Consider the following 144,179-nt stretch of genomic DNA (forward strand, 5'->3'; position numbering starts at 1 on the left):
ACGGAATGAGATCAATAGGACGCTGGAAGCTGCTGGCTGGCTGGGCACCAACCACAGTGACTGTGCATCAGCCTGGGGTACCCTTGGCGCATCAGTTGTAGTTTAATGGCTCTGTTGGGATGTCGTGTCATCCTCTTTTGTGTGTGTGTGTGGGGGTGGCTCTCAAGGTGAATGTGGTCTCTGATCCCTGAACCCCTGTGAGCCATGCTCAGGCCTGCTCAGACACTGTGGCCTGGTCAGGATGGCTTCCAAGGAGCCCATAGGGTAGACAGCAGGCACAACATAGTGCCAGGCAATGTTCTAGGAGCTTAAAGACTTTGTTGGGTGGTAGTGAAGGATTTTTCCCAATAAGAGAGTATTCTGTTGGCATTGTGGAAGGTTAGATTGGGAGGATAAAGGTGGAGGAAGATCATATGGAGGCTATGACCACAGAGGAGAGGTAGAAGGCCTACAGCAAGGAAGTGGGATTTAGAAGGATAAGGGATAGCACTATAGGTCCAAGAATGAGAGGAGAAGATGGGGCATTGGGTAAGAATAAATGTGGGCGTGGCCAATGGAAAGAGGACCTGTCAAAGGTCAGAGGTGGGGCAGGGGCATACAAGAAGGTTGTGGTACTCGTGTCTTGTGGTGCCCTCTGGAGTGTGTGCGTGTGTGTGTGTGTGTGTGTGTGTGTGTGTGTGTGTGTGTGTGTGTGTGTCGGCGGTGGGGGGGCGTGTGGAGTTGCTGCTAGGCCAGCAGAAGAGTGTTGTAGCTCAGGAAGAGGAGGCTGGCAGGCTGTTTTGAGGTAGATGTGGAGAAAATACTGTGTCAGAGAGAACCACCTTTTTTTCTGAGATGGATGTAGGACAGAGACATGGTATCTTTTGGGCTTTGGCAACCTAAGTCACTAATCTCAACACGCAGTAAAGTGGAAGAGGATCCTGAGATAAGCCTGACCTAGAGGGCCAAAGGAGTGAAGGTTACAGCTCACATTGCCTTTTAGGGTTTCAACAAGGTGACCACCATTTTCTACCCTTACTCCTGACAGCGGAAGGAGAACTGTAGCGGTAGCTCAGTGGTTGAATGCTTGCCCCAGCAAGTCCTGGCCTCAGGTTATAGATGTGTAATGTGCAAATCGGTTTGTTTATGCTTCAGTTTCCTCACTATGAGAATGGAATCATCTTTGGCTCTTAATTTTTTGTAGCCATGGAATCCCTTTATCACACAGAATCTTCTGAAGTTGCTGTTCTGCCACTTATGTGCCAAGTGTGGTGCTGCAGGGACACCCCCTGCCCTGGGAGTGGTTTGGAAAGCATTTGGTCAGCTTATCCTCCAGCCCTCAAAGTCTCTGGTTCTTTTTCCTCCTTAGTGATTTTTGGTTTAGGGTGCTGGAGACTGAACCCAGGATATTGTGCATGTTAACTATTCACTCTACTTCAAGCCACCCACCCCAACTCCCACCTTACATTTTTGATTCTAAAGATTCCCATTCCTCATTACCTGGAGAATCGAACAGGTTTTAGGCAAGAGACAGCCTAGATCTTTTGGCTGGCTAATGGCAGAGCTGTATCTAACACACAATTCTTGGTGTTCCTTTTACCTTAACTCGACTTCTACCCATGATTATCTTAGCAATGTTCTATCAAGATCTCTGAAAAACCCTGTCCTGTTCTCAACATGTTCTTTTCCTCCTTGGAAAAGCATCAGGAAGCACTAGATCTACTCTGGGGCATTGCATCTTGAGACAATGGTTCTGACATGCATTTCTCTGGATGTGAACTTTCTCAGTGGCATGGTTTATGTGGGCTGAGAAGTGGATCTGAGTCCCAGATTTCTGGTTCCCTCCATGGTATGTTCTCTATTTCCTTAGTACCAGAATCCATCCAGTTGAAGATGGCCTCCCAGATCAGCTAGATATGATACTACCACTAAGTTCTGGCTAATAGACTATGAGTGGAAGTGTGTGTGCCTCAAGGAAAGTCGAGTGCAAAAGAGAACTTTGTCACCCTTTCATCCATGGTGGCCAGTGGTGGGGGTGGGGGAGCCAAGGGGAGAGGTATGGGAAAAGGGAAGGGTCCCTCGCTACCATTTTCATTCTCTCCATCACTGGTTGTAAGAACATTATTTAATACACCACTAATAAAAAGAATCCATTGCCAGTTAACCCTTCCATTGCTATAACACACCTCAATTCTAGAGAAATTAAAATGTGACTCTTAGTACTCAAAATGCAGTATTTTAGATTTTTATTCCCCACGCTAAGCCTAATCTTGATTCAAAAACTATGAAAGAAGGAAAAGATGACAAGTTCTAAACTTCAGCAAGTTTCCCCCTCTGCCTCACTTTGGATTAGTCTGGGGTGTTAATGGCTTGCTGGCTGTTTGGATTTGGCCACAGCATGGGGTGAGACCTCTGGTGTGTGCACTGATTTTAGAGTAGGATGGACACAGCTGACCACTACATCAGTGTGAGGGTTGATCAATTGGGACTCCTGCTCCATGGCATCTTCCCCTCTCCAACTCTGCAGGTTCTTCCTTTCCTGTGGGACTGTGAGAAGGCATGGTAGCTGCTGCCAGAGCAGCTGATTACCAGAAATGGATAGTTGACTCCCTAGGATACAAGGGAGGCGCTCAAGGCCCCACCAGAAAGTCCCCTGTGAGTGTTCGAGGTAACAGTTTGAGCCTAGGTGGCTGCACAGTATTTTTGGTCATCACTATTGAAACAGTGACTTTAACTAGGACAGTCCAATAGTAGGGTCTGTTGTAATTAAAACAGCAAAGACCATTATGACATACAACAGGCAAGACTGGATTACTGAGAGGTGGTTTTAAGAGGAGATACTTTGTAAGTCATTAGAATAGGGCCACCTGATTGTTTTCCAGTAACAAGCTCTTGCATTGTTATTTGATGTTATTCTTTCTCTAGTCCCTGGGACTTCACATAGATTCTGTTGCAGCTATGATCTACCACTTCTGACTGCTTGCATCTCCTCTCATTTATTATTTGTTCATAAACTAGCTCTGGCTGTGTACCCTAGACTAGCCTTGAACTTTGGACCCTCCTGCCTCAACCTTCCAAATGTCAGTTTCATGGGTGTGCACATCTTTTATTTAATATGTCAGTTCTATGAAGTAGATAGTATTGTTCTTATTTGTTAGAGTGAATATAATTCAAGCTCAGAGACTAGCTTTTACTAACATAGTAATAAGCAGATTTGCTAAAGTTCTCTTCTTCCACATTTTGGAAGAAGACATTCAGAATGTCTTCCTTGGATGAGAAAAGTCTGGGAAATGGTAGATGTCTGGATAAGCATCATGTCATGGTAGACTATGTGTACACTACACTCAGAGGAGTGTTGCTGTTGCTGTATACCCTGGCAACCAGGAGCCTGTTGGGTAGAGGGGCAAGAGCCCACTGGGGCACTCCTGTGTGGGATGAGGAGAGTTGCTATTGGCGATGGCCTGTTCCTTTTGAAATTAGGATGGGGCTTTTGTCTGAAAAAAATTCTAAAAATTATTTTTAGAAATCTGTTCACCTTAATTTCATGCATACACTTCCTTGGAAGGGAAAAAAAAATCACTACAAATCCTTACTTAACCGCCAATAATCTGAAGACAATGTTACAATGAATCATGAGAATTCTTTGATGATTTCTTGGTAAACATGTAAAAACAGCTACTGAAAGCACTGATCTAATTCTTAAAGACCAGTTCTAAATTTTTCTGATTCCAAAAAAGTACAAGTCCTATCAAATGATTTCCTTTGGAGTTAAAATACATTAGTTACATTTTCCCTCAGATACCAAAATACAAAGACAACAGGCAAATTTCTTTTAAATTATTTTATTTTTGTGTAAGCTAAAAGGAAATTTACACACTGAAATCTCAAAGACCTTGGGCATGCGCATTAACCCTGTTAGAGGTTCTTCTACATGTCTCTCTTTTTTCCATAGGAATTTCCCCAAACATTTAAAACCCATAGTTTTCACTGTATATACAGCCTAAACCATAGCAATCTATGATTATGTCATTTTACACTGTGCAAAATCCTCAAAAAATAGTGGTACAATAGAACAAAAATCAGTACAAGAAAATTTCATTGTAAGACATTCATAAAACTTGGTCCTTCTTCAAATCAAACAGATTTAAAACAGACACAATCTCTTTGACCCCTCCAATCAAGTTCTGACAATGATCCATATCCTATAGCAAAAAGAGTCATCGATGAAGTAGCTAGCAAAAGGTCAAATAGCAATATGCCAGATTGAAAAGATTTAAAAAAGAGCCATAAAATGTTAACCAAAGCCAGATCTGAAACAAACCCATCACACACAAAATTAAAAAAAAAACTAACCAGGGACTTTGGACCTTATTTATGATAGCAAAAGTAATCCAACATGACATGAAAAAGTAAGAGGACATTCAAAGCAACTGGAAAAGGCTGAAGGGGATTTCAGACAGTGGAGATCTGAATTTTTTTAATTTTTTTTTTATTTCAAAAGTTTTGTAAGAAGGACACCACCAGTGTATTTCACAAAGACATAAATGTATACACCCCAGCAACACAAAAAGAATAAATCTTCAAAAATGTTCATCCCCGATTATTTACATTTTTCTAATATAAATTTAGGACTTCAGTATGTAAATAAAATATACATTACTATGTATACCTTTCTAGTGCGGCTTACCAACAAATCAGCTGAAGTTGAATTTTTTTTTTTAATCAGAGCAGGTATGCTTTTGATGGTATGGAAGGGAAAGAGGAGAGAAAAAGGATTTGAAACTGTCCAGTTCAGCCCGTGATCAGTCGGCCTGTGCTTGGGAGCTTGTGGAAGGTGTTAAGGTGGCAGGGAACATCAACACCTTGGCATGCATGAACGTCAGGTCAGGAAGGCTGGCAATCACCTTGACGGCTTCTTCACTCAAGTGTTCTTCTCTTTTTGGTTTCCTATGAACGGATGAAAAAAAGGCAAGTGTGTTAATGGGACTTTGCTGTAGGTTGGATGGGAGAAAGCCATTCTCAGGGTGGGGAGTTAGCAATCTTTGGTACTTAAGCAAAGACTGGTACTTCCTTTGGTGTATGTGCTTCTTGTGCCCCGTGCTGAATCTCTTATGAACAACAACAAATGGGCTGCTTTTGTATTTTTGTTAGGGCTAGCACATACACACAGTCAGTCACATGTACAGCTCACCTTTGCTTAAGGCTAGAAGTATCTGCCCAGGCATACAGCAGTGTAATGGCGTTAAAGTTCTAATAACACTCTATCTAATTGGATTTTCCCCTACTCCTGTGAAACTTACCAAAATTACCTCCACACAAAACATGTGGCACAAGGTATTGGAAGTCATCTTAACCTCAGGCTTTCTTTATTCCCATGGGAAACTCCAGGAGAGGGAGCCCTCAGCCTGGCTGGGATACAGGCAGGATCTTTACCTCCTATGGTCTTTGAAATGACATCTATTTTACTACACTGACCCCCAGTGACCAGTTTGGGGCCTAACACAGATATGCAAAATGCCTGCTAAGCCAGGTAGACGAGCTGTAGGAAATGCCAGTCAAATGTGACTCAAATGAGGTATGTAGAAAAAAGCAGGGAACTGGTGGTTCATGCCTGTAATCCTATCTATTCAGAAGGCTGAGATCTGAGGATCATAGTTCCAAGCCAGCCCAGGCAGGAAAGTCCATGAGACTCTCTATCTCCTATTAACCCCCAGAAAACTGGAAGTGGAGCTGTGGCTCAAACTGGTAGAGCACTAACGTTGAGCAAAAAGAGCTCAGGGACAGCACCCAGGCCCTGAGTTCAAGCCCCACAACCAAAAACCAAACATAAAAAACAACAACAAAAGGGATGGAGGATATAAGCTAGCTGAGAAGGAACTGAGGACATGCAGCTGGGAACAAAATCTGGATTGAATATTGGTTTGTACAAAACAGGAACAACAGTGTCAGTGAAATATGAATCCAGCCTGAATCTTTTATGAAATGAAAACTCAATGAAACCAACAGATACACATCATTGAGTAAACAAGTTTAATTCAGTATAGATTATATCTGATTTTTGTTTAAAAAATATAGGTAAGAATTTATCATGGAAAAGAGACTTGAAAAGAATGCACACCAAGGGAGTCACAGTGATTTAAATGTAAAGAATGTAAAACTTCAATTTTCTACCTTCTTACAGTATGACTTTACTGCTTTTGTAATTAAAAAAAAATGCCTATTTGACACAATAACAAATGAGACTGTCTAGATGAATTTCCCCTTTTGTGGAGTACAGCTGGAATGGGCTTTCACAAAGAAACAGTGTGTAAAAATTAGTATAGGTTTTAAAAAAGCACGATACAACTAATGTTACATTTTAGAGGCACTACCTGGAGGCAATGTAAAGTTATACTTTTAAAATTCACATAATTTACATTTGTGCATTTGTAGTTATAAGATACATATGCCAGTCTTCATAGGTAAGAATCTAATTTTGATCTTTATTCTCACTGGTTAAAAAACAAATAACAGGGCTGGGAAGGTGGCTCAGTGGTAGTGTGCTTTCCTTGCATGCATGAGGCCCTGGGTTCGATTCCTCAGCACCACATAAGCAAAAAATGCTGGAAGTGGTGCTGTGGTTCAAGTGGTAGATTGCTAGCTTTGAGCTGAAGAGGTGAGGGACAGCACCCAGGACTGACAAAAACAAACAAACAAAAACAAAACAAAGGGTGAGCCAATGCAACAGTGATACTCACAAGACACTATGTTAGAAATGAACTTTACAACTGGGGGGTGGGAGAGGTGGGAAAGTGGGAGAAAACAAGGGAAGGGGTAGCACTGTTTAACAGAAATGTAACCTCTTTGTACATCACCTTTACAATACAATACAATATTATTTAAAAAAGAAATTGTTTCTAATGCAAGGTTGATTAGCTTGGTAGTATGGAAATAGTTCTTGGAGAACTCTGCAAAGTTCTATTTGGAAATGATATTTCTATAATAAAACCTTTTATTATAGATTTATACAATATTATTAATAAAATTTATTGGGAGAATAAAATAGAACACAACTAAAAGGCCAGGAAGAAGCTGTGTTTCTATATCCATTTCCCCATACATAACAAGCATGCCAAGATCTTTCCATAATACTGGGACAACTGTACATACTCATGTAAAGACAGACAGGCCCTCTATGTCACAACGTATAAAAATTAATAAAGAATGGATCAGACGTAGGTATAAATCTTCCTGAATTAGGCAATGGTTGCTTAGACCTAAAGTAAAGCAACAAAAGAGAAAAAAATACATACAAATTGGCTCCATCAAAATGAAAACTTTGTTTTAATGGATGCTCTAAAAAAAATACAACCTGCAGAATGGGAGAAAAAATATGCAGATTATATAGCTGATAAAAGTCTAGTATTGGTAATTTATAAGGAACTCTTTCAAATTAAATAATTTAAACACAGGCAAAGGGACTGAGTGACATTTCTCCAAAGAAGATACACAAATGGTTAATATTGTTAGCCACCCGGAAAATGCAAATAAAAAAAAGACAGTAAAATACCATTCCAAATCCACTAGGATGGCTATCACCAAAAAGAAAGACAGTAACAAGTGTTGGTAAGAATGTAAAGTTGAAAAGCTTATATAATTGGTAGGACTTTTTTTCCCTTAAAAAAACTATTATTGTAAAGGTAATGTCCAGAAGGGTTACCATTTCATAAGTCAGGTAATGAGTACATTTCTTTTTTTCTTTTCTTTTTTTTTTTTGTTGTTGTTGGTGGGGCTTGAACTCTGGGTCTGGGTGCTGTTCCTTGAGCTGAGCTCAAGGCTAGCTAGTGCTTTACCACTTGAGCCACAGCACTACTTCTGGTTTTCTGGTGTTTTACTAGAAATAAGAGTCTCACAGACTTTCCTGCCCTGGCTGGCTTTGAACTGTGATCCTCAGATCTCAGCCTCCAGAGTAGTTAGGCTTACAGGCGTGAGCCACCAGCACCCAGCTGTACATTTCCTTTCAGACAATGTTATCCCTTCCTTGGCTCTCTCCCAGTTTTCCCTTCTCCCTGCTCACAAGTTGTATCATTTATAGTACCATACTACCACTGCATTTGTTTGTTATCATGGGACTTTAAATACTAAGACTTAAGGATATTTGAACTTCTCACTATTTTCAAACAGCATATTTTCCTTAAAAAAAATTGAAAGTTGGCACACTATGTTTTCAGTTTCTTTTTCCGTGAGTGTGTGTGTGTGGGGGGGGGCACTGGAGTTTGAACTCAGAGCATAACATTTGCTAGGCAGGTGCTCTACCATTCAGCCATATCCTTAGCTGTTTTACTTCAGTTTTCATGTATAGTCATGTGTGTGCGTGCATGTGTGCATGTGTATGTCCTTAGCTTGAAGTCAGGGCTTGGGCTTTTTTGCTTAAGACTAGTGCTCACTCATTTGAGCCAAAGATCCACTTCTGGTTTTTTGGTAGTTAATTGAAGATAAAGAATCTTATATACTTTCCTGCCTGGGCTAACTTTAAATCACCATCCTTAGATCTCAGCCTCCTTACCTTAGTAGCTAAGGATTACAAGCATGAGCCACTATCTCCTGACTGGCCTTGCATTTTTTTGCCTGGGGTCAGCCTTGGACTTTGTTCTATCCATGGTCTCTTAAATAGCTAGGATAAAGATGTATGCTAAAATGCCCTGGTTCACTGATTTCACTTTTTGCTTGGGGTGGCCTGGTACTGTAATCCTCCTGATCTCTGCTCCTGAATAGCTGGGATTATAAGCAGGAATATTCATGCCTAGTTTATTTTGTTTTAAATATAAAGTTGGGGCTAAGAGTGTAGGTAAGTGATAGAGTCTGCTTACCATTTACAAACTGGTTTTTTTTTTTTTTTGGTCATGGGGCTTGAACTCTGGGCCTGGGCACTGTCCCTCAGCTCTTCAGCTCAAGGCTAGCACTCTACTACTTCAGCCACTGCCCCACTTCCAGTTTTATGAGTGGTTTATTGGAGATAAGAGCCTCAAGGACTTTTGTGCCCGAGCTGGCTTTGAACTTCAATCCTCAGATCTCAGCCTTCTGAGTAGCTAAGATTACAGGCGTGAGCCACCAGCACCCAGCTGCAAACTGGGTTTTGATCCATAGCACTTTAATAAGTTAGACAATTGCCAGAGATAATTTACTGCAACTATACCATTGCCCCTTCAGGATGCATGTGATAGCTTTAGCTCATTGTTTTAGTTGAGAATAAGAGAAAAATGAGAAAGACTTAGTGATAGGGATTGAGAAACACTCTATACACACAGTATGTTTCAAGGGTGAGTTTAAAAATCAGGAAAGCAGGCTAGTTAACGTGGTTTGGAGCTCCTCCTAATGGTACAAGGAGTACTTTTCAGCACTGGAGCTTTAAAACAATGTTGAGACTCCAAGGGGGAAAATGGTGAGGAAACAGTAGGTCTGTCCCAGGAACAGCTTGACAGTGAATATATCAGGTTGGCTTTAAAGTCACACATGTGCATTTATTTGCTTTCAGTTAACATATGTAGAAGAAGTGGATGAGAAATTAGGAAGAGAATGTTACCTTGAAGAAATGATTTAGAAAGAGAAGTTAAATGCCTGCACCAAGCCCATGATAGCTAGGCTTACAAGGAGGTCCCTGTAGTAGGAGGCTTTGGTAGTGCCAAGTGGCACCATGATGACTCGGGGCAATGGAGGGAGTCTGTGGACAGAAAGGGCCTGCTTTCAGGCTACGTCTATTCTAGGGGAAAGTAATATCTGTTGATTTAATAAATATGGCTTACAATATAGTTTTAAATTTAAGATATAGCTTTAAGACAGAAAAGAGGAGGTGGATTTTTCAATAAAATTGATAAATGTGAATTTAACATGTGAATGGTGTGTTTATGAAAGAGAAAGCTGTACTAATCTCCTAAACAGGTAACTAACATGTAACTACTCTTCATTTATTTTTTATGCAGACCTTGGGTCTTGAACTCAGGGTTTGGGTTCTGGCTCTTGAGCTTCTTTTGCTCAAGGATAGTACTCTACCACTGGAGCCAAAGCTCTATTTCTGGCTTTCTGGTAGTTAATGGAGTCTCATAGACTTTCCTGACTAGACTGGCTTCAAACTTTGATCCTTAGAGTTCAGCCTGCTGAGTAGCTAGTATTACAGGCATGAGCCACTAGTATGTGGCCCAATATTCCTCTTTAAAATGCTGATGAATTATGGATGCAGAACTGGCAGGTCAACCAATCAGTATTTACAAGTGATATCCTGGCTCATTATGACTGCCTTTCTATTAAGAACTGGCTTATTATTCTTACATGTCAAATCAATGGGTTATTCCATTGCTTACTTACATCAATTAAAGGTTTCACGAATCCTATGCTTGAGGCCCTGTCTCTGGTTCCAACACTGATAGTTAACGGCTTCTTTAAAGGCTGTATCACTAGAGTTAACTGCTTCTTTAAAGGCTGTATCACTAAGAGGTTTCCAGGAAGCTTGAGAAGGGAGGGTTTTACAGAGGCCTGGGGATTTAGCTCTGAGGAAGAGTGCCTGTTTAGGAAGACTTCATACCTCCATCAGTGAAAATCTGGAAATATGAGTGGCTATTTATCCTATGTTAACTTGGAAGTAAAAAAAAATTAGCCTAGATGCACACACTATGAGTATGAAACTTGGTTCCCAAAGATGATCTTAGTAATCATGACAGGAAAGAGAAATGTTTCTACAATGACTTCTAGATCTCAATACTTTAATCAGAATTATTTTCTCATCAATGTGGCTTTTTTTTTTTTTCTACAAAGTTGAGGGAATTGGGAGAAGGGAAGGAAAAGCCAAACAACATCTGTCAGTCCTTTCCAGACTTATGAAATAACTCTGCTTTAACAAAGTTCATCATTAGACATAATTTGGTAACATTTTCTTAGGCATCTGTTGGCTTTTAAAAAATATAAAGTAGTTTAATACAATATCCTGAAACACTGCCAATTTACATCCCTTTTGCCTTTGGTCTCAGAATTCAACATTAGGGTATAATTAACACTACCTGCTTATTTACCTGGTAGATGTGCTTGTCTTCTCTACTGTGGACATGAGTCTTGCAAACGCATCAGTCACTTTGAGGCTTGAGGTGGAAAGTTCCAGCTTAGAAGTTGTTAATTCATACAACTCTGGATCCACACCTTGTAGTATGAAATGACAGTCAGTGATGGCAAACTGCCTGGGTTACTCAATCAGCCACAATCTAAGATGCAGCAGCAATGTTCTGTAAACATCTGAGCCTCTCACAAGTTCAACCCATTTGTAGAACACTGTGATACTGTGTTTATTTTTTAAACTACAAAAATAAAACTACTATTTTTTAAAAACTCGTAATTTGAATTACATTTATCTTTAAATTTATGTAGTACCTGCTTCCCAAATATTTTAAAAAATTTCTACCTTCTATAGAAAACTCTCAGCTTTGGATTGTTGTCAGTGTTTCATAAATAGAAACTCTATTTTTAAACTCTCAATTTTTAACTTTTGAGCCTTCCTCTACCTTCCCTAGCCATTTTTTCTTCCTTATTTTCTTCTACAGCAAGAGACTTAGAAGCTAATATAAACTTCAAACATAGTTAATGATTTGGTTATTTTACATGACTGTTTAACTTAATATATTATAAACACATTAAAAACATGAACTATTATTCAAATCATCAAATGACCATATTGTTCTTTTTCAGGTAAGAGGTGGGAAGGAAAAAATAGTTTCAGAAACAGTGACATCAAAGCACTACTCTAACACAAAAATTCTTACCTCCAGGTTATATTTCTATAGTCTTATATCTAAATTTAGCAGCCTATAGTTCAAATATCTAATTAAAATTCAAAAGGAGCCTAATTTAGAGAACTGAAATGCAAAAGTCTACAATGAAAAATCCTCCCATCTTCACAAAAATGATTTATGATTTTTATAACTGTAATATAGGCTTATATTAAATGATTACAGAAACACTAGAAAAGCTAAATATTTTAACTTACTCTAAACTTTGGGTAATAAATATACTCCAATAAAAATGTTTTTAATACTGTTCTCCTTGGTGCTACCAAATTAGAGTAGAAACTTCAGTAGTTGTACACTATAAAGAAAAGTAGACTGTAAAAAAAAATGTTTTACTCAGTGTTGCATGTCTGTCTGTCTATCTATGTATCTGTCTGTCTGTCTATGTATGTATGTATGTATGTATGTATGTATCCATCTATCTACTTCTTCAATTTTTACTTGTTTGGAGAGGAGGGGAGTTATGGGCATTTCAATTGTCTGTGGTGGCCTTGAACTCCTCAGCTCAAATGACCCTTCCATCCCTGCCTCCCAGGTAGCTGGACTATAGGTGTGCATGGTTGTACCTGGCTGGTTTTGTTTCTTTTTAAAAAAAACCCTGCAAGACTGGATTATAATCAAACCTATTATATCTAACAGACATATTTACACTAACAAAGTCCCTCTTTTTAGGATATTTCAAGGTAAAAAAAAATCACAATTGGCTTCTTTCTCTGTAGATGACTGGCATATATAAACATAGAACTCAGATGTTTACAGAAATTGAACAAGCAAAAGCGGCTTCCATAGTTATCAAGTCCAAGGGAGGAAGGCTATAGAAAATGTAAGCTGACTCTTCCAAGTTCTCAATATTTCATTAAGGTATAGTTTCAAAGTGTACTTATTAAATGGCTTCTCTGGTTCTACAGTAAGTATACGGACTGCATTTAAATGCACAAATGTACAAAATCATGTCTATAAAGGGATTCAACAAACCCCAGGCATTTTTCCTCCTCTACTATTAAAGGTTAGACTCCAAGAAATTGAAGATTAAATTGATGTCTAATCATATAGTGCAGAATAAGTAATTGCATTCTGACTGCCATCAGGAAAGTGCAAGGGAAATCTTAGTTTGGCTTACTAGATACTGGCCACTTGGCTGTCACGTAGTAAAGTTGCTCATTAAAAATATGGCGGCAACAACAACAACAACAACAAACCCTAAAAGATCACTCCCTCATCTTCCTTTTGCTAAACAAATAAATATAACCAAAGGACTCTTAAAATCCACCATAACAAATATGGTTCAAGTCTTCTGAAACAAAGCAATTACCTAGTTTACCCTAATAATTGGAGAGTACTTTTTTAATGAAGTTTTTTTCTCCCACAGAACCTTAATGAGGCATAGTTTAATTACGTAATTAAAGCTAGCCAACCAAGTTCTACGCCAACCTCCTAAGAATCACACACAAACTAACCGCAAGCTAAGACAAAATGACTTTCCCAGAAACAAGTCAGAAAAAGTGCAAGCAGGTGGTAAAATGTCACTGAGGCAGGTGTTGACACCTGTAGCTTGATGGTAAGTTTTAACAAAACCTAATAGCAATAAAAAGCCAAAGCAAATCTATTATAATCAAATTTATATAGCAGCTAGAGCATATTAATGGAAATACTTAATAGAAATATTTAAATGGCTCCAAGTGAAAGAGGACTGAATTCTGACTGTGCTAATTCCACTCTCATTATAGCTCTACGCTTTTCAAACTGCTTGCTCTTTGTGTAGCTGTGTACACTGAGAATGACTGCCAGCTCAGTTCTGTAATGTCTTTGTGTTGCCAGATTATTTGTGTTCCTATGGATGGCTTTAAAATGAGTTTTTATGTAAGCAAAAATTAAATCTAAGTCAAAATTTAGATATCCAAAAGAAAAAATGTAGCCTCATAACCTGTAATTAATATAGGTTATGACTAAATAGCAGCAAATTTTAAATGGGAGCTTCAGAATTCTTGGGAATATATTAATAAAGGAAATTTCCCCCTTATTTTGGCAATTTTTTGGCTGCTCCCTTTTATTCCATTAAGTATTATAAAATGTCATACAACTCTAGTTCATTCCAAAGATCGAATTAATAAGTAATTTAAGTAAATAGTAAAATATCATCTTGAAATCAGAAGCAGACAGACTGGTTTTTTAAATATACTTGTAAAATCTTGAAAACAAAGAAAAAGGGAATGAGGAGCTTAGACTTTAGAAAAGTGCCGGGGCTCGGGCTTCACAGGACACTTTCCTAACTAGATCTGAGAAGGGCATCCCGGGTCCCTAGCTTGCCCACAGCCGACTGTAATTCTCCCCACATATTCCACTATGTTTCCTAAACTGTTGGAAGTGGGTGACTGGTCTATCCAGTGGAATAGAACAAATTCCCAGTAACTAAACTGGCTGTGAAACTGGCCACTGGTTGGGCACTGAGGGATCTTCACTATGCACTCAGTAGCCAGCATTCATTTAGCACCTAGTGGTTGGCTGATAAATACTGGGCATTATTACCAGATCATCATTTGGGATAATAAGGACTCATTAAAATCAAATACACTGCCGGGCGCTGGTGCCTCACGCCTGTAATCCTAGCTACTCAGGAGGCTGAGATCTGAGGATCGAGGTTCAAAGCCAGCCCGGGCAGGAGAGACTGTGAGACTCCTATCTCCAATAAACCACCAGAAAACCGGAAGTGGCGCTGTAGCTCAAGTGGTAGAGCGCTCGCCTTGAGCTGAAGAGCTGAGGGACAGCTCCCAGGCCCAGAGTTCAAGCCCCACGACCGACAAAAAAAAAAAAAAAAAAAAAATCAAATACACTGTAACATAAAAATGACATTATAACTTTTAATCTTTTATTTAGTTAGAAAATGGCAAAGTACATTAGTCCTTAGGTCAATAAACTTAGCCTCTGTATAACAGCATTCCAGTAACTTTTAATTTCTATCTTTTAGTAACTTATAGCAATTTTTTCTACTATTCTGTTAACTTTTATTTTCCTCTATGAGAAACCAGTAGTGTATTTTCTACATAAAAATAGTATTTCTGTATTATATAAATTATGTGCTAGACTTCAACATTCTGGAACCTAATTATGTATTTAGCAGCACTAATAAACAAAATACTAGAATCTGTAAAGCTTCTATCATTATAGGTACTATGTAAAATCTTTGTTGTATACTACTTTTTGTCATTGTTGTTTTGGTCTTGGGGCTTGAACTCAGGTCCTGGGCACTGTCCTTGAGCTTTTCTACTCATGTCTAGCACTTTACCACTTGAGCCAGATCCACTTCCAGCTTTTTTTGGTAGTCAATTGGAGATCAGTCTCATGGAATTTCCTGCCGAGGCTGGCTTTTGAACCTGATCCTCAGACTTTAGCTTCCTGAGTAGGTAGGATTACACTGTGAGACACCATGGCCGACTACTAAAATATTCTTATATTTCTAATCTTGTCCTTTTCCTAATGGTTTTTAGAGACTATGCCTTAAAAAGAAGCATGTAAAAGTAATTTTCTATTCTGAAGGGGTGAAAAAAACTTGCCCTAACTTTTTATGATATCAGGTCTGTATAATACTAGAAACTACTGTCAGCTTTGAGTACTACACTGAGAAGGTTTTTTTAAAAAGATGTATTTTACCAAAGTTATTTGTTGTGGTCAGATACTAGAAAAGAACAGGTAAATGAAAAAGTATTAAAAAGACATAGAATATCCAATCTACTTGTTTCCTTGTTTATAGGAAAGTCGTGTTGTGGTCATGCTTTTAGTAAATCAATTAGAATTGTGGTTTTAACACTCTGCTGACCTGGGATTGTGGTGCTGCTGCTAGAGCTACTGTCATCCACGGGCCCAAAGAAATCAAGGTTCAGAAGAGTGGAACCTCCACTAGCTTGAAATTCAGTGACCGTGTTGGTAGGCAGCCACACAGAAGGGAAGCCAAGGGAGGAGGGGTTATGTGTAAAAAGGGGTAAGACACACACTTGAACATGCAGGTTATAATTAGTAATCATTACACATCTTAAAAAAATCAACATTAAAACAATGTGTACAGTATTAGTTTTTCACCACTAAGGACATTTCTAAAGTAACAATTTAATTCAATGTACATTTTCTCATGTACAATGTAAAGAATATAACACTCAGAAAAGTTTTGGTTAGTTCAGTTCTCTCAAAACTGAAAGCCATACCAGAAAGACCACGGGGAAAGCGTACCCGTTAAAGGGAAACAATACTTTAATCTCAACCCAACATTAGATCACTGTACATGCCCAAATAAATCTTTCATGTTAGTAATGTTGGTTCCTAATTAATGATTAAAAGCAACAACACAGCTGTCAGTTTTAGGACATGCACCAATACATCAACTTAGTTTTATTTTTATAACATAAGGAGTGCCATAACTGCCCTACCCTGATGCACAAGCTGTACTGTTCCCCTTTAACTCTGCAACAGTAACCAGAAATAGTATACAGTTTTAAAGAAGTTGGTTGTTAATAAAAAGCACTATGATTTGACTGAAGACACCAGACAACATCAAAAGGTGCATCCAGGCTTTCCTTCAGCGCTATGTTATTCAATTGGATGCTTTCCAGATATCCTAGGACCCCAGCTATAAGACAAAACTCAGTGTTTTAGACAATGGTAATGATAATTGCCACTGAGATGATGATGACAGGTATTCTAGACAATGACTAAATAATTTAAGTAGCACAGGAGTAGAAGTAACTATATCTCAGGGTCCACTGGAAACTCATGGTGTAACCAGTAGCAACTAGCATTGTGTGTTAAAGACCCCGTATTACTAGAACAAGTTACTCCTTTTTCAGAATTTTCAATTAAAGCCACAAGCAACATCAGTGATCTCTGGAACTGCCTTACTAGAATCTGGAGATAAGTTTTAAAAAGGGATCAAGAAAACCATTCAGTTTCCATTTGCATGTAAGTGCTCTATAAAATATTATTAAGTCTGAAAACTACTTTGAGTCAAATATGGATTTGTCTGCACAATGTTTTTGGTTAAATAATTGTGCTTTGAAGCAGCCTGTAGCCACAAGACTTTGCATCCACAACAAAACAAAACAAAATCCCCTAAAACACCATAAAGTAAAACTACAGAAAAAAATTGACACAAACTTGTTCTAGCTAAAATATCATTTAAACTATCTAGATATTGAGAAAAAAACAGGCTTATTTCTGCTTTAAGATAAAGAAATTAAAACTTTACTTTGCTAATATTATATTTGGACATTGACACTGTTGATAATAGCAACAGTTACTATTCAGAAAGAAAGCCTGAATTTCCAAAGAGATCAGAATAAGAAGTTATGTTCAAACAAAAAGGGAAATCAGCAGAGAGAAGTTTGTCTGAACTTTGTAGCTTTCTTAGCTCTAGCTCTGGTGCTAGAGGCTCTAGGGAGAGACGTACCATCTAAAGGGTTAGTAAGGCCGCTGCTACTCCAGTCAAACTGGACGGGGGGTAGAGACTCCTAGAGTTGAAAACCAAAAAATCAAAATTAATCAGTACAGGTGTAACAACAAAGAATCCTTAAAAAACAAACAAAAAAACTATTATAGCAAGACCTAATATTAGGCAAGGAAGTACCTACAGACAAAATTGGGAGAACTTAAAACTTCAGGTTACTTGCAAGTATTACCACAAACTAAAACTGCAAAATTTATGAACAGTTCATCTGAGAAGTGGAACTATATTACATTTTCAAACAAATTTATGGACTTATTCTATGTCACAATTTCAATGTATTCACAAATCACAATTTAAACTATTAGGTTGATTACAAGAAAAGTATTTTAAAAATTAGTGATTAAATTTATTTTAAAGGACTAGTCATTTAAAATTTCTTAACATAAATATAATGCCATTAAGTATCAAACTGGAAGTAAGCTGAATTGTTAGTGTTACTAAGTAATTAATTGTATAATCTTGTATAATTAATTTAATTCCTCTCCTACATATAAAATGACAAGGGTCAAAGTCCAAGGTCTCTAGTTCTTTACAACTTTCCAATCTTTCCCCGCGCTCCCCCCCGCCCCCCCATTTGAGCCACACTTCCAGCCGAACTCTCTGTCGGTTAATTGGAGCTAGAATCTTTTGGACTGCCTTTGAACCACAATGGTCTGTCCTCAGCTTCCTGAGTAACTAGGATTATAAGCATAAGCCATTGGTACCTGGAACAACTTTCTGATTTCAAAAGAAATTATGGGCCTATATAAATGGAGCCTACATTTTTTTTAAATGTTGATTTCAGAAATTTAATTCATTATTCTTTTACCTTTTTTGGAGAGAGTCTCACTATGTTCTAGGGTAGTCTCAAACTTGTTATCTTCTTGCCTCAGCCTGCTAAGTGCTGAGATGGTGAGTGTACAATACTTTGCCAGATGTTTATTTCATCAAGTTCTCTGACTTAGAAATTATTTAATCAGATATCAGATTTTTTTTTTTCTGAGGCATATTCTTGCCATGTAGCCCAGGCTGGACTTGAACTCACAAACCATTTGTTTCCCAAGTACTGAGATTATAGGTGTATAGTATCACCCAAGAATTTTTAAGATAATGAAAAAGAATTATCAAAACTAATTTAACCTAGGTTTGCTAAACATACCAAGATAAACAAGGTTAAATATAAAATGGAAGGCAGTTTGAAAACATTTTAAAAATTAGCAGTCACATTTTCCAGGTGCCGATGGCTCACGCCTGTAATCCTAGCTACTTAGGAGGCTGAGATCTGAGGATCATGGTTCAAAGCCAGCCTGAGCAGGAAAAGTCCATGAAACTCTTATCTCCAATAAACCACCAGAAAACTGGAAGTGGTGCTGTGGCTCAAGTGGTAGAGTACTTGCCTTGAGCTGAAGAGCTCAGGGACAGCACCCAGGCCCAGAGTTCAAGCCCAATGACTGACCAAAAAAAAAAAAAAAAAAAAAAAAGAGGAAAAATTGGTATTTTTATTGGTCTTTCTTGCTTTGAAGGCAGTTAACTTGCATATTAATAGAATCCTCAGTTGCCTTTTTATTGAATGATACTACTTACCACTATGCTTTTTTAAAAAAATTAGGCATTATGAAAAATCTATACTTTTTTTTTTTTTTTTTTTTTTTGGTAAAGAAACTTTTCTGTGGGACAGGAGCATCTTGTCCTATATTAATACCATTTTGATACCTGGGTTACCAATGATAGAAACATTTTGTACACATCAAACTGACCTTTAGTAGAAATGCCTGGAGGTTGAGGAATGTATACAGGAAGTATAACATTAACATTAAGGGTACAGAGGTTAAGCTAGTAGGGGAGAGGGGAGTATCAACTATTACAATTCTTCATGATAGAGATGGAAGACTGCTCAGCTGTTGACTGCTCAAATTTAGATGAAACTACCCATGTGACAGTGATATAGAAATACATACACATATTATGCCAATATTTTTTCCTGGTTTTTAATGTTACACTATAATTATGTAAGATATAACCACGGGAGACACTGGTGAAAGGACACTGGCTATCTCTGTACTATCTTTGTAACTTCCTGTGAATCTATAATTATTTCAAGTAGGTTAAAAATAATGCTAGAGAAATCATAGTTAATCTCCAGCTTAAGCAGAAGATTAACTAAATTCAACTTATTTCACTTTTGGGTAAGTTAGGAAGATGGAAAACAAAAGACCTAAGCAAAACATAAAAACCTAATGACATTTCACAAGAAGTAAGCCAATGGCTTTAAGCAGGCAATGGCTTTAAGCAATGTACTATGAATAATTACTGCTACAGAGACCAAAAGCACTAAGGAAACAAAGTCATAACATAAAGTAGAACAGGTAAACTGGAGAAGGGAGATTTGGTTTCTAGGCCTAGATGCCACTGATGATTTTGAGTAATCATATAGCCTTTCCAAATATGTTTGCTTATTGAAAAAACAAGGAATGGTATCAGATAATCATGTTTTTTTTTTCCAGTATTAAAATCCTGATTCACAACTAAAATAGTCCCATCAAGTGGCTCAAGGAAGGAAGTTGAAGCTGCTTATAGTGACTAGGTGGATAACTCTAGCCAAGGTTAACTCTACTGCAGTTAATAGTGTGGTTAAGTATTAATTGCACTGGCAGGGGAATCAATAATGGCATCATGAGTAATAGTATGCTTTTGAAATTCAGTAGATAAAATAAACAACAGATATCACTGCTATTTATTACAGGAGCTATTGTTATACTTGAGCTATCTTACCAGGTAGCAGTAGCTTAGAAAAAAATATCAATTGTTTTGGAAACAGGGTCTTGCTATATATAGTCCAGGCTGGCCTCCAAGCCTCCTTGCCTCCGCCTCCTGAGTTCTAGGACTGCAATATGTGTCATGATGTTCAGCCCATTAAGTTATTAGTAAGCTTTTAATTACTTATTTACCTAGACAGGATCTTGCTATACAGTTCAGTCTGCCTTTAGCGTTCTAAGTACTGAAATTATAAGCATGCATCACCATGCCTGGCTAATAAGTCTTCAAATTTCCTAGTAAGAGATGCAATGATCACAAGATTGACAAATCCACCCCAAATTGGTGATTAAAAAAAAAAACAAAAACCAAAGCCAAGTCATTGCGTAGCCATACTAGGATAGAATAGGCAGACCCCAAAAGTATGTAGTCATCATGGAAATTATAACAACTGTGCTAAGTTTGATAGTCACTGTTTAAGAATACATGTTTTATAGGGGGGAAGAGGGAGAAAAATGAGGTACTAAGTCTTTCCTGACACAATTTGTTCAGCTTCTAACTGTATAGGCCATGACTATTTCATTTGAAAAATAACAGCACTGAACAGTATTACTGCATGGCCAAAAATGAAAATGAAAATTATATACAGCATGCCTAAAACTAGAGTTAAGGAAGCAAGCAAAACAATAAGTATATTATGAAAGCTCCATTTTCAATAAATGTACTAAGTACTTACTTTCCTAATAAATAACATTGTAGGAATAAGAATGTTGATCAAGGGAGAAATAGAAATGCACTGTGGGAGCGATACTTTTGGAATCTACCTGGATAAGGCAGGCCTGTGAGAGAAGTTGACAGCAGAAGGCAGGATAAGGAAGGTAACCGAGGACAGGTTCTACCTACTGAGTTGTTTTGTCCAAACCATATTTTTTGCTGCTCAATCACCAAAAAATCCAGGCCCCTTGCCCACTAATTCTGTACCAGAAATAATCTGACTTCAAGAATAAACCACAGGGTATGACCTGCATTTTACATCTTTTCTATAGTATGTTTTCAAAACATTAATTCTGCAGGGGTTAGGATTCCCCACTCCCCTGCTAAAAGGATTGTGTGACCTGTAAGTTTGAGAAATGTGATATGCATTTCCAAGTGTAATTATGAAGACATGATATATTTCCAGATTTTACCCTAGAAGCTTACTGTAGTGATTCCTGGGGATTTGTGTGCAACAGAACATATTTTAGGAGAAAAGCTGTTCAAATGTCAGATATAATTGAAGAACATATTTTGGAAATGGTAATTTTCACTTCAAAATATTTACCCCCTAAAAGTAAGCAAAAAAAAAAAAAATTAGTCCATTTTTCCCCAGATAAAAAGTGAGAGAACCAGGTGCTGATGGCTCATGCCTGTAATCCTAGCTATTCTGAAGATCTGGAGGACTGAGCTTTGAAGCCAGCCAGGGCAGAAAAGTCTGGGAGACTCCATCTTCAGTTAACCAGAAAAATGCTGGACTGGAGGTGTGGTTCAAGTAGTAGAGCACCAGATGAGCAAAAAATGCTGAGTAAGAGCTCAAAGACACGAGTTCATATTCTGGTGCAAGCACAAAAACAAGTGAGAACTGAATAGTAAACATAGTGGGCTAAACAAGGCAAAGGATAAAGGTAAGACAGCTTTTGTTGATTTATAAAACTTCATAGAATTTCAGGAAAAACCACAAGAGTCATGAAAGGCTGGTATAAATGCAGTGTGTACTTACAGATTTTTCTAATTAAGATCACATAATGTTCAAACTTTAAAGATACCTACTTGAAACTCTTGAAGATCGAAGGCCTGGACTGGTTTAAGGATTTAATCACCATTATCCTGTTCGCAAATTCTACCTTTGTTTTTGAAAATTACAGATAATTTGTCTACTACATTCTAAGAGATGTTGATGAACAATCAAAATCATGTCCCATTATAAATTAAAATTTAGAAATGTAAAACTAAAGGCTAAATATTAAGGACAGTAAAGTAGTATGTGCAGACATGTTCATACATGCACCAACATATCTATGGAAATGTAAGTATTTTTACCTGGAACTGATCAGATGGACACGTGTTCATCTCTGGTGTCATGGTGGTTGTCTGACCAATGGAAGCAATTTTTTCTGCAGCTGACAGTGGTTTCAATGGTTCCTTGGTGGGCTCTAACATACCCTGAAAAAGGTATATTAGTCATTACTTGAAGGAGGGGAGTCAACCCATAAACTTTATAAAAAGATAATCTAGAAGAAAAAAAAATCATTTGCAAAGTACTAAAGACAAAAAGGAACTATTCTTATATGTTGTTTACAGAGAATCTGTTTCACAAAGAGTGTGAGGACCTGAGTTCAAATGCTTGTACTGGCATCAGAAAATCATCTGTTCCACAATGTCTTTAGAATCCAAAGTATTTAATTTTTTATTTATTTACTTTTTTTTTTTTTTTTGTAGTACTAGGGTTTAAAATCAGAGCTTTGTGCTTGGTAGGCAGGTACTCTATCACTTGAGCCAGACCTTCAGTTCCTTATCAAGGAGAAAATACACCAGTAATTACTAATGTCAGCTAAAATTTCAAATCTTTTAAAATTTTTATTATTTGTATTTGGCAGTACTAGGGTTTCAACTCAGCTTTCTAGCTCACGGCTAGCAATCCCTACTGAGTCAGGTCTCCAGTTCAGCATTTTGCTAGTTAACTGGAGATGGAGTCTTACAGACCTTTCTGCTCAGGTTGGCTCTGAATCAATTGTGATCCTCCAGGTCTCAGCCTCCTGAGTAGCTAGGATTACAGGCATGAGCCACAGGTGCCTGAACAAAAGATTCCTAATTTGAATGAACACTTATACCCAAGGCTCTTAAATTGTGATCCCCTATCAGAATCTCTGCAGTACCCAAGAAGTTGTCAGATGTGTAAACTTTCAAGCTCTACCCCAACCATCCTGAATATGGTCTAGGGGTAGTATCCAGAAATCTGCTGAAGGCAAGGTTTGAGTGGTAGAGCCTAATCAGTCTAGTAAGCACATACTTCCAGAGTTCAAATCACAGTACTGTATAAACTAGAAAAAAGAAAAAAAAAAGCCTGAGAACCAAGAATTAAATGATCATTTTGAGTACTATTATTTCTCTAGAAGAAATGAAAAGATTACTGAACATCTCATGTATAAGATGCACCAAGAGAAAAATTTAGGTATAATTAAATTTTTTATTTTCCAACAAACAACTTAATGAAACATGAAGACACATAAACATCAAACTTTAAAATATAACCAAGTCTTGATAAAGAACAGAATGAAAACGTCTTAGCTTTCCAGGATGGGCATATATAAAAAAATTAACTCATTTAAATTATTAATGGAAAAACAAAGCATTAATTATGAATCCTGGATCATTTTCATTTACTATAATTTGGCATTTCCAAGCTTTTATACATCTGCATCTTCAATATTATACTATTTAATACGTGTACTAAAAAAAGTGTTTTTAGAGAATCTGATACTTCCATTTCTTTTTTTCTTTCTTTCTTTCTTTTTTTTTTTTGCCTGTACCAGGGCTCAAACTCTGGGCTTGGGTGTTGCCCCTGAGCTCCTTTGCCCTACCACTTCAAACGCAGAACTACTTCTGGCTTTTTCTGTGACTAATCTGAGATAAAAGTCTCAGACTTTCCTGCCTGAGGTGGCTTTGAACCACCTCCTGAGTAGTTAGGATTATAGGCATGAGCCACCATCACCCAGCCTTCAGAATCTTTTTTGAGAAGTTTAGAAAAGAATGAGTCCTTCAAAAATGTGTTTTTAGAAAGAGTTGTAAGTGCCAACATTATCAAGATAAAAATAATTTTGAATATAAAATACAGTATCTATACTTAATAGGTATAAAAATGTCCTGAGATTAATATTTAGATTTATGAGATCAAAAAGCAAATTATACATAAAATATATCCTTCAAATTACAACACTGACTACCCTTTTAAAATATATTTCCATTTCATATTATACAAGATGATTTTACAGGAAAAATGATAAATACATTGTATTTAGACACTTGTATACTCACCAATCCTGCTGCATACATGGGCACTATTACTGGCTGCTTCTTATTGCCCGTGAAGAGCTACACATGTGTTGGAGAGAAAGAACAAGTATTTACAGAATGATCTGTCATATAATGTATTTTGTATTATTTATTACACTATGACTAATAAATATTTTAAACTTCTCATATGGAGTTATGTGCTTTAAAATTTTTCCTCTTATAAAAGGGGCTAAAACGACTACCTTTTTGTTTTTGTGCTAGTCCTGGGGGCTGAATTTAGGACCTGGACACTGTCCCTGACTTTTTTTTCTCAAGGCTAGTGTTCTACCACTTGGGCCATATTTCTACTTCCAGACCTTTTTTTTTTTTTTTTTTTACTGGCCATGGGGCTTGAACTCTGGGTCTGGGTGCTATCCCTCAGCTCTTTAGCTCAGGGTGAGCACTCTACCACTCGAGCCATAGCACCACTTCCAGGTTTCTGGTGGTTTATTGGAGATAAAGAGTCTTAGGGACTTTCCTGCCCGGACTGGCTTTGAACTACAATCCTCAGATCTCAGCCTCCTGAGTAGCTAGGATTACAAGTGTGAGCCACAGGTGCCTGACTCACTTCCAGATTTTTGATGACTATTTTGGTTGGTTGTGGGGCTTGAACTCTGGGCCGGAGCACTGTCCCTCAGTTCTTCACCTCAGGGTGAGCACTCTACCACTTGAGCTACAGCACCACTTTTGGTTAATTGTAGGTAAGAGTCTCATGGACTTTCTTGCCTAGGCTGGCTTTGAACTTTGATCCTCAGATCTCAGTTTCCTGATTAGCTAGGATTACAGGCGTGAGCCACTGGTGCCTGGCTCAGATTTTTGATGATTAATTGGATATAACTATCTCATGGACTTTCCTGCTTATACTGGCTTTACACCATAATCCTTAAACCTCAGCCTCCTAAGTAGCTAACATTACAGGCATGAGCCCCTGGTGCCCAACTTATAACTAACTATCTTTAAAAAAAAAAAAAAAAGAAACATTACTTAGAGAAACATTTAAGTAGATTTCTGTTTAGACATCAACATATTTAAACTAAATGAACATTTTAGCTAATATTACATTTTCTGGAGAACTAGATCATCATAGCATGAACAGAAATTAACAAAATTTAAACATATATACGTTGATTAAATGTACTAACAAACTCACAATGTTTCGCGTATCTATTCCCAAGGAACACAAAAGCTTCTTGTTGCTGTGGGAGCCACCCCACTGGTATTTCAAGCCATGTGCATCATGGATATCCTGTAGCTCCGTCCAAACATCCAGCAGTTCTCTGAAAAGACCAGGATGAAGGTTACTCAAGAGCTTTCACTATGAATTCTAATTTCAATATGAATAGGACATATACATGCCAATTAATCTTGGGTCTAATGTAAGTGTACAACTTATCAAGAGACAACAGTCATTAGAAAGGCTAAGCTCATTTGAAATAACAAAAGCTCATTATCTGTGTTGATTTTTTTTTTTTTTTTTTTTTGGTGCTGGTACTGGAACTTCAACGTATGGCCTCATATCTCTAGAGGATAGCTTTTTCATTCAAGGCTGAAGCTCTACCCTTGAGCAATACCTCCATTTCTACCTTTTTGCTGGTTAAATAGAGATAAGAGTCTCATATGTCCGGCCAGGCTGGCTCTGAACCTCAATCCTCAGATCTTAGCTTCCTGAATAACTATGATTTTATGTATGTGTGTGTGTGTGTGTGTATATATATATATATATATATATATATATATATATATATATATATAAAGATAGATATACACACACATATATATGCATGTATATATAATATACACATAAAGTATATATTAAAGTATGTATCTAATCTTACACTCTTTTTCAGGTTCTAAGCTTCAAGCATTTCCTAGTCTACATATGCCAATCTGTAGACTGACTTTGCATATAGTTTCCCTTGCCTCTGGCCAACTATGGTCTGAAACTACTAAAAGAGAAATTCTAGTAATAATTCCTAAGTTGTAATGGATGCTTGTTCTGGCCATTTCCCTCATGCCATGCTATCACACAGGCACTGTATCATCTAACATCACTACAGATGGTGAGAACCATTCAGTATTTTGAGAGAGAGCAATCATACAACCTACAACTGTTACATTAGTTTTACTAGTTATTGGTTAAAATCTCTTAGCATGCTTGATTTATAAACTGGAGTTTTATCATAGGTTTGATAAATAGTAAAAAAGGAAAAAAGAAAAAAGAAAAACAACCCAAAACCCATCACCCCCTCCCCACAACAAAAACACAACAGGACTTAGTACTATCCAAAATACGAAGATCTTGCAACATATCTGCTATGGATTAGGAGTCTACCATGACTACTACTATTACTACTACTACTACTACTACTTTTAGTTTACATTTGTTATATAGGCAAATTTTTCATTGTTACTTTTCCATATGTTTATCACAATGTATTCCAATCAATTTCACACACCATTTTCCCTAGTACCCGTCCCCAAATAATTTCAACAGGTTTCATTGTTCTATTTTCACAGTTACAAATAATCTATTTCAATAGTATTCAACTTACCATGACCACTTCAATACCTGTGTGGTATTGGGTTGATGCACCATAAGTATTTTAGCTATAAGCGCCATAGTTCTTGGTAACTTGTTTCTATTATTTGGCTCCTATTATTAGTATTTTATATTTTCTATTTTATGGTATGTATTATTGTTTAGTCACATTATTTCCTCAGAAAGTTTTGGATTTCAGGTTTTGGATTAAGAATGATCAACCTATGTCAAGTCCAGGAAAAGTTTTATAAAGCAAACAAGGAGTTAGTGAACAATATGAGCAGTAGTTATATGATTACAATAAGGAAAAACTAAGAAAAATCAACAAAAAATGAGGATGCAAATATACTGGAAAGATGAAAAGAACTAGTACAGGTAAAACCTAATTCTCATTTAAGTCAGTAATAAAGATACATGCCTGTAATCCTTGTATTTGGGTGGCTAAAGTAGGAGGATTACAAAAGAGACCAGTTTTAGATACCAGTGAGGCCCTGTAGCAAAAACCCCACATTTATAATACTTGGAAGTCAAAATATGTAACATTGAGTAGAACACTGATTTAGCAACATCAAAAGAAACAGTTCAAGGGCTGAGAGGTGTGGTTTAAGTCGTAAAGTTTGTGCTTAGAACACAAAATCCTGAGTACAAACCCCATATTGTAATAAATAAACAAAGCAACCTCAAAGGCAAAGGAGTTTTTTCATTGTCTTACAGTGTAACAGGATTAAACTTCAACACAGTAATGAGTTAGAACTTTAATGCTGCATGGTAACCTTCTAAATTAGAACAATTGAAATTAACATAACCACATGTTATCCTAGAACTACTACTCACCCACTTTCAGCTAAGGCCTCTCTTGTTTTTACTGGCAAGGTACTTGTTTCCAGCAAGTGCTTCAGGGAAATAACTTCCTCTTCAGCATCAGGGACAGACATGGAAGGAAAACATGCTTCGAAAATTCGCTCCAGACGGTTTAACAAAGCTGACTGCATCAAAACACCACACAAAAGTTTATTTTCATTTCTCTAGTTTTAATCATGTGATAATTTTATCATGAACACACACACACACACACACACACACACACACACACACACACACACACACACACACACACACACACACACACACACACTATATCCACTACAGTAAGACAGTGAGGGAAACCTCCCCTCAGGAATAAAAAAAACTAAATAAAAGGACTGTAACTCCTCACTGAATGCTTTTTTAAAAATGGTGCAAATAGAATAGGGAACAAATAGAGGTAGCTGCATTCCAAGAAATCCTATCTGGTACTTTACACACATTATCTTACTTCTTCAAAATGAAATTACTACTGTATTATATAGTCAGAAAGTAACTTCAATGTTTGAATAATCTTCCCAATACTAAGTAAAAAATCAAACAAAAAAACCCAGACAGTATTCATATTCTACTACTCATGTATTAGAGTAAATCTAGAGATAGAGGAATGGTGAGATTGGATGGTATCATAGCTGATTAGAACTTTTCCTTGAAGATAAACACTTGAATTGTAAGATCCTTTTTGAAATATCTCAGTTGCTAATAGTGTAAAATCAGAGTAGGAAAGAATATATCTTTTTTTTTTTTTTTACTGATAAGAAATTCAGTAGGTAATTTATCATTTTGGCAATCTTCATTACCTTCTGTACTTTTCTTTGTTACATGTGTATGTGTATTTTAAAATAGAAACCTTTCCTCTAAGAAAAGCCTTCAGACACATTCCCTAGAGTATTTTCATAGAGAAAAAAAACTCATTTTGGAGTACTTTATTACTTTAAACTTGTTTTATAACTTTTTTTTGTATCACCAAGTTTACTGTTTATGTGCAACCTAAAGAAACATTTTTTTCCATTTTCTGAACTGTATTTCAGATACATATGCAATATTCTTGAACACAGCCCAATGTACTAGTTAAATAATAGCTAGGAATACAAATTGTTAATAAGTTAAAGTCTGTTGGAAGATTAAATGTACAATTGAACTGATACCCAGTGCAGAAGAAACATTCCATACCACCACAGTATTAATATATTTCCTGCCAAGTAACAAAAACAACATTAAATTCTGTTATGAAGTATAGTCAGGAAAAGGGAACATTTTTATACACATATTTTCCAAGCCAATCTTCCTTTTGGAAGCTACGTTAGAGCAAAAAAATTTAACACTGCATAATTAGTCTCAGGGTACTACTCTTCTGCTAAGTCTACAAAAGTTACTCTGATACCACCTTCATTATATTTATGAGTGAGAAGGGAAAAGGTCTCATTCTCAATTATGAACCCTTAAGTAAAGAGTAGACTCAAGATCCCAAGGCTTGTGAAACTTGAGTGTGTCAAGGGGACTCAGCACGTACTTGTTTCAACAGGGGGAATGGACAGACATGACTCTGAGAGGGATCAGGTAACTACTTAATTGGAAACCTGATGAGAATTTCTCTTCTAGACAAAGAAAGTAAATAAAAACTCACCTATGACCAAATTTTATTTCTCTGTAAATTCAACCTTTATTATATCCTCTTTGTTATCTTTCTAATGCGATGGAATAAAATGTTTTTCACTGGAAGAAAGCAATGACCCTAAAATATATTTAATCAGCTGGGCAATATTACACAGAACTCTTAAGTCTTAGGTATACTAGCAAAGATTATCAAATGAATGTAATGTTCTTGGGGAAAAGAAACATTCCATTAGCCTAATCACCTCAAATTTTTACTTCTCCCTCAACCTTTTCTCATAAAGGATATAATGTATATGGAAAAATTTTAAAGGAGTTTAACATATCTTTAGGATGAGAAACAAAATTTAATTGTTTCCATCCAGGAAATGTGGCAGATACATCTAATCCCAGTACTTGGGAGATGGGTAAAGGTAGAAGGATTGTAAAGACCTGATTCTAAAAGTCCAAAATGACAATAGCAACAATTAGGTTGCTTCAAATTTTTTGCTGAATGAAATAAAGCAGGGATCAGCTATCTATTCAACAGAGATCCAGACAGTAAATATTTTATGATTTAAATATTTTAAACCTGCAGCCCATCGATAAACAAGTAAGGGTGTGTTCCAGTAAAACTACTTACAAAAATAGGCACTAGGACAGATCTGTCCCCTGGGCCATACTCTGCCAACCCCTAAGGTAGAGCAACGAATAAACATTAAGTAACCAGAATCTACTAACGGTCTTACCCATAACAAGACAAAATTCAGTTCTGCAAGGAAGTGGCTAATAAACATTTCAGTTAATTTGTTCTTTCAAAAGTATCAATTTCTAACTATTCATGAAACTGATTTAATGGTAAAATTTCTTGCTGTCTTGTTCATGGTAGTAAATAATGCAAATTGGTATTTGCTACTAGTTAATTCCAGTAAGTAAATGCCTTTAATAGAAGGTTGTGAACCCAGGTACTAAGACTCAAGCTCTGTATTTATAACCTGGAGAAGCCAGGGTCTATCTCACAGAGTGGATGATAAACTCCTTACCCAGTGTGTGTCAGAGGCTGCAAGTTTTTATCATTACTACTATTATTGTATAGATGATATATTTAACAATAGCTTGCCAGAGAATGAAAACCAGGCTCAAAGCTCATTAAAGGTCGGGTGTCTGTGGCTCATGCCTGTAACTGTAGCTACTTGGGAGGCTGAGATTTGAGGATCACAGTTTGAAGCCAGCCAGAGGAGAAAAGTCCAAGAGACTATCTTCAATTAAGCACCAAAAAGTAGAGGTCAAGCATCAGAATTGGCAACTCCCCTCACTGCTCCCCCCCCCCCAAAAAAAAAGCTCACTAGGTCAGGCTCGGGAGGCTCATGACTGTAATCCTAGCTACTCAAGAGGCTGAGATCTGAGAATCGCATTCAAAGCCAGCCCGGGCAGGAAAGTCCATGTGACTCTTATCTCCAATAAGCCAGTCAGAAAACTGGAAGTGTGCAGTGGCTCAAGTGGTAGAGTGCTAGCCTTGAGCTGAAGAGCTGAGGGACAGCGCCCAGGCCCAGAGTTCAAGCCCCATGACTAAAAAAAAAAAAAAAAAAAAAAAAAAAAAAGCTCACTAAAGATGTTTCTCTACACCTGTTTAGTTTTTTAAGTCACATGAAAATACTGGCTTCACTCTATTAATTCCTATCATATTAGAGTGAAGCAAGAAATTGGACCCAAGTTTTTTGCATCTTCTCCAATATCTTTCCATTGAATGTGTGTTTATGTAGTTAATTTTCAAGTAGCTGTATATATTTTTCTTTTTAGTAATACAAGAGTTCAAACTCAAGAGCCTTCTACTTGCTAGGTCAGCTCTTTACTACTTAAGGCATGTCTCCAGTCCTGTTTTGCATTAATTATCAATCTTCCCGTTCTCAGTCTCCCAAGTAGCTTAAAGGGCAAAATAGGTACTCAGTTCAAGTATCTATTCTTGAGTCTTATGTAAAGACAATCTATTACTGCTATTCCTTCTCGCAGTACTAGAATCTGTTATTGCTACTCCAAGTTTTTAATTTTGGATATCATGGTTGGTTTATTGGCATTTTTTAGTTGTCTTGATTGCATTAGGAAAACAAAAAGTTTGAGTATAGGTAGGTATGCTGAAGAGCATATTGCTTTCCCCAAAAGACAATACAGCTAAAAGTTTAAAAGAAGAAAAGATGGAATGTAGTCCAAGTAAGTTGATAGAGAAGACAAAAATAGAGAAAACAAAGACTTGATAAAGAAGACAACTAATATAATGAAGAAAATAACCTTTCATAAAGAACAGTTTCTCTTGTGACCAAATAGGATTCTTAGAAGAAAGATTCACACACACACTTTTTTTTGGTACTAGTCCTGGGGCTTGAATTCAGGACCTGGGTGCTATCCCTGAGCTTTTGTGCTTACGACTCACATACTATAACACTTGAGCCACAACTCCATTTCCAGCTTTGTTGGTGTTTAATTGAGACAAGAGTCTCACAGACCTTCCTGCCTGGGCTGGCTTTGATTGCGATCCTCAGATCTCAGGTTCCTAGAGTTATAAATGTAAGCCATCGGCATCCATCTTTTTACAGATAGGAATTAAACAAAACAAAACCACATTTCTAACTGTATTTTAAGCACAAAATTTAGTGTCATAACTAGAGTCAATACAGTAAAATATTAAGCTAGAATTATTTTTATGAATAAAAACTTGGTTTATAGTGCCCTCCTTATGTTGACTTCTTTTATTTATATAAATAAATAGCCTGGAAATTTTTGTTTTGTTTTTGTTTTGTTTTTTGTCGGTCAGGGGCCTGAACTCTAGGCTTGGGCACTGTCCTTCAGCTCTTCAGCTCAAGGCTAGCGCTCTACCACTTGAGCCACAGCGCCACTTCCATAGCCTGGAAATTTACAGAGAAATTTACTCCTACTTTTGTTTCAGTGGAGATAAAAGCTAATTTTAAAAACCTGTAGTTGAACAATGACTGCTTTAAAAAGAATTGTAAGGTCTTGTTATGTAAACCGGACTGGGCTCAAACACAGAATTTTCCTGACTGAAGTACAGTTTCCTTATGCAGATAGGCAGTATATGTAAAAAGTAAACAGCATCAGTCTAACCCAGTTTAGGAAAGATAATAAATTCAGCAAAGATCAAAGATGCTTGGTGAACATACTCAGAAACTAAAAAGCCTGGTATAATACATGATGGCTTTTGTTTAATGTTTACATAATACCATATTCCAGGCATTATTCTAAATGCTTTATAAATATTAGCTTATTTAAGTCTCTTAAAACATATAAGTTAAAAAAAATTTTTCCTGGAGAAGAAAATTGATGCACAGAGCAAGTCAGGCTCAGAGAGACAAAGGGCACTTGTTTTTACTCATATGCGGAAGATCTAAAATATATTCATACATGAAAACACAGGGCATATGTATATATAATAAATGATCAAACTGCCTGAGTATGGTATACACAGGGGTGGGTTTCCATGGTGTAACATCTTTGAACAACTAACAGATAGCTTAAAAATGAATACCAGGAAGCTGAAACATGTCTTGTTTGAAGGGGCTAGTGGGATTTTAGGGGAGCATAACAATGGAGATAAATGGGGGCAAATACAGCCTAACACTCAATGTACATGTGAAAATGGAACAAATGGAAGTTGAGGGGCAGGTAGAATGATAGAAGAGGCAACAATGATCACTATGCCTTGTATATATAAACTGACAAGTTGAATTGACTCATACTATTTAAAGATGACAAAAATAATAAAAGAAAAAGGGTGCACCGAGAGGTTAAATTATGTTTAGGAAGGCTAAATAATGTGTACTAATTTTTTTAAAAAGTATTTTCATTCAAGACTGTAGGGGGCATAATTGTTCTACTTATGAAAGTATATCTTACTGTGAGCCATCTAAATCATTCTTGTATGTAGGCTGGACCTATTTATATAATTATATTCTGTTGATAACAATAACTATATTCTCTATGTATTATACTTGATGCTGTACATGTATTACTTGATGAATGTTCTACAAGACACCAGATAATTATCTTCATGTTACAAACAACAAAAGCTCAGAGAGATTAAGATCATTAACCAAGTATTACTGCTGGTATCTTGCACAGCTAAGTGTACCACACAAAGTGCATCTTCTTTTCATCAAATCATAATCTTTACTTTTGGAATTGTTCAAATATTTCTAGGTATAACATTGCTGAGGTGATGTCTAGGCTTTAAGTGCACACACAATTACCATTATAAATAGTTACGATACTAACTGAATAGAAAACTAAATACAATGATCCTTAAAGACATTTAAAATTCAATAATTTGTTTAACTCCACAACGTAACAGGAAATATAGTCATCAGTTCTCCCTTCAATATGGAATAAGGAAATTGGTAACTGGCTTAGATGAATACCAATTTATGACAATGAAATTGGTACCTGGCTTAGTTGAATACCGATTTATTTAATTTCATCATGCTGTTTTATTCAACCATATATCAAATTCTAAGTCTATCAAACAGTAGTATATTTCGAATATTAGCATTTGAAGAACCAGGGCTCTGATAAATACAGAATTGAAACTCAAAAGAGCTTCAAGGCAAGTGCCAGATTCACATTTTAGTTTCTCTATTAGTGCCCAATGGGGGAATGCCAATAAAGTGGTGTGCTACTTGCACAAATATGTACTTGTATTAAAAAATGTTCTTAGGAACCAAAACCATTCTGAGAATATGAATTAGCCCAGAGCAGGAGCTTTTGCTTTAAAAATAGCTTGAAATCTGAGTTTATTGTCAACAGTAAGAACTAGAGGTACTTCTACAAAATTGGATGGATTTGCTTCCCTATTCCTTTCTACTATTAACTAAGCAATACAGTTAGCAATACTATTTTTTTTTTTTTAGGTCTGGGACTACACTTGAACTCAGGACCTGATACTTTTACTCACTGGCTACAGCTCTACCAACAGAGCCATGCCTCTAACACTACTGTTGTTTTTTTTTTTTTAAAGAACATTTTCTAGTAAATTTTTTGAGGTTATTTAGCAATAGCTAAACATTTACTGAGCATTTATTAAAAGTAAGTCTTTTTCTTTCCTATTTATTTGTTCATTCATTCACTAGTACTGTGGCAGTAGTGGAGTTTGAACTGAGGGCTTAATGCTCTCACTTGGCTCAACTTTTTTACTCATGGCTGGCACTCTACCACTATAGTCATACCTCTAATTCTGGCTTTTTGCTGGAATTTTTGCCAGCCTGGGCTGGCTCTGAACCAAGATCCTCAGATCTCAGCCTCAGCAATGGCTAGGATTATAGGCATGAACCAGGGTTGGCCCTTGCCTTTGAACTAAACTGAAATTGAGATATAGGCTCTTTTTGGATCTTAAGGCTGCTGGCTTTTAGAACTTACACTACTGACTCACCTGGTTGTCAGGCCTTAGGGCTCTCCAGCCTACTGCCTATATTTGAGACTTTTCAATTTCCAGTAAGTCCCTGTCAGTTTTGTTATCTTTATTCACACAGACATCCTATTGGTAATGTTTCCCTAACTAATAGACCTATAAAAAGTAATATGCTATAAAAAGAGTAAATGTATTACAAGTCTAATTCAGCTTTCCAGATGGGTGTATAAGACCAGAAGCACCTCTGCTTCTTATGCCACTCACATGCATATCTTCTTTATATTATCTTGTATCTAAGGTAACTTAAAATTCCTTCAATATATTTTCTAGTCAGTTACCTTTTTTTGCTTTTAGGGAGCAGAAGCTGATTAGTGTCACTAGTTTTAATATCAATAGCATTAGGTTTTGTACTTATGTGGAAGTTTAGAAGAAACACAAAATCCACTGAGCAATTTAATCTTCTATGTAAGATTATACCTTGCCACCATTAAATATTAAGTAAGATATCAAGTACAATCTATACCTGTATACTAATCAATCTTAACTTGAAGCTATGTACAAGAATAACCCAATTATAATATTCACTGTATGCTAAAATTATAATTTTTCTCTATTGGCACAATTTCTGGCCAACTCTACTAAAGTAATTCTATTTTGGAAATAAAGTATCAAATTTTCCAAAGGGAAACCAACAAAACAAATGCTATCCAAATATTTAAAGTAACCAAAGATCCCTAAGGCCAAAATCATAAAATTTACTTGCTTTATTTTGTTGTTTACTCCTATTTTCAGTCAATGTTGACACACAGAAGAGAAAATGCACAAATGTATGTAGTTAAATTCATAAAGATGAAAATATAGGATAGACAACATTCAATGTAAGAATGCTGATTTTTCTGATAAAAAACCAGTAACTCAAGAGAGCACAAAGCAAATTATTACCATTTTTCTGTTTACCTTTTTTGTGATGATGTTCAAAGCTCTCAAAATTAACATTCAGCTGAGAACATTTCCCTATTAGTATTATCAATTAGATGACTAATATTTAAAAAATGGCTTGTAGTTTCTTCTTCCTTTTCCTTCCTCTCCCCTCCCCTTTCTTTACTTCCTTCTTTCAGACTTTCAAATAAGTTCTCTTTTTACTTTTCTTTAGGAAAGCAAGGAAAGAACATATTCATTATATGTTATTTTCTAACCTTTCAATGTTTCAAAAAGGAATTATGAATAAAATAACTGTGTGTGTGGATAGGTATATGTCTGTGCATGTGTGCGCTGATAATGGGGCTTGAACTTAGGGATATGCACTTTCCTTTCGCTTTTCTGCTTAATAACTTAAGTTATATACCAAATGCAGTGAAAAGTGGAAATAATCTGAGATGCCAACTATATCATCTGCCTGACTTTACAAAACGAAGAACTTTTCTCCCTGTTGTTTAACTGAAGTAACTGAGCTCTGAATTCCAAAAAGCTTTGAAGAAATCCTCACAACATTCTGTCAAAGTACAACTTGGACAAAATACTTGATGGCACTTGCTTCAGGACACTAAATGCAGCCAGGTAAACTGCAACAAGAATAAGTCATTTCAAATTCTACCATGAGAAAAACCTCACATTTATCATGTGAGTCTTTCATTGCTTTCCTAAATACTGCACTAACTAGGAGAAACATTTTTAAAAATTTAATCAGTTTAATTTTAATGAGTCTACACCTTCTCTAAAAGGATGAGTAAGCATGATGTATTTTTCCAGCATTATCTGAAGATTAGGAAAGCAAGTCCAGGGAGTAGTCTCCTTCCAACAGCAGGATAAAAATGAAAACCACCATTTAATCTTCATTTACTTTTTACTTATTAACCTAACCCAGTACTTTCTTACTTCAACGTTCTTCCCAAACTCCTTGTAGCTCCCTTTAGCAGTTTCTTCTCTAAGCCTACCATCTTCCTCCAAATTCTGTCATTAAAAAAAATCCATCCTGCAGCAATAGAAGCCTTGAGGCTTGAGCCAAGCAAATCTCAAAAAGTATTATGTATTTTGCCTCTTCTATTCAGTTTCTATTATTTTTTACAAATAGAATCATACTCCCAAATTTTTATCTTTCTGCAGACTTTTGTCATTCATTACACTTTTAAGGTACCAAGTAAAGATGCAAACTCAGATCTATCAGATCCCATGAAGCCCTTATACTGTATTCAGTATCAAATTATACATAAGTAACTTCAATAAATTTGTATGAAGTAAAGTATCATACATCTGAAGTAGTTATACTTTTAAACATTAATTTTTTGATGATGTTAAAATTTCTAAACTACAAATTAAAGATCATTCAACACTAGTGTCACTTTTGGTGAAATGAAACTAAATAGCAAAATGTCTAGGTCAAAGCCAACAGTCTTCATTTTGCATTATAATTAGCTTACTTCTTACTACAAGGTACCACCTCAATAATAAATTACTCAATAGGAATAATACACATTAGCTAAACCATATAATAACTAAATTAGCAAATAAACCTGCTTGGATACCCAAAGTTAGCTGTGTACACCAAGTAGCAATTTGGTCATTTCTCTAAGATTACTTAATATGTCAAAGGTACCAAAGCAATGATGTATAACCACTTCAAATAGGGTGTCAGAGTAAACAATAAAGCACAAAATTTTTTAAATACTTGCAATTGAAAACAGGTTTCTTAGCAAAAAGTAAGTGGAGAAATAAAGTTTGTGGATCTGATTTCTCTGACAGAAGAATCAAAGAATAAAATACAGACGCTAAGAAGTAAAAATATTCTCCCTCATACATGTACTCCCTAAGAGGAGTAAAAGTATGTTTATACTTGCAAGAAATTATAAGCAAAGCAACAAACAGTAATTCAGCCAGTACCATTTCTTAATCTAGGACTAAGTCTTTTTTTTTTTTTTTTTTTTGGGTCCGGTCGTGGGGCCTTGAACTCTGGGCCTGGGCGCTGTCCCTGAGCTCTTCAGCTCAAGGCTAGCGCTCTACCACTTGAGCCACAGCGCCACTTCCGGCTTTTTCTTTTTGCTTACGTGGTGCTGAGGAATCGAACCCAGGGCCTTGAGCATGCAAGGCAAGCGCTCTACCACTGAGCCACCTTCCCAGCCCCAGGACTAAGTCTTAATTCATCTCACACTCTCATTGAAAACACTGTTGAAGGTATTAAGTTACAAGGTCCAAATTTGCTATTTCCCTGCTATTCAGATCACTATAACCTTCAGCCCAGTATGAGGTTTAAGATTCTGCTTGTTTCTCTCCTGCAATCAAACTTCAATTTCCTTGATCTTTGAGAGACAAAATCAACATTCCTTTTCCCTGATGCTTAAAATAAATCTTCTAAACCTCAGCTTAACTTTTAAAATCAATGTAAAGGTAAAAACAGAAGAATTTAGTAGAATAATTAGCTAACAAAAAAAATGCTATTTAAATTCATTAACACTACAAATCAGTGAATTTCTATTATTGGCAAGGATAAAAGTATTACCAAGTATGTCAGGTGCTGGTAGCTCACACCTTTAGTCCTACCTACTCAATAATCTAAGTTCTGGGGACTGCAGTTCAAAGCTAGCCCAGACAGAAAAGACTGTGAGACTTTCATTTCAAATTGATCACCAAAAGGCCACAAATGGAACTGTGGCTCAAGTGGTAGCCCACTTGCACTGAATGAAAAAATTCAGGGACAGCACTCGGTTCCTAAGTTCAATTTACAGTACTGACACGCGCACACAAACACACACACAAAGGTGCACAGTGGAAATTTTCTTAAGCTGAATTAGTAGTCTCTATGACAATTAAGATGTCATTAAAAAAAGAGAAAATTAGTAAATACCTGAACTGAAGTGGCTGACTCCTGTAAATGGCCACTAGCAACTGTTCCTTTAGAAACTGCTAAAGGGACACTGTGCGTCTTAGAGGTTCCCAGAATATCAGTATTTTCATCTGTCCTATGTGACTGCCAGACTTCTTTTCGATGATGAGATTCGGTAGCTTGCTGATCTCCAAAAGCAGCCCAAGAACAACCATCTTTCTGTTCATCCTCAAAAGCATTCCAGCCTACAACTTGGCTAGGACCAGCTGAACTGAAGTCTGCAAAATCATCAGAGTCTTGAAAAGCACTGCTGTCATCCTGAATATTTGGCACACCATCAAAATCTCCAAACTCGCCATCTTGCTCATTTTTCAGTTTTGAAACAGGTTCAGTGCCTGTTCCACTAGATTTTCTTGCCAATTGACATTCCTCTGATAAACCATCAGAAGTCTGTTTTGGGTTGGACTCAGTAAATACCATTTCCTCTTGGCAAGAAACAGCATTTGTATCCTCAAATTCTCCAAACTCATCTCCTGGTTCACTAAAATGTGGAAAGTGCTCTGAAGACTCTTCAAAAGTGACATCGCTCATGGAATCTTGAGTACCAGCAACAAAAGGTGGAGTAGTGCCACTGGCTGTGCCAAAGTCACCAAATTCATCTTCATTTGTATCATTGCAAGTCACAAAGTCGTTACTACTATCATCATTTTTTATACTTACAGATTCATCCAAAACATTTTCTTCAGTGAGATCAATGTGAGGGCTTTGGGAATTAGTAAACTTGCTATTTTCTTCTTTGGAAGAACTAACTTCATCAGCATCAGAAGTTTTACTAGAATCCATGCATAGGTCAGTACTTTTAGAAGTAAACAAATCGAGGTTTTCCTCAGTTTTACATTGTTCTCTCCTAATGGCATCTGAATTATCAGCTGAATCTCCCAAGTTCCAAGTCTCTAATTGAATACTTGAATTAAAAAAATCATCCCTTTGCAGTGTTAGAAGGTCTTTTTTCCCAACACTGAAACCTCTATCAGTCACTTTACAGGTTTCTGAACCACAAACTTGCTCTTCTTCCGTGTCTCCTTTATCATCAAACCTTCTAACCAAAGGCATTTCTTTTACAGAATTAAGTTCATTGACTCTGTTAATTTTGTTGTTTTCCTGAACTGTTACTGCATCTCGATCATTTAAAATTGCACATCCCATTTCTTCTAATTGTATCCTTTCCTTTTTGGAAAATGTGGCAAAATCTGCAAACTCCTCAGCAGAATTAGGTGCAGAGTCTACACTGTACTCAGTACTAAGAGGCTTCCTTCCCTTTGAATTAACTACATTGTCCAGATCATCTGTTCCCTGAGGATTTACAGTTTCCAACCCTGCAAATCCATTTGTTAGAATCTCCAGACAAGGAGGTTTTTCACCATTGCAGCTCTCTAACTGTTTGTTTTGATGAACAATGTTCGTATCAGTTCTAAAATCTCCTGGAGAGAAACTTGCAGATGTCCCAACATTTTGTCTCTGTTCTACTTTATTTAAATCTCTTGGACTTTCCATACCATCAATGGAAGCATCTGAAGTTTTAAAAGAAATTATTTCATTGCTGGTGGTAGAAAGTAAAACATCAGACTGTCCTTTCATAGGATTAGGAGGTTCAGCAGTGATATCCTTATCATTACCATTCTTAATGGACTTAAAGCTTGTAAGGCTATCTACATTTTCTGAGAAATCATGAATTGGCATAAAATGGTTTGAAGGTATAAACTCTTCCTTGGGACGAGTATAATCTGGTGCATCAAAGTCAACAAACCCTATATCAGAAGGGCTAACTTCGGAAAATCCACCAAATTCCCCAAATTCATCATCATCATCATCCTCTGCTCCATTGTCGAGTGGTGGGGGGGATGAAGAGTACATTCGAATGATGTCTGGCTCCATTGTTTACTTGCTTGCAAATAATTAATTAACACCTATAAAAAAATAGATTAACCATAATATAATCTTTCAGCATTCTTTCAAAGCAATTTTAAAACAAGGCAGATTAATAGTTCACTGTACTATATTTAAAACATTTTTCATTTAGATAACTTTACTGAAAAAAAAGGTTTTATCTGTTATAGTGTATATAACATTATCAAAGCCATTCATATTATATCAATGAAATTGGAAATTACAGAAAATCTTAAACATACATTTACAAAAGCACAACAATAAAATTTTCTCTCAGGTACATGCTTATTCTGTGAAATTTTCTTTCAAATCACTGGGGACTCAGTGTTAGCCTTAAGGATTTGTATTCATTATTAATATTTGTCACAAAAAGTTTTCTAGTAACTGTTACAACTATGTTCTTCACTTTGCTTTTCAACATTTATTTCTCTCTATAGATGTTTGACTTAGGATAACCTATACCTTGATAAACACCTAAGTTAAAATGATCATAAAATGAAAATGCATTTGAAATATTTAACCTAATGAATTCCTTAGCTCAATAACATAGTATACGGTTGTGCAAATATGTAAAAACTCTATGTACTTATTTACCCTCATGATCACATGCCATTGGGAGCTGCAGCTTAATGTTCTTAAGAGTATCCTACTGCATATCACTAAAGCAGGATAAGATCAACATTCAGGATAAGATCTAAATTCATATTGCTTCCACACTCTTGTAACGTTGAATAAATTAATGAAGACAATGCAGGATATGAAAAAGCACTTCAATAAAGAGAAATTTCCACAAAAAGACCAAGAAATGAAAATCTCAATAAATCAAACAAAATGAACAAAAAGTTGCTATTTTCACCAATAAACTAGATAAAACAGAAACAAGCATATATGGTATTTAAAGATAATGGATGAATTATCACACTCAAATAGCAATAAAGAAAAAAAATTGTGAATGGGACATTTAAAATCTATGTGACATGATTTGAAGACCAAAGGTAAATCAATCATGAAAACAGAAGATTTCTCAGTAGAAAATCTAAAGTTAATGAGGGCATGGGATGATGCTATTTCAAGTACTAGAGAAAGTAACTGCCAACCTAAATTATTATATCAAAATTATCTTTCAGATTGAAGGAGTAATAAAGGCCTTCAAATATAAACATAAACCAGTATTATGGAAGATACTTAAAAGAATCCTACATATAGCAAAAGAAGCAAGATAGATACAAAATCACAAGGAATAAATCTTGCTAGAAGAGCAGATAAGCACATGAGAATTAGAAGAGTCAAATATAATTAATTTAGCAAGTCATCAACCTCTAAGATAAATATCAAGACCCAACAATATGCTGCCTGCAAGAAATTCACCTCATCAGTAAAAGCAACCACAAACCAAATGATAGGATGAATAATGATAGTACAAGCAAGTAGGATCTGAAAGCAAGTGTTATAAATATGCTCTCCAAGAACCACTGTAGTCACAACAATAGACATGAAAATAAAGAATTACCTCAGGAAGGCAAAACTTACTTCTGCAGAAGGGTGAACCATCATAAAGATCTGGCAAGTAAGCACAGTGCAGGCAGGCTGCTTTGGTATTTATTCTTAAGGCAGAAGGCCCTTCAGACTGACTGAACTCAGGTTTACAATCTGCTCATGACTGGCTAGTTTGAATAGGGTAAGATGTATTTATATAAGGTGTATATTAAGACTTTGAAATAAGATTAAGAGTACTACAATTAACCTCAAAACATAACCATACCCTGGGTTATTTCTTGAACAATCTAAGATGTGTCTTCTGAGGAATGTCTTAATTCTACCTTGGAAAAATCAGTTAAGACAGAATTTTACATTTCAAAAATCTTACCTTATCCCAAAGTAGGAACTTTTAAGCAACATACTTTGATAGATAAGGCAGTTTCTTATATCAGTAGCAGCTCCAATATCTGATTAAAAGACAAAATCAGCCAGAAAAGACAAAGTTACAAAATTTTGATAAGTGCAACAATCTACCAAGTAGCTATAAGTGTAAATATATATGCCAGACTGCAAGAGTATCACATTTTACAAAATAAATACTACGGTATACAAAATGAAAGACAGGCCAAAGTAATAATACCGGATGCCTTCAACACCCTATTTTCACCAACAGATCATATGGAATTCCCACCCATAAAAATCAACAAAGAAAAACTAGAGTTTTGTTATAGATCAATTGTACAAATAACAAGTGACTTTTTTCATATGTGGGACATAAAACAAGTACAAAAATCCTAAAATGATATTTTTCCATCTTATCAGATTATAGTGGAATGAAACTAGAATCAACAGATAGCCAGATGTTTGTGGCTCATGGCTATAATCCTAGTTATCCAGGAGACTGAGATCTGAGGATCATAGTTCAATGCCAGCCCAGACAAAAAAGTCCAGGAGATTGTTATCTTCAATTAACCAGGAAAAAAAAAAGGAAGTGGAGGAGTAGCTTGTGGCAGAGTGCCAACCTTAAGGAAAAAAAAAAAAAAAAAGAAGCCAAGTGCAGGTGGCTCATGCATGTAATCCTAGCTACTTAGGAGGCTGAGATCTGAGGATCACAGTTCAAAGCCAGTGTGGGCAGGAAAAGTCAATGAGACCCTTATCTACAATAAACCACCAGAAAAACCAAAGTGGCTCTGTGGCTCAAATGGTAGAGCACTAGCCTTGATTTGAAGAGGTGAAGGGCAGTGAAAAAAAAAAAGACTTCTCAAATAACCCAATGATGTATATTTCAAGGTTTTAGAAAAACAAGAACAAGCCAAACCCAAGATCAATAGAAGACATAATAAAAATCTGCATTAAAATAAGTGATAAACCCAGAAAACGATACAAAGATTCAGTGAAACAAAGCCATGGTTCTTTGAAAAGATAAAACTGACAAAAAAGGGATACATATATGAAAGAAGGAAGTAAAATTATACTTATTGCAGATATGATTCTTTACCTAGAAAACACTAAAGATTTACCAAAACAAATTACAAGAAAAGGCAAGGCCAAATAAATAAAACCTGAGGTGAAAAAAGCAGACAGTACCACAGACAGCATTAAAATCATAGGGATATTTTGAAGAATTATATGCCAATAAATTGGAAAATCTAGAAGTAGACATATTTCTAGACACATGTGACCTACCAAAAGAGAAACAAGATGATACAAAATATCTATAATAACAAGCAATGAGATTCTGTCTCTCAACAAAGAAAAAATGAGGACTAGAAAGACTCATAGTTGAACTCTATCAAGTTTTAAAATAAACTATTCCACAAAACAAAGACAGGAATACTTCCTAACTCATTTTATGAAGCTATTATTACCCTGATACCAAAGCCTGGTGAGGGTAGAACAAACACAAAAATCAGACCTATATCCTTGATTAAAATAGATTAAAATACTTACAAATTGGATTCAACAACCTACTAAAGATATCACACATCATGATAAAGCTAGTTTCATTCTATGGATGCAAGGATAGTTCAACATATGGAAATTAAAAAACATAACACAATATATAAATGAAATCAAATAAAAAAATCAAGGACAAAAGAAAGACAAATGAACTTGAACTTTGACTTTTCTTTTTTCTATTGGAAAAAGCCTTTAGTAAAATCCACCATTCTTTGCTATGAAAATCCTCAATAAACTAGGTATAATACCTAAAGATATAAAAGCAACTTATTGCAAATTCATAGCTAATACCATCATGACTGAGAAAACTAAAAGCAGAAAAATGATAAGGCATCCACAGTCACTATTCTTACTCAAAATATTACTTGAAATTTTAGCCCAAACAATCTTGCATGAGAACGAAAAAAGACACAAACATAAAAGGAGAAAGTAAAATTATGTCTAGTACAGATAAGATTCTATACTTGGAAAACCCTAAAGACTCTTAAAAGTCTCTTAGAACTGATGAACAAATTCAGCGGTAGCAGGATACAAAGTCAACATAAAATCAACAAAACCAGTAGCTTTCCTGTATACCAATAATGAACCAAGAAAGGAATCAGGAAAACAGTCCCATTCACACCCTCAAAAAACAAAGCCAAAACAAAACCTGAGGAAAACATCTGTAACCAAGGAGGTGAAAGACCTCCACGATGAAATTTACAAAATAATGAAGAAAGATATTAAAGATGACACTCAAAGATAAAAAGATCTTCCATGCTCATGAATAGGGAGAAATCATTTTAATTAAGTGGCATATACCCAAAATGATCTACATATTTAACACAATCCTAACAGTTTTCACAGATCTAGGGAGAACCTCCCCCCTAAAATTCACAAAAGACCTCTAATAGCCAAATCAATCTTGATAGGGAATGGGGGGAATTGCAATGCTGGAACCATAATACCAGATTTCAAAATGTACTACAGGGCCAATGAAATAGTGAGTGCAGCTATAAAGCCATGTGGGGGAGGAATAAGGGAGGTGGAAGAGGGAAGGGATAGTAAAAAAAAACCAAAGGTGGGGGTAACAATGCTCAACAAGAAATTTACTCATTACTTTACTTAGGTAACTGTAACCTCTCTGTACAGCATCTTTACAAGAAAACAAAAAGTTAAAAAGAAAACACTATAGATTAAAAAAAAACCCATGCATCTATCAGCAGATTCTAAACAAAGCTGTCAAAATCATACATTGGACAAAAAGCCTTCCTTCCCAAAGTCCTGGAAAAACTGTATAACCATATGTAGAAGATTGAAAGTAGGTTCCTATCTGTACAAAATATATACTTGATGTGGCTCAGTGGTAGAGTGCTTGCCTTCCATGCATGAGGCCCTGGGTTCGATTCCTCAGCACCACATAAACAAAAAGCCTGAAGTGGTGTCGTGGCTCACGTGGTAGCATGCTAGCCTTGAGCTGAAGAGATCAGGGACAGCGCCCAGGCCCAGAGTTCAAGCCCTACGACCGACAAAAAAAGAAGGAACAAAATATATACTTGAAATGGACCAAAGATCTCAATATAATAATCCCAAACTTTGAAAGTACTAGAAGAAAACATAGGAGAAACCTATCTATCTATCTATCTATCTATCTATCTATCTATCTGAACTGAATCAAATTGAAAAATCTCTGTACAACAAATGAAACAATAGAGTGAAGAAGCAGAAATGAACAATGAATATCTGGCAAAGGCCAGATATTCTTTGGCAGAGGCCTAATATTCAAAATATATGATGAACTCAAGAACAACAACAACAAAACAAACCAAGTAATCCAACTGAAATAGTAAATGGTCTGAACAAATACTTCTCAGAAGCGCCACCAATGGCGGGGCTCTGGTGGCTCAAGTCTGTAATACTCAGGAGGCTGAGATATGAGGATTGTGGTTCAAAGCCAGCCCAGGCCAAAAAAAAAAAAAAAAAAAGGCCCCAAGAAACTCTTTATTTCTAATTAACTGGAAGTAGAGCCGTGGTGCAAAGTGGTAGAGCGCTAGCCTTGAGCAAAAGAGGTTGGGGACAGCACCCCGGCACTGAGTTCCAGCCCACAACCACCACCACCAACAAAAAAGTAGTGCAAATGGCTAATAAATACATGAAAAAATGTTCAGTACCTTTAGCCATGAGAATCAAAAGTACATGTCATCCCTCTCAGGATAGCCACTGTGGAAAACACAATAGAGGTTGCTCAGAAAACTAACTAGAACTACCATGTAATTTAATTGACTGGTCCTGGGTAGATACTTCAAAGAAATAAAAACAGCTTACAGTAGAGATCTCTGCCCACCTATGTTTATTGCACTGTTTACAACACTCTTCCCCTAATTATGAAGTTTCTGTTATTTAAAAACACCATGCCGCCGCCGCCGCCGCCGCCGCCGCCGGGCGCTGGTGGCTCACGCCTGTAATCCTAGCTATTCAAGAGGCTGAGATCTGAGAATCACAGCTCAAAGCCAGCCCAGGCAAGAAAGTCTGTGAGACTCTTATCTCCAATTAACCACCAGAAAACCCAAAGTGGCACTGTGGCTCAAGTGGTAGAGTGCTAGCCTTGAGCTGAAGAGCTGAGGGACAGCGCCCAGGCCCAGAGTTCAAGCCCCATGACCGACAAAAACAAAACCAAAAACAAACAAAAAAACACCGTGCCACTGTCAGTCAAAATTTTGAGAAGGGCCCCTTACAAATATTGCTGGTAAGAGTGCAAATAATTACAAGGTTTCTAGAACAAAACATAACTATACTATGTAAACAGCGCTATCCTATATAAACATGAAACAAAATGTTCCAAAGAAAGCATTTAAGGAAATTACAATATCCTAGCAATAAGATATACAGCTATTAAGGGTGTGATTTTTTCCCAAAAATTTAAAAATCACTCATAATGATGGTGTATGCCAAAAACACAAAAAGCAGCTTGAAGGGGTTTTTACTAGCCAAATCAGGAACAATTTAAGCACACACACAAAACAGATAACCTTTTTAATGAGTACTCACAGGTTTAAAAATGTAAGGAATAAAATGAAAATTAGAAACGGAATCGAATATTTATATAGTTTCAAAAGGCCTCTGTAAAATATACTTAATTAGAATGGGAAAATATTACTCTACAATGCTAAAGCCTGACTCTATTCTTACCAAGGGATTAACATGAATATCATTAGTAATGAGAACATGCAATTCATGTACCACTTGAGGAGATGCAGTGAGCACATGAGATGGAAAGAGAATCAGAATCATTTGTGAAATATTTTAACAAAGAACTTGTCTTTGTGTTTGTGTGTAGTTTTGTCCAAATGTATTCCTTATACAGATTGTTTGCCACCACTATCAATATACGGAACTCTCCTCTTCTGTCCTCCATCCTTGCTCAATCTGCTTTCCACTTTCCACTTTCTGTTTTGTGATTTCAAAAGTTACGTACATGAAATCATATGGCAGATAAACCCTTTAAAGTTGACTTTTGTCACTCAGTATCAGGCCTCTGAGGTCTACTCTAGTTGCTGCATATACCCATAGTCAGTCCTCTCTACTGCTGAGTAATGTTTCACTGAATAGATGCACTAGATTGTTCAACCATTTATCCCTTAAAGAACACCTGCTTTGTTTCTAGTGCTTTACTATGATAAATAGCATTGTAACAAAGATAGTAAGAATGTTCAGATATAGGCATTTGTGTAAATCTAAGTAGTCATTTCCCTGGGATAAATGCCCAAGGGAATGACTTGTAGGAATCTGTAAGTGCATATTTAGTCACAAAAAGTTGCTAAACTATTTTCCAGAGTCACTGTGTCATTTTATATGTCCATAATAACTAAGTAGAAAGAACTATGTATGATGTTGTTCTCTAACAGAATCTGTGTGTAGTTAAACTGCTTTTTCCAAAACCTCTGATTGTCTTAAAAGTGAAAGAATTTATTGGCTCAGGGCCTATTTCAAAATTAGCTGTAAACGCAATACAAAGACATGAATCAAGAAATCTGTAATGAAGGCAAAAACACAGGAAGTAGTTTCTCTTTCTGTCACACCTTTGCAAGGTGCTCTATTTTCCCTTTCATGCTTCTCAATCCTGTGTCCTATTGATAGGAAGAACACTGGCTGCTGTATGTTCTCTAGCAGATGTTGAAGCAGTGGTTGACTCTGGTTCAACTTACCCTTCAGAAACCGTCAGAAAATACATGCCACTGCAGGTTCTGCCAACCAGGAATCTCAGGACTTTCCAGAAAATTCTCATGTACAGGCCAACTCTACTTAAAAGTAGCTTTATGATAATTAATGTTATTACTTGTATCATGAATTTATAAATTAAGTTTGACTTAGATTATTTACTTTCTTTTGAACACAGAAAATATGGGTTTTAAATACTTCTATTTAAGATGAACTCTTTAAAAGAGAGTTGTAAGGAATAGATAAGCTACTTTAATAATGTGCCTGGCATACAACAAACCCAGTCATTGTTCCTCATCTTTTGGAATGAAGTACTTAATCCACACCAAAAGGTATGCCCATCCTGGGGGGGGAGGGGAGTGAGGGGGAAGGGATGGGGTGAGAGAGTGTGTGAGAGAGAGAGAGAGAGAGAGAGAGAGAGAGAGAGAGAGAGCCAGAGGGAGTGCCAGGGTTGTGTTTAACTTGCTATTTCTATGTCTGCTTAGTCCAAGATCTGTTAAAAGGGAGTAAACAAGTAATAGGCCCATTGTCTTGGTAGCTAGGGAACATTCAAGCCACAATAAATACAAATATTTGGCACAAGGGTCTCATTACTGGGTAATAGAGTATGCTAAATAAATCAGAGCAGAGTACTTTGAAGATTTGTTCATGGAGAATTCATAGACTTGTTAAGATGACAAGAGACAATGTAAGTCAGAGAAACAGTTTATAAGTCCAGTAGCCATCAGTAATAGACTTGAAGCCTGTGCCAAATTAGCAGTCATGGCAACAGAGCACAGTATGTGTAAAGGTGATTCAATATTAATCTTTCACCAGAAGAGAAGCTGCACTTGAAATGGCCCTGAAAAAGAAGAGATGATGTGTCTGCAGGCTGGATGGAAGCTCTTGAGTCAAGAGGCAAGATGGGCTTAGGAAGGTGAAGGAAAGAAAGAAGGAATGGAGCCAACTGTTAGCTGAGATTTTTTTTTTCCAGTTAAAAATAGGATCTCAGCTGGGCACCAGTGGCTCATGTAATCCTAGCTACTCAGGAGGCTGAGATCTGAGGATTGTGGTTTGAAGCCAGCCAGGGAAGGAAACAAGGAGGCTATTATCTCCAATAAACTACTCAAAAAAGGCAGAAGTGATGCTGTGACTTGCCTTGAGCAAAAGAAGCTCAGGGATAGCACACAAGCTCAGAGTTCAAGCCCCTGAACTGGAAAAAAACAAAAAACAGTAACAACAACAACAACAAATAGGTTCTCAAGGAGAACAAAGTTAGGCTGGTAGAACACCTGCATAACAAATTTGAGGCCCTGAGTTCAAACCCCAATTCTGCTAAAGGGTGGTGGGTAGAAAACAAAATGAGGAACTTAAATTATCAGATAACAAAACTTGGTTTAAAGTCACATCCTATACTAATAAAAATGCCTACTGCTGTATAATATGGAAAGGATGGATTTTTCAAGCATAATTCACTCACTGAATATATACATGGAAGACAAAACATTTTGATTCTACTTACCCTTTTACATAAAAATGAGCCTAAATAGATCATAGGCCTAAATGTGAAAAATAAAAGTCTTCTAGAGAAAGAAATTATTGTAGTGATCATGAGGGAAAAAATATTTCAAACAAGAAACAGGAAGCACTAAATAGACTGATAAATTGGACATCAAAATTTTCTTCCTATCAAAAAGATGCTATTAAAATAGTGACAAGGCAAGCTGTAACCTGGGAAAAGCTACTTGCAATACCAGTCATTGTTAAGAAACTTGTATACATAATACATAAAGAATTCCTATAGGGGGGCTGGGAAGGTGGCTCAGTGGTAGATCGCTTGCCTTGCATGCTCGAGGCCCTCGGTTCGATTCTCCAGCACTACATAAACAAAAAGAAAAAAGCCGGAAGTGGCACTGTGGCTCAAGTGGTAGAGCACTAGCCTTGAGCTGAAGAGCTGAGGGACAGTGCCCAGGCCCAGAGTTCAGGCCCCACTACTGGACCAAAAAAAAGAATTCCTATAGGCTAATGTGAGACAAGCCAAGAGAAAAAAAAGCCAAAGCCTGAACAGGTATTTAAAAAGAGAATATATCTAAATGTCCAATAAACATATGAAAAGTCATCAGAGAAATGCTCACTAAAACTATGTGAAGAGGCAGGACTGGTGGCTCATGCCTCACTTGGGTGGCTTATCCTGGCCCTTTGGGAGGCTGAAGTTCCAGGCTGGCCTAAGATATATATTAAGACCACATTCTACCCATTAGGATGGCTAACATTAAAACTAAATCATTCTTATCAGAATCACTTTGGCTAGGAACAACTCTAATTCTCATACTTTATTGATGAGGGTGTATCTAGAAAACTGTTTCACAGTAACTATTAAAACTATACCAAACTTGAGCTGGGGGCTCACACCTGTAAGCCAGTTAGAAAGGTCATATATGAAGTTTGAAGCTAGCCTGGGCAAGAAAATCTGTGGGGCTCTTATCTCCAATTAACCATCAAAAAGCTGGAATTGGAGCTGTGGCTCAAGTGGCAGAGTCTGGCTAAAGTGGAAAAGTGCCTGTCTGGCAAGCACAAGACCTAGAGTTCAAACTCCAGCACTGCAAAAAAAAGCCTGGGTGGAATCAAAAGTATATAGTCCCTACATATTCCTCAACGATATAGTCAGTCCCTGCTCTGTCCTATCCTTTCTTATCTACACTCAGGTATTATCTAACCAAAAATCTTGGGGCTCCTATTTGGTGGTGCTATTTGTATCTCTTAAGTAAAAGCCCTCTAGGAATCTCCCAGAATCAAACACCTTGTAGTTAACTTGTCCTTCCTGGTAAGCTAAACACTTGCTTAACACTTAACTTGCAGGAGAAACCCCCATTCTTTATGGAGAACCAGTCCAGCTTAATCAATGTATATATATATCACATTTCAAGGCCCAACAGGCAGACCTAGACAATACAATCTAGCTTTACCAGGACTCCTCACTCCAAACTTACTTTATAGAAACTGAGTTGGGGACTAGAGGAGAACAAAAACAAGAAAGTTAGTGATAAGGGAAAAGAAAGACAACTTTATGGGGCTGGGAAGGTGGCTCAGTGGTAGAGTGCTTGCCTTGCATGCATGAGGCCCTGGGTTCCATTCCTCAGCACCACATAAGAAAAAAGCTGGAAGTAGTGCTGTGGCTCAAGTGGTAGAGCGCTAGGCTTGAGCTGAAGAGCTGAGGGACACGGCCCAGGCCCAGAGTTCAAGCCCCACGACCGGACCCCCCGCTCCCCCCAAAGACAACTTTATATTTATCTGCCTGACTCTGATAGTAAACCATAGTAACAAGGTATATTTAATGGATCACACATTCAAAAATGTTTTAAAATCACAGTCTAAAAATCAAACCAAACAAAAAAACTCCCCTTCATTTTAGAAAAATAAATTAAAATGTTATATAAGCAATTAAGAAATGGAACAATTAAGTTCAAATTCTTCATAATCTTTACTGTAGTACCAGAAATATTACTGTAATATCTGTATGGTAATTTCAAAATGATGTCAAAACCCTCTGTCAATGCATCTGCCCATCTAGCCTACATTTCTACTTTGTTTACTATGTCTTAAAGAAAGACCATAGGGAACCCTAATGCATTGTTGGTGGGAGTGTAAACGTGTTCAGCCACTTTGGAAAGTAGTATGGAGGTTCCTCAAAAGACTCCACATAGAGCTCCCCTATGACCCAGCAATCCCACTTTTGGGCATTTACCCACACAATCACAAACTAAGCTATTCGAAAGCTATCAGCACAACTGTTTATAACAGCATTATTTATCATAGCTAAGATAGGGAACCAACCCAGATGCCCCTAGGTAGATGAATGGATCAAGAAAATGTGGTATATTTATAAAATGGAATTCTATGCCTCCATCAGAAAGAATGACATTGCCCCATTTGTTAGGAAATGGAAAGACTTAGAAAAAACTATATTAAGTGAAGTAAGCCAGGCCAAAAGAAACATAGTTCCCATGGTTTCCATTATTTGAAATAAGTAGTATAAGTCTAGGACAAGCAGAAAAGGTCAAAAGCTATGGACATATGACCATATAAGATGATGTTAAGTGAAATGAACCCCAAGATAGGGACACAAGTGGTTTTTGCTTTCTTGCTATTGTTTTTGTTGTTGTTGTTTTTTGGGTGTGTGGGGGGGGGGTCCTGTCGTGGGGCCTGAACTCTGGGCCTGGGCGCTGTCCCTCAGCTCTTCAGCTCAAGGCTAGAGCTCTACCACTTGAGCCACAGCGCCACTTCTGGCTTTTTTCTTTTTGCTTATGTGGTGTTATGGAATCGAACCCAGAGCCTCAAGCATGCAAGGCAAGCGATCTACCACTAAGCCACCTTCCCAGCCCCTCTTGCTATTGTTTTTAACGTATTTAAAACGTACTATGTGATTTTTTTTTCTCTGTATGTTCTTCCCCACAGTATAATCCCTGTTTTCAATGTATTTGATGTCCGTGCCCTGAATTTTTCTAATTTGGGGAGGGGAAGGGAAATAACAAAATGCTTAAATAAGGTTGACCCATCGTAACAATGAAATGTACAAGACACTATGTTGAAAATGAACTTTACAACTTGGGGGTAGGGGGGGGGAGGAAAGGGATGGTAGGGGGAAAACAAAGGAGGAGGTAACAATGCTTGATAGGAAATGTACTCATTACCTTACTCATGTAACTGTAACCCCTCTGTACAGTATTTTTACAATAAAAAACTATAAAAAGACCATAATATCATTTATGATATTTATATAAGGCTTTTACATTTATTCTATACTACTTTTACCAGTTTGCCCAGGATAGGTAATGAGTGGTCTTTACTCAGCACTAGAGATTTCATTATCACCACAATCAGTAACTCAATCTTTTAATCCATCTAAAATACAATAAATTCATTACTACCAGTGATTGTACAGTCAGTAATCATATTTTTTCTAGTGTAAATAACAGACAAAAAGGCATATATTCATTTGCAGCTTTTTAGGATTATACGCCAATAAACTCAAGGAAGATCAAAGCAACCATTAGCTAATCAAATTTTGATAACTGACTTCAAACATTACAGAAATGATTGGTAGCAAATATTAGAATTATAATTTCCCCCAAAAGGTTTCCAAGTTTTTCATAAGATTTGACATGTGGAAGGAAAAAAATGACTTTTACAAGATGAAGAAAGTATAATAGAACAATGCCAAGAAACCAATCTTTTTCAAAATTATTGTACATAGTAGCAAATATGTACAAATGAAAACAAGACCAAAATATCTTTATACCTAAATTGATCATCCTAAAAAGGTAGACTGACAAAAGGGACAACAAAAGTTTGCTTTCCTGGTTTTCATATCAGTAAGGATAATTCACAATGGTACAAATATCACATACATACCATCAATTATATGAGCAGCTACACATACTTACCCTTCAGGTTTGAATTACCTAATAAGAGTTATCATTTTAGAAGTTAGTTTTTAAAAAACTTATGAAAATTTCTTTGAACATTGTAAGTACATAAGTCTGTAATAATACATTAGTGATACTTGAGTAGTTTTGTGTAAAAATTAAACACAATACATTAATAAAATTAGATCCTAAATTGTCCTATCAACTGACTATAAGGTTTGCAAAAAGGAGACTACCATGTGGTTCAGGCAGAAAAGAGTTTATTGGGAGGAGAGCAAAATGTTGGCCCTCACAAGTTGGAAGGGGAGGGGGGGTGGGGAGAGGAGGGAAGAGGAAGGGAGCAGAGGAGGAAACTTGTGTTGAGAGGGATTATATAGGGAACTGTAGGGAGGAGGTGTGACCACAGCAGATGCAGAAGTGATCTCAGAATCTGGGAATCTCAGAACCTCTCACTGCCCAAAGGAGGCTTGAAAGGGCTGTTCAGTAAATGACCTCAGTGGATGATGAAGCGACCTCAAAGTCTGGGGTCCTTTCCTGACTCACAGTCAGGTGACTGACAGATGATAACTGGTTTCAAGCAGGTGATAAGGCCATGTGCTGTCTTTCAGGAAGGGGGGGGGGGGTTCTCCTGGGCAGACCTAACACTGATCATATTTGAGAACTTGCTATTTTCCCTAAAAATGACTTCAATTTGAAATGGAACAAGTAACATGAGTTAGCTAATTACTGATAACAAGGGCAACAAAACAGAAGCAGCAGTGAGGACACATACATTAGCTCCTGGAAAGAGTTTTTTCTTCCCTGGGACTCTGTTTCATTTGTTTAACAAATAAATTAGCCACTATAATTTTCTACTCTCATATCCCTGAAACTACAATGAAATAAAATCTAAAGAGGCAGAAGAACTCTCTCAAATTTATGCCTACACACACACACACACACACACACCCTTGCTTACATCCACCATCTTGTCTTTAGAGAACACACACACACACACACACACACACACACACACACACACACACACACACACACACACACACACACACACACACACACACACACACACACACACACACACACACACACACACACACACACACACACACACACACACCCCCTTGCTTACATCCACCATCTTGTCTTTAGAGAATTCCTGGACCTTTTCTCTTTTTGTTCTCAATTGTGGTTCAGGGACTCTTCATGATCAATAATTCTTTCTCTTCAGCTAAAGGTGTTCAAGACTCTTGAACCCTCTAAACAAAAGATTTCCCTCTGTGCTCCTCTAGTGCCCCTCACTATAGAGTTTCTTAATCTCCCCACTCAGTCCTGAACTCTAGCATACTCTGGCTTTCACCCCATGACTTCATTGAAACTGCTCCTGTAAGTTCCTTGAGTTCAAGACTGAATGTTATGTGGCTAGGGCACAGGCTTCTGTGGCTGCTGCTGCATCTTCAGGGCCTAGCTCACAGTAGGACTGAATACATTATTGTTCTTGCATTTATTCTGACTGCTCTTGAATGTGTTCACTAACTCTGGTTTCAATGTTCCCACCAAATAAAGTTAGGAAACATACAAACCCAAGCTAAACGGGGCTAAAATGTGATGAATATGAAAGAAAATGAATGCAATTCTTTGTACTACAAGCTATCCAGAGGGGGGGAAAATATATTGAGAGAGGTGGTACTTTTTTAAAATTAATTAATTAATTAATTTTATTGTGAGAATACTGTACAGAGGGGTTACAATTACATGGGCAAGATAATGAGTACATTTCTTATCAAGCATTGTAGCCTCCTCCTTTGTTAAGAGGTGGTACTTTTTGAACAAGCTAGAGGAAAAAAAACTGAGGGAGGACAAAAATGTGTTAGAGTGTTTTTAACAGACCTAATTGCTTTGAAGCAATTTTTTAGCATAAATGGAGGTGTCAGTTCAAGATCCCAGACACCAGAGAGTGATGCTACTCTGGATAGCCCACCTAATTCCCCTTGTTCTCTTTTCTCTGCTCCCCCAGAAACTTTCTCTAGTACTCCATGAAAACTCCCACAGGAGGTTCTGCACTTAGCTGATACGAACAGTTGACATGTTTTAATTGTTTTTTCTGGTTATGTTTTAAATTAAAATTAAAACTTAATTTTAAATTAAAATTTCTTGCTATATGTTTCTAGACTGATGAGTTAAGCCTTAAGAGACCAGGATATTCCAAGAATTAAAAAAAAATCACAGAGATGTACAAGTTGTAATGTTGAAAAACAAACTTTATGGCTGGGTGAGGGGGAGGGGGGACAGTTGGGAAGGAATATGAAGGGGAAACAAAGGAGGAGGCAACAATTCTTGATAAGAAATGTACTCATTATCTTGCCCATGTAATTGTAACTTCTCTGTACAGTATTTTCACAATAAAAAAAATCACAAACTACTTTTTGGACTTTCAAAACTAAATACTGCAATTCTAACTAAAAAATGCACACATTGACAGCTGTTCTTTGGCAGTGCTGTTCTATATACAATTACAAACATCTGTCATAAGAGCAAGTCATCTTTTAGAAAAAAGAGTTATCTATTAAAGTTATAAAACTGCAACCTAATGTAGTTATAACTCAATTACCTGACTGACAGGTAATGAAGTAGCTAAAACTAATAAATATGGCCTTAAATATTGACTGTACAATAGCAGATTTACACCTAACTTTTCCCAAGTAATACTAGTTTCATTTTAATTTTTCCTCTGATCATCCATTAAAGATGATGTAGACACATGAGGAAACTAGAAAAAAAAAAGCAGGCTTAAATAAAATTATACACAAGTCACAGGTAAGAAACCACAATGACATTCTTGAAGGGATTATAAAACAAAGCTTTGTCAAGATCCAGGTGGACTCTGTACTGATAACTCCTTGCAAACTATGGAAAGAATTCCATGGCAAACAGATTTCTAGCCAGATGACCTTTTTAATGGTGCTTTTGCTTCATTTGTTTAAAGTTTTACTTTTCCCCAGGAGGTAGAAAGACTAAAGGCTAAAAGCAAAAAATAGAAAACACTTATTATTTGCAACCTACCAAATACTTTTGGTTAGACATGACTTGAGAATTAGCTTGTCATATGATGAAGAATCTTCCAATTCTGCCCCACATAATCCAAAGAATTCATCTTACATAGGACCCATATTTTTATATGTTTTTTATTGTAAAAATACTGTACAGAGGGGTTACAGTTACATGAGTTAAGTAATGAGTACATATCTTATGGAGCACTGTCACGTCCTTTGTTTTGCCTCTACCATCCCTTCCCTCCCTACCTCCCCAACTCCCCCCCCTATATTTTTTAAGTTTCATAAATCAGTATTTACTGAGTATATTCAGATTGTTTTTAGGTGGATTTCATTTTTACTTAGAAGTTGGTGATGACTCCCTAAACTGATATTAAAAACAGAAATAAGTCCTAGTCCAAAATATAAAAAAGTATTCTCTTTACTTTTCCAATTCCTCTAAATCAATGGCTGCTTCCAGCATAACAAGTGAACAGCTTCCTGATCTGAAGCTTACAATTAAGATGGTTATATTATTAACCAACTAATTTGCTAAAAGTTCTTTCTTTCTTTATAAGTATTTTTTTGTTTTAATATCTCAGGACCTCATTATTTCACGCCAAACCACTCTATTCTACTTGAAACTACTTTAGTCAAGATTTCTTCTTTGCTCCAGAGAAATACGTCACCTCTAAGCTGCTGTATATGTCTTCTCTTCTAGTCTTTGTGCAAAGAATCCATTTACTAAGCCTTTAAAACCCTCCCCAGGAATGATGTTTTCTATGAGGTCTGGAGAAATAAGATTACTTACAATTTTTTTTTTTTTTTTGGTCCAGTCGTGGGGCCTGAACTCGGGGCCTGGGCGCTGTCCCTCAGCTCTTCAGCTCAAGGCTAGCACTCTACCACTTGAGCCACAGAGCCACTCCTGGCTTTTTTTTTCTTTTTGCTTATGTGGTACTGAGGAATCGAACCCAGGGCCTCAGGCATGCAAGGCAAGCGCTCTACCACTGAGCCACCTTCCCAGCCCCAAGATTACTTACAATTATTGAGTTACTGTATGATACATACTACACAAGATGCTTACTCGTGGAAAGTAGGGCTCTAACATCTGCACTGGTGTTCTTTTCATTACGTCTTGCTGCTTGTCAAGTTTATCTTCCTTCTTTTGTAAATTTAACAGAGCAAATCACATTATCTTTGCTTCCAAGTTTTTCTCCCATTTTATGCTCTAAAACCAATGGTTGTCAACTTTGAAGTTTGTGTGTGGGTGTGTGGGTGTGTGTCTTTAATAAACTAGGTAGACCTTGATATCTGTACATTAAAAACAGTTTACAAAGATGATACTATGGCTAGCTAAGGCTGAGAAATACTATGTTAAACTCCCAGGGAAGACAAAAATTTCTAAATTGAACTGGCAAAATTAATGATATAGCTAAATCAGTCAAACTACCTTTTAAAAACTGTTATGACAGCACACATATTGTTAAAAGTTTTGCTGCTTATATTTTTCTGAAAATATCATTAAGAAATTTAGTATTCTGGGGCTGGGAAGGTGGCTCAGTGGTAGAGTGCTTGCCTTGCATGCATGAGGCCCTGGGTTCGATTCCTCAGCACCACATAAGCAAAAAAGAAAAAAGCCAGAAGTGGCATTGTGGCTCAAGTGGTAGAGTGGTAGCCTTGAGCTGAAGAGCTGAGGGACAGCGCCCAGGCCCAGAGTGCAGGCCCCATGACCGGACCCAAAAAAAAAGAAAGAAAGAAAGAAAGAAAGAAATTTAGTATTCTTGAGATTCAAAATGCCAGCACCAGTGGCTCACGCTTATAATCCTAGCTACTCAGGAGGCTGAGATCTGAGGATCACAGTTCAAAGCCAGCTGGGACAGCAAAGTCCATGAGACTCTTATCTCCAATTAACCACCAGAAAACCAGAAGGGGTGCTGTGGCTAAAGTGGTAGAGCACTAGCCTTGAGCTGAAGAGCTGGGGGACAACACCCAGACCCAGAGTTCAAGCCCTACAACCAAAAGATAAATACATAAATAAATAAAGCATTCCCAACATAAAATTTTCAGTACTTTAAAGTCAACTGAGAAAATTTACTTAAAGGAATAAATGTAATTACTCTAACAACCCTTGAAATAAGAAGTAACTATTTCAGGTAACAGCCTAGATTTATGGGAAACTTTCTGAAATATTTAATTACTAGTACTAATCAGAGAGCCTATGACTTTCTTTTTGAAGATTTACATGATATGTGTATATGTGTAAATATATATAATTTAAAGGCCATAGTCTTATTTTAAAAAACCATGTTTAAAAACTAATCAGAGTTAGAAATGAACTTTGAGATGAATATATGAATAGTGACTAAAAAGCTCCTTCCACTTGCAGAAACCACTTATTGGTCATCTAACTGAAATGTCAGCTTTTTATTTAGGCATAACACATTGTATTTCAAGTAAATGTCTGAACCTAATGAGAAAGTTGTTTTCTCTGTTGCACATAATGTCTAGATGAATCCAAAACATGGGAACATGTACAAAGCAATGAATATTTAAATATTCTGCTTAGACTTCAGGCAGGACAAAGACTTGAATTTTAAAACTTGAAATCTCTGAGAGAGAGAGAGAGAGAGAGAGAGAGAGAGAGAGAGAGAGAGAGAGAGAGAGAGAGAGAGTGTGTGTGTGTACACATACACGCACCAGACCTGAACTTGATCGAAGGGCCTGAGTACTGTCCCTGGATTGGTTTTTTTTTAAAAACTCAAGCTAGGGCTGGGAAGGTGCCTCAGTGGTAGAGCGCTTGCCTTGCATGCTCGAGGCCCTGGGTTCGATTCCTCAGCACCACATAAGCAAAAACAAAAAAGCCGGAAGTGGCGCTGTGGCTCAAGTGGTAGAGCACTAGCCTTGAGCTGAAGAGCTGAGGGACAGCGCCCAGGCCCAGAGTTCAGGCCCCATGACCGGACCCAAAAAAAAAAAAACAAAAAAAAAAACTCAAGCTAGCACTCTATCTATCACTTGAGCCACAGCTCCAATTTTGGCCTTTTGGTGGTTAACTGGAGAAAAAAAACCAAAAACTTTTTTTTGTCCAGGCTAGCTTCAAATTGTGAGTCTCAGATCTCAGCCTCCTGAGTAGCTGGGATTAAAGATGTAGAGCCACCAATGTCCTGCCTGATTTTTTTTTTCTTTCTTTTTTTTCTTTTTCTTTCTTTTTTTGTTGGTCTTGGAGCTTGAACGCAGGGCTTCAGTGCTGTCTCCGAGCTTTTTCACTCAAGGATTATGCCCTACCTTTTTGAGCCACAGTGCCACTTCTGGTTTTCTGGTAGTTAAGTGGAGATAAGAGTTTCACCAACTTTCCTGCCTGGGCTGGTCTAACTGCGATCCTCAGATCTCAGCCTCCTGAGTAGCTGGGATTACAGACATGAGCTACCAACACTTAGCTAATTTTTTTTTTAAAGAACAAAATTCAATTATAACAAGTTAAAAAAAATAGAAAAGCAAAAAAAAGAAGTCAGGTACAAGGCTGGGGAGGTGGCTCAGTGGTAGAGTGCTTGCCTTGCATGCATGAGGCCCTGGGTTCAATTCCTCAGCACCATATAAGCACAAAGAGCCGGAAGTGGTGATGTAGCTCAAGTGGTAGAGCACTAGCCTTGAGCTGAAGAGCTAAGGGACAGCACCCAGGCCCAGAGTTCAGGCCCCACAACAGACCAAAAAAAAAAAAAAAAGGTCAGATACTGGTGGCTCACATATGTAATCCTACCTACTCAGAAGACTGAGATCTAAGGATCATGGTTTGAAGGCAGCCCATGCAGGAAAGTCCATGAAACTCCAATTAACCACTAAAAAGCCAAAAGGGTATAGTGTTAGCCTTGAGCAAAAAAGCTCAGTCAGGAAGTGTCCAGGCCCTGAGTTCATATCTCAGGATTAGCATGCACTCATGCACATACACATACACAAGATGAGCCAGGCACTGTGGCTAATACCTATAATCTTAGCTACTTGGGAGGTTAAGAATGGGAGGATCACATTTGAGACCAGCCCTGGCAGAAAAGTTCATAAAACCCTTTCTCAATCCACAGGTAGGTGCTATGGCATGCACTTATCATCTCAAGCTATATGTGAGGCTGACACTGAGAAGATCCAGGTGCCAGGCCAGCTCCAGCAGAAAAACCCTTGAGACTCCATCTCCACAGGGCAAAGCTGGAAGCTACAGCTCATGCCTCTGATCCCAGTTAAAATGGGAAGCTTTAAAGTCAGTGGGAAGTCTCAACATGGTGCCTAGTTGAGAAGCAGGAATAACCAGTGAAATCTAGGCTGAAGGCATGGCTCAGTGATATTGCACTGCCTAGGAAGTATGAGGCCCTGAGTTCCGGCCCTAATATTCCCGTACCCACCCACCCCACCCCACCCCAAAAAAGAGTTCAAATCTCTCACTCTCTTTTTACTGAGGTTTGAACTCAGGGCTTTGTACTAGCTAAGCAGGCACTCAACTACTTGAGCCTGCCAGACCTTCTTACTCTGATTATTTTGGAGATAAGGTTTTACTTTTTGCCTAGGCCATCGTGAACCTTCATTCTATTTATACGTCCTATTTTAGATGGGATGACAGTCTTGTCCTGTTGAGATGAGGTATTATGAACTTTTAGTTTTTTACTTTTTATATTTTCTTCTATTAGCATCAATTAGTTGTATAAGGGGGGTTACATTTTGACATGTACATGTACATTCACAATGTATCTTGGTTAGACTTACCCTCTCCATCAATCTCCTCCTTTCCCCAAGTCAATCTCGATAAGCTCCATTGTTCTGGTTTCACATATGCACAGAACATATTCTGGCCACATTCATCCTCCTTTACCCTGTTCACTTTCACTTTCCCCATCCCCATGCCCCAGTCATTCCAGCTTTCAGTGAGTTTTGCTATCTTCATTCATAGGTGTACTATACTTTCTGCATTGTTCATCTTTTAATATTCTTATTCCTTTCCCCCTCTATCACCTCTAAACAGTCACACAATTATATACATGTTCTCCATCTTCTCTCTGTGCAGATAGATATGTGCATACATGCATGTATATATCTGTGTGTGTGTGTATATATATATATATATATATATATATATATATATGTGCTCCTCTGTAATTTATGTATACATTTATCTTTTCAGTTTACCATCCACTTATGAGGGAGAAGGGAGAACATGAGACTTTAGACTTTTTCCCAGACTGGTCTGGAACTATGTTCTTCCTGATCTCAGTCTCCTGCATAGCCAGGATAACAGGCATGTATTAGTGCACCCAGCTATCTGTTGAGATCAGTCTCTTAACTTTTTGCCCAGGCTGGCCTCAAATGGAGATCCTCCTGAACTTCCAAGTAACTAGGATTATAGGCGTGGGCTACCAACAAATTGTTTTCTTAAGTAACAAATTTAATGCTTAAATTCACTCTAAATCCACTAGTAAAATAGAGTTTTATATTTATTGGTAATCACTAGACATTTTATCTTTATTTTGATCATATAAATGTAGTCTCCACTACATTTATCTATCTGGAAGATACTATTTTATATACTTTGTAGTGATAGTATACCGTCACAGAAGCAAACTGAGATAATTTTTTTTAAATTTACATGTTTTTGCTTTTCCTAGTTAATTTTACTGGCTCTACCAATACCAAGTTTCATAGTCTCACGTTTTCCCTCATAGGTGGACAGTAAACCTAAAAGATAAATGTATACATAAATTACAGAGGATACATATACATGCATATATGCACATATATTCACAGAAAAAAAGATGGGGAATGTGTATATAATTGTGTGACTAGGGGTGCTAGAGAGGGGAAAGGAATGAGAATATTAAAAGATGAACAATACAGAAATATCACACACCTATGAATATACATCTTTCCAAACCATCAAATAAGCACTGTGTAAGATTACTTGATTACATATTTGTCCATCAGTAGTACTTATCTGATCTTCTTTCTTTCACTTTTACAAAGATACTTGAAAACAAACTGCAAATTTCTCGAACTAAATTGTCAAGTTAGTAGCATAGTCTGTCCTCTATAACCATAAGTTCTTCATGTGAAAAAAAATCAAACAACTGAGCATTAGAAATAAGGAAAAACGTGCCTGTACTGAAAAACATTTTAAAAACTTTCTTGTAATCATTCCCTAAACAAAATAGTATATGAATTACTTATACAGTATCTACATTGTATTAGTTATTCTAAATATTATTTAGATGATTTATATTATGTGGAAGAAAGTGCTTAGATAATAGGAAAATAGTAACCTTATTTTTATGGGAATTGAGTTTTTATAGATTTTTGGTAACTGTATGTATGGTAGGCAGTAGTATCCTTAAATTCTCCATGAATGCTGAGGGAAAGCTTATGCAGGCTGTCTCCTTATTCAACATTCAGTAAACATGTACCTATGGTTCATAATTACTAGAATCTAGGGCTCCCAGATTTATCCAGTCAAATCAGTTGTCTGCCAAATCCTTTCACTTGAATTTCCTATAACATTAAACTGAATTTAACAACAACACAGTTCAGGGGGTTAAGAATCAGATGGAGGGAGGTACAGTTCAGTGATGGATGCCTGGTAAGTATGCACAAGGCACTAAGTTCAACACCAGCACCACCAAATCACAACAAACAAAAGACGACATAGAAAAAAGGTGGCACTGGTAGCTCCTTTCTATAATCCTAGCTGACATCTAAGGATCATAGTTTAAAGTCAGACAGGGGAAGGAAAGTCCACAAGGTTCCAACTAACCATCAAAAAAGCCAGAGGGGGAGCTGTGGCTCAAGTGCTAAGAGTGCTAGGCTTGAGCAAAAAAGCTCAAACACGCCCCTCCCTACACCACACACACACACACACACACACACACACACACACACACACACACACACACACACACACACACACACACACACACACACACACACACACACACACACACACACACACACACACACACACACACACACACACACACACACACACACACACGAATAGATCTCAAACTCTTCTTCCTATACCTTTGTCCTCTTCCAGGGTTCTTTAACTCAATGAAAGACTAAATCAGAAACATAAGAGGTATATTTGATAAAACTCTTCACAGTCCATTATCTCTAATATTTATATATACATAGATATATATGTATGTATGCATCTATCTATCTATCTATCTATCTATCTATCTATCTATCTATCTATCTATCTATCTATCTATTTTTAACAGTGGGAACTAAGGGCCTGATTGCTGTCCCGGAGCTCTTTTTTGCTGAAAGCTAGCACCCTACCATTTGAGCCACAGCTCCACTTCTGAAGTTTTAGTGGTTAATTGGAGATAAAAGTTTCTGGACTTTCCTGCATGAGCTGGCTTTGAACCATGATTCTTAGATCTCAGCCTCCTAAGTAGAATTACAGCGTGAGTCACAAGGCACCCGGCTCTAAAGAATGTTTTTACCTTGTTTGTGAGAGACAGAGAGCAGGAAGGAAGGGAGGGAGGGAAAGAGGGTTTTAACTAATGAATCTCTTAAATACACAGTATCTCCAGCTCTGACTTCATTCTGGTTTAAATTGTCATCATCATCTAGAGTACTCTCTCCAGTATTAATCATTTGCAACCCAAGCAATTTTTTTAAAGTCAAATATGGACAAATAAAGATGTTTTAAAAGTGTTTATTGGACATAGCCCTCAATGTCACAGTTATCCCTAAAGCCATACAGTAAGCTCCTTTACTACCTGTTTTAACGTTCTTAGCTAGGCTTCCCTTCAGTGAGAGACAGACAACATTCTCTTATGCCACAGTCTTTCACTTGAATTACTCTTGCCTGAAACAATCATGTACATTCATCAATTTTTAGGTGAGGGATCAAGCTTTCTAACATCTTTCTTTCTTTGGGGGGGAGGGTCTGGTCGTGGGGCCTGAACTCTGGGTCTGGGTGCTGCCCCTCAGCTCTTCAGCTCAAGGCTAGCACTCTACCACTTGAGCCACAGTGCCACTTCCGGCTTTTTGCTTTTTGCTTATGTGGTGCTGAGGAATCGAACCCACAAGCACTCTACCACTGAGCCACCTTCCCAGTCCCTTTCTAACATCTTCCGAAGTCCTCCTATACATATTTTTTTCAGTATGTAAGAATTGTAGTAAGTTATCATTTGTATTGAAATAATTCAGAAAATTGCTGTTCAAACTGTACATATCATGAAAAATATATCAAGAAGCTTAAATATAATCTGTGATTTAAAAAAACTCATTGTTAAATTAAGTATGCTGATGAGAGATAAGGAGTACCACACCAGCCTGGACAAATCTCCAAGACCCCTTTAAAAACAGCCTTCCCCCTCCCCCCCAAAAAACAAATGTATTTAGTACTCTAGAACCATTAAAATGAATCTTACATTTCTTTTCCATAAAGTCAGTGTTCATTCTAGAGTAGCACAGTCCAACTGAAACATAAAAACTATACTCACAAATTTAAATTTTCTAGTAGTTACATTAAAAGAAAAATTAATAAAAGTTGTTTTCTATAATCATATGTACCTATATCTATCATTTGTATGTATATATTTTACTTAACCCAAAGTATCTAATTTTTCCCCCTTTGGAGAAAGGGTCTCACCAGCTAACCTACAGTGGTGCCCAACTAATGGTCATTCTGAATAACTGAAATTATAGGAAGATACCACCACCACCCCACCTACTTTATTTTTTTATTTTTTTATTTTTTTGGTGGGGGGGTCCGGTTGTGGGGCCTGAACTCTGGGCTTGGGCGCTGTCCCTCAGCTCTTCAACTCAAGGCTAGCATTCTACCACTTGAGCCACAGTGCCACTTCTGGCTGTTTTCTTTTTGCTTATGTGGTGCTGGGGAATCGAACCCAGGGCCTCATGCATTGCAAGGCAAGTGCTCTACCACCGAGCCACCTTCCCAGCCCCACCCCACCTATTTTAAAGTACTATTTTACCATGTAATCAATATAAAACATTATTAATATAGTTCACAATAGATTTTTTTTAATCTGTATGCACTTTACACTTTTATATGGACTAGCTTCATTTCAAATACCACATGTGCTTAGTGATACTGTATTACACTTACTATAGAAGATAAATCTGTATTTCTTATACGTAAGTAGCTTTCTAACAGAATCAGTTACTGTTTTTGTTGTTATTGTTATTGTTTTGTGCTGGTCCTGGGGCTTAAACTCAGGACCTGAGTTTTTATGTTCAAGTGCTCTATCACTTGGGCCACAGCTCCACTTCCAGCTTTGTGGCTATTAATTAGAGACAAAAAGTCTCACAGACTATCCTGCCCACGCTACCTTCAAACTGAGATCCTAAGATCTCAGCCTCATGAGAGGCTAGAATTACAGGGAGCTACCAGCACCTAACAGAACTGGTTTTTGTTTTTCTTTCTTTCTTTTTTTTCCCCAGCCAACACACATTTTTTATTTTGACAGTGATTTGATTGAGATACTTTATGGAGAAGTACCCCACCCTCTCTGAAGAAAGAACCACTTAGTGCCAATCCATTCCATCCTAAGTACACACACCTGGTTCAGGGAGGTCTTTTTTGGTGCTTGTACTGGGGCTTGATAGGTCCCTCAGCTTTTCTTTTGTGTTTAAGGCCAGTGCCCAGCTAGAACCAGTTACTTCAAAAAAAGAACATGTACTAAGAAAGTATAACTTCAGCAGGGCAAGAAATGGAGATGTTTATCTCCAATTAACCACTTAAAACCCAGAAGTGGAACTGTGGCTCAAAAGTATGTAGAGCCCTACCCTTGAGGCAAAACAAAACAAAACAAAACAAACCTCAGAGACAGTGTCCAGGCCCTGAGCTCAAGCACCAATACAGACACACAAAAATACAAAAATAAAAACAGACAAAACCACCATTGGAAAAACACAGTGAGAAATGGCAAAATAACCTGAAACTACATAGTCATTAATGTTTTATAGATCCTACTAACATGAGAAAACAGTAAATAAAAGAAAAACTTACATGATTCATACATGGGTACATGTGTGTATGACACACATATTTATTGATGAGAGAATCAAATGTGAATGGTTTTCTCTTTCTCTTTGTAACACAATGATGAGTGGTATTTCCCTTCTATTATTCCTTTTAACAGCAACAAATTATCATTATCACTAATTAATCAGTGCTAAGAGTTTGAACTCAGGGTCTTACACTTGATTAGCTAGAGTGTTTGCTTGGCTGGCAATCGACCACTTGAGCCATCATCCAGCTTGTCCTTCTGTTAACTGGAGATAGAGACAAACCCTAGGAAACTGAACCCAGGGGCCCTGCACATGCTAAGCACTCACTCTATCACTGAGCTACACCCACAGCCTTGACAGACCTAGTTTCAAACCTTAGTCTTCTGGATCTCAGCCTCCTGAGTAGCTAGGATTACAAGTATGAGTTATCAGTGCTCCTTTCAACTTTTACTACTGATTGCTACTTTGTGCCAGACATTAAAACAGATGGGTTCTTGCAATCATGAGCCATACTACAGTTTTCAAATTTTTCTAGAATGCTATCTTTCATAAGTTTAATAACCAGAAAAATATAGTATAGAGTAGATAATTTAAGCATATTTCTAAATTTGAATATAGTCTGAAACATTAGTTTAAATGACTAAACAAATCAATCTTTAAAACAGTATGCATAAAATTTCATTTTGGCATAAATACACACATATAAATATATTAAAGATGTGTAGAAAAAATATTTACTATTATATAAACTATTAACAGTGAGAATTCTATTTTTATTTTTGTTTTTGTTTGTTGGTATTGGGCTTGAACTCTGGACCTGGGCACTGTCCCTAAGCTCTTCAGCTCAAGGCTAGTACTCCATCACTTGAGCCACAGCACTACATCCAGTTTTCTGGTGGTTAATTGGAGATAAGTCTCATAGACTTTCCTGCCTGGGCTGTTTTGAACCACGATCCTCAGTTCTCAGCCTCCTGAGTAGCTATGATTAAGGCGTGACCCACCAGCGCCTGGTGAGTTTTATTTTAAAATGTGCCTTTTCCTTTTTTATTTTCCACAATGCTTTTTGTTTCTGTAAAAGACTATTTTTAAAAAATTATATATACATATATGTGTGTATATATATATACACACACACACATATATATACACACACATCACTATTCACTCAGCATCTACTACATGCAAAACTGAGCAAAAGGAGTCATAACCTTAATGAAACTTACAATTAATTAAGGGAGCTAATTCAACAGGACAGTAAACATAAATATTATACAAATTAAAATTTAGCCATCAAGATTCTAAGAAAAAGCTCAATCACACTTGATTGGGAAGGGAGAAATGGTGAAAAGAAGTAGTTTCATGAAAGAGAACAAATTTGAAGTGAGAAAAATTAAATAGTAGGGGAAAAGATAAGCACCAAAGATCTAGCATGAAGCTATTATAAAGGCACAATAAGACCTGTCATTGAGTCTGGTTAGAATACAGGACGGGCTGAGCACCCTGGGTCAAGACTAATCCCATCTAATTAGGAGGTGGAGTTTAGGAGGATCACAGCTGGAGGCTAGACCAGGCAAAAAAGTAATGAGATACCAATTTCAGCAGAAAATCATGATGGTGCTACACTGCATGCTTACTGCCGGGGAGGGAGTGAGGAGGGGGAATAAGGGGAACAGGAGGATTGCAATGTGTCCCAGGCAAAGAATCTATCTAGCAATAGTAAGCAAGAGGCCTTGAGTTCTAAACTCAGTACTGTTCCCATCCCCAGGTAGGACAAATGGAGTAGGCTGTGGGCTGGAATAACAGTGTGGCAGCTTTCAATTTTCATAAGGAAGTGCTTCTGTAAATGTTTTGAATTTAGCAATGGAGAGATAGAAGTTTCCAATTCAAGTAATTGTTCTACCACCTCTTATTACCTCCATTGATACCCCCTTAGTTCTAGCCACTAGAATCTTGGAACTGGTAACACCGTAAACAAACACCTTTAAATTGAGTATTTCTGCTTCTACTCTTTTATTCCTGGTCTACTTTTCTAAACATCAGCCATATAGCTCCTTTTATTTGAGGAGATGCTGGGGATTAAACCGAGGGTTTTGCATGTGGCAAGTATATTCTACCACTGACAGACAGACAGACAGACACAGATTGAGGGGGTGGAGGGAATAATGGGCATTGAACTCAGGGCCTCCTGCTTACTTGGCAGACACCCAACCATTTCAGCCATACTCCCAGCCTTTCTGCTTTAGTTATCTTTTAGGATAGGATCTGGTATTTTGGGCCCAGCTGGGACCATGATATTGTTCACAATTCCACAGGAAATTAGTCTCCCTAAATTTTTATGCCGGTCTCAAACCACAATCCTCCTGTTCTCTCCTCCCAAAGTCCTTCTGACAGCACTAATTATCTCACACCTTTACTCAAAAACGCTGCAGTTATTTCTCATTGCACATAAATTTAAGTCACTAGACTTTTTTTTATAAGGTATCTCCAACATTCTGCACTCACCCTCTAATACTGATTTTATCTCCTACTTCTCGTTTGCTCATTCTACTCTAAATACATCAGATTTCCCTGCCATAGATAGTTTGACTAATCTGCCTCTAACACTTTTAATTTGTTCTGTTTCCTTCAGGTTTTAAGCCTTCTCTAACCCAATCCTTCATTAAACAGCAACTTCCACTAATTCTCTCCAACCTCAGACTATCCCTAACCCAAAGTGGAGAAGGAATACTGTACAAACGGATTCTTTTTTCTTCATATTAACATCATCTGTAATTTTTTTTCTTCTCTATCAGCTTGAACTTAGGCCTCATGCTCATTCAACTTGTGTATCTGGCTGGCACTCTACCACTTGACCCATTTCTCTAGCTCTGTTCCTTGTTGGTTATTTTGGAGATGGAGTCTCGAAGTCTTTTCTGCCTGGGCTGGCTTGGATCCTCTCAATCTCAACCTCCTGAGTAGCTAGCTAGGGTTACAGGTGTGACCCACCATTGCAATCTTATTGCTATTATTTTCTGTCCCAAATACATACAAGCCTGCATGTATGTGCAAGTGTATATGCGTGAACACATACACATGAAAACAAAGATCTAAGAGGACAGAGATTGTTTGTTCATTTCAGTATCCTAGCACCCAGAAGAGTCAATCATAGCAGTGTTCAGTACACTCTTGTAAGAAAGAAAGGGAGACGATAACATGGTGATAGCCGTTATCTCATTGAAATACCTTGTAACATGCTACATTTATGTGAATATAATATATAGAAAATCTATCCATTTACTACATAATTTTCCACTAATACAGTGCTTGTAAATTAAGCTCTAAACACATAGACTTTTAATCTATTAGCAATTTATCTTTAAAAAGCTTACCTTTAAGTTATTATTTGGAATGAGGGAAGTTGTGAGTGATAAGAATAGATGTGCATTTGTTTTCCTTCTCTTTTCACTTCTCTGGAACCAATGAGCAATGAATCCTCATGGCCCCTCTTCCTCTCCAACTGAATAGTTTCTGACCTTTTCTCTTTCCCACAGAATTAACCTAATCAGGAGACCAATAGGGTATGGCCAGAAATACAAACTCTGCTGGGTGCTGGTGGCTCATGTAACCCTAGCTACTCAGGAGGTTAAGATCTGAGGATCATGCCTCAGCCCAGGCAGACTCTTATCTCAAATTAACCACCAGAAAACCAGAAGTGGTTCTCAGGCTCAAGTGGTAGAGTGCTAATCTTGAGCTGAAGAGCTATGGGGCAATGCCCAGGCCCAGAATTCAAGCCCCACAACCAACAAAAAAAAAAAGGGGGGGGGAATGCAACCTCAGTAGTTATATAGGGTGTTAAGATGGTGGTAGCAATTAGAGGGGAGCCAAGGCAAGAGAAGTTAATTCAGAGAAACCAAGAGAAACTAACTTTTTTTCCCCCTTCTCAATATGGGTGGTAAACTTGAGGGACTTATGCATGTTAGCCAAGCACTCTCCACTTGAGCTGCTTAAATGCTCCACTACACTCTCTTCTATTTCTTGAGATAAGAGTATGTAGCCCAGGCTCACCTCAAATTGGAGATCCTCCTGCCTCTACCTTCTGAATGTTGGGATTATAAGCGTACACCACCATGCCTGGCTGCTAACTATTTTTCATTCAAATATGTTTAAGGTAGAAGCTTTTAAAATACAAAACAACACTAACTTCTTCCCTGTTCTCTTCTGAAACAATGCTGACAGACATGTCATGCTAACATGTTTTGCAGTTTAACACCTAAACTTTAAATATTACCATGAAAGATTTCAAGCATATAACAAAGCATGGTGGTGAGTGAATAATGAAGTACCTACCATGCAATTCTGTTTTTGTTTTTGTTTTTTTTTAACCAAATATACTTGATTTTTTCTAAAGATTCATTCTAAATTTTACATGTTCTAAAACCATATAAATGATCTATTATATCCTTACTCTGTCACTTACCAGTTGTTTTCTTTAGGCAATTTACTATCTCTGTGCCTCAGTTTCCCCCAAATAGAAATGGGGACAGCACTACCTATTACCTTATACAGTCTGTGAGGATTAAATGAATTAATATACTGCATAGAAAGCATTTTAAAAAGTATCTTCCTGAGCTGGGATTGTAGCTCAGTGACAGAGCGGTTGCCTAACATGTGAGGGGCCTGAGGTTTCCTCTCCAGCACAAACAAAAACAAAAACAACAAAAACAAAACAGGAAGTTTCTTGTTCATGGGAAGCAGTGCATATCATGTTAGCAATAAACATACAAATTTGTAAAAGGACCTGTGATTATGTGTGTCTATCTATAAACATATGCTAAGAAAAGTGTAAGTACAAAAATGTTATGTGTACAATCCATATAATGCCAGATGTTTTCAAACTTTCTTTAAAACCAAATTACAAAGTTGAAGCTGAAAAGGCTCCCTAGCCTGTGTACAGAGGAATTGAAGGTACTAACAATAGAGAGAAAAAGCTTTTTTGTTTAATTTACAAACTAGGTAACATTAAAATCAAATATAAATTTTTGGCCTAACTAATTCATGATGATTTTTAAAATATCTAAATACTTTGAAGCCTTCTTTTATGTGATTTGAGAGGAGGGTTAGGAGACAAGGGAAATTTCCTTAGTGAGATGCTACTGAAAGACTGCCTGTTAAGCACTATTTTTCTTGTGTTTTTTTTTTTAACTAAGCAGAATAAAATTTTTAAATGTTTTAAAAAAGGATTCACTTAGATATATAATTTTTATAAAAACTGGATTCAGTAGAATTTGGCAATGCAACACATTATCTTAGTTTTGCCATAGGACCAGTATCATTTTAGTGTCTAGGTAAAGAGATCAGAAAAACGTCAAAACTTTAGTGTCCTACATATTATCTGGACTCCAGTCAATTTCTTTCAAGAGATTTTTTTTAATGACGTGTATTTATATGTGTGTGTGTGACTGAAGACAAATTGATCTAATTCAATACACAGAGAAATAGCTAGATTTAATGAATATCTAGTAGGCATCATTTACTGGTCTAGAAATTTTTATGCAGGATCTTGGACGGCACATGAAAGATCTTCATGGAGAAAACTTAGAAGATCACCACAGATATCTTGTTGAAACATGTATACTTCTGCAAAGTGCTAGAAACGACGAGTACAAAGGACAACATTTAAGCCTGGTGAAACAAGTAAGTCGTAAGTAAACTGTGCTAACTACATCAAAGCGGTGGAGTTGAAATAATTGTTTCACCTAGAGTTTTCCAAGTATTCACCCAGCTAAACTGAAAGCAACAATTAAATGTAACAAATGTAACATCAAACTGCGAACCTCTCCCCAAGAGGGGTGGAGAAAAAAAACCCACAACAACAACAAAAAAACTCGGATTATGAGAAGTAGCCCGTGGAAAAGTTTTGTGTAAAAAAAATGTACTTCTTCTTAAAGTGAGCATTTCGAAACGGAACTAACGCTTCAATCCCTTCCCCCTCCCTCCAGTAAAATATTTACAACTTAAAGAGTCCTCCCTGCAACCCCTAAAGAAGACGGGGAAACCAAGGAATGACTTGAATCCACCGACAAGGAGACCACAACTATTCTCACCGTTCTCCAAAGGGAGAAAGAACCCAACACACTCACCCTCTGACCCTGCCCTGAGCAAGAAAAGGCGCAGCACCTGCCAAGCCGGACGCGTAAAGAATAATGGCTCAACTTTCAGACGTAGATGGTTTCTGGAGGAGTTCAAGGAGAGATCTGAAAAAGTCTCCCGCCTTCGCGCCCCCCCAAAAGAGGATGTCAGTCTGGGGGCGAGGGGGGGGGTCGTCTCCGCTGCTGGCGGGTGGATTCCTAACCCGCGGGGCTCGGCCCCCTCCGGTCGCGGCTGGCCTGGGGCCTCGGCGCCGCGGGCAGTGTTTACACCTGTCACGAGGGAGGGGAGGGGGTGGGGGAGGGAGAAGGAGGAAGCCCGTGCAAAGCCCCAAACTTCTCCACAGCTCCCGGGAAGCGGCGGGCAGGTGGCGGCGGCAGGCCAGGGCGAGTCCGCGGCGGCAGGACCGGGATGGGCTCCAACTCCCCCGATCGGAGCCTGGGAGGGCGAGCCCGGACCGTGCCGTGCGCTTTCAGGCGCCGCCAGCGGCGTCCCCTCGCCCGCCGCGTAAAAGAGCAGAGCCCGAAGCCCGCAGGCCCGCAGAGCCGGCTCGGTCCCGCATCCCCGGTTCCGCGGCGGGCAGGTGCTTCAGGCCAGGGCGAGGAGCCGGCTGGTGGGCCGGGCCGGGTCCCCGCACCCTCTCACCCCGCGCGGCTGGGGGAGCGGAGCGGCCGCGTTTACCTGGCTCGTCCGGGGCGGCCGCGATGGGCATGGCTCAGGGGCCCGGGGAGGAACTGGCTCCCCGGGGAAGGACCGGCTACTCGGACGTAGAGCTGGCGAGAGCGGAAGGCAGGCTGTCCCCAGCCCTGTCAGCGCAGCAGCGCCATGGACGCCCACCCGGAGTTTCAGCGCTGCCGCGGGACCCCCATCCCACTACCCTCCGCCCTCTTCCGCCGCCGCCTCCTCCGCCTCCTCCTCCGCGGAGACCCCCGCCCACTCCACACACTCTCCCATCATGCAGCGGGGGAACCGCTGCCGCCGATACGTCACTTCCGGGCGCAGGTGGCTAGGTCGGGGCCGGGCGCTGGTGGGTGCGGAGGGTTGGGGAGGGGAGGAGGACACTAGGGGAATTGGTGTCACAGAACGCTTACCCCTGCGCAGGCGCCGTAGCGCCGAACGTCGGCCGCCATTTTGGGTGAGGGCAAACTGCCCTTTCCTTGTGAGTCACTGAAGTGTTCGAGATTGACGTCCGCCCGCCCGCCCTCCGCCGCCCGCCGAGTCGCTGCCGGCTGCGGGGCACCGACGCTCTCCAGCCTGGCTTGCCGTTGGGGTTCAGCGCGGGACCGAGTGGTCTCCCCCAAATGAAACCAAAACAATCAGAGGTTTGGGAATACAGAAGCAGATCCCCACCAAAAGAAAACAGCCACAAAAACCCTGCAGGGCAGCGTTCATCAGACTCTCCACGCTAGAGTCCTTTTTGTTTTCATGTAAACCAACAGGAGAGGAATCTGACCGTCCACAAATAACAAAGAGGTGATGGCGAGACCCAACTCAACAAGAGGACTTTGCTAACGAACGGCGCCGGGGCTCTTCCTCCACCGGGCTGCAGATCAACTCGATCATCTCCCGGCACTGCTCCGGCAGAGGTCACGCCAGATGCTTTTCCAGCGCCCGTCCTGCCCGGGCAGTTGATTTGTGCTCTCTCACCCCCCTTTCCCCTCCTCGGTTATGACTCTGTTAGATACTCTTCCCCACCCCGCCCCGGTACGCACGGGGGCCGGGGGAAGGCTACTGGGTCGTTCCCGCAGCAGATGACGGGTGAGGACTCTGCCGTACAAACCAGAACCCGCCGGCTCCGCTTTCTGCCCACGTGTGCCGAGCCTCCGCATCCATAATCTCTCAATGATTTAAAATAGTTCCCACACAGCAAAACTCAGCCACGGGGTGGGGGTGGGGGGGAACAGTACAGAAAAGCTACCGTTCATCCTAGACAAATGTCTGTCCCGTCCCGCTGAGGGAAGGAATTCTGTACGTCGGGGACAGAGTAGGACAATAGCAGTTGATCACGGTTTAGCCCGCCATCGGCAGTCTCCTAGACAAATTAACTTGGAGCACGAACACAGACCTGCGCTTGTGCTTTTGCAACTCAAGTCGCTGCAAGATACACGGAGGCCGTATCACTTTAAATTGGGGTGCCAATTGCTTTGTGGTGGTGCTAGAGGTGTGTGTGCGCGCGCGCGTGCTGTTTTGTTATTGCTCAGTCACGAAAGTGACAAAATCTACAAGGGCTTGTCAAATTTATCCCTATTGTATTTCGCCCCCTGCTGGTTCGTTCTTGTGCAAACTTGAAATTATATATATGTATACACACACACACACCACACACACCACACACACACACAAACACACATATACATATATGTCACTATAAGTGTTTATTGACCGGGAAGAAAAGAAACAAAAATATTTATGTGTGTGTAGAAACTGGAAATGAATTGATTTTGAATAAGCATGCTTGTTTTTGTTTAATAACTCTACTAAAGAGAAATATTGAGATAAGAACATATGACAAGACACTAAGGCAGACGACACTAAGAAAATGCTTAAATAAATGAACTTTAAATATTTTAATAAATTTTAAATTGTGAACTGAAATACTAATAACATTACAAAGGAAACCTTGCTTTTGGGGAAAAGTCTTCCTGATTTCATAGATGATGTACAATTACAAAATTATTTTTGTAAATTATTTGTCACTTTTATTTACTTAAGAATAATTTAAAACTCTGTAAATTGAGGGCTGGGAAGGTGGCTCAGTGGTAGAGTGCTTGCCTTGCATGCCTGAGGCCCTGGGTTCGATTCCTCAGCACCACATAAGCAAAAAGAAAAAAACCCGCAGTGGCACTGTGGCTCAAGTGGTAGAGCGCTAGCCTTGAGTTGAAGAGCTGAGGGACAGCTCTTTGACTGACTTGTGAATACTGAATACAATCAACCAGTAATTTAATACTCTTACAGGTAATTCTGAAAACAACCTTCTAATGTCTACAAAATTGGGTTACAAAAAAGCCTGTGAATGCTTTTAACATGATAAGTATATGGTTACATTCTCATTAAAATCCATTGCATTTGATATTAATAGTGTTGTTTTACCTTTTAAATATACGATTATAACTGTATTACCTGACATTTGACATCAAGAAAAATAATAAAATGATGTTATTATCTGTTGTTTCTATTTCTTTCTCCTGCATAGATTTTTTTTATAAAATTGTAATTATAAGTAGATTCTGTATCCCTGATTTTCACCTAATATTATATTGTCTTTCCACCTATTGTATAACATCTTATAAAAGCTTAGTTTTAGTGGCAATATCATAGTCAATGGAATAGACAACATGATTTATCTATTATCCTATTAATATTTCCCATTTTAACTAATACTTTGATGAAAAATTTTTATATGTAACTTTGCCTAATTTTTCTCACTATAAAATTACTGAGCTTGGAGGCTGGAATGTGGCTTAATGGTAGAACACTTGTCTAGCATGCATTAAGCCCTGGGTTTCATTCCTCAGTACCATATAAACAGAAAAAGCCAGAAGTGGTACTGTGGCTCAAATGGTAGAGTGCTAGTTTTGAGCAAAAGGAGCTCAGGGACAGTGCCCAGGCCTGGGGTTCAAGCCCCAGGATGCACAATAAAATAAAATTACTGACCTTGGTGTTGATGGTTAATACTACATCGCTAAGCTAGTTGGGAGGTAGAAATCAGAAAGATCATGGCTTGGACTGGGAAGGTGGTTCAGTGGTAGAGTGCTTGCCTTGCATACATGAGGCCCTGGGTTCGATTCCTCAGCACCACATAAGCAAAAAAAAAAAAGCCGGAAGTGGCACTGTGGCTCAAGTGGTAGAGCGCTAGCCTTGAGCTGAAGAGCTGAGGGACAATGCTCAGGCCCCACGACCGGACCCAAAAAAAAAAAGATCAGGGTTCCAGGCCCCCTGGGCAAAAAAGTTTGAGAGTCTATCTACAAGTGTTAGTGTACACCCAAAGTCCCAACTATTGGAGGAAGTGTAAGTAGAGTATTGTGACTTGTGACGGCTGACAGGAAAAGGAAAGATCCTATCTCAAAAATAGAACAAAAAGGGTAGAGATATGGCTCAACTGGTAGAAGGCCTGCTGCCCTAAGTTCAAACCACAGTACTGCCCCCACAAAAAACCCTAATCACTTACTGATGCTAAGAATGTTTTAAAGATATTTTATCATGTCATATTTTCCTAAAAATTGTACCAATATGTAATGCCATCAGTAAAGTCAGGAGTGTATTAATTTTTACCATCTCTTCTGCAGCAATGAATAGTGATTAAAAGAGAAAAAAAACACTACAGTAAAATGCAAAAGAACTTAATTCACATTGTATTATATAAGAAATCAATCAAGCAAGGGCCAAGTTCTAAATATGTGATATTCTGGAAAGGCAATATAACAGACCTGGATCTATTTTCACCATGGTTTTGTATAAATTACTTCAGCTTGATTGACTTCAGTTTCCTTATAAATCTACGAGAGGGTGGAGCTAGACCATAGCTTCTCACCGTTCACTGGGCAAGAACTATTTAGCACATGTAAGTCCTCAAGAATATGGACAAAACTTGGGCCCTTTCTATAGAAAACACAGACATTGAAATCTCTAGACTCTTAAAGGTCAGTCATGGAACAGGTTCAGTGAGCCAGGGCTTAAGAAACCTGCTAGTGCAGGGTGTGGTGTGATAATGCATGCCTGTAATCCCAACTACTTGGGAGGTAGGAGGCTAATGGGCAGAACACACAAAACCCTAGCTGAGAAACAAAAGGAAAGCAAAAGGGGCTGAGAGCAGGACCTTAAGTGGTAGAGAGCTTAAGTACAAGACCCTTAGTATAAACACCAGTACTGCCCTTCCCCAATAAAGGAAGAAAAGTAAACAAAATTTCAGAGTAAAATAGGATGTGTATTTACTATGTGTTTTTATGCCAATATATTCTGACTTATGGATGCACATTTTTAATATAAACATACAGATCAGAAGGATGTACACCAAATTTATTAAGGTCTATTATGTATCAAGAAGTACTAAAGAGAGCATCTGTAATGCATGATATTTTACATTTTAAAAAAGATTTGAAGAAAGGAAACTATAATGTCAGGCACATATGTAATTTACAATTTTCCAGTAGCTATATTTTTAACTTAAGTAAAAAGAAATAGGTGAAATTGGTTTTCATAATGCATTTTATTTAATCAAATATCTAAAATAGTTTGGCATGAAATACCTTTAAATTATTAATAAGATAATTTATATTATTTACAATACACTAGAAGTATTGCTTTAACATGCAATAAATATCTTTAAATTATTAAGTAGATAACTTACATTATTTTGGTACTAGGAATTCAAAATCCTGTGTATGAATTCTACCAATAGCACATGAGCACATACCATATTACACAGAGGTTTTGTGATAGCCATTTAGGTTTGAAACCTCCTTCCCCTAAGTCTAGGAAATGTCTTTGAGGTTCTTTAGTTAAATGTTATATATCAATGCCAATTCTCATCCTTTACCCCAGGGGCCTATCCTCCAAATTTTAATCCTTAGAAAGTTTTATAAAATTTGGTGGACATAAAATTCAAGCTTTTGAAACTTTTGCTGCACTAGAGTATTGCCTATGTTAAAAAAAAAAAAATCTACATGTAGCCAGGTGCTGGTGGCTCAGGCCTGTAATCCTAGCTACTCAGGAGACTGAGATCTGAGGATCATGGTTTGAAGCCAGCTTGGACAGGAAAGTCCATGAGACTCTTTCTTATCTCCAATAAACTGCTCAAAGAAAGTGAGAAGTGGCACAAAGAGGCTCATGGATAGCATCCAGGCCCTGAGTTCAAGCCCCAGGACCAGAAAAAAAAAATTATACGTATCTTCCTTTTTTTGTAACTCTACATCTATCTTTAACTTTCAGGAATACTAGGTTCAGTGGAAATATAGCAGTATTCCAATAACGACAATGCTATCGAATTTACAGTTGTATGAAGGCCAAGATTTCTATCTATCTTGTTTACTTTATATTCTCAATTTCAAGGACATAGCCTACCACATAGTTGCTAGTAATAAATATTTGTTCAATAAATGATGTTGTTTTAGAGTAATTTTAGAAAAAAATTTAAATGTCATTGTTAATAGTTTCTTGAGCCTTGTTATTTATTATGTATTGGCTTATACTTATCAAGGTATGATATCAATTTATGATCTTATCCTTATTTTTGTAATTTGTCCTTGAAGGTTAATTAGAAATTAACTGAATATGTATTCAGCCCTAGGCTGAGAGATTAATATAAAAGAGCGGGCCTTGAGTCTTACCCATAAACTCAAGAGTTTACAGTCCAGTTAGGAAAACAAGACCAATATGCCTGAAATGATTATTATCTTGAAACTAGGGATTTCATCAAATGGACAACAATTCAACTGTGAGCTGCCTAGGACTAACAATAGGAATTATTGGAATTCAGAGAAGAGAAGATCTGTTAATAGCTGGAAAAGGCTTCATTTTGGAGATGTGTTGGCCCCAGTATACCAAAATGGTTCTGTTGAATGATGTTACTCCAGGCTTCATGTTTCCTAACACCCATTCAGAGTACCAGCTCTTGCTTACTGGAGGAAAGTGAGCTTTAATTTTATGTTGTTTCAGTAAAGTATAGTTTGTCCAAGCATGGCTCTTTTATTTTTTTAACACTTGAAGTATGTCTCTGTTTCTCTGTTTCTGGCCTTTCATCTTTCCCAGGCTTGCTCCAAACCCTATCCTCAAACCTCAGTAGCTAGTACTCTAATCCTGAATAGCTAGGATTATAGATGTGAGCCACCAACACCCAGCATCAAGCATTGTTCTTATTGTTTTGACTCCTGGATTTTCTCTGGCTTCTTTGGAGTCTAGAATCTCATACCTTGTGTAAAGCACTTGAGAGTTCTCTCATTGTTACTTTTTTAGGGATCCACCACTTTTGCTTTAACATCTAATACTTTCCAGGTTCCCTCAACTCCCAGGCTACTCTAATGACTATCCCTTCTCCAAGTCTTTATTAACAGCAGTGCTCCATTATACCTACCGGTGGAACTTCCCTGACTTCCTTTTCCCATCCCTTCTAACCAGGTTAATGCCACTGACTCAGAAGCTCTTCCCTCCCAGAGCTGATACTCCTTCAGGACTGTCACTCACACCTTTCTTGGCTCATTCTAGGCCTGGGATACAGGTATTCTGGAAGCTGCTCCCTGGTGCCAGAAAGAGAGGAAACTACACATATAAATAGAGAATTAGGCCTGGTGCCGGTGGCTCATGCCTGTAATCCTAGCTACTCAGGAGGCTGAGATCTGAGGATCATGGTTCAAAGCCAGCCCGGGCAGGAAACTCCGTGAAACTCTTATCTCCAATAAGAACCATCAAAAACCGGAAGTGGTCCTGTGGCTCAAGTGGTCGAGCACTAGCCTTGAGCTGAATAGCTGAGGGACAGTGCTCAGGCCAAGTTCAAGCCCCACGACTGAAAAAAAAAAAATAGAGAATTAGATTTAAGTGTGAAAATACAGGATGGCAACTCAGCAACAGCACAGAACCTTGCTAAGAACTTTCCTCTACTGCTTAAGTCAAGATAATGCCCTACTTCACAGAGCTGCCATACAGATGAGGTGAACTAAAGTATGTAAAATATTCCAATGTATATCCTAGTATTGGTCTCTTAGTGGAAAACTACTGTCACAAATTAATTTATCCTTCAAACCAGTGACTCTCAACTGGGGTGATTTTAACACCACTCCCATCCCTCACTCTTGACATTGTGACACTTAGCAATGTCTAGAGGTATTTCTGTTTGTCATAATTGAGGTGGAGGTGAACTAGCACCTATAGATAGAGGCTAGGGATGCTGCTAACTATCCTACAGTGCAGAAGATGGCCCCAACAACTTTATCTTACCCAAAGCATCAGTAGTGCCGAGTTTGAGAAGCTTTGGTCTAGATGATTCATTCAGAAACTGCTGATGTTGCCTCTACTAATTTTCCGCTGAGACTGCAAATACTGGGCTCATCAGGTGTCTGCTAAGATCACTCCTGGAGCCACACTGTCACACTGGCTTTTCAGACCGTGTCAGTGTGCAACTTTCTTCCATCTGTGCTTCAATTGGAGTGTTAGAGCTGACAGAGTGTGCTGGCCTCAAGCACATATCAGGTACTAGATCCTAAACTCTTATAGCTCAGTAAGTACATTAAATAAATATTGGTGTGCTTCTTTTGCAACCCAGCTCTAGGTTGGCAATGCATAGTTGTAATCCTAGCACTCAGGAGACTAATGCAGGGAGATCTCAAATTTTAAGCAAGCCTGGGATCTTAGCAACAGTTTGTCTCAGAAAACAAAAACAAATAAAGAAACTCAGGCTAGACTTTGCCAAGGCTGAGGCATGAGAGATCTATGCAAAGGGTATGCTAGGAGCTTCCTCCTCTCTGGAATACAGGGGTCTTTTCCTTAGACCTTAGCGGGTATCAAATCAGTGAAGGGCACTTTTGTGTGTGTGTGTGTGTGTGTGTGTGTGTGTGTGTGTGTGTGTGTGTGTGTGTGTGTGTGCTGGTCCTAGGACTTGAACTCAGGACCTAGGTGCTGTCTCTGAGATTTTTTGCTCAAGGATAACATTACTACTTGAGGCACAGCTTCACTTCTGGCTTTTTCTTTCTTTCTTTCTTTCTTTCTTTCTTTCTTTCTTTCTTTCTTTCTTTCTTTCTTTCTTTCTTTCTTTCTTTTTTGTAGTTAGTTGGAGATAAGAGTCTCACAGGCCTTCCCGCATGAGCTGGCTTTGAGACATGATTGTAAGAATTCAGCCTCTTGACTAGGTAGGATTATAGGCATGAGCCACCAGAGCCCCGATGAAAGGCACTTTTTAGCTTTTCACTAATACCATCAAGTTCCTCTTCTAAGGTGAGAAATTCAGTCCAAAGCTATGGGCTGGCAGCTGGCAGCAGCTATACAGACTGGCTGTCATGTCTCTCCACACCTTCTGTACTTTGAATTCTATCTTTTATTATTTTGCTACATCCACCTTGGTATGGTACACATTACACCATGAGTCTCACAATGGGTGTGATGCAAGTAAGTTGCACAGATCACAGATAATGATACAGGTCACAGAAGTACACAGTAGTCTTACCAAATATGTCTATCTGGAATCCACATGAGGTTTTAAATCTAGCTTCCACTTTACAGGAAATACTGGAGGAGCAAGTTAAACACCACCTCAGGAAACGATCATAAAAATCTAGTACATGGATATTCTTGCTTAAAAGAGGCTTAAGAGAAACAATAATCAAATATTGTACATGACTCCTGATAAGATCCTTATTTGAGTCAGTTACTAAAGGAGAAATAATTGAAGAAAACTGAATATGAACTGACATTAAATAGTTTAAATAAGTATTGTTAGTGTCTTAGATATAATAATAAAACTATGGATATGTACAATAATGTAATTACTTTTTGGAAATGCCACTCCACTAATTAATTTATTTTAGTTTTGTGCTAGCCTTGGGGGTTGAACTCAGGGCCTCGGTGATTTCCCTGTTTTTTTTCTCTCTCAAGGCTAGTGCTCTACCACTTGAACCACAGCTCCATCTTCTGGCTTTTTGGTGGTTAATTGGAGATAAGAATGTCATGGACTTTCCTACTTAGGCTGGCTTTGAACTGTGATCCTCAGATCTCAGCCTCCTGAGTAGTTAAGATTACAGGCATGAGCCACCAGCACCTGGTGGTAGTCCAGAAAAAGAAACTCTACATATAGAGATACAATAGAATTACAACTCTGCCCAACAAGGAGCAGTTATAATTCAGTGTTAGAAAGAGAACAGCAAGACTTACAGAATTCTATTTTTTCTACTTTGTATATCTTCATAAGTAAAAGAAAAGAGAAGCACAGAAACAGACAGCTTGAAATACCTGAAAATACAGATGAGGTCTGCATTTATGTATTTTGAGGATTCCATTCCCTAGGTAATCATTGTCAAATACACATTTCCCAGCCTGAACAGATCTTGTAAAAGGCTTCAAGGATGTCAAAAGCAGAAAACAAACAAGGACTGCAACTTCGGAATCAATTATAATTAGTTTAAGCCCTCTAATGTGCACAAATACAGTGGAATTACAACTCTGCCCAACAAGGAGCAGTTCTAATTCAGTGTTAGAAAAAGAACAGCAAGACTTATATTCTCATGAGTAGTACACCACTTAAGTGGCAGTACAGCTGACATCTTCCAATTCAATTCTCTCTGGTGCTTCTTAGAAGCTGAACCCTTTTTCTATGTTTGGAAAAAACTTTTTCATCTAAATGGGAAACAAAGCTTTCCTCTCAATGTAAGAGCTGCAAATGCCTGTTATGGTGAACTCAAATGGCTTAAAACTTTTTTTAAACTGTAGCATTCAGGATAGAGCTTATGTCTCTTCCTAAGTATGTGCTAACTTGTGGCTTGGTTTTGACCAATAGACTGGGTAAAAATGATGCTATATAACTTCACATTAAGAAATAGGGAGTTTTCAGCTTTATTGCTTATAAATCTCCCTCATGGGAGGGAGATGCTATGAAAAAAAGCATACAATTTCCCTCTGCGAATTGTATTGCAAATGTCCGATTTATATGTAGCGGCCCTAAGGAAAAGAATTAATGTGTCCTGGCTCCCTGCCCTTAGCTCCCAGACAACAGCTATGTAAGGCATACATCTTGGATCCCAGGCTGAAGGCCTTTAAATGAGTTGAGATGCAGCAGATATCACTTCGGGTAGAACTTTCTAGTTGAATTCATTGAGATATAGCAATGTTAGTTGATGCTTTAGGCTACTAAGGTGTTTTGTTATGGAGTAGTAGATCATGAAAACATGCAGATACCTACTTTTTTTTAAGCTTTCTTTGCCATGTAGCTACAGGCAAGTAACTTCTGCTGAGCCAATCAGATCTCTCTGCTGTGGACTTTGATTTTTTCCAATGATGATGTGACCAATTACAGTGAAATTTAACTTCTCAAGTGGCTGGGGCTGGATGCTGTTTAGTGCCTAGAACCAGTGGTACTTGCCAGATCAGCTTTAGCAACATCTCACCAGCCAGACCTCTGGCATGATTTTTTAAAAAAAGGTTTGGCTGTGTATACTCAGAGTCTGTTTTATTTTTTCTAAGAAATTCTGATATCTACCTAATAATGTTTTAATAAATTTCTGCTTAATCAGCCCATGTTGACTTCTGTTGTGTGGATTAAGAACTCTGACAGATAATCCTCTTAAACTAGTTTTCGTTTATTTTTTCCCCCTTAACATAAAATTCAAAACTCAGGAATTACTTTTTTTGGAAGCCTTCACTTACTCCCCATCCTCAAATCTGATGCACTTCTTATATAACTGGAACGTATTACAATATTGGCCTTACATGCACTGTAACTTCTAATTTCTTGAACTGTCTACTCCATTAAACTGATAGCTTTAAAGGAAAGGACTATTTTTCATCTCTGTATCTCAAGTGTCAAGTATAAAGCTTATCTGGCATTCTCTGGATGAGTAAGTAATTAAATGAATCAAATTAATGCTATGAATTTTAGTATGCTTACAATAGTAATACAAACAGGCATCATTTCAAAGATTTTAAAAAATCATTTTTATTCTTGTCATAATAGAACATTAGTAAAGACCTACTGACAATAAAAATGAAGCAAATTTTAGAACACTACTTTTAGAAAAATGCCACTGTAAACTCTTTTAAGTTACTGCTATCTATATTATTAATAAGTTCTTTCTCAACCTAGTAACTGTCCTCCATTTATGTGTTGCCAGAAAAAAATGCCAATGATTTCTTCTTTTTGATGTAAAAATATTAGAAGAATGGGTTAAAAACCCAAGTTAGATGATTGTCAGAGGCACCAGCTTGCGTAACCCCATCTGAGGACTTGTGTGCCGTGAGGGTATATATGATGGCGTGCGTTTCCTCAGGGAAAGGGGAAAACTCCTTCCATGTCTGGGCAAAAATCTGGATGCCTGGCCATAAGCTTCTGGTGAAGGTATGCAGAAGTGCCCTGCATGCTCCTCCAATTAATCCCATAGAATGATGCCTCCAGACTCCTTTTGTGTGTCTAAGGAAGCCCACCTGCACTTTGCTTACTCTTTGTAACCTTTGATCACTAGAGCTACTTCACATTTGTTGACAAGGATTAACTCTTCCTGCTCACTAACTAAAGGTTAACTCTCATTGTCTGTATTCCTGTAAAACTGTTTAAGATTAACTTTCTGACTGAAGATTTACTTTTTATGCCCGTGTGCTGTATATAAGCATGTGATGCTCCATTAAACTTTGTCTATACCTGCATGGTGTAGTCCACTTTCTGCCTATCAGACACTGCATTCCTGGGTCTCACTATGTGAACAGCAACGGATGATGTTCCCTAGAGTATTTTAAATATTAGGGAAGAAGAATTGTAAGAAGTGAATGAATGATAGATAGGTATTATGGTGCTTTCAGCCTTATGATTTAGTGAAGTCAAGGCAAACATGTTTTCATTTGAGAAAAGTGTGGTGTTAAAGGTGAATGAAAATATTTGGATCACCAGAAATCTAGCTGCTACATCAGGATCTCCAGGTATGGGGCTTTGGCATCTCTGTCATTCAGAGTTGCATGAGTGAAGGTGATTTGTACTAAGACAAAGGGCCATTGTTGTCTTTTGGAGATTAGCTATTATCTAACCACCAATCAAACATTATATAATATGTTTTGGTTTTAATCATGAAATTTCTTCCATAGGACCATTTGTTCCCAGCTGGTCCCTGTGGGGGAAAGTTCTAGAATCTGAAGGAGGTAGGGCCTACCTGAAGAAAGTAGGTCATTTGGGGGCATGCCTTAAAAAAACACATCTTGCCTTGGTCCTTTCTGGTTTCTGCTGCTTCCACTATAAAATGAGTGGCTCTCTTTACTTCCTGTCCACCATGAAGTGAAGAAGTTCCTCCACCATATGTTTCTGCTGTTATAACGTTCTTCTCAAGTACATGGAGCCAAGCAATCATGGACTTAACCTTCTGAAACCATGAGCCAAGATAAATCTTTCCTCCTTTAAGTTGTTTCTGTCAGGTCTTTGGTCACAAAAAAAAAAAACTAATCCACATGTCAAGTTTTGATCTCAGTGCTTTGAGGACATAAAGATGAACAAAATACTCCCTATCTTCTAGGAGTTTGCAGTCTACATGTATATGTGCATTTTAAGTTTTTTATACATTTGTACATTTTCTGAATATACTCTACTTCAATGAAACAATTCCTAAAAAATTCTTGTTTCTACTTCATGGATCAATATGAAGTCTAGATGAGATGCTGTAGATGAAGCACTGAACACAGGGGGATTACACATGATAAATACCAACAGATGGTGGTTATTGCTACTTTTCTCATTGTTATTTTATTTTATTATGTTGTATGATTAGCAGTGAGGAGACAAAGCCAGTTAGCTGTATGGACTGGAGACAGACAATGCATGCCAAGAGATGATATACCCATGAAATATGTAGACCTTAAGTCTCCTGGACATCAAATGGGTCAGTTTCAGGTTTGCAAGGCCCTTCCTGTGGTTTACAAAGCAATTCTTGGAATGGAGCAAGGCAGGATTGAATTTTGGGTCATTTGCAAGTGTAAAGAAGAACCCATAAGCCAAGTGCTGGTGGTTCATGCTTGTAATCCTAGGTACTCAAGAGGCTGAGATTTAAAGATCATGGTTCAAAGCCAGCCAGGGCAGGAGAATCCACTCTTATCTCCAATTAACCACCAGAAACAAAACAAGGCAAAACCAGAAGATGTGCTGTAGCTCAAGTGGTAGAATGCTAGCCTTGAGCAAAAGAGCTCAGGGACAGCATTCAGACAATGAGTTCAAGCTCCATGACCAGGGGGTAAAAAAAAAAAGAACCTGTAAAACCCATGTACTAGGAAATTGATGCTGGTGGTTCTCAGCTTCTAAAAACTTTTCTGAGCTTACCATGATGCCTTTATCTTTACATTAGTCTTAGGCATTGATGATGTTCAAATGTTTGTCTAATGAATGCGCACATGTCTCAAAAGCACCAACAACGTTGTCTGTTACTATCCCCATATTTGTGTCTACTCTAAAAACATTCAAGCACTGACTTTACAAAAGTACCTACTGAGATGATCCCAATTACTTTCAGTGTAGAAAACTGTTACTGCAGCTTAGTTGTGCCAGTTCCATTACAGATAGGCAATTTGGATCTATAGTCATGAATCTTCCAAATCTTTCAGCCAAGTAGGACAATGACTCTCTGTTGGAGTGTTTTGCAAAACTCCTTTTGTTAAGCAGGTGTCAATTGATCACTGGTCTATGAATTATTTTGGACCTGGCCACCCTTCCATCTGTTATTTTTTTTCAGTCCAACCTCCTCCATATTCAACCTTGAAATTGCTTCCACAGTAATTATCTATATTACAAATCTAATTGTGTCATTTATTACCAAAAATACTTTGCTAGTTTTTCCCAAGCTGCTTGCATGATAAAAATAGAACTCTTGTGCTTAATAAACAAAATCATTCATAATTTGTTATCAGCTTCTTCTTATATTATCTCTTCATATGCACTCAATTACTCAGATCTTTCTAGACATTTTTTCAAGCATGCATGCATTTTTCCACTTGATTCCCTCTACCTAGAACACCTTTCCCTTTTCTCCCTGGTGAATGACTACAAGTCCTATGGGACTTGCTCAAATATCACCCCCTTCAGAAAGATGTTTCTGACTTGCTGCTCTGAGAATATCCTTCTACTGGATAACACTTACCATGTAGCACCATAATAGTTATGGTTCTTGAGAGAAAATGAAGATAGTATTAGGGAATATGAAATATTGACCTTAATCAGATCAAAATTAAGTATATATGTTAGTAAATTTCAGAACTCCATCTCTACCAAGACAGCGTAAGCTTTAATATCACTTGGGTATATTGTTTAAATGCAGAACCTGACTCAGTAGGTCTGTGTGACACTGAAGACTGCATTTCTGGCAAACATCCACATGATGACAATGGAACTGGTTGAGGTATACACTAGTAAGCAATAGGTGATACTATATCAAGGGCATGGTCTAGGTGCTGGGAATTCTAAGTTCAGCCCATAGTTACTCTTGATAAAAGACTCATGGATTAATTGAGAAGTGAAGTATACACAGAGAAAGACAAACAAGTGTCAGATAATACTGCAAAAATCCTATTTCTCTTTCTAAGGGGCAAAGGGTCATTAAATCTAATTTTTTATGTAACTACCACACCTCTATATATCACCTTTATAATAATAAAAATTTATTTAAAAGAAAATATTATAAAAATTCTCCATATTGTGTGACCTGGTTAATGCCCACACAGCCTACTTTGTCAAGTTACATAACAACAAAACAACAAAAAAATCTAATTTTGCTATTGGTGTCATATAAGATTATGTTCACGTACCCAAAGAGATGTTTAGAAAGATGGGGATAGTGATTTAAATGTTTTAGAGATTACTATGTACCATGAAATTCAGAATCTATCTTTGCCAAGAATTCTCCTGTGAATAAGGAGGAAGCACATGAATATTCGGTACAACCATTTGATACAGTAAAATTGTGGATACAACCTAACTGTTCACCAGTAGAAGAATGGATTAATGAAATATGGTATTTAGCACTTAATAAAAATAGACCTACATGGAAAGCACAGATCAAGCTCAAAAGAAAAGTTGGAAAAGAAAGCAAGTCACCAAGCATTGTAGCATGTACCTATGGTCCCAGATCCTGGTGAGCCTGAGGTAAGAGGATTGTTTGACACAAGCCCAGGTAATAGGGCAAGACTCTTTCTCAAACAGCAAACAAAAGAAAGCAAGTTGTTTATTCATTCCTAACATAATGTCTAGTGAACTATACATCTTGGGGAGAGGGGAGACAGAAGGGGAAAATCTTGGAGAGAAAAAGGGAGTGGGTGGCACTGTTCAAAAGGAAACTTACTCATTACTTGACTTGTGTAACTGTAACTCCTCTGAATATCACTTTTACAATAAAATTTAAAAATAAAAATAAAGCAAGTTGTTAAAAGGATGTGAATGGCATAACATTGCCCATGTAAATTTAAAGCTAAAACACAATGTAAGTTATTTGGAACTATGAAAGCATAAAAGGAAAATATTTCACACAAAACTTCAGGATAAAAGAGATTGCTGGAAAGAAGAGGGCTGTTGAGAGTTGGGTAAATCTCTGACGAAGAGAGTTAAGGAGAATGGATGGAGTTTGTGAATAGATGAGTGGCTCTATACACTCCTTTAAGCTGAGCAAGGCTGGAAGAAGCTCAGTCATCTCAAGTCTGGCTTCTGCCTGGATTTTTGGCAAAGATGGATAACCTACATTCCTTCATTGGGTGCTTTGTTTAAGTCAGTGCTTCAGGTGTCACTGTGTCCTTCTTTCCCTGGAGTTTGCAAAGTCTTTCTTAGAGTTGGGCAGGTAGGGCCAAACTTTGGGTCCTCCTCAGGATGATTAAGCTGGGTTTGTTGGTTCTCAGCCTGTGGTGGCGAGTCCTCTCTTTCCTTCCCACAATGTGGTTCTTATGAATAGCAAAGCCTTCTTTTCAAATTCCACATCTAACTTATTTTTTTTCCTCACAGTTTCTATTTTTAATTTATCATAGCTTTAAATTACCTAATTAAAAAATAAAGCTTAAGTTATAAAAATGCAAAAAGCAAAGAAATATCTCTGTCAGCTAATATAATAGCAATATATTAGCAAAAATTTTTATTGTAATTTGCCACTCCTGAGGCTTGGACTCAGGGCCTGGGCACTGTCCCTGAGCTGCTTTCTTGCTCAAGGATAGCGCTCTGTCACCTGAGCCACAGCGCCACTTCCGGCTTTTTCTGCTTATGTGGTGGTGAGGAATCGAACCTAGGGCCTCATGCATGCAAGGCAAGTACTCTACCACTGAGCCACCTTCCCAGCCCCAAACATACACATTTTTAACAGTTAAGGAAAGGTAATGCTCTACATATTATTTCATGAAAGGCAAGTACTCTACCACTGAGCCACCTTCCCAGCCCCAAACATACACATTTTTAACAGTTAAGGAAAGGTAATGCTCTACATATTATTTCATGACTTGTTTTTCTACTGGAAATAGACCAAATACCTTTTGCTAGTAAGTATATAAAACAATTACTAGATTCTGGAGTGTCTGTGTTGCATTGCACTGAATGAAAATACTTGATTATTTATACTGGTTACTGTTTGGTTGTATTGCATGCCAATTTGAGATATTACAAATAGCACAACAGAATTTCCCATGGCATATACTTGAAAACTTAAGCTATGATTTCTTAGAATTGGAGCTGTAAGATCAAAGGATGTGCCTAGTTTAGATAATCTATAAAAACAAAGCTCAAAAATGACATAGACAATATAAATTGACATAAAGAAAATCTCAAACATTCCACAGACCTTAGAACTCGGTAATTTTTTTTTACTAAGATTAATATGGAAGATTATGACATAAGACATATGGACTATATAGTTCAAGTGGGAAACAATATTGGATTGGGTAAAGCTCAGAAGGTGGAAGTCAGTATTGAGGCATCATGATTCCTCTGTATTCCCCACTTTTTTGCCAAGTGACTTGTGGAGACCCCCAGTAATGGGAAGTGCTGGTGAGAGGGCAGATGGTGGAAGGAATCCTGATGTCCCTTCCATATCTCTGTTCCTCTGCTTTGATGCCCTCTCCAGCGGTGATTGTGCTGCCTTCCTGCCCTTTTCTGTATGGCTCTAGCTCTCATCAGGCTTCTAGGCTGTGGTAATAATTTGCCCCTCTAGCCTATGGGTGTTGATGGCTTCCAGCTGTTGCTAATACCTGAATTGCATCTTTGGCATGTGAGTACTTGTGACACTGTGCAAGTACTTGTGACACTGGAGGTTTTGAACTTCCCCTGTGGCTCTCTAACTGGGTCCTGATTGAGAAATATACTTTTTGAAATACTTACGTTTTGACTTCTTTGGGAAAGGGAGGCATGGTGTTGAAATGATCAAGGCAGTGTCTCAGTTCATAGAGCACAGGCTAGAGGTCTCTGAAACTCTGAGGGACTTTTCACAAACGATGGAAACTGTAGAGCAGACCTAGCTTCTTCTAGGGATATGAACAACTGCCATCTGTCCAGCTGGGCTGACATACTCACCAGCAATGACTATACTTAAATGTCTCTTCTTGTCTAAGGAGACACCCTGGTGCATCTTTAGGATGACATAGTAGCACAGAATCAAAAAGCAGTTTCTTTTTGCTATTGGTCTGTATTGTGTTATAAAATATTTTGTGGTTATAAAATAATATATATCCATTGTAAACAGTTTGGAGACTAAGGAAAAGGCCACATTTAAATTTGAAAGGACAACAACAAAAAAAGCTCAAAAGTATTTATCTTCCTTTAAGAAGAGGATTGCTCTTTATTAATGGATTCTATGAAGCCAACCATTTGTATCTGAACTATTTGTTGACTCAATGTTATGTTGTAAGTGCCCTGCTCTTTGCTGATAAGAAGCTGAAGGGAGGACCTAATGAACTGAACAAGAAGTCTCTGTTAACGGACAACTGGGATGGTACAGAAATCTCAAGTGAGAATAAATCTGTCTGTGTGCTGATATCTATCAGGTATTTGTTATACAGAAAAATGGAATCATCTTACTCCAGGCATAGTTTGGGGGATCACTTTTAAAAAAATTAACAGATTTCCCTGTGGTCACTAATTATAAGGGGCTAAGGAAACCATTGTTGCTAAATTGCTCTTGTGAGCCTTGTCCACATGCAATGTAAACCTGTAATATCTGTATGGACGGAAAGGTTTGTGACAAAGGCTTAAACAGTCACCACAAGCAACAAATGTAGCAAGTAGTCACAGTCTACAGATTTCCTATGTGATGAATGTATCACATCAGGTTATATATATATATATATATATATATATATATATATATATATATATATATATATATGTATGTATGTATGTATATGTGTATAAATTCAAACTATCCTTTCTCTTGCTCTCTCTCTGTCACTCTTGCTCTTGCTATCACTCTTTCTCTCTCTTCCCCTTAAGACCATACAAGGCTGAAGGCTTGGCTCAAGTGGTAGAGCACTTGCCTAGCATGAATCAAGGAGGCCCTTGGTTCAGTCCCCAGTACCCCAAGTAATATAACCCCTCTTCCCCATACAAAAAAACAAAAAAAACTATACAGTGTGGCCTCTGGTGTTCCAGTCATCAAATATCAGCTGTGTTAGCTTCCTCTTTCAGTAGTTTAAAAAGGAATAAAGAAAAGTTCTTCTGATAGTTTATACACTTATAATTCAATGAGGAGTTTTATTGTTCCACAATATGCCAAAACAAACAAACAAAAAACCTCAAGATATTCTGAGCTGAAAAACTGCCTCTAAAAAGTAGTGATTATGTCCAACCCATGATGATTGTCAGGGTAGCTGATATCGTGTCCTCAGACTAGTTTTTCTCCCAGTGCCATCTGCTCTCTAGCCTGCCTCTTCCCAGGCTGCTGCCTACCCAGGACTGGCTCCAGCTCTCTCCTGCTTCACCTCTATGCCTACACCTGCTCAGTATTTACCCTCAACCTGATCCAATAAGGCCAGGGGGTTGGGCCTCAGCCAAGCCAGGCTACCTGTTGTTCCCCAAGCCAAACCATGGGGTGTCTGAAAACATCTATGCTGTTTCTAGTTCTATTAATTTAATAAAAAGTCAAATTATTTTACTCCAGACATAGTTTTAGAGAAATACTCTTTTTTAAGCTAAAATACAATGTATAGTGGACATTTCCCCTATTCATTCACACAATGATTTTGCCGTTAAAAGAGATTGAGTTCAGGGCCTCCTGCGAGTGTTTAACCATTTGAGCTACATTCCCAATCCTTTTACTTTTTTTTTTTTTTTTTTTCAGATAAGGTCTTTGTACTTTGGCCCAGGCTTGTCTGCACCTCAATCCTCCTGCCTCTGCTTCTTAAGTAGACAGGACTACAGGCATGCACTACCATGGCCAGCATTCCCTTATTGTTAATATTTTTTTTATAATTGCATTGTACTCTCTAATGTGGTTGACTATAACCTGTATTTTTAACCAGTTTCCATGTTGGATAACAGTAAGGTGTCTTGAGAGTATTTTATTCTGAAATAATGACTTGATTGCTTCTTGACATACTTAGTCTGGGAAATGGGTTAAAAAGTGGGGAAAAAAGTGAGTAGCCAGTTTGAGCATGTCACAAGCTCAACAAGGTTAGTATTAGGTGATCTGAGAGCATTTCCAGTTGCAGCATGACTTAGAAATAGGTTGAGAGTGAAAGAAGGCACAAACAACACAGCTGAGGAGTAAGACAAGGCCTATATCCATGGGCAGACCATATAACTTCTTCCCACTCTGTTCATTATTAGGCAACCAATACTATCTCCCAGTTATTGACGTGAAGCCAGATAAACTCTATGTGATCTCACCTATGCCTCACCTAAGCTGTAACTGCTATCTCTTCTATGTCCTCATTTGGAAAAGCTGCTTGGGACACATTTGTGAGGGTCTTTTATTCTGTCCCAGAAGGTCTATAGCAATAGGGCATGTGCTTGGGTTCACATTTTGGTTTTGAACTCAAAAGTTGGTTTCTTAACCACTTAAGAGTTCTTAGAAGATAAAAACCACAATTAAATTAGAAAAGCTAACCTGTCTGGCTGTACTTCAATGTAATTACTCAGCTTTATTTCCCAGGAGTACCCTATTGTATTCACTGAACTCCATACTGTTTCTACTCTTCCAAGACTATGTCTTCATAGTATCCCCAACCTCATAGCTCTTTCCATCCAGTCTCTTTCCATCCAATTTGCCACCAGCAGTTTCATAAGACACAATTATCACATCTGGCAGAAGTTCTAAAGATTAGTACAGCCTGTTCCCAAGCCTGGTTTTCTCTAAATCATTTCTTTACCCTTATGGTTACTTTTCTTCTTCGTCTATTCACCTTCAGTCATCACTTAATGTGGAGATGGTTGTTTCCTACTAGACACATATTGCAGACTTCAGTAATTATAGCCATTATAAATTCAGTAATTATAGAAAGATGTAATACAGTACTCTCTCACACATTGTGTGTGTGTGTGTGTGTGTGTGTGTGTTAAACTAATCTTTTCTTTTGCCTGTAACAGGGCTTAAATTCAGAATCTCTTACTGTCTCTCTTGGCTAATACTCTACTATTCCTCCAGTCCTGTTTTTTTAATAGTTAAAATTAGAGATGGAGTTGCTTGGACTTTTCTGTTCAGGCTGGCTTTGAACCACAATCCTCCAGGTCTCAGTCTCCTGAATAGCTAGGATTACATATGTGAGCCACCAGCACCTGGCTTTTAATTGCAATCTAACACCAACTCCAAATAATGAAATACTTCAAGTTCTTTTTGTAGCATATATTTGAGTCTCTTAATTTAATGAGTTTTATTTTCTATCCAGGGATGAATGAGGAGGAAGGCTTACATTCCTGTTCCTTCTGCTGCTACTCATCTATCATCCGAGCATGGCTTTACTTTTCAAACTTCCTCCATCCTCCGCTATTCTTGGCCTTTTAGCAACCCGCCACGGGGCTTCTGTCTGACCTGTGTCTTTCCAGGCTACATTACTTAATTTTTTCTCTCAGGACTAAGTGAGGGTAACTCTCCCCACTGCTACCCGCCCAGAGGCTGCCCTTTGACAAAGTCATGAAGCCACAGAGTGGCCCAGTTAAAAGATGGAAAGAGGTATCACCAGCCCCCTAGCTTATCTCTAGTACAAGCAGCTTATATCTCTCTTCCTGACAATCTCTTTTGACCTTTTTCTGGAGAATTGTGTTGTCACTTGCCAAGGTTTTCAGCCTCCATTTCTCCTGCAATTGAGGTTCTCAGTCTTTCCACAAAAGCCTGGGAGGAAGAAGCTAGGCATTTCATTCATAATTGACCACAGTGTGGTATGGAAGGCAGTGGGAGTGTGAGTAAATGTTCTATGAAGCTGACATAAATGCATCTCCCAACAAAGCCCAGCTGCTGCTGTCTATCACTGACTGTGTAGAAAGCTGACTTTGTTTGGAATGCTCAGTGGAGAGATTACCAGAAAGTCAATGTGTCAAGGAGTGACTTAGGATATCATGATAGATGGGAAAATGGAGATCCATTTATTTCATTCGTGGTGTGTATGAATGAGTGAGTACTGGTGTGTGTGCTTTCTTTCCATTGCAAAGAGAAGGCCAGCTCCAAAGGGAAAATGATAACTGTTTCTTATGAGTGGACAACTTCATTTTTCTAAGTATTGAAAAATGTGTGCTAATAGTTATACTAGGCATTACTTAGTCCTTCAAAGATTTCTATCAGATTTACATATTCAGACAGACATTCCAACAAGCATTGTGATCAGCAGAGACCTGTAAAGATTTCTGGAGTCATCAATCTGGATCCAGTGTATTTTCTAGGTTTGTTTGTGTTTCAGATTCGTAAGTAAATTTGTTGTCACAGCAGCCCTTTAATTTCTCGTGACCTATTACTGTCTTTAAGGTGACTGTTCCAAATCCTCTCATTCTTTTACACTCACATATGACTAACTCCACACTTAATTTACTGGCAAGGTCAAGGCCTCAGGTCCCTACCTACTGTCTCCATTTGTCCATCCTTCATTTTTTCTTTCATTCTTTCTCACTATTTCTAGAGAAAGATAAATCATATCTTTGTTTATAAAGCTTAGATTTTTAAACCCCCCTCCACAAAGCTTAGATTTATTTGAGGCTCTTGACTTAACTCATAATTCTCTACCTCTTTCTGTTTCTCTCTCTCTCCTTTCTGGGTGTTGACCAGGTCCTGTATATTCCTGTACATTTGGGTGTTATACCATTGCCTGGGCAGAGGAACAGCTATGTGGGTTTTTCTTTGGAAGGAAGGGCATTAGACAGCCCCAGCATCCACAGAGAGATTTCTTCTTACTGTTTATTGACTTGGGCATATAAATAATACTCAGACCAAGTTTTTCTAACATAAGAATCCAAGTTACTCCAGATCCAAGACTATATCTAGGACTGAAAGATAACATTGGATATTGCCAATTTTCTTTGGTTGATATTGGTGGTGGTAATGGGGCTTGAACCCGGTAATGGGCTTGACACTGTCCCTAAGCTCTTTCACTCAAGGCTAGCATTATACTATTTTTTGAGCCATAGCTCCACTTCCAGTTTTCTGGTGATTAGTTGGAGATAAGAGTGTCATGGACTTTCTTGCCTGGGCTGGCTTTGAACTGTCATCCTCAGATCTCAGCCTCCTGAGTAGCTAGGATTATAGGCATGAGCTACCAACCAGCATCCGGCTTTTACCACAGTGTTTATAGCACCATGTGAGCTCTTTCTGACCTTTCTGGCTCACTGGCTCATCTGTTGCACGTGCTGCCAAAGTCAAAATACCCCAACTTACCTTCAGGCCAATTCCTTTTCTCTTAGTACATCTACCCTTGATTTTATACTTATTCCTATGATTTCTGAAGCAGCCTGCTTTTCTAGTGTAACTAGAAGGATATTAGGTCCTAGCTGGTATGGTTTATTTTGAGTGACTTTGAAATGTATGCAAGCCTGTACAGACTGCCCCATCCTATTCAACCATTTGGAAGGCAGGGAATGGTGACAGTAACTACACTTGTTTATGTTAGAAGTTACATCTTTGGTCATTGCTATGGGAACAGTCATGCTCATTCTATGGGTCTCTTGAGGTTCTTGCATTCTTTCACTGTTCAGCTTGCTTCCTTGACCTTAAATTCAAGGGCAAGTCTTCTGGTCCCAGACCAGAAGGCCTATTCCTTTGGGAGGCTCAATACACATTAATATGCAATGATGACTAATGAGGACATGTGGGAAGAATGATGGCATTGGGAGATTATCATTTGGCCACCACCACAGCCATAATTGCTTCAGGCAAGGCTCATCAATAAAAGCTAAAATTAGTGGGGAAAAGGGTATTTATATACTGTCAAAGTGTCCCCCAGTAAGATGTTGATTGAAAAGATAAAAATGGTAATTTTACAGTGGAAAAATCAGAGAAATGTCACCTTAACCAAGTGATCAAAGGGAATATCAGCATTAACAGGACAAGCAGGCATCATGTGCTTCTTGACATGAAGCACAGAGAAGGCCACAATGTCACTTCTAAGGTTTTCTTTTCTTTTTTCTTTTGGCAGTGTTAAGGTTTTTGAACTCAGAACCTCACACTTCCAAGTGCTCTACCACTTGAGCCAGAACTCCAGTTTACTTCTGGAATATTCTTGACCAAAGTATGCAAATTGTAATGTAATGTAAGCACCAGGAAACACCAACAATGTTTATAAAGCAGCATGCTTATATTCTAAGGGAAAAAAAATCAAAGTCAAGAAAAGTAAAGAAGGAGCTCTTTCAAATTAAAGGGAAATAAAGACAGGAAAACTAAATGTGTCAGGTTTCCTATTTGATTCTGGACCATAAAACAAAAGCAAAAACATTAGCAACTAGAAAAATCTAAATAAGGTCTGTTGATCAGAAAATAGCATTGTTTAAATGTCAGTTTCTTGAGTTTTACAATTGTATTGTGGGTATATAAAAGACTGATTTTATTTTCAGAAGATGCACATTGAAATATTTAGAGATTAAAAACTTATCATGTCTGTAATTTTTTAATATTTCAGAAAATACTTATCTATATGTAGAAAAAGACTTTTTTGAAAAAAATAAAGTAAATGTGCTTGGCTGGGGCATAGCTTAAGTGACAGTACCTGCTTAGCAGGAATAAGGCTCCAAGTCCAGACTCCCTACAGCCAAAAAAAGAAAGATAAACAAAAACATGTGTGTTAAAGCAATAAAGGTTGGAGAATTTAAAAAGCATTTAAAAAGAATTTTAAAAGGCTGGAAAATTTAAAATATGAGAATTATTTATTTGCAACTCATTAGCCTGAAGTTATTTGGTAATATAAAGTTTAAAAACATTTCCCCAGGCGCCAGTGGCTCACGCCTGTAATCCTAGTTACTCAGGAGGCTGAGATCCAAGGATCACAGTTCAAAGCCAGCCAGGGCAGGAAAGTCCATGAGACTCTGATCTCCAATAAACCACTAAAAAACTGGAAGTGGGGATATGGCTCAAGAGGTAGAGTGTTTGCCTTGAGCTGAAGAGCACAGGGACAGCTCCCAGGCCCAGAGGTCAAGCCCCACTACCGACAAAAAAAAAAAAAAAAATCATAATAACAACACTACTATTTAGTGAGGATGAAGAATACTTAGCAATATGTTACTAAAGATTCTCCAAAGCCAATCATTTATATAGGATCTTTTTTTTCTTCTTCTTCTTCTTTTTTTTTTTTTTTGTCAATCGTGGGGCTTGAACTCTGGGCCTGGGCACTGTCCAGGGCTAACACTCTATCACTTGAGCCACAGCACCACTTCCAGTTTTCTGGTGGTTTTATCAGAGAAAAGAGTCTCACAGACTTTCCAGCCCAGGCTAGCATTGAATCTTGATCCTCAGATCTCAGCCTCCTGAGTAGCTAGGCTTATAGGCGTGAGCCACCAGCACCTGACTATAACATCATTTAATCTTTATTTTAACCCTATGTGATGGTTACACTTCTCTTCAAATTAAAGATGAGGAAACAGGATTAGGGAGGTAGAAAACCTTGGCCAAAGTCATACTGTTAGCAGTGCTGGAGCCATAATTGAAACTGAGGCTGTGATTCCAGAGCTCAACTACTTAACCTCTGTGTCACATGCAATTACTAAAGATTGCTTAGATAAATCAGCCACCTGTCTGGGAAGCTCAGCTCTCTGGGAAATTTCTCAATGATATCATATCATATTGTCATATCCAGTGGGGCTCTGGCTGAGACTACATGCACAGTTTCTAAATATAGCTTTAAACAAGAGTAGGACAGACTAATATTTCTGTTTTAGTATCCTTCCCTGAATGCGAGAAGATGACGCTTTCTAGCTTTCTTGCAGGTGGACAAGACCATATGACTAGTGCTAGCCAATAAAAAATAAGCAGAAGTGGTGTGATTCACCTCTACAGTCAAGCTTGTAGGGGCCAATGTGACACCTCCAAGCCCCCTCAATGCTGTCTAAAAGTTGAAGTGGCAGAGACACAGATGCAATAACCTTCACCATAGAGTCATTTATTAAGGAGGGATGCTTGTAATGTATGGATCAGAGATAAATCTGTCAAAGCCACTGAGCTGAGGGCATTGATTCATGATCATGTCCTAGTCAAATTTGTATAAGCACAAAGGGAAGCCTGACAAGAAGCTAAATGAAGGAAGTAGCTGGGAGAGAGTCTAAGGAGGAGGCTAGGAGCTGGAAGGGACTGTGTTGAGCTGGAGATACATTACCCATGATGGGAGAAGAGCCAAGATCAAAGCAGACCTAGCTCAATCTTAAATGAAATAATTCGGGTCCAGCATTCCAGATCTTAACTGAATATTTTTTTTCTCCAAGAAAAGCCAGAAGCCTAGGTTTTGATGTGGAGCTCTCAATTCTTAATTGTTGGCAGCTAATACAGATGGATCAAACAAAATAAAAATGAAAAACAGGCATCCAAGCTGTTTCCCAAACATCACAGGTGTATTGAAGCCTCTTGAAGTACCTTCTGCTGAAGACTCTGGCAAAGGAGCCTCTGCTCCTTCTTTTGCCAAATGTCACCTTTTTAGTGACATTTCCTAACCAGCCTCTTTGAAAGTATACTGCCTCCTCTTTCCTACCTTATACTCTCTCCCTCCTCCTTGTGTTTATTCTTCTCTGTACTTTTTATCCTCCTCCAAAATGATATCCAGGTGTGCAGGTGCACACCTGGCATCCCAGCAGTCAGGAGGCTGAGGCAAGAGGATGATGCGTTAAAAACCAGCATGGGGGCTGGGAAGGTGGCTCAGTGGTAGAGCGCTTGCCTTGCATGCCTGAGGCCCTGGGTTTGATTCCTCAGCACCACATAAGCAGGAAAAAAAAGCCAGAAGTGGCGCTGTGGCTCTAGTGGTAGAGCGCTAGCCTTGAGCTGAAGAGCTGAGGGTCAGCACCCAGGCCCAGAGTTCAGGCCCATGACCGGACCTCCCCCCCCTCAAAAAAAAAGCCAGCATGGGCTACATAGCAAGACCTATCTAAAGTAAAACAAAATATAGAATATAATAAAAAATAAAACTATAGAGTTTAAAATTTTATTGAGTGATCTGCCCACTATAATGAAAGTATATAAAGGCCAGGATATCCCACTCCCCACCCCCATATTTTTTGGGGGGGGCTGGGCCTGGGCTTGAACTATGGGCCCGGGTGCTGTCCATGAGCCTCTTTGTGTTCATGGTGATTGCTCTACCACTGGAGCAACAGTTCCACTTCTGGCTTTTTTGAGTAGTTTATTGGAGATGAGAGTTTTATGGACTTCCCTGCTTGGGCTGGCTTCGAACCGTCATCCTCAGATCTCAGTCTCCTGCAAAGCTAGGATTACAGGTGTGAACTATGAGCCCCTGGCTGGATATTCCCCTGTTTATGCCAAGAGATGAGAGTAGCACTGGCACATAGTAAATGTGGATAAATTTAAAAATGGAACACCCAAGCTGGGCACTGGTGGCTCACGCCTGTAATCCTAGGTACATAGGAGGCTGAGATATAAGGATCATGGTTCAAAGCCAGCCAGGGCAGGAAAGTCTGTGAGACTCTTATCGTCAATTAACCACCAGAAAACCGAAAGTGGTGCTATGGCTCAAGCGGTAGAGTGCTCGCCTTGATCTGAAGAGTGCAGGGACAGCGCCCAAGCCCAGAGTTCAAGTCCCAGGACCAAAAAAAATAAAAAGGAACATCCACCTTGGGGTCAGACAAAGCACATCCGGAGATGTGATTCTACTCAAGCATTATCAGTTCACAACTTCTGTTTCTTACACTTACTGAGCAGTCCTTGGGGGGGGGGGAGGGGGAATAAGTGCCATTTGAATTTACAAGCTGTTTCCTGTCTCCAACTAAGTCAGTATTTGATTTATTTTGTTCTGGGAGATGGATCACAATGAGCTTTAAGAAAAGCATTGTTCATTCCAGGGTGCCACATGCCTGTGTAGGTCCTTACAAAATACAGTGACAGCAGTCTACTTTATTACCCTGCTATAAATCCTAGGTTTCTTGCCACTCAAATTTCTGTCTCCCTTCTGGCTTGTGGATTAATCCTGGTTTTCCCATTCCCTGCTGTTTATTAATTTGGTTGCATTGAGTTTCTGTCAGTATGAATGAGGAACCCTGACTAGTAGCATTTACCTCTGAGGGAGCTTTTACGTTTCTTAGTCTTAGTTTCCCTACTTAGAAAACTAAGGGCTGGGCTAGGAATGTGGCTTAGTGGTAGAGTGCTTGCCTAGCATGCATGCAGCCCTGGGTTCCATTCCTCAGTACCACATAAACAGAAAAAGTTGAAAGTGGTGTTGTGGCTCAAGTGGTAGAGTGCTAGACTTGAGCAAAAGAAACTCAGAGACAGTGCCCAGGCCCTGAGTTCAAGCCCTAAAAAACTAAGGGCTAGAACTCAAAAATCTTCAAGATTTTAGCATTGGAATTCTGACACATTTAAGGCTCCTCCTCTATGAGCCTACACATTTTCTTCTTTGCCTTTGATGAACATTGGTTCTGTGGCACACTCTGTCCCGTGTGGAGTCTCACCACCTGCTCACACCCCTGTTGCACTTAATTACTCTTATATTTAGGGCCTACCCCTGTCAGAGGAGCCACTGCATTTCTCTTCTAGTAACTCAGCATATATTTCCCAGCCTGCTGATCCCAGTGGCCTTTTGTCTCCCATGTGTCTCCTCCTCTTCTGGTTCTGTCTCACTAACGTCTTGTCATCTACAGCATAAAGACTGTTTCAGGTCTTCATATCCCGAAACTCTGTCTTGTCCTCCCTTCTCTGCTTCCTTTTAATTTTCTTGGGTAGGAATCTTATTTTATCAACTCAGGTTAGAAAGTTACATTATTTTATTTTCTTTCAATCATACTAGAAGCTAACACTGAGTTTTCACTTGGTAGAGCGCAGTCACCACTAGGATTTCTGCCTTTACCTCAGAGCCAAGAAAAGTCCCAAGGATCTTATCCAGAGTCAGACATTTGGAGGGGACCCTCCAGTTCAGGGTGTGCTGGTCACTGGGGATACAGTCATTTTCCTAGCCCACATGGCAGCTGTTGGGCCATACTTGGGCATGAAGATAACAACAGTTGACATTTATGGAATGTTTCTAAAGTGCCAAGGACTTGGTGTTGCTTTACAAAAACACTTTTGTATGAGGCAACTATTCTTTGATCTAGTACATTCTTTTCCCAAATAACAATTCCCCCTCATGCCTTTCATATCTGCTTAGAAACTACTTTCTCAACAAGACCTACTCTGATACCTGTCTGGGGCTTATTCCAATGACTCCCCCTTTCTCTGCTCTACTTTTGTTCTCATAGTCTTTTTCATTTTCTAATACACAATTCCATGTGGTTTACCTATGAACAAGCATTTATGGCTCAGTGTTTTCCATAGCAGCAGGATTCTTGGTTCCTGTCTTCCAGTCCTCATTAGATGGTAAGCTTTAGGGTTTTTTATTAAAATTTATTATTACAGGCTTAGTTTTGTCTCTCGACTCCTAGACCAGCTCTTGGCACATACGGGTAAACAAATGTTTTACAAATGTTTTAGGGTGAGTAAATAGTCCGTGTTTTACAAACAAGGAAACTGATACGATCATGAGAAATAACTATCCTAAGTCACACACCCAGCAAATGCAGAGCTTTGGTTCAGACACAAACCAGTTGATGTCTTTTCATGCTATACTATCTGTGTGTGTGTGTGTGTGTGTGTGTGTGTGTGTGTGTGTTCATCAGGGTTCTAGATCTTGTTTTTTAAACATTTTTATTATCTTCAAGGAGTTGTTTAAGGTAGTTGCCATTCACAAAGCAGTTTAATACAGTGAATCTTGATCAATGTCACCCCTTTCAATAGTCACACCCACCCTCCCAACCCACCCTTTCCCTCACTTGTCTTAATTTTTCGATTATGCATTGAATATCTTGCCATTTAACAATGCATCTTGGTCTGTGTCATCACTTCAATATCTTCATACCCCCCCCTTTTGACAGGCTCATGCTATACTCTCTTTGTGGACCTGTGTGTCCCCATGCTTAAATCTGACTTCCCTAGGCACAGTCCCCTGCCACTCCTCCCAGAAGTTCTGCTATCTCCCAGGGCCTCAGGGAGAGCTCAGAGTGTGGTCTCCAATCTCAATGAACTGGTGAATTATCCTCTTCCTTCAGCTTAACTCGTCCTTTCCTTATACATGCCTCATTTCCAGAATACCTAATATAACATGAAAAGGTTGTGTTTAGACCAGGAAAAGAGCTTAGATGCTAGAAACATTAGCTTTCCACTTTTCATGAAGCCAAGATATGGAAGGGGAACCACTTTTGTGGAACGGAAGTTGTTCTGAGACACGTGTGTGTGTGCGTGTGTGCGCGTGCTTGCAAGTGTGAGTGTGTGTGTGATCACTCTTCTTGATGCTAAGCTTTCATTCCCACATCAGATACAATCCTAGCCTTCTTTTCATCCCAATTTGGCAAATCCAGATATGCTTCCAATATATGCTGAAGCACTTCTGAGTGGAGCAGGCCTGCTGCCCATGCCCACCGCTCAAAGGACAAGTGTGAAAAGGGCCGCCTTCCATTATGGGATGTTCACCCCCAGCTTCCTGCATCCATGCAGCTGCAGCCTCACATCACAGCCTCCCCTAGGAAAAGAGACTCCTCCACACTTGAGTTAGAAGGTATAGTTTTCTCTTTTCTCTTTGTGTTCTCCCAACCACTCCCACCAACTAAGGAAGGCAGGAAAGAGTCTGTGGGAGTGATATTTTGAAACAAAAGAGCATTGAACCTGTTGTACAAATAATGAGAGAGATTCAGAAAGACCTTCTGTGTCCCAGAGTGCAGCTCTGTAAACAGTGTTCACATGCTGTGGGCCCCTCATTTTTTCTGCTCTTTGAGAGAAAACTGTGTCTTCAAAGTACAACCTCTTCTCTTGTCTCCAGTTCTCTAATGATGATCACAAAGATTAATGACCATTATTAATAAGGGTGCTATCCAGCTGGGAGCCAGTGGCTCATACCTAAATTCTAGCTACTCAAGAGACCGGGATCTAAGGATTGTAACTTAAAGTCAGTCCAGGCACAAAAATTCATGAGGCTCTTATCTCAAAAAAAAAAAAAACTACCAAAAAATGCTGAGAGTGGGGCTGTAGCTCAAGAGGTAGAGTAAAAGAAGCTCAAGGACAGTGTCCAGCCCCTGAGTTCAAATCCCAGGACAGGCACCAAAATAAAAGGGGGGTTGGGGGTTTGTGTTTTTCCCTTCTCACATACCTCTTCTAGAGATATGTTGTACATATTGTGAGGAAGGGGAGGGAACTCATTCCCTTTATTATAACATGTGTAACATGCTAAGAAGACCCTGATGCTTTTCTGTGCCCTGTGGCTGGACTGAGGTGGATGTATTTCCATCCTTGAATGCTTCCTATGACTCTAATGATTTTCTATCTTTCTGAGAATGACAAGTATTTTTAAATACTGGGAAGTGATTGAAAAATAAAAACCCTGTTGTCATCTTTTTGCAGCTGGACTTTGTGTGTCCCATCTCTGAGTGAGGGACAGCAGAGACAGTTGTGGCAGAGAGAAAGCTGAATGTAAGTAACATCACTCCTGGGGAGAGAAACATTAGACAAGGTCCTATAGAAACTTGAGTTGTGGGTCCAAACTCAGCCTTGACCCAGTTGCAGGGCTGGGAGAGGCAGATCCCAGCCTTTGTAGGAACTTGGAAAACCTGAAGACTATGGAAAGGAATAGATTCCCTTTCCTTCTGATGCAAATTGGGAGGATTGGGGGGAAAAAATTCCCCCTCCTCCCCACCTTGGTAAATTGCCTTGGGCCAACCTCAATGTTCTCCTTGGTAAATGAAAGCGAATTCCTATTGTACTCCTGAATGAAAGCCTATGATTTACATGACTGAGACAAGAGGGGCAAAGGGTAAAGCCTAGTCATGGAGTCCTGCTCCCAGGGGTGGCTACTCCACTCTGTCCAACCTTGAGAGTATCTCAGACTCTCATGAAAGGCTTGCTAAAGAAGACTGCTGGGTCCAACCTAGAGTTTCCTTTCAGCTCAGAGATTTTGTTTCTTTTGAGGTCCCTGGTACTACTGCTACTTCTATTATGAGGTTCACATGCTGAAAAACACAGGTCAAGTCCACCCACTGCCTGGTGACAGGAAGTCCTCTGAGATATGGCAGAGCCAACCAAGATGGAAGCCTTCAGGATACCTATTTCTTCCACCTTGGGGTGACTGAGCTTGGTTCTGCCTCAATCTAAGAGAAGGGCAACAGTTATTTCTTAACTTCTATTGAAATACCCTTATCTTCTGACTAGACCAGCAACTGGGATGGTTGGTCCTTTTGTCTGAGCATCAAGCCTGGGCTGATGAGAGCTTTACTACCTGAGAGGGGCAGCTCCATTTGTTCTCTCCTCCAAAGGACAAATTGAGAGTTTCTTATTCACTTCTGTAGCCCCAGGGCTACTTCTTGACTCGGTGCCAGGGTCCAATAATGTTCTAGAAACAACATATTTGTGCAAGATCTAGTAAAAGAGAAAGGCAGGAAGTGCTGGAATGAAGTACAGTCAGTTTTAGACTTGGTCGATCTAACAGGCAACTATTGGTTCCAAATGCAAAAGCATCTTCTGAAACTGGGTGATCAATTCCAATTTTCTCCCTTCTGTCATGTCACAGGATGCCGGAAAGAATCTGGGTAGGAAGAGGTTGCAGGAGCAAGGGCCAGCCAGCAGGGGGAGCGTCCACCTTTGCACCGTAGCCTCTAGAGGACGTCCCTCCCTTCTTTTTACTCTTGTTATATAGTGTAAGATGCCTCAACCTTTTTCAAAACAAGATGAGAACAAAATGTCCTAAGCCAAACAAAAAAAATCCTTTTCTTTCGGTAAAGCAATCAGACAACATACACCAAGTTCAGAGGAAAAGTTCCAGCTGATGACAACTCCTCCATTCTGGAAGCTCCATACTTGGCCAGTATGGTTGAAAAAGCCGTCTGGGGACATGGAAGGAAATGTATAAGCTCTAGTGAGACAGCAGGTGTATTGGTGGGAAAGAGGTAAGACTACGATTCTTCCCTCCATGCAGTCCATCAAGCCGTAAAGTCAGGGTTGGACAGATTACTTCAAGACTCACCCTAACAGTTAATTTATCTAGCTGTATATACTCCATTTTTCACTATCAATAGATTCCAGTCCAGCTATCATTTAGAAGATGTGAAAGTACACAGTGGCTCTACTACCAGTAGGGACATACAGGGTTGGGACTGTAACATCTGGTTGGGTCTCTCTAACTATAGCCCTGGGTTTGTACTCTTTCATTTCCAAACTCTTCCAAAATTCCTTTAGTGATCATGAGGCATTTGAGAGAAATTTGGATATGGGACAGACAACTGTAAGTGATTCAGCTGTAGACTAGTCCACAACAGACCATGGCAACTGCTGACCTTCATTAACAACCTAACCTGGTAGCTGGACAAGTTCTTGCGATATGAGCCTATATAATACTGCATGATGGGTCCTCAAACTATTGTTTTGGTTGGTCATGGATATTGAATTTGGGGCCTGGGCACTGTTCCTGAACTCTTTTGCTCAAGGCTAGTGCTCTACCACTTTGAGTCACAGCACTACGTCTGGTTTTCTGCTTAATTGAAAATAAGTCTCACAGACTTTCCTACCCAGGCTGGCTTCAAACAGTGATCCTCAGATCTCAGCTTCCTGGGTAGCTAGGATTATAGGTGTGAGCCATTAGTGCTGGCTAAGCTTTTTTTTTTTTTTTAAATCACTTCTCTTAAACTAGTTCTCCTTTGTCTTATCCATCTGCTTTAGTGGTGTCATCATTCACAAAGTTACCTGAACATGAGAATTTCTAGCTCTTTTCTACACATATTCAGCCAGCTAAAATCCTGCAATCCTCTCTCTCTCTCTCTCTCTCTCTCTCTCAGTGGTACTGAGGTTTGAACTCAGGATACCTGCTGGCAGGTACTCTGTCACTTTGAGCCATGCTTCCAGTTCTCATTCTATCTCTTAAATAATCTCTAGCCCTTCTCCTCCAAGGAGTCTAATCAGGTCTCTCTGGATGGCTAGCAGCCTCTGTCTTATCTAATTCCCTCTTCAAAACTGATTCCAGATGGCCTAAAACACCATATCTCATCAATGGACTCCTACTGCTTAAAAATCACTGTTTGCCATGCATGGTGCCACATACTTATAATCCCCACACTCAGGAAATAGAAGCAGAACAATTGTAAGTTTGAGGCCATCCTGGGCTACATAGCAAGTCTTGGTCTCAAAACAAACAATAGATGGACAAGAGTAATTAAGGGTTAATGTTTTTATGTTTTTTAATTCATTCCAGTCATTTGTGAGACCACTACTGTGTTCATCTTACTATGCCCTGAGTTGAACTCTAGTAAGCACAAAACAGCCTTCATTCCAGTATTGACTTTGAAAACCTCATATGATCTAAGCTAGGTGTGCATCTTATTTCTTTTCCACTCAGCATGTGGATTCCAAAAGCATTTAGCTTCTTTGACTAAGAGTTATAAGAAACGAGATGCCACACAGTCAGACCCATGTGGTTTAGCAAACTGTCCCAGAGGTCCTGGCATTAGTCATCTGGGTGAGAATTCCCAACAGAGCTCATTTTCAAGCCTCTCATCAGACTCTGGCTGATGAGAAGAATGTGGTCTCTTGTCCTATACACATCTTCATAAGGCAAGTTTTTCTGAATGCTTTTGGGCTTTTGTTTGTTTGGGGATTTGTTTGTTTGTTTGTTTTTACTGTGCCAGGGATTGAACTCAAGGCCTCATGCATGCTAATTAAGTGCTGTACCCCTTAGGCAGATCCCCAGCTCCTTATTTAGCTTTACACACACACACACACACACACACACACACACACACACACACACACACACACACATACACACAAACTTCAGTGACTGTGATTTCATCTCTAATATCTGCATTTGGGGGGTGTTTGCCACTGCATTTGACAAGACCTGACAAGTAGCTACTTAGGATGTTCTTGATGCTGTGACCACACTGTCTCCAAGATGAGGTGAGGACGAGCTGGTTTAGTGTTTATGCACCCAGGCAACCGTCATGTTTACTGTCCCTGGTCAGCTTCCAAACCAGCAGACACCACGCCCGTTAACATAGGTTCTATGGCTAGTTGCTGATGGGTTGGTCTGCCAGTTGCAAGGAATTGATTGCAAGGAATTTTTGCTTGAGCAATTGGTGGTTTCATCTGAGGAGCAATTTTTACAATCATACATTTGAGTTTCACCTCACAAAAATCCTTAGTGCTCAAAGATGATGAAACCAAAAGGTGTGGTGTGCATTGAACAGATTGTCTGCTTTTCCTGAAAGATCGTTTGCTCGAGGTTGGATTTGCTGAGTTTCTACTGTATGTTTGGCATTAATAGGCTTCAAAAACCAAAGCTAAGCTATGGTGAGTCAGGAGTGATGACTATGGGAGCAGATAAATGGAATACAGAGACATTGGGCTAGAAAGCTTAGAGGCAAGAGTGAAGTTGTGTGCGGGATAGAAGAAGTGGAAGGCAGTTGGGGAGAGTTTGTTGAATAGTTGATATTTGAGCTGGATGCAAAAGCAAGGAAGAGAATTTTTTAAAAAAAGAACAGTATGAGTGAGGTACTATGTATGCTTGGTGCTTTATCTTCACTGACTAATCCAGACCTTACAACCTTGTGAGAAGGAAAATGTTATTACCCTCATTTTACAAGTGACAAAGCAAAGACTTATGAAAGCACTTCACCAAGGTCACACAGCTTGAGTGAGGAAGTTGGATCTTGAGATATGACCAAGTTCATAGCATACACTCAAAGACCATTAGGTATCATTAAAGTGATCATCACTGAACTCAGGAATGCCACCTCTAAAATCGTTGCTCTTGACTGGGGTGTTGTGTCTCCAACAGCTGTGAAAGAAACATGTGTTGGGGCCTTACTTGGGGCCACTAGAGGCAATTAATTTGTGTGGCATTTTTACAGTCTTGAGTATTATCTGTCTTTAATTATGAAGAAGGTCAAGTTGGTCTTTGGCTCCTAGCAGACCCAGGAATGAGCCTGTTACCTTTTCTGCATACCTTTGCCTTCAGGCTTCTCCTCCTATTCTTTCCTCACTTTTGTGAAATCTATTTCTTGGTAAAGAATTGGATATTTGAAGTCAGAATCTTATAACTTGAAATCTGAACAAAATATGGAGATCATTTAGTTTGGTGCCTTGATTTTACAGATGCAAAAACTGTGCCCAAAAATAAAAAGAGCCCACTGAAACTATTTCAAGTAAGAAGAGGAAGAAAGTTATATTAGCTTTTGCAGTAGAACTTGCCTCCAGAATTTAAAAAAAAGTTACATTGTGGCTATGTATAGCCTCTCTTTTATCTTGAATCTTTTTGTCTCTGCTTCAGAATATGATCACCAATAGGAAAAGCCCAGACTTTCAGTGTTTCATGTTAGTGATTTCCCATGAGAGAATTTGAGAGGGAAAGGTTCTGATTGGTCAAGAGCTTGGGTCACATGGTTACTTCTTGAGCCAATCACAGTGCCAAGAGTATGTGCTATGATGTTTCATTAGTCCTGGGTCTTAATGTAGAGATGGGGGCACTGGAAGAGTGGCAGGTATTATCAAGAGTAGTCCCACTAGAATCAAATATGGCTTTAAAGAGGAAGGAGCATTACCCTTACCGGAAAGATGAGCAGTGAGGTAGTCAACCTTTCAAGATGGTCCCCAATGATGATCATCTCCTGATATCCAGGCCTATATGTAATCTCCTCCCCTTGAGTGTGGACTAGACCTAGTGACTCATTTTTAATGAATAGTATAAGAGAAACATAATGGCATATCACTTCTGAGATTATCTTATACAGAGCCTGTAATCTCACTTGGAGGAAGCCAGTTCCCATGTTGTAAATTCTCCTGTGGAAAAGACAGGAGGGTGGCAATGGCCAGTGGGGAACTGAAGTCCTCAATCCAATATTCCACAAATAACTGAATCCCACCAGTTATCAACTAAGAGAGTTTGGAAAAGGGAAGTGAAGGCAGGCCTGACACATGGGTGGAAGTCCTGTGAAACCTCTGCGAGGTCCAAATTCCTGACCCACAGGAACTGTGAGAGAGCAAATGTGTGTTGCTTTAAGTGGCTAGACTCTGCAGGAATCACCTCCAGAATTACCTCCAGCAATTGAAAACGAATGCAAGGAGAAAGACATCGAACAGATAAAAACCTACAAGAACCCAAAATACCACCATTGCTCTGGTTTCTGATTATCCTAAGCATCTCCTCAGACTTTTCCTTCCAACCCTGTGCTCTTCCTTGCTTCCACAACCCCTTTCTCTTCCTTTTATTTCCTCCCATTCTCATACTTTTATAAGAGCCAGCAGTGAAGTGGGAAGGGACAGAGAAAGGACATATATATATATAATAACAAGGTCTGCCACGTACCCAGCACTTTACAAACCATATTCCATATTTGATCTCCTTTAACCATTTCCCCAAATGTAGCTAGGCAGTTTTATTTTAAACAAACCTATGCTACACACAGGAAAATTGAAGCCTAGAGAGCAGACATGGTTTGCTCAGGATTATCTGCCTGGGAAGTGGCAGAGCTGGGACACAAGCAAAGCACATTCATTCCACTGCAGCCTTCTATCTCCTGGCAGGCAGGTAATTGCCTTTATCCCATAATAGGCTCTGTTGGTGGAGCAGAAGGTTAACTGTGACATCAAGGCCTTTACTCAGAGAGGGCTGACCTGTTTGATTGTACAGCATTCACCAGATTAACTCTGTTCTTTTCTTTCTGGGCCAACAGGTAAATTTCTAACCAGACTAGCTGCCAGCTGAACAAGTCTCTGGGGATGGAATTCCTTCTTTACTCTTCAAGTCTTATTGTTTCTGTGATAAACCAAAGGCTGAGCATGCCAAGGAGGGCACAGTGCCACCAGCTTACACAAGAGGCTGTGACAGAGTTGTTTATTGAGGAAAGCTGACCAGCTCAGTGGAGGAAGTGAGCCAGGAATTTCAGGACCAATAGAGAGTGTCCAGGGCTTTTCTACCAAGAAACAGGACCCTCCTCTCCCCTAGCCTCTCCCCTAGGACTTGGACTTAATGAAGACTGAAAGGAGATTGTTTGTGGTATAATTCTGATTCCTTCACCAAGATGGCTGAGCAAGAGAGGAAGCAGAGTTCTTGTCTGTGGAAGATAGCAGAGATCAGACAAGGTAAAGGGCTTAATTTCAAGGGGGAGAAAACTCATTGCCTTGAAATGCTCTTCTGGGCTATAAGGCTCCACACTGAACTGCATGGTTCAGGGACGGGGCAGGCAGGCAGAGCTCCAAACCTTTAAAAACATCATTTTTTTAAAGGTCAATTGCTTTTTTTTCCTGAAGAGGATCTTTCTAATAGGGACCTCAGACATGGGTAATTACTAATCATGATCTTGAGAAAATGGCCTGGAAAGGAAAAAAATACAACAAAATATGGGATCAATTTCTCATCCAGGACCTACCCCATACTCCTTTCCCAGTTGTTCTCATTTAGGGATCCATTGATGTATGGCTCAGGCTTCCAGATCCATCTTTCTGCTGCCTGCTCTCTCCTAGGTCAGCATTGCCACCTGCAATCATGATTCCGGGGGTCAAACATGGACTTTGGGTACAGAGAAATTTTGCTTTTGGCATTAGTTGTGTGACCTTATGACCCCTGCACTTACGATTCTTTTTGTCTAAACCTACTTCTTCAAATTGGATTCTTCTCCACTTCAAGTGGCTCATGCCTCTTCCCACATAATAGCAACACCTTTGGGTGGCCTTTTGTAATTTGCCAATGGGTATCTTGTTTGCTTCACTCGGTTCTTTGTGTACTCTGTAATGGAGGCATGTGGAGACCTTGGTGGATCTTATAATTAATTGTGTCAAAATTCTCATCAGTAATCCAAGGAGATGGAATTACCCAGAGATGAAGCTCTGCAGAAAGTCAAGGAAGTTATGCACCTCAGTCCTTGCATCTCACAAAAGAGAATAATTTGCCAGGTGCTAGTGGCTAATGCCTACAATCCCAGCTACCCAAGAGGCTGAGATCTGAATACTGTAGTTTGAAACCAGCTGAGTCAGGAAACTCTATAAGACTCTTGTCTACAATGAACCACCAAAAAGAGCCAGAAGTGGAGCTATGGTTCATATGGTAGAGTACTAGCTCAAGGACTGCATCTAGACTCTGAGTTTAAGCCCCAGGATACACACACACACACACACACACACACACACACACACACACACACACACACACACGAGAGAGAGAGAGAGAGAGAGAGAGAGAGAGAGAGAGAGAGAGAGAGAATAATACAAGAAAAATTAAAAACAACAACAGCAAAACAAACACCTAGTAAAGTGACAGGAAAGTTTATTAAGAAAAGCATACACTTTCTGAAAGCAAGTTATTTCTAGGCATGGTGACCTCCTGTTGTTACATTTTTTAGTTAATATATATTTGTATATACACACATTTTTTCTTGTTATTAATCGTCTGTCAAAAGGGATATCTGACAAGGATTTTCTCCCATTCTGTAAGTTGTCTCGCTATTAATTTTCTCTTTTGCTGTGCAGAAGCTTTTCAATTTGATAGGATCCCATTTGTCAATTCTTGCTATTTTTTCCTGGATTAGTGAGGCTTCACTCAGGAAGTCATTTCCTCATCTCCTGCATCTTGAAATGTTTCCCTTCTTATTCCCTGTGATACTCTGTAAGTTTCAGATCTCTGATCCATGTTGAGTTAATTTTGGACAGGATAAGAGATGGGAATCTAGTCTCAGCCTTCTACTTGCAGATAGTCAGCTTTCCCAGTCGCCCGTTTTTCCAGCATGATTTGTTAAAGAGGCTGTCTTTTCTCCACTGGATGTTTTGGCATCTTTGTGGATGATGAGATGACTGTAGCTGTATGGGTTTATTTTTGGGTCCTCTGTTCTATTCCCTTGGTATGTGTCTGTTTTTATGCCAATACTACATTTTATGTAAAAGTGATGTTTTGATAGACAGATCTATAGTGAAATGATTACTACAGTCTAGCAAATTAATGTGGCCATCACCTCACGTTATGTGTGGATGTGTGTAACAGTGCCTGAAATACCATCTTAGTATATTTTCATTATATAATATAGTATTACTGATCAGAGTCTTCATGCTGTACATTAGATCTCCAGATTTATTCGTGCTACCTAACTTCAACTTTATGCTCTTTGACCTACCTCTCTTGATTGTGAGGTTAGAGGGTCTCAAGAGGGTCACCGTTAGGTGGGCAGCCAGGCAGATGCTATGGTTCTCATTATTCTGCAGAGGGAAAGTAGGTCCCCTTGAGGTTAGCAGGGCAGGGAGTAGCCACTCACACTTCACCAGCAGGGCTGTACAACAGCCTGACCCTCCATCCAGCTATTCTGTCCCTTCACAATGGGTATCCTTGTTTCCAGCCAAGCCTTAATTGTCTTCAATAGTTAGCAAAAGTTTAGCCAGCTCTGAGAGCATGTCTGATTTTCTCCACTCTCCTTCCAACAATTTGGAAGCAATTAGCAAGCAGGACTAGGATATGAGAAATAGAGTCAGGAGATCATGGGGTTTTAGTAGGCCTAAGATGGTTTGTGTATAGAAACTATTTGATATAATTCACCCCTCTAGACTAGAATGAAAAACACCTTAGAGTATGTTTAATAAATGATCTTTTTAAAAGTTGTGGGAAGCTAGCAGTCAGGATTATGAGTTTGAGGCCAGCCTGGTCAACAGTGAAAGCCTGTCTTAAGAAGAAAAAAATTACACATGTAGCAATCAACAGGAAAGTTCCAACAACTTAGCACAATACTTGCTACTCAGCAGTTGCACAACAAATACTTGTTGAAAGATGAATGAACTCATGTCCTGAAGAAAAATTAGGAAGAGGAGAAAAGAAAGACAATAAGATTCACCCCCTAGCTCTTAAATATAAATGCCATACAGCTTTTTAATAAAATATTTGGACTGGGGTTGTGGCTTAGTGGTAGAGTACTTACCTAAAGAGATGATTTTATAATAATATAATTTTCTTTTCCTTCATTCCCTCTCGATCTCCTTCCCTACCTTCTTTTCTCTTTACAATATTCTGGGAATGTTGTTTGTAGTAGTAGCCAAGAATTCCCCCTCATCGTCACATGTAGTTACTGAAGCTGATCTCTTAGATGGCTTTCCAGTGTTTCCCTATTCTAAACAGGATACAATGGATTCCTTGGGACTTCAGTCTTGGAGCATATCTTAGACTATTTCCACAGGGTAAGTTCCTAGAAATGGAATTCTTGGCTCAAATGGCATATACATCTTTAATGTTTTGGATGACTTCTGCCAAATGGCCTGACAGCAAGACAGCGCTAATCCATACTTCTACCAGCACTGCTGAAGAGTTTGTTTTCAAAGGTGCGATTAAAAAAAAATGTGTTATTCTGCTATCTTAAATGCTTGCTTGCTTTATTTATTTATTGCCAGTCCTGGGACTTGAAATCAGGTTTTAGGAGCTGTCCCTGAGCTTCCTCCCCCTCCCCTGCCCCAGATCTATCATTCTTGTGTACTTAAGCCACAGCTCTACTTCTGGCTTTTTGGTGGTCAATTGTATATAAGAGTGTCAAGGATTTTCCTGCATGGCATGACTTTAAACCTTGATCTTTAGATTTCAGCCCCCTCCTCCCTATCCTATCCTAGTAGATAGGATTATAGGTGTGAGCCTCCAGCACCTAGCCTCAAATGTTTTTAAGAAGACTGTCAGTTCTTCTGGTCCAGGTGAGACTGCTTCCTGGCATCTTAGTGCTTCAGCTAGGTGAGTAGGAAGATTGTCAGGAGGATTTGTATACCTAGAGTAGCCATTTGGAATCTCAGTGCCTGCATCTTCTGCAGCTCTCAGAGTATTTGACACGTGAAGCAACTTTCTACACTGTTTGGCCCAGAACTAGGTACCATTGAGCTCAGGAGGCCACAGGATACGATAGCTACCAGAGCTGTACTGACCATGTGAGGTGCAGAATGAGTTCTGAGGGCCATGGAGGCTGCCGCCTCCCTTCTTCCTACTTGGGAACAAGATGGATTTAACTTATTGCTTTGGCCCAAGCTTTTGATAACTAGGTTCTCTATTGATGACAGATCTATAAATAAATGGAGTATTTGATGATAAAGCTTAAATCTTAAAGCACATTTATGGGGACAGAAATCCAGGCTGCTGATGTTATAAAATAAGGCTGCAGAGACTATTCATAGTACATATGAAGACCCTTATGTCATACGCCTAGTCACAATTGGGAATTGTTTTCCCACACTTTTATCATTTGGACTTTCTGCTGCCTTGTGATGAATATTTTCATCCTTTCCATCTCTGGTTATAGCATATTCAACAGAATTGTACCATGTGGGGGAAACCTAACTCATGATAAAAACTGCAGGCTTGTTGAGTGCTTCCTGGACTGGCGACTGGTATAATCCATAGAGATCTGGACTTGATAGCAGACAAGAGGAGCCCAGAGCCTTCCATCAGCTGGAAATGGACGTGAAGTGGGCAAGGGAAAGTTTTCATTGTTGGTTTGCATGCACATGCACACGCACATGCACACACACACAGTTGATGTTTGAATTCAGGATCTTATATTTGCTATGCAGGCTCTACCACTGTGTCATACCTCCAGCCTTTTTTTATTTTTGTGAGATGTGGTCTTTCCTCCCTGGGCTAGTCTGTGATCCTCCTATTTATGTTTCCTGATATAGTTGAGACAGACTGCTATGTTTATCATGTCCAGCCTTTTCTGTTGAGATGGGGTCTTGCAAACTTTTTGCCTGGGCTTGTCTGAAACCATAATCCTCCTGATCTCAGCCTCCCAACAAGCTAAGCCTCCTGGCAGGTGTAAGCAATTGTGCCTAGTATCTTTGTTGTTTTAAGTCTCTGGCATTCTAGCATTGTTTATGACAGCAGCGCACATCATCAAAGTGAAGAGGAGTGGGGAAACTGGTCCAGAAAGTTCTCAGGAGCAAAACTGGACCATCCTGAGCACTCCTCACATCCTTAGCTCCATCACTCCCACATAGAATTTTCAGTTAATGGAAGAAATAAAGAGTTCATCCTCAGGAAGTGTGGGTGGTGAGAAGAAGGCCAGAAGATCTGTCTGTGGAGACAAATGTAATACACGTCCCAGAACCACAGATGCCCTAATACGAGAACCACAGGCCTTCTCTGTTCTGCCCAGTCTCAGTAACATATGCAGATGTAACGTGACATTGCCACTTCCATGGCTGGGTTGGACCTCCTACTCACTAGAGGGCCAAATGTAAACACTGTTCCTCTCCCACACAGATTACTCAGGGTCTTGTGAGAACCCTGATAGACTTTGGGAAACGAGGTCTAGCACCCCCATTCTCATTATCCCATCCCATTCCCTTTTGGTCAATAGGCCTACTTTCTAACCTGACCTAGAAGGCCCTTTAGGATTCTTTGCTTTTCTCCCTTCCATAGAGATGAGCAGACCTTCCTGAAGAAGACAGAGAATCCCAGAGCCCATGGGGAAGCCTCTTTCTACACATGTATCTGCCTCAGGGACAGTAGGTACACCAGGCAAAGTTGGCCTTTGGCAACTGTTTTAGGACAATTCTGCCAGTCTCACACATCACGGATGATAAAGCTATCCCTGTTGTCTTTCATCAGATTCTGTGCTGGAAGCATCCCTGTGGATGCGAGCCTCTGCAGTGCTTCAGCAGACCGCTGCATTTGCAGACACTGTCAATTCACCTGCAGCACTGCTTCTCGGCTCTGCTCTTTGGTAGTGAATCTGAATGGAACTGGCCCCCTTTCTCTTTATATATCTGCTTTCCTGATCCTTACTGTGGAATTCATTTTCTTTGTTGGTTATCTTCATGACTCTAAGTAGGAGAGAAGTAGGAACTCTAGCTAGATTCCATCTCAACATCAGCCTTGAAAAACTGATTTTAAGCACCTGGCCTCATCTTTCTGGTGCTGTTTCCTTCTTCAGTTAGATAACAATGTCAGATCCCTCAGGAATGAGCTCCCTGCCTCCTGCCAGTCCCTATCCTTTACTTTAGACTTGGTTCCATGTCCCAGACCCTCAGGGCACATATGCTGCCTTTCTGGATGTTTCTGTGCATTCTCTCCCCGTCCCCCATCCCCCTGCCTCTCCTAGTACTGGGATTTGAATGCATAGCCTCTCACTTACTTTTCTTGCTTGCTTGTTTGGCTGATGGTCTACCCTTTGAACCATGCTTCTAGTCCAATTTTTGATGGTTATGTTTGGAGATGGAATCTTAAGCACTTTTTCTGCTCAGTCTGGCTGCAAACAATGATCCTCTGACTCTCATATTCCTGAGTAGCTAGGATTATACTAGTGTTTGGCTCTGTGTATTCTTTACAGGTGTCTTCCAGAGGCAGGGCCTCATCTCCAGTGTGAGTGATTTTTGGGGAAGACCAGGCTGCATCCGGTGAGCACACTAGAAACAACCAGCCACCCAGAGTTTGTCTCTTTGGTACTTGACTTCACTGGGACTCTGATTTGTCTACATTTACTACAGAAGTAGGAGTTGTCCTGCTTTAAGGCCATAGGGTGGTGGTGGAGTAGAATGTGCTTTGAACCTCCACCAGGGTGAAAAATCATCAGATTCCCATCTTCCTTTCCCAGGCAGCAGGTGGTTCATAAAAATGTGTGCCAGGTCACTGAACCCCAGAGCTTGTTCATTGCTTTGCCAGGGAGTTACTTTTTGTGGGAAAGAGAAAATCTTTCTCTTCTAGAGCCTTTCATGAGTAGTAATTAGTTCTAGAACTGTGCTCTTCAGGTAAAGATGAAAGCTGTTCACATAAATGGATGAGACCTTGAACCTAGCCAAATAAATCAAAACACAGTCTCAGAACCTGACACTTGCAAAATGACTTCACAACTGCTCAGAAAGCAGGATGGGACAGCATGTATAGCTGAGACCCAGCTAATGAGGAGGAGCATGTTTGGTGAAGACAACTGAAACAAATGAAAGACAAAGCAAAAAAGAAGGGGGGCAATTAGTCAGGCTCTTGAGGTTCCCCAGAATTACATCCGAACAAGCTCATTAAGACCTAAGTGGTCGTTTTCCATCTGGTTGGAGCTGTTGGGTGCATCTGGGTAGTTTGTTGGAATAAGGATGGCCTGTCACTGTTATGTTCCCGGCCACTAATTAATCCCTTCTGAACACTGCTGGGGGGGTGGGGGGGAGGTCAGGCTCTAAAGCCTTTCCTGAAGAATCAGGCAAGTCAGTAGCTAGATTCCCATCTCATCCCTCAATACTCTTGGGGAGGAAACCACTGTCTCAGGCCACTAGTTATCCTTTGTGAGTTGGTTCCCACTCAAGTCTCCTCAGCCAGAGGCAAACATACTACCCAGACATGACATCTAAGCTCCCTGGACTTATTTTCCTCATTTGTGATGTGAAATCCTATTTTGTAGATTATGAACTGCTAAGGGCCAAGTCCAGAATAGAATTATCAGGTGGAGCTGTGATCACCACAATGTAGTTTTAACAGTGACTCCTTACTGAGCTCTGCTTATGTGACAGGCATTGTGCTAAGTGTTGTATGGCTCTTCTCTTGCTTAATACTTGTTGTAATCTTGTCAAGAGTTTTGTAACCCTGGGCTGGGAAGGTGGCTCAGTGGTAGAGCGCTTGCCTTGCATGCATGAGGCCCTGGGTTCGATTCCTCAGCACCACATAAGCCAAAAGAAAAAAAGCCGGAAGTGGTGCTGTGGCTCAAGAAGTAGAGCGCTAGCCTTGAGCTGAAGAGCTGAGGGACAGCACCTAGGCCCAGAGTTCAGGCCCACGACTGGACTCCCCCCCCCCCAAAAAAAAAGAGTTTTGTAACCCCGTATTACAGATGAAAAAGTAAGACCAGACTGTCCAGAACTTATCAAGGAAGGTCAGATAGCTGGTAAGTGGCAAGGGTTGAAGCTCAATCTATCCGTTCTCATGTTCCTGTCTTTTGCATTCAGAGACACTGACCTTCCCCTCTAAATATTGCTATATCAAAAATAAATGCACTTCAATTGCTGAGCCAATCAAATGAAGAAGAATCCCAGGTAATTTTACTTCTAAGGACCAAGGGAAGCCAAATGCTGTCTTAACACTGGCTGTGTAAGAACTTGGTGTTCTACTATGACCTATAGAAGGAATTTTTTTGGAAGGCAGAAGGTGTCTTTTCCTACCAGAAGGTCCAATGGGGGCAGAGGATGTTTTAGTATGTTGTTTCCTTCAGCTTCTATGTCCACTGGGTTACTCGGTCTTCTCTGACTCCAGATATATGCAGGGAACACCTGTGGAAAGAAAATGAAAGACTTTCTCAGTACATTGGGAGAACCTAAAGGCTGAGTAGCTCTTTGTCAAGGCCTCCTCTTTCACCTCAGCAGCCAGTATCCAATCAGACATATTGTTATTCTCCATCTTCTCTTTAATCCATGGAAACAATTGTAAAATAGCATCTGGTAGGCCAGCTACAGGCCCATACTGATCTACATAGTTAAAATTATTTTGACTTACTTGCAACATAATTGTTGGCTATGATTTTAAAAGAAAATACAAACGCTCTGGCAATGAAGACTTTAAATACTTTTATAGCAATAAGCACTGTATAAGGGCAGCTGCCATCTGCCCATTTTACTTATTCAAGTTGTCTGCTTCCCTACCCCCTACCCTCCTTTAATTTTTCTAGCAGTAGACTTTGCTACCTCAGTCTGTCTAGGTAATACCATCAAAATAATAAAACATCAAACCTGAAGACAGATTTTTAAAAAGGACTTATATTTTCTCAGTAGTATTCATATTTCTAACTTGAAAAAAGCAAATTGAATACTTTTTCCACATAGTTATATTTATATGAGTGTTCCCAGTAGGAATCATTTTCTACTCTTTGCCCATAATTTAAAGTTTTGTTATAGCTTCTCATAACACAGAAATTTGCCCTATTAGGTCTATTAGGAACTTGTGAGTTTCTGTTGCTGTTCTTTTGTTTTGTTTTGAGATAGGGTCTCTCAATGGGACCTAGGCTGGCCTTCTTCTAATCTTCCTTTCTCAACTCCTGGATGTTGGGATTATAAGGATACGCTACCATGACCAAAAGATAAGATACATATATACAATATACACATATTTCATTCATTCACACACACACACACACACACACACACACACACACACACACACACTCCAGTGCTGGGGATCAAACTCATGGCCTTGAGCATACTTAGCAGCTATTCTACTGCTGAATTACATCCCCAGGCCCTCTCTACATTCTTTATGCTTTCTCTATTAGAACTGACTCAGAGGATCTGGATGTAGGAGACACGGAGGGAAGATATAAAGAACAAAAATTTCTCAGGCAACAGAATTGTGGGGGTTGACTAAGAGAATATATGTAATAGTCATAGCAGCATTTCCTTGGCAAGGAACTCTGGATAACAATTCTCAAATACAAATTCTCAAGTAATCCTCAAATAATTGTGAAAATTTGCATGTATCAGGAATTAGCCATCGATGTGGCCGGCCTCTGAGATGGCTCCCAATGATTCCCTGTCTCCTGGGTATGCACACTTTTCGTGTAGTTTCCTGTCACACAGGATATGGCTGGCCTGTGTATGTTGGCCTATGGATGTTGTGGGAGTGCGGCAATCTCAGCTGCCATATTGTGAAGGCATTTCAGCCATCCTATGGAGAAGTCCATAGGAGTGAGTGGGCCACAGTGGAAATGTGTTAGTCATAAATAAATGCTTCCGATTACCCCCTACAGTTCCCTAACAGACAGCTCTGCCCTGCTACTTGGTGGTGGCACTGGCATTACCACTGACAGCGGTGCATATGACGCTGAAGACAAAGACCAGGTCAGTGCTGCAGCAGCTGCCAACACCTAGAACTTGGAATATGCTCAGGAGGGACTGGTTATCTGTAAGACTGGATGATGAATACTGGCTGTGAAGTTGCTAGCTCACCCTGCAGTCCTCTAGGGAATGGGTATCACAGCAGGTACTAGGGTATCCCCCTTGTTGGAAAATTCAGGTGTGGCACCACTGAGAGAGGCTTGTGACTTCAGACTTCAGCCTATTTCCTTTTCAAGCTTCCTGAAACCAATGGCCTTAAGGACTTAAAAAAATGTTTTTTGTACTCCAGACTTTGTTTCCCCAGCACCTAGACAACGCTCTCTCACTTGAGCCACCCCACCCCCCCCAGGCCTTCTAACTTTCATTTTCAAATAGGATCTTGCATTTATGCCCAGGCAGGCCTGGATTGTAATCCTCCTATTTTTGCTTTCTGCTAGCTGGGATGGCAGGCACACATCATTAGACACAGCTTTTTATTAGCTGAGATGGGGCTTTCAAGTAACAGTTTGCTTAGGCTGGCTTTGAACCAAGATCCATCCTCCTCCCCTCCACTCCACCTCTGCTTGCTGAGTAGCTAAGATTACAGGCATGAGTCCTGAGAACAGCTAGCCTCAAATTCCTTATTCCTATAGGAGAACCCTGATGCCTAAATGAATTGACTTTCATCAGCTTTCCAAAAGTACTAGATTTTCCCAAGTTTGAGGATGAATAAGGGTTAGGGTTAAACATGAACTTCTATCATCCTGATAACACCAGAAGGCCCAGGCCAGAGAGAACCCCAGCACACCAAATGTTCTATACCCCTAATATTTAGTATCATAGCCACTAACCACAGGTAACTATGTAAAGTTTTAAGTGATTAAAATGAAAATGGAGTGGAGGGAGGAACAGTGAGCAAATGTAGTCATTAGATTCAATATACATTAGAACTATATAACTTGAGGCTAAGAGTGGCAGGGGGAAATGGGGGAAAATAAAGGAAGGAGTGACATTGAACAAGAAGCATTGTACTCAGAACCTGACTTATGGAATTGTAACCTCTTTGTACAACTACATCATTATAATAGTAATACTACTGATAATAAATTCAATTCTTCAGTCATACTAGCCACATATATCCTAGTGCCCCGTGGCCACATGTGATGGCTGGTAACTGCCTTACCACGCTGTGCAGATTATAAGACATGTCTATCACTATGGAAAGCTATATTGGGCAAGGCTGTACCTAGAACTAAAGCTCACAAAGTAGCTATTCTGTGCAACAACAAAAGTTTACCCTCAGGGTAAACAGTGGAGGTCTGTTATCCATGGATTAGGTACAAAAGTCAGCATACCTAAGGCAAATATATGGCAAAGTCAGCATAGATAAAGAGATCAGACAGGAAGTTAGTAAATGCTGATGAAGACAGGCCCTTGTAAGCCCAGCTGGGATCCTTTAGGCCCAGGCCCCCTCCTGGATTACCCCAAGCCCACCTGAAGCTTTGTCTTCTCCAAACTACCATAGCATGAAATATTTGCTCACATGACATATCTGCTTGGAGTATTTATGGACTTCATCTTTACACACACACACACACACACACACACACACACACACACACACATCCAGTCTTTCCAGTTGAATCACAATTTCTTCAAGGGCAGATGGGATGCATCTTTTGATCACTTTTTATAACTCACAGTGTCTAATATGTTGCTGTGTTTTAAAAGTTCTCTATTCATTCCTTAGCTCCAGTATAAGTGATTCCCAGTTAGTATAAGTGATTCTTATAGGAAGAGAAACTGTGGGTGTGAATTAGCCACACAGATATACTTTAAAAAACACAAACTAGCCAGGAGCTGGTGGCTCACACCCGTAATCCTAGCTACTCAGGAGGCTGAGATTTGAGGATCTTGGTTCAAAGCCAGCACCCTCTCCCATCCCCAGAGGCAGGAAAGTTTGTGAAATTATATCTCCAAATAACCACCGGAAAACCAGAAGTGGTGCTGTGGTTCAAGTGGTAGAGTGCTAGCCTTGAGCTGAAGAACTCAGGGACAGTGCCCAGGCTGAGATTAAAGCTCCATGACCAAGAACAACAACAACAAAAACCAACAACAAAATAAACCCCACAAACTATATAAAAAGGGAAGCATTTGCCCTTTCAATTAGGAAGATTAAAAATGATCAATAATTGATTTAATTTAGATGATTGCAAGAGGATTCCTAAAACAGGAATTTACATCATTTACAAAAGCAAGAAGAATGTTAAGAGTATCTTAAACAAAGCTGTAAAGTGACCACAATTTCTGGCTTTTATCAGAGCTCAGAAGAACAAATCTATTTCCAATGTCCTCCAGTGAAAGGCTGTGGTTTATGTTCCAAGGCATGTATGATTCCTTTATAAATTTGAGGATTAAAAAAAAGAATGTGTGGGGCTGGGAAGGTGGCTCAGTGGTAGAGTGCTTGCCTTGCATGCCTGAGGCCCTGGGTTCGATTCCTCAGCACCACATAAGCAAAAAGAAAAAAGCCGGAAGTGGCGCTGTGGCTCATAGTGGTAGAGCGCTAGCCTTGAGCTGAAGAGCTGAGGGACAGCGCCCAGGCCCAGAGTTCAGGCCCCACGACCGGACCCAAAAAAAAAAAAAGAATGTGTGTTATAAAGAATTTGTTGATGTAACAAACCACACTACTCCATGAAGATTCTCATTAAAAAATTGTTTTCTACGGTTCCTTATTTTGCACACATCTTCTTCATTAACTTTTTATTACAGCATCAAATGTCTTTTTATGCTGAGCTACAGGTCATTTTTATTGCATAAAGAGTAATCCCTACTTTTTAATATTGGAATAGCTGTTTTAATAAAGAGTAAAAATAATCCCAAGGTATAGTTTACAAATACTCAATATTGCCTAATACACTTAATTTTGTTTATATTACAAATAAGATCCCCATGAAATTATATGAAAAACATCTTACAGTGAATTAAAATAGTCTTAGAGATGATGAGTACTTTTTTCATGCTGGTATTGGAACTCAGCCTGGACACTGTTCCTTGGCATTTCTACTCAAGGCTACTGTTCTATCACTTGAGCCACATCTCTGCTCTCAGCTTTAAAAATGTTTTCTTTTTTTATTATTATTTTAAAGTAGTTACACAAAGGAGTTATCAGTTAACAAAGCAATTTATTAATACACTCCTAGCTTTTTGGTGATTAATTGGAGGTAAGGATCTTATGGGCTCACTTTGAACCATGACTCTCAGATCTCAGTTTCCTGAGTAGTTGGAAATACAGGCATGCAATAAATACTTTTTACACTGTTTCTTTATAGAACTGTGAAGGATTGTCATGGAAACTGGTGGTGTTATTTTAAACTTTGGCTCTATTGGCTTTAAGAAATCTTTCATTCCTGCACCACCCATTGTCACCTTTGGTTCACCAAATATGTTGTCACAAGAACCATTGCAATCCTTATTCCCACAGGAAGGAGAGGAGAATGGATGGCGGAAGCACTTATCTAAGTATTCTTCCCAGCTTCCGGGGGCCCAGGCACCCTGCTTCCACCTCCTCCATCCTTATACCAACTGACTATCACTTCCTCTGTTTCCCAGAGCAATTGTTTTTGGGTAAGCTATGATGGTTTGTGTGTGTTGTTTCAGAATGAGTAACAAGTGTGCATCATTGTATACACCTGGATTTCCAGCTCCTCGTGAGGTAGGAGGATAATAAAGAGTCCAGGGGTTCAAAACCAGCCTTGGCAAAGAAAGATTCTGTCTAAAAACAACTAGAAAGAAAGTCAATAGTGGAATAGTCATAAAAAGGGAGGTGCTGTGTTATTAGCAACTATTTGTTATCATTCTGACTCATAGAAGGCTTGGAAGGCCCTGAACCCTCACATCATCCTCCAGGCCTATGGCTGGCTACTTCCCAGGGCCTATTATTTAGGGATTGCCTATGTTGCCCTATGAAACAATGGTGCCTACTTACCCTGTCTGCTCACCTAGTCACCCCTTTTTTCTCCTGGGAGATGGAAGGGTGTATCAAAGTAAGAGCAAGCGTCCGTAGCTATTTCTTCTCCTGCTCTTTAGTTTGGGTAGTGTTTCAGTACCTTAGATACACCCATCTTAATTAATTATGATGTATATATTTCACAAGGTAGTTCTCTGCCTTATGCAGACTTTAAAAAAATCATTGTGAAATTAATACAATAATTAGGAAGCAAGTAGCTGGACGTAAGCATACAGCCCATATACATTCAAGTGCATTAAGGAAACTTTTTCCCCCCAAAGTTCCAAGAAAGCTCACTTTGGCCACTACCACTGGCCCTTAGCTTCTTTACAAACTGTAAGTTACTATTTGTCTCATTTGCTAGATGGACATGCCCTGACAATTGTCCGGTGAATAATTACAATGCTTACCAAGAAGTAAATGAGCCTCCCCCAGAATATCTATCTTGATAGGAGTGTTCCCTGTTTAAAATGGATGTCACAGTGCTTACTTCAGTCCTAACCCAACCCCAAAAGGACTTGGACACAAGTCATTGGAAGCAAGAACCTTCTTTTAATACAGTGTATTTTTGAAGTAGAGGCAGGAGGTAGGAGGTGAGAGAATGTTGTCAAGTACAATGATATACACTCTCACGACAGTGACAGGATCTTGGCAGATTAGCACTCATCTGTATTGAAAAGCAGTTTTCTCTCAACAGTATCCACAGATCAGAGTTCCAAGGCCCGTACACCTAACAGTTTGATTCAGTGACTGTTTAGGAGTTCCTAAAGGAAGAATTGCCCAATTTTGGCTGCAGACCAATCTTTCCAGGACTTTAAAAAACACAAACTCTGGGCTAGGAATCTGGCTCAGTGGTAGAGTGCTTGCCTAGCATGCATGAAGTCCCAGGTTCAATTCCTACATAAACAGAAAAAAGCCTGAAGTGGTGCTATGGCTCAAGTGGTAGAGCACTCGCCTTGGGCCAAAGAAGCTCAGAGACGGTGCCCAGGCCCTGATTTCAAGCCCCATGACAGGGAAAAAATAAAATAAAAATAAAAACACAAACTCCTGAGCCCTACTCTACATTGGCCAAAACAGAATATCCCAGTGTGAAGCTGAACTTCTTAAGTAGGATGATCCTGCGTGATTTTTAAGTTCATTTAAGTTTAAACCACTAGAGACCCTTGTCTTTTTATTCATGGATGGGTCCAAATGCCTAGGACAGCAATAGACACAACTCAGTAAACATCTGTGGAATGAATGAAGGCCCTAAGAGGGTATGGCACTCCGATATTTTAGACCAGGCTGTCATAAAACAAATACAATGTCAATCCCCCAAGGTACCTTCCAGGCTTGGCTGGGGGGCAGGAGAAGTTCTCTGTCCCACAGCCTCCATCATCCCCACCTCAACAGGCCTCTGCTTGCCTGGACAGAACTGCCAAAACCATGACAAGGCAAGCTATAATTTAGCCTCCAGTTCTGCCCCCTTAGAAAAACAGAGGGATTAATAAAACTAGTTAGGGTATAACTGGGATCCTAGATCCAACATGTGGGAAAGTCTCTGCTACCTACTTGTAAACTAAAGCTGGGAAAACTTTGATAAGCTATCTAATTTATCCTTTGAATGACCAAAGAATCAACTTTCCTTCCTAATCACTCAAACCACAGGAAAGAGAAGACAACAGCAATATGGTCTTACTGTTATATATTCATTATGCTAAAATCATGTTTACAACTTACTAAGAACCCCTTTCCTAGAACTTGAAAGGGTGAGTCAGGAGGATTGTGAGTTCAAGTCCTCTATGTAGCCTGGGCTACATTGAAACCTTGTCTCAGAGAAGAGAGAGAGGGGAGGACATGGATGGACACACACAGCATCCTTCAAGAGAATGGGTGCATAAATTGTAGCACTCCCATACAATGGAGTATTACTCAGTAATATAAAGGAAAACTATTGGAACAGACAGTATGCATGAAGTTCAAAGCCATTATACAAATAAATCAAAAGAAGCCAACTCCCAAAGATTACATATACATATTATATGATTGTTTTTATGACGTTCTAGGAAATGCAGAACTCTGGGGAGGGAAAACAGATCCATGGTGGTCTGATCTAAGATAGGGGTAGGAGAGACAAGTTATTTACAACAGATAGCACAAGTGCATTTTTTTTTGGGGGGGGTGATGCATTGATACTGGATCCTAATAACATGATGCTTAGATTCAGAATCTATGCACATGTTAAAACTCAGACTTGAACATCAAGAGGTAAATTTACTGCATGGAAAATTTTTATTTTTTCTTATATTAAAAAAGTACCCATTGTATGTACAACATAACGCTCATTATGCCTCTGGCAACGCCTAAGTTTTGTTCTGTTTTATCTCTTCTCTTTATATCAATGTTGCCAATCCACGATTACAGTGGGAATGGCTGGTGCTACCCACAGCCCCACCAGCCACACACATACTGTCTATACTAAGTACATTATACCAGGGGCCAAATATGGCATGCAATAAACTGGGAGACATTTTATAGAAAATTCCTTTATTATAGTGCAAATAACTTTCAGCAGTGACATAATGTAACAACACATTTAGCAACATTTTACACCATACAGTAAATAAGAAAGTGTTTCTTTGAAAATATGTCATCATAGGAACATTATTATTATTTCTACATGAATGCTGGAAAATGCCAAGGTTTGTTTTTCTCCAGGCAATAGGGCTTTCTCCCTCATTTTTGATATCTTCTTTTAAATACAAGTGGAAGGAATTGCCATTTAACAAATCATCAGAGTAATCTCTTAGGAGGTTTTAAACTGAGGTTGGCAAGATTTGAAATGAGAGTTCAAAATTTAAAAAAATAATTTTAAGACAATTCTGGAAAACCCCAGAAAGTAGAAGTCACTTTTAATAACTTTGAAGTAGATATACACATTTACCCCAATTTTGCTGCAGAAACAGATTGTCTAAAGCCTGCCTTTTATTTCCCCAGAGCCTGATTGTGATTCCTCAGTTTTTGGTTATTGCGAAACTAGGGCTCTGGTAAGAAATAACTCCTCACATATGCAAATACTTGTCCTGTGAAGGGTTCAATTGCACTTTCCAACCTAAAATTCACACCTTAGACCTCACAAGCTGGGGAAATGCGCGAACACGAACACGTTCCAGTTTCCAGCTAACCATAAGGACAGTGGAATTAGCCCCGCTACTCATTTAGCTCCACCTAAATCAAACCATCACATCATTTAGATTAATCCCAATAGGCTTACCCAAGAGGTTCCCACGACCTGTAGGGCAACGGAGGGTTGACACTGTATTTTCACATTAAGCTTCCTAAGGGCATGGCTGCTAATGAGTTTGCAGATAAGAGAGAACAGTCACTTCTGATCACATTTACTCCCTGCTTGTTTACGTTCTACCTGATCAAGCAGTGCGTAGGATGGTTGGCCACCCAAGAACCCTCCCAAGGAGGTTTCCACCATGAGTTGAAACAAACCCCTACAAATATATTTCAGGATGTCTCTCTACAAACACTCTTTAAAAGTGGCTTCACAAGCCATGAGAAGTTAATCAACAGCTTGAAAATACCTGGAGCCATAGAACAGCCCCCATGCTGACTATGGCTGAATAAGTCAGCTGATACATAAAGCACAGCCAGTTTTGTTGGACATAGTATCCTTGCATATAAACACCATGGAACTCTGTGGAACAGTTTCAAAGTTGAGATAAATCCAAATGTATCACCTATAAAAAATTCACAATTTTAGTTTGCTCTGTTATATTAGACTTTGGTACTGAAACACTGTCTACATTCTCGACACATAACCATGACCTGGTCATGGCTGTGCCTCTGCATGTTGTGTAAAAAATTAAAAAAACAAAAACAACAAAACTCAAAAGCAAAGCAGGACGAGGACATGTCATAACAAGACGCAGTAAGCTGTACAAACAAAACCTAAATTATATATAAATACATCCCACCCCAGCACCTCTTTTTTCCCCTTTCTACCTGACCAAAGCAATGCCAAGAGTCCTTCTCTCCAGGGCCAGTGCAGCTTGTGAAATTCAATTCCCAGGACACCAACTTTCTGTGGCCTAGTACCAGAGACTACCATCAGATTAGTTCCCCAAGTGCAGGGAAACTTGAATGAGTTCATTGGAAGCATTCATACTACTGGCTGGGCTCTAACATCTGAGATCCTAGAAATTAACCTTTCTGATAAACCAGTGGGATCCTTTTCTAATCTGGATCCCATCTTATCCTATCTTCCAAGTGAATATGGTCAGAAGTATCTTCTGTTCTGAAACTCCATAGGCATTGCTTAGGGATTTTGGTGAGGGCTGCATAAGAAAAGTTATACAATGAGCTAACAGCTTAAGTTGGTATAAATTATTTCTAAGTAAGTTATTCGGGGCCATTTGCTTCTGCTTTACACTGCATTCCAGGATCTTTCATATTATACTTTTAAAACTTTATATAATATTCATTTTAAACATTGTCTACGCAATCACCTTGTACATGTTTTCAACTAATTTAATAACAATGAGCTATTATGCAAATCTAGGGAACAGTTAATCTTAATACTGTGCTAATTCATAGTAAAGAGAAAAAGCAATGTAAATAGAATTTCATATAATTGACAATAACTTGAAAAGCAGTTTTGCCAAATTGTTGCAAATTTTTCCCAAAAGCACTTAGAGCAATTTATGCTGAGAGGTTCAGGGGTATTGAGAATAATCATCCAACAGATATAAATGCACCTGTTTTATGATTATAATGTGTAATTCCCCCTCCCTTGGACCTAAGGTATTTGTACATTCCAAAGTTCATAACTTTGCTGTTCTTGAGACATTGCTCATTCTCTAGTACATATATTGAATATAAATAAATAACTACAAGAAAGCTTCAAAAAATCTAAGTTAACATTATGCTGTGCAAAACAAAACAAAGCCAAAAACCCTCCAGAACCAAAACAAAATAAAGCCCAAACGTTGAACAAACTACATTCTATGTAAATACCCTGACTAAAATGGTGCTTGTGCTACACAATTCCATGTTAGTGCAGAAATGTGTTGGTTTTCATGTACCGTGGTAGTTTTTAATGTCTTTAGCACTTTTGTTTCTAAATAACCTTGCTTGGAAATGACGAATAATTTGCTACCAAATCACAAATCATCACAATCCATTTTAGTGTAGACTGAATAAAATCCAGCATTAAGGTATTACTTTGTTTTTGGAGTAATGGCTCGGTGTCTTTGTCCAACAGCTTTCATCTTATGGGCAAACCCCAGTTGTTTTAGACTTGAACTGCACAGAAAGAAGAGACAATGAAGCTTGCCTTTTGTTTGTATAAGTCTCCAGATCTTTCTAGGACACATCTTCCAAACCAACAGTCATGTAGTTTTGACACCTGATCCTACTTGAACTCAAAGTGCTTCAAATGTCAGCCAAGTTTGGTGATCTGGAGGTCCCCATTTATCTTTATGGTGTCAATGGCAGATAATGTTTGAATGCGATGATAAAAATCAAAGAGTTGGTGTCCATCCACAAACACTCTGAAACGTGGGTGCTCACAAAGAATTTCCACCTGGAAGAAACAAAATTATAATCTCAATTCACAATTTAAATGAAATCTGCTGGAGGAAAAAAATGAAAAGTTCATTTTAGCAGAAGGCAGTATTGTCCATGATTCTCAAATATGAGAATGCTCTGGAAGCACAGAGAGTGGTTAGAATACTGATGGCTGGGTTTCACCCTCCAGTGTTCCAATGCAGTAGTTCCAGGGTGAAGTCTAAAATGGCATGCTTCCCCCAAATTCAATGCTAATCTTGCCGGAAAAAAGGACACACTTTTCGAATCACTGCTCTACATTACCCAATATCCTTTGAAGATTTAAAAGGGATTAGGCTTTAACATCTTTCCTTGCAATCTAGGAAGGGATGGGAAATAGCATAGATGTGTCTGTATGGCACTTCAGCCTCTTCTGCCTACTCTTGAATGATTCCATCCCACCTCCAAGGAAGCCCCTCAAGAGGCAGAACTGGTACCCATTAAGCAGCACGTAATGATAGTCCAAACACTGAAACATGGTCAACACTAAGGCAGAGAGAAGGTTGTATAGTAATTACCACTGGACCAAGAATGTGTAATTAACAAAGCTTTGTTAAGCCAAACACAAATACTGATTTCACACAGTAAAACCTTTTTTCTTCTCCTTTTCCTTAAGTAATTCACCACAGAATTTAATTATTACTTCTGTGCTATGATGTATTCATTAAAATCATTGGTATTTGCCATGCAAGAAGGGACTCCATATGTGATATTAGTCACATCGAATTCATATTATTGCTAAAATTATATCACCAGTCAGGGACTAGGTCAGTCTCATTTTGTGGCTGGGAAGCATTATGTCCTTCTGGAAGCCAGAAGCACTGGTTGCTCTCGTGAGCTAAGTGTTAAGACTATCACTAAGAGGATGCTCTGGCCAAGAGGGGCCTAAAGAAACATTACTATACACAGCATAGTAATGCACTGGTATGGAACCAGGTAAGATCATGAGTCAGGGGTATCTTCTCCAGTCTGTGGTTAGAAGGGCAACAATCTCAACTCTATCACTGATGCAAAAGTCATAGATTCTTCTTTCCAGACTCCACAGACTATAAGGGAAGATAAACAATCATAGGCCTTTGAAAATCTCTAGATGCAGAACAACCAGGTAATGTAAGTAGAGCCTGCTTGGTAAGGCTTACTTGTAACATGGAGCTTTTAATCAAGTTGCCATTACTGTGATGTATAGTAACAGGATGTGATGAACATAACTTTATCACCAGGTCTGACATTTCAGTAAGTCCTTTAAAATGCATTATTCACTTGCGTCTTTTATTTGGCACTGTCCGGCATAGAGAGGAAGGCTCTGCTAATGCTGCTTGATTAGATGGCAAATTTGGGTTGTGTTTCCTGCCAGCTAGATAGTGAGTAGCAAGTCACCATTTACCCAGGCCCATGGGAAGGAATCTGTCAGCTACTCAGCCTGTGACCATGAAATAGATGCTAGCTTAATTAACCCACAGGGGGAACAAGGGTACACATGTGGCCTCATTAGCAAAGGGAATGAGAGAAAATGAAATGAAAAATCACAAAATGGCTTAAAAGGCCATAATTAATAATGTTTTGAGCCACTTAAAGGCAGAAGAAAAAAATGAAGGGAATTCTGGATACTTCCTAATATTTATTAGTCAATGAAATATTTGGGAGCAGGTATTTACTATAGGCCTAATACTATTTTGGGGATTACACAGAATAACATTTGTCATAGTAGCTAAGTATAGTTCAGTACTAATTCTTAGCGATTTGAAGATGTAAAGACACATGTATTTACTAAATATATGGGCTGAAAAGAGCCAAGAGCTAACATGATGGGTATTAATTTCTACCAGCAAACAAAGCTCTTTTGATTCTTTTTTCTTTTTTTTTCATCATTGGGTGAACATTTTCCTAGACATGCAGGAATTCTGGCTTCTGAAAGCACTCTTGGCACATACTAGGATAAGAAGAACATCACGGCCCTGCCAAAAGTTGGGGCCCAGGCACTTGAGGTACTTACCCTGAATGGCTGGTCTGGGATGAATGGAAAGTAAGGGATTGCTGACTGCTCTTCACCCCTTTCCCCAGAAATACAAGAGTTCCGGAGTAGCTGCCGGTCTGTGAACACAGCTTTGAGTTCAATGGCCACATCGGCAGGAGGGTCTTCTGAGTCTCCACAGGTCAAGCTGATTGCAAAGCTGAAAAGGAAATAGTTGCATTTATTCACAGTTGGAAATAACATTTCAACATGACTCAAGTACTCCTGTGGGTTTTTTTTGCTTTTACCAGACCCTACTCTTCACAAGACTACAGAGAAGTAACATAATACTCAAACCAACTGATTTTGTGAGACCAGCTGATTTTGTGAGACTGATTTAGTGAAATACCCAAGGTCACACATCATTATCTTAATCCACTTCAGAATTCCAAACACAGACCCAGAAATTGACCAGAAGAAATAATGCCTTGTAAAGCTGGCTTCTTATTTATACTGATAGGTCTTGCTCCTAACACTATGGTACAAAACTATGTAAAAAGAAAAAAACAAAAATCCCTTTGGCCTTCCTAAGGGTCAAAGAGAAAATGTGGGTCTATATTTATCATCTCTGATATAAATAGCTGTCTGGAGAAATGATGGCTGGGATTCATACACATTCTTTTCATGGGAACATGGTACTTTCTTGGCACTGTCAATGAGTTAGCTACACTGTCCACAAAGGAAGGAAGAGAAGATTGAGCCACAACACAAATGGGCAGGGCCTCGCGGCTGCACGGTATCTGAACAGTGACAGGAGCCGTGCCTTACCTCTCTGGGTTGAGGTCTACGATGCCCATCACCAACACTTTCTTGCCTGGTCTCATGCCACCTTTAATGTGCCCACAAAATGGAACGATCTGCAAAGGAAGGAAGAAAGCGAGTTCACCGACTGACTATTAAGAGCAAAGCCAGTTCCATTAGAAAATGCAAGGGGGAAAAAAAAAGAGCTTAGGAAAGAAAAGATAGAGGCAGAGAGACTCAGAACACAGACAAAACCATCTTACCAGTCGTGGGAAGTACACGTCCGCTTGAACTGGAGAGCCCAAAGAGTTGTTTAAGTGCCCATCATCTAGTTTCTAAAAATAGAAGCACACAGATTGGCTTTCCTCAGACCCTCTTTTCTTCAGGGGTGGAGGGAGAACAGGGAGGGAGACAACCCACCCTAGTCTAGCACAATCCAGCAGCCCTCCACAGACACAGAGGCAGTGTCTGCAGATGCCGGCTTTCCCGTAGTCCATTAAATAACCGCACAACCCTCCTCCTCCCTCCCCAGAACAAAACCCCTGCTTTCCTCGGGTAGCTAAGCTGCTCAAGATCCTCACACCCGTCAGACTGAGATCGACTTCAAGGTCGCTGCCCACCCGCGAGCCAGGGCCCCGTGCCGGCTGGCAGGCCCCTGGCCAAGCCCCGCAGCTTGGGAAGCGCTGCGGGCCAGGCCCGTCCTCGGGGACGCGGCTCAAGTGGAGCAAGCGGAGCTCAACTTCTCCCGGGAGCCCCCGGCGGGGACCCATTTCTTCGGGGGAATCCCCGGGACGTCGGGGGCGGTGGCGGGGCGCCACGCGCCCCCACGCGCGCACACACACGTGCAACACGCACACACCTGGCCGCCCCTCGCACGGGCGCGGGGAGGGGGCCGCGAAACGCCGCGGTGTCGCGGTCGCCCGCCAACACCCTTCCCCCGCCCAGCGTCCCCCGGGCGGGCCGTGTGCACCGCGGACTCCCGCTAACAGGTACCCGGCGTGCCCCGGCGCGGGGGGCTCCGGGCCGGGCCTGCGGCTCCTCCCCGCCCTAGCCCCAGCCGGAGCCGGCGGCGGAAAGGGGTCGCCGGGCGCGCCCCCCCTCCCCCGCCACACTCACCACCACGGCATCACTGTCGGCCACGGATCCCGCCATGTTCCTGCGCGGTGCACCGGGGCGCACGGCTGGCGGCCCGGCGGCGGGGGACGCTGGACGCGGCGCGCGCGCGGGGAACCCGGGGCGGTCCTGCGCGGAGCGGGAGCGCGGGTCCGAGGTGCGCGTGCACGCCGGCGCGGGTCCGCGCGCGCGCGCGCACGCCCGAGGCCGGCGCGGACCGAGCAGGCCGGGCCCGGGAGAGGAGGAGGGGGAGGGGAGGGAGGTCCAAGGTGGCCGCAGCCGCGGGGACCCGGAGCGTTCGGCAGCGCGGCTGCTGCCCGTGTCCTAGAAAGAAAGGTGGCGAGGGCCGCGCCACTCCGGCCCAGGGCGGCATTTAAAGACTGCCGGGCCCGGCCGGGGAACCGGGAGCCGGGATCTGGGCGGGGACCCGGCCGGGCGGCCGCGGCTTGCTCAGCATGTCCTGCCCGCGGGCCATTCGACGGGGGAGGGGGAGGGAAGGGGTTGGGCGAGCGGGCGGAGGGCGGGGTCCGGTCGGCCGTCAGGTGTGGGTGGGGGAGGAGGGGGTCTGGCCGGCCAGGTGACAGGTGCCGGTGACCCGTCCGCCCCGCGCCCCGCTGCCTTGGGGTTGCGATCCTCTCGGCCCTCGGTCGCTCCAGCTGGGCCTCGGGGCAGGTGGGCCCGTGGGAGGTCCGGGGCAGCCTGGAGGCCGAAGGTGGAGTTCCGCAGCGGGAGGCTCGGCCCGATTTCTCTCTGGGAATTCCAAGCGAGAGCAGGGAAAGACTGTTGCGTACCGAGGATCAAAGGTCTCAGGGCGTCCCGAAGTCCACGTCTCACTTGACCCAAAGAGGCCGAGGCAGGAAGGACTCAGGGAGGGACTTTCTATCCCAGGAGGCTAAATACCTACCAGCCCTCCTTTCTCTGTGGAAACACAAACCGAGGTAAAAGGGGGCCTGGGGAGGGAGGGCACTGGAGGCCCTCTTGAGCAGAGACCCCGCTTCTTAGCCAAGCGAATAAATAGGCCTTTGTTTTTATTCAAGTCTCAGTCTGGGATAGTAAATTTCTCACTGCAAATCTGATATCCTTGGTAGAGTCCTTCCCAGGGAATACACCCCTCTTATTCTCCAGTACGAATTCCTTTATGGCATTTCCACATTAGGATGGTTATGTAACTTCTTAGACATACCCTTTCATAGGTGACAGCCTTGGCTTACACATTCCATTGTGTGAACCATCCGGGCGTTCTGCACCCATGCACCAGGAGCATGTGTGACCTGCAATCTCAGGGGGCCCCTCAGAGGCTCCCTTCCGGCCATGGTTACCAAGGGACATCTGCACAGTCTTTTAACCTTATGAACCAGAGCTAATCACGGTCATCTCCGCTGTGTGGGAGCATTACCTGCACATGCCTGTAATCCAGCCATATCCTTTGTGGAAGTGGTTCTCCCAATTAGAGGCTGCCACACAGTTGTGGCTTGCAGTTTTGTTCTGATTTTTTTTCTGTATTTTTAAAAAATTACACTTAATAGTTATTTTAGGGTATTAACTGCTGACATTTTGAGAACGTACTCTGATGTATTTCATTTCTTAGAGTCTAGCATAGGAAAAAAACCCAGTAAAGAAGTTCTTTGTTACTAGCTAAGCTAAAAACGATACAGTATATCGTGGTGGTTAAAGAGCTGGTGCCTGGAGTTCAAATCCTGCCTCTACTATTGTCTTAGCTAAGTGATCTTGGAAAAGTTATTTAACTTCCCTTTGTTTCTTCACCAGAAATGATGATGATGATGATGATGATGATGATGATGATGATGATGATGATGATGATGCTTATCTTGGACTACTGTGAAATTAAGTACCTTGGTTCTTTTGCTTTGCTTAAAAAGTTCCTAGTCCAGAGTTGACACGTCTTGAGTGCTTGCTATCACTGGAACTAGGGATCTAGTAGGGATATGTTTGTTGAGATTTCATTTTAGTGAGAAAAGATAGTAAGCAGATAGGTAATATGTTTGAGAAAATAAGCAGGTAAGAAGAAGAGAGAGGAAGTAAGGTAGTGGTGTTTAGGTAGAGTGGTCAGGAAAGCCACCTCTAGTAAAGGGACATTTGAGAAAACCCCTAAAAGAAAGGGAAGAAAGGAAGTGGTCATTTGGATCTTTGGAGGAAGTAGATGCTGGCAGAGTAACTGCAAGGGTAAAGTCCAGTGGTAAGGGTGCGACGACTAGAGGTACTCGTTGCTTGATACCCATAGGCCTCAGAGCTGGAGGTGAGTAAGTCTGGCTTTTTCCCCCAGAGCCATGAGAAGACATAGGGAGTTGTTGAGCCAAAGAGTGACAGTTGTCCCTTGTTGTAGGTGCACCCTGTGGAGTGGCCTTTGAGGAGATGAAAGCAACAACAACAAAACAACAAGGAGGAGGCGGCTTCTGCAGCAGTCCAAGCAAGAGGCAGTGGCCATTTAGATATGGTGGCAGAAGTATTAGTAAATTCTTATCAGCATTACAAGCATTTCTTTCCATATATATATTTTTTTTTGGGGGGGGGGGTCCGGTCGTGAGGCCTGAACTCTGGGTCTGGGCGCTGTCCCTCAGCTCTTCAGCTCAAGGCTAGCACTCTACCACTTGAGCCACAAGCACCACTTCCGGCTTTTTTCTTTTTGCTTATGTGGTGCTGAGGAATCGAACCCAGGGCTTCAGGCATGCAAGGCAAGCACCCTACCACTGAGCCACCTTCCCAGCCCCGTTTCCTTATATTTTTTATTAGCATTAGTTAGCTGTACAAGCTGTTCCTATACAATACATCTTGATCAGACTCACCTTTTCCCATTATGAAGCTTTGACAGTTCAGATCATCTCCCAGTCCCAAATTTCTTTAAACTGCAAAATTAAGAACATGGGCTCTTTTATTTCCCCTGTGCTCTTAGAAAGTTCTTCTGGTTCCTGAAAAGCTAGGTAGGTTCCATCCAAATTTCAGTGTGTTTGAAAGTGTAAGTTGCTGAATGAAAATGATCTTGGGTTGAATCTGGTGGTAAATGGTTTTGTAGGATTAAGAACAACCTTTGAAAGCCAGGCGCCAGTGGCTCACACCTGTAATCCTAGCTTCTCAGGAGGCTGAGATCTGAAGATCACGGTTCAAAGCCAGCCAGGGCAGAAAAGTCCGTGAGACTCTTATCTCTAAAAAACCAATAGAAAACTGGAAGTGTTGCTGTGACTCAAGCGGTAGAGCACTCGTCTTGAGCTGAAGGGTACAGGGACAGTGCCCAGGCCCAAAGTTCAAGTCCCACGCCCAAAGAATAACCTTTGATTTGTTTTGTGAGTGGAGTTTGGGGTATTTGGATTGATGAGGATGAATTTCTTACATTTTAGGAATATTAAAAATAGTACTAAATAGGCTACCAAACCTATCCAGAATACTTTATCAGGGAAGACTTCCTTTCATTCTTTAAAAAAAAAAAAGTTTGATTCCTCCTCAATCAGTCTAAATGGTTAATTTTGCATCTGGTGAACAGAGAGAGAACCTAAAGAATTTTTTGTTGTAACAAAAAGCCACATAGGATTGAACTCATCTTGCACAGGAAAGTGATTAGTAAATTAGTGAACTGTAGAGCTTTAGATTTTGTAGTCTATAGAATGAAGGATAGGCAAATTTTGCATATGCTTTGATTATAGGCATTTGTTTAAAAAAAACATTAACCAAGACTGTGACCCATTTATGAAATGCAACTGAAATTCAAGATGAACTGCATTTCTACTAGTGGAAACTACTAAAAAGGTTAAGGAAGGGAAGGGAGGAGGGCAGTCAAATGTGATTAGCATTAAAAAAATGTAAGCAGGGCTTTGAAGATGGACATTCCAGATTTAAAAAAATCAAACCCATAGATTATTATCTTTTTTTCCTTCTTATTTGTATGTCTTATCCAGTGTATGCATGCATGCAGAAATCCTAACACTGCAGGAGAATTATACATTAATTTGTACAATCATACTATGGACAGGATGAGATGTTTCCAAATGGTTCCACTAAGAATATCTGCTAGAAAGGGTGACACTGTTAGCACCCCTGTGGGCACAGCTAGCTGCCAACTCAGAACGTCCTTGTAATGGTGAGAGATTTGTATGCCTTCTGCATTCTGTTCTATAATACTGCCATGCTAATTTTGATATCAAACAGACATGCACCTCATACCTGGACATCTGTGAAACAGGAGCATCCCAAATGTTTACTGCATATAATTTCCTGGTTCCAACTTCTTCCATGACCCCAGCCTGGAAAGGTGATCACAGCTGGATTTTGAGAATAAGAACCTACACAAAGTTATAGCTCCACTTAGGCTTTTAGTTCATTCTTTTTTTCAGGCCAATCTCTGCTCTTATGATCAATATTGATGTAGGCAACAAAATGTACAAGTCAGCATTCTTTTGTTTACCTAGTTAGGTAGGAGGCAAACATTTATCAAGTTATTTTTCTATATTTCAAAACATGATTACAATTCTTAATTATATTAGGGACTGTGCTCATGGTTAGCAAATAATTATTTCAGGCACACACTCCCAGATTTGTAGTGTACCAAAGTAATTAGGGAACAGCCATAAAGTTTGGCAGTCAGTGCCAGTTCCTAACATTTCATTATTTTCCATTTATTTATGAGGGAAGTAGAACCAGCTTCCTGTGTGTGTATTAATTACTTAGGACAGGAAAAGCTGATTTCAGAAAACCTCCAGTTTAAGGAGATAATTATGAGCCCAGGTCCAGGAAAAGCTAGCTCTAGGCTTTAACAAGTGTAGACAGCTCCAAGCCTAGGGCAGATATGGGAGAAATGGGGACTGTCACCGTGGACTCTCTTTTTTTTTCTTGGTTGGTCATGGGGCTTGAACTCTGGGCCTGGGCGCTGTCCCTCAGCTCTTCAGCTCAAGGCTAGCACTCTACCACTTGAGCCACAGTGCCACTTCCGTTTTCCTAGTGGTTTATTGGAGATAAGAGTCTCACGGACTTTTCCTGCCAGGGCTGGCTTTGAATCATGATCCTCAAATCTCAGCCTCCTGAGTGGCTAGGATTATAGGCATGAGCCACCGGCACCCGGCCGTGGCCTCTCTTTATGATGTCTGAAAAGTCTTTCTTGGAGCATTTCTCCTTCCCAAAAGAGCTCCCTTCTGTGAAACGTAACAAATGCCTGGCTGAAGGGGAAACAAGATGTGTATGCTGAAGAAAACAGAGCAAACCCTGCTTCTAGCACTCACAACTGGCAGCATGAATGAAAGCTGTTTTAAGACTTTCTAGCAAAGGTGTGTACTGAGAGAGTACTCCTGAGTCTTCTCTCCAGCCTCACCCGCCTGCAATTCCAAGAGGCAGTTTTCTACACACAAGGAATGTGAAAGGCTTGCCAGTCTATTGCCCAGGTCTAATTACTCTCTTCTTATTCTTGCTGCCCACTTCTGTTTTCTTTTGCTGGCATACAGTCCTCCCTTTCATTGTCTGTGTTACTTTATTTTCTTGTCAAGTGGTACAAAGAGCTTTTTGGTTTTGTAGCTGCATAGAAACTTGCCTGGTTTGGCAGGTTAGAAGAAGACTGGGATGCTGGAGTTCCAGGGCTGCAGAAACTTTGAACACAGGAGGAAGTAGGGGACATATGTACCAATTGGTCTGTGAGGAGTTTTAGAGGTAACGATGAGGGGACATAGAGTTCTGGCCTTCTTAAAGGTGAACTGCACCGAGCAGCCTTCCCCTCGGCTCCCCCCCCCCCCCCCGCAAAAACAAAACAAAACAAAAAAAAACTACCCTCCAGCAGGAACTTGGAAATTCAAACTTGGCATCTAACTTTGCCTACCCAAAGTGGTTCAGAGAAGACATGTTTTGTGTATTTATTCCACAAAGATTCATTGAGCTGGGCTCTGGTTTAATTCTTGTTTTGATTTTCAATTTTCTTTTCTTTTTAAAAAAAGAAATCACATAATACTTACACTTAAAACAAATATGCTCTTAAGACCTCACTATTATCCTATTATTGGGGCTGAGACACACCCTCCTAAAGATGTCTGACCATAAACAAAATACGCCATTCCAAAATCTCTCTCTCTAACATATTTTGAACATATCTAACATGTTTTGTTATTTGGAGAAGTTGCAGACAGGAATAGCTCCAAAAATCGTGTCCTTTTGTAAAAGAAGTTAACATCTATAATGGAAATCTATAATAGTGAAATCTCTGTATCAGGAAGAGGGTGCTGCAGACAAATTTTATCACCTGAGGGACTCGTCTGTCTAACAAGAATGTTTTTATTCACCTTATGGGTCCCACTCACCTGCTGTAACTTGTGCCACCACCCCACACAAGCAACCAGCCCCTGCTCTCTTCCTAGCTCAGAGTGCTATATATGCTTAAATTATTTGCCTTTTCTTTGGGTCTGTGACATAGTTTTGTGGGTAGGTATATAATTAAATAGGATTCTTTTTACTCCTGTTACTTTTAGCTTAGACAAAGAAGCTAGGAGGGTAGAGAGAAGTCATTTCCCTCCCCTGCATTCATACTATGCATTCCTCCTCTGCACAGTTTCTTCCATGTGGCAGAATTCAAAACGAATCTCTATGCTTTCCTGCCAATGTGGCAGCATAGCCTAGAAAAATGAAAATGAATTCAAGGACTGCTTCCAACCCTTTTTCAATCAGATAATATGTTTCCTATCTAAGGCCAGTTTAGCTGGTACATGATGCTCTCAAGCCTGAATTGTGCAAGTAAGTATTTCATAGAGAAAAATTAAGTTAACGTTGAAGGAAATACTGTATAGATAAAACATTACATTATATATGTACAATGTTATATGTGTGTGATGTGTGTGTGTGTGTGTGTTTGTGTATTGTGTGTGATGGTGGGAAGGAATCCAGGACATTTGCGCTTGCTAAACATATAGTCTATCTGTGAGTTGTACTCCCAGTATAAAAATATTTTATTTACTAATTTTATTGGGACAGGATTTTACTGGGTAGCCCAGGCTAGCTGCAAACTTGAAATACTTCTGCCTCAATCTCCAGATTGCTGGGATTACAGGTGTGTACCACCACACCTAGTCCCACAAATTATTTAAATTGAGATCGCATTTCAAATTGGCAGTCTGTATTGATTGAACTCATCACTGTCATTCATCGCAATGTTGGCTTTGACTAACTCAGTGTTGTTCCTAAACCTGAAGATTAACTGGAACTGTATAAATTCAGAAGGCTTTGGCCTGGGCAGGGCCTTTCAAGATTGCCTGGTATGTGGATGTCTAAGATGGGATGGAATAGGGCCAGAGTAGAATCTTCAGTGTTTTGTAAATGCCAACCATCATTTTATTACCAAGAATAAAGATAACTTGGAGAAGGGAAGTAAAGTTATTGTTTGTGCTTACTTTTTAATCCCTGAAATTTAATGGGAAACTCCATCATGAAGAAGAGAGGAGCACATATTTGTTTTTAGTGCCTGAGGTAAAGATGTAAGTATTTAACTTCTGTCCTTCAGAGCTTTCTCAGCTTTCTCTATTGACAGGTATCTCCTTGACACTAATCTAGAACCTTCCCATGGCAATTCTTCTCACCCAGTTCTACCCACCCTATGCTTCAGAATAATAATACAAGATGGCTTGTTTCCCCAGAATCTCAGCTTCTGTCTTGGACAGGTTGGCTTACTTCATTCTTATCATTTTAGACACCTTCCTGCTCCTCTGGGTTCCTTCTTTGCTCCTGATCAGATTCTTGCTCCACAGAGTAGGTTAGATTTAGTGGGCAAATCCTCACCTAGCCTGAAAGAGAAAATTGCAATCCACACAGGCCACATACATTTGCACATGCTCTTTCTCAGAAGGCAGGAGTGGGTAAGTTCTAGTCTTTCAAGAAGCCACTGTACATCTTTTTCTCTGTTGGCCATGATACTCTAGATGGCACAGGTAGGAAAATGCTTCAAGCTGAAGCATTTAGAACTAATGAAATAGAGCTAATGATATAGAGAACTAAGGGTCAACAGTGGATGATTTATATGGATTATTTAATTACAGGTGAGATGTTATAAATAGAAATGAGAGGAATGAGCTTGGTGAGAAGAGGATGGGTAGACTTTCTGAGTTTGGACAGGATGTGTATTTTTTTTTCAGATCTAGTGCTGATTTTAATCTGCAGTGTTTTTCATTTTCAGTGTCTAATAGAAGCTCATAAAACAGTCACAAGCTTACCGAAAAGCCTAGTATAATTATGATGAAATGCTAAATTAGAGTTTCATCCAGGAATCAGAGATGTGGGAAGTGCACACATCTTTTAGTTCCCTTTATCAGTGTTAACCCTGCATTTAGTCAGTGTGGTCTGGTGGCTTAGATTTGTAATCTTAGGTACTCAGAAGACTGAGACATGGAGGATTGTGCTTTGAAGCCAGCCTAAGCAGAAAAGTCTGAGAGACTCCATCACCCATTAATCAGCAAAAGGCGAGATTGGAGGTATGGCTCAAGTGGTAGAATACAAGCCTAGCAAGTATGAAGCAGAGTTCGTACCCCTCTACCAGTAAAACAACAATAATAACAACAACGCCATAAGTTGTATTCCTAAAATCAGGATTTGGTCTTGCCTTTCCAACTTCACCTGGTGCCTTACTCTCCCCTGCTCACCACACTCCAGCCAAATTTGGTTTTCCTATGTTCTTCCAGCATTGAGCACCCTCTTTCCTCAGAGGTTGACATTCTCTTCCCGGGCACTTTTTGTGCCCGTACTGGGACTAGGTACTCAGAGCCTAGTTGTTTTCCTTTCACTTTATTTCCTCAAGCCACAGCTCCCCTTCTGGCTTTTTGGTGGTTAATTGAGATAAAAGTCTCCTGGAATTTCCTCCTGGCTTCAAACCTTCCTTGATTCTCAGATCTCAGCATCCTGAGTGCTAGAATTACAGTTATAAGTTACCAGTATTGGGCTGGTTTTCATCCTTAAATTCTTAGCTCAAATATCACTACCCTAGTGGAGGGCCCAGCCAGGTCTCTTTCCTGTCTCCTTCTGCTCAGTATACATGTCTATTCCAGTCATCTTGTGTCTGACATGGTTGTGGCCTTTTCCTCCAGAAAGTTAGACCTTCCAGAGCAGGGAAGCTTTGAGAACTGGGCTCAAAGATCTGTTTAAACAAATGAGTGAGCAAACAAGTGGGAAAATTATACATCGCTACAGGTCTGCAGATGAAATACCACCTCAGAGCTAGAGGACTCCAGGGTCCCAAGGCTGTGGTCCCATCTGTGAATAATTCTCCTTGGGCTGACTGTGTGAGGAACCCATTCCACGCTGAGAAGGTGAATCCCAGCCTAGCCTATGGGTTCTCCCTAGTTCCATGTTAGACATTAGTGGAAGTCATTGAACCTGAACTTAAAATGTCAGAACCTGCCCTTGTCAGCAATGAAAACGTTGAATTTGTAAGGTCACGCATAGGGAAGATAATAGTGAGTGTGTGTGTGTGTGTGTGTGTGTGTGTGTGTGTGTGTGTATGTGTGTGGTGGTGGTGGTGGGGAGGGGGGGGGAAATCCCAAATCCTAAACCTAGATAAAGTGCAGCTGTATTAGTGCTCCTGCTCTTGATTGGCTACACCTCAGGCTCTTGAGCCTGATAGGGAACCTGAACGTTTATCTAAGAATGAGCGATGAAACTGGGTGCCGGTGGCTCACACGTGTAATCCTAGCTACTCAGGAGGCTGAGATCTGAGGATCATGATCAAAGCCAGCCCGGGCAGGAAAGTCCAAGAGACTCTTATCTCCAATTAACCACCAGAAAACCAGAAGTGGCACTGCAGCTCAAGTGGTAGAGCACTGGCCTTGAGTCGAAGAGCTCGGAGCCCTTGTGTAGTGTTCACTATGTGCCAGGTGCTTCTTTAAACACTTGACAAATACCACCATAGATGTGTCTGGACACAGCAGAGGAGTCAGAGTTTGGTTATGAGGTAGGAATAACATGTAGAGAAGAAGGCCAAGAAAGCAGGAAGAAAGAAAACTGTAGTGCAGGCTAAATAGTCCTCAGCCAACCTGGCAGGGAGATGGAGGCCAGTGTTGCCTATCAGCTTGTGCTTCAGGCACAACACTGCTCCACCTTTCCACCTCACTCAGTCACCAAGTGTGGGCTCCCCAGGAAGCCCCTAGACTTGGGCAAGGTTGCTCTCTGCATCTGGGACAGCCTGCAATTGCTGAGAGCTGGAGAAGTTTGCTGAACATGCTT

General features: G+C 39.6%; 2 protein-coding genes and 1 long non-coding RNA gene across 7 annotated transcripts; 1 reads left to right on the forward strand and 2 right to left on the reverse strand.

The window, feature by feature from the left end:
* Window positions 1-3,805: 3,805 nt before the first annotated feature.
* On the reverse strand, window positions 3,806-73,379 carry Aftph (aftiphilin). Of its 5 annotated transcripts, XM_070004526.1 has the most exons (11): window positions 73,166-73,377; window positions 42,140-42,218; window positions 38,347-40,292; window positions 27,473-27,624; window positions 25,250-25,376; window positions 24,082-24,138; window positions 22,087-22,209; window positions 17,221-17,281; window positions 15,601-15,684; window positions 11,022-11,145; window positions 3,806-4,926 (listed from the first exon to the last, which is right to left on the reverse strand). In XM_070004526.1, the coding sequence occupies exons 3-11, from the start codon at window positions 40,258-40,260 to the stop codon at window positions 4,782-4,784; spliced, it is 2,787 nt and encodes a 928-aa protein (XP_069860627.1). In that variant the 5' UTR covers window positions 40,261-40,292; window positions 42,140-42,218; window positions 73,166-73,377; the 3' UTR covers window positions 3,806-4,781. The 5 variants fall into 5 exon arrangements, with proteins under 5 accessions (XP_069860627.1, XP_069860628.1, XP_069860630.1 ...); XM_070004527.1 differs by lacking the exon at window positions 42,140-42,218; XM_070004529.1 differs by lacking the exon at window positions 15,601-15,684.
* A 7,020-nt stretch (window positions 73,380-80,399) lies between these two features.
* LOC138815251 (uncharacterized) lies at window positions 80,400-105,449 on the forward strand. The gene is made up of 3 exons (XR_011368230.1): window positions 80,400-80,665; window positions 104,155-104,223; window positions 105,317-105,449. It is a non-coding gene; the product is annotated as an uncharacterized lncRNA (long non-coding RNA).
* A 21,419-nt stretch (window positions 105,450-126,868) lies between these two features.
* Window positions 126,869-134,127, reverse strand: Lgalsl (galectin like). The gene is made up of 5 exons (XM_070004531.1): window positions 133,995-134,127; window positions 133,142-133,213; window positions 132,906-132,994; window positions 132,120-132,297; window positions 126,869-130,103 (listed from the first exon to the last, which is right to left on the reverse strand). The coding sequence occupies exons 1-5, from the start codon at window positions 134,028-134,030 to the stop codon at window positions 129,960-129,962; spliced, it is 519 nt and encodes a 172-aa protein (XP_069860632.1). The 5' UTR covers window positions 134,031-134,127; the 3' UTR covers window positions 126,869-129,959.
* Window positions 134,128-144,179: the final 10,052 nt, after the last annotated feature.

This window comes from Dipodomys merriami, unplaced genomic scaffold (assembly GCF_024711535.1).
Source record: "Dipodomys merriami isolate MVZ:Mamm:240054 unplaced genomic scaffold, mDipMer1.0.p SCAF_63, whole genome shotgun sequence".
NCBI lineage: Eukaryota > Metazoa > Chordata > Mammalia > Rodentia > Heteromyidae > Dipodomys > Dipodomys merriami.

Bases quoted from the DNA above. Each gene is read 5' to 3' on its own strand.
- Lgalsl (XM_070004531.1), bottom strand. From the start codon at position 134,030: ATGGCGGGATCCGTGGCCGACAGTGATGCCGTGGTG. The intron at 133,214-133,994 runs GTGAGTGTGGCG...TTCTATTTTTAG, and splicing joins CCGACAGTGATGCCGTGGTG to AAACTAGATGATGGGCACTT. The intron at 132,995-133,141 runs GTAAGATGGTTT...CTTCCTTTGCAG, and splicing joins ACGTGTACTTCCCACGACTG to ATCGTTCCATTTTGTGGGCA.
- Aftph (XM_070004527.1), bottom strand. From the start codon at position 40,260: ATGGAGCCAGACATCATTCGAATGTACTCTTCATCCCCCCCACCACTC. The intron at 25,377-27,472 runs GTGAGTAGTAGT...TGGTCTTTTCAG, and splicing joins GAGGCCTTAGCTGAAAGTGG to AGAACTGCTGGATGTTTGGA. The intron at 17,282-22,086 runs GTAAAAATACTT...TTTCAACTCTAG, and splicing joins GTCCATCTGATCAGTTCCAG to GAGTCTCTACCCCCCGTCCA.